Source organism: Ixodes scapularis, unplaced genomic scaffold, assembly GCF_016920785.2.
Source record: "Ixodes scapularis isolate PalLabHiFi unplaced genomic scaffold, ASM1692078v2 PGA_scaffold0__279_contigs__length_252992795, whole genome shotgun sequence".
Taxonomy (NCBI): Eukaryota; Metazoa; Arthropoda; class Arachnida; order Ixodida; family Ixodidae; genus Ixodes; species Ixodes scapularis.
The window spans coordinates 241,576,817-241,720,995 of record NW_024609835.1 but is presented as its reverse complement, the minus strand read 5'-3'; the positions used below and the strand labels follow the sequence as shown (position 1 = coordinate 241,720,995).

At 47.0% G+C, this 144,179-nt stretch overlaps 2 protein-coding genes across 2 annotated transcripts; one reads left to right on the top strand and one right to left on the bottom strand.

Moving 5' to 3' along the window:
* The first annotated feature begins 36,733 nt into the window (after positions 1-36,733).
* On the top strand, positions 36,734-127,965 carry LOC121047831 (protein slit-like). Its single transcript, XM_042294495.1, has 3 exons — positions 36,734-37,413; positions 115,753-115,898; positions 127,802-127,965. Exons 1-3 carry the CDS (start codon positions 36,734-36,736, stop codon positions 127,963-127,965), a joined length of 990 nt encoding a protein of 329 aa, XP_042150429.1.
* Positions 45,351-46,365, bottom strand: LOC121047842. The gene is made up of 2 exons (XM_040503461.1): positions 46,211-46,365; positions 45,351-45,696 (listed from the first exon to the last, which is right to left on the bottom strand). Exons 1-2 carry the CDS (start codon positions 46,363-46,365, stop codon positions 45,351-45,353), a joined length of 501 nt encoding a protein of 166 aa, XP_040359395.1.
* Positions 127,966-144,179: the final 16,214 nt, after the last annotated feature.

Sequence of the window (144,179 nt, the reverse complement as noted above, 5' to 3'; positions counted from 1 at the left end):
AAGACTGAGCTGCAATTGACAATGGAAGTAAACTATAATGAAGCAGTTGCAATGAGTATGATGTGTAAAAAAAATCAACTCAATGTAATTATTTTATAGATGGACAAGTTGTAAAAAGTGTAGACAAATACAAATATTTGGTAATATGTTTAATGCTAAATTAAACAGGAACTAACATTTAAGCCGGAAGTACTTCATTTGCAGGCAAACAAAATTAAACGTTTCTGATTGTGATACTAAGATTCTTGCTTACTAAAGTTTCGTTAGACCTATTTTTAAATTGCGCCAGCTCAGTGTGGTACCCTTTCACCAATGATGGAATTAAAGAAGTAGAAGGTATTTAAAAGCTAGCTGCTCCGTTTATTTTCAACATTTATAACACGAGATAATCACGCACCGAATAAGTAAAAAGAACTCAACTCCCGACGCTACAAAAAGAAAGTATAGTGAGATTAAACAAATTGGGTTGTGTGTATGTTTATACAGCCTAGAACTTGGTCTGTCTCTACGGGCGACGACACAGAGAGAGAGAGAAAACAAATGAAAGCCGTTTAGAACTCCACGTAACGCCCAATTAGAGCGCAGCTCTTGAGTAGGATGGAGGGGTACTGAGGGTCACCTGTGCTCGGTGGAAGGGGGGGGGGGGTCGCGTTTACCTTGGGAGGGGGGTCACGTGACCTCGGGGGGGGGGGGGGGGGGGGTCACGTGACCCCCAGAAAAAGTTTTCCGCTAAATTTAGCGGGGAAATTTTTCCGCTAGATTTAGCGAAGAAATTTTTCCGCTAGATCTAGCGGGGAAAATTTTTCGCTAGATTTAGCGGGGAAATTTTTCCGCTAGACATAGCGGGGAAGTTCTTCCGCTATATTTAGCGAAAAAATTTACCCAAAATGCACCGCGCGGTTGCGCCGTCGGTGACGGCGACGCCGCTCAAGCCGGAAACGGGCGCCTAAGAACTGCGCTCTAAAAGCTTTATAATACAAAAGACACGTCCGTTTACATAGATAGCTCTGATTATAAAAAAAACAACAACAACACCAATAGTATTCACGTTCTCGCGGTTAAACCACTGCCGAACTTTAAAACAATACAGATTTAAAAATGACTTGTTAATATCTTCTTTCTTTCCTCTTGCAATTCAAGGATTGGATAATTTAGCAAATGATATTGTGAATACTATATTTTCCTTCGCCTACCGCTGTCTTTCTCTTTTTCTTTATTACTGTAACCACTCTTACAATAGCTGCTTGAGTGGAGCTAGTAATATTTCCAAATACAAAGCAGCCACTTCCTTGCTGAGTAAAATATGAATATTCAACTATATTTAATCGCTTTAATTTCAGCTATGTGTAACACAATATAGATTTGCAGACAACTACGTCTTACGCCAATTTTTTTAGACTACAGTTGCACTGGGCCTAGAGCTTCATGACTTCGGGGAAACGCCGTGAAGCTGATAAATTCAATTCTCAAATTTTACCACGTCTTAATTAAAGCAGGACCACCACATTTCACCCTGAGGAATTAACGGCTCACACCCGTAAATCATCCAGATGCATCGAGGTGCCTCCAGCTCTTACTTATCAGCAACATCGTGGACCGGACGATTTACAGCCAATCGTACTTACTACACTGTAACTAAAGCTCGCACATCATCCGACTCTCCTGCCTCGTCCGCCGTTTCCGAAGAAAGTGTTCTTGGGAAACGGCGGAAACGAAACATCGAAGTCGAAACGGCTGGAACAAAACGTCGAAACGGTGGAAACGAAATGGTGAAGCCGATACCCTCAATTTCGGGCAACTTCGGTGGAAGGCCTGCCATCGCGAGGTTAAATAGCATCGGCGATAGGACGGCCCCTTGCGGGACTCCTATGCCGTTTGTCATTGTTGGGCCCAAGGTAGAGCCCACTCTGACTCTATAGTGACGTTCATTCAGGAACGAGCGAATTAATGCGATGACTATACTGCTGAGACCTCTTTTTATTTATTTATTTATTTACCCTCAGGGCACACGGCATTACGGAGGTGAGTGGGAACAATAGGAAACATAATAAACAATTGGAAGTAAATATACAATACTTAAAGAACAGGGAACAGGAAATTGGCAATAGATGTACAAAAAAGTGCGTGGTCATTAATTGATGCAGGTAAGCGCTTCCAGTCTTTCGAAGTCCTGGGAATAAAAAAAATCATATTAAACGTTAGAGTGGCAAAAGGGGACACCGACTTCGTTACGATGATCAAGGCGTGCTGAAACAAAGTAGGGGGGATGATTAGTTGTGATTTAAGCTGAGGAATATGGTGATAAATGTTATGAAAAAGAGAAATACGAGAGACTGTGCGCCGATGGGCAAGGCTTGGGAGTAACAAACTTTCTTTCATTGATGTTACGCTTGCGGTGCGGTTATAATTGGCCATTATGAAACGTGCCGCTCTGTTCTGAATACCTTCAAGTGAATCAACGAGGTAAAGGGTAGAGGGATCCCAGAGGGAAGCTGCATACTCTAGCTTTTACGTGCTGCTTCGATAATCGAATGGTGCGGCACCGAATCAAGTGTTTTCTTAACGTCGATTGTGACGACCACCTTCGGATCTAGTTTGGGATTCTTATCTAGGACGTCCTAATGCAACAGATGAAAGCTGTCCTGGGTGGAGAGGTGGGGTCTGAAACCCATCTGGAGTGGGTCCAGGGGGTGTAGCCCGAAACAACCCATTCCCGTTTGAACCCGTCCCGTCTCGACCCATTCTCGAAACGAACTTCCCGTTTGAACCCGTCCTGTTTCGACCCATTCCCGAAACAACCTTCCCGTTTGAACCTCTCCCGTTTCAACCCGTTCCCGAAACGCCCATCATATTTAAACCCTCCGTAGCCAAGACATATTTTACGTTGGAATTCGTCCCGTTTGAAGCCGTTAATTGGTATGAAGCCCCACGCATCTCAACCTCTTCGCAAAACGTGTCCATCCTTCTAATCCTGGTTTACGCAGTTTTTCTGCTGAAGAATATGTCCCGAAATCATGTTAATGCAATTAATACAAAAGTGCAGGCAAGCAATTCAGTTATGTTGAGAAATATTTTTGCTTGTAAACGTATTATTAAAATATGCAATACTTTCAGACAAGCTTCAAGGAAATATATTTCTACTTGAACCACTTAAAATATTTCTTTTAAGATGGTCCCCAAAATGTGTAATTACGAAATGGACTATGCACACTGCGCGACAACGTTACCACGAACACGATGTTGACGATTTTTCAAATTTTACTTCAAAATGGTATTAGAAGGTATCACAATTTACCGCTTAGGTTAGTGGCCCAGAGGGGCACTTCCAAACACACTAGTAATATTGATGGCAGTCTTCTGATTTTTTTGTAGACAAACAGCTAAAACCAACAATCACTTGTTCGCGCTAACGGTTTCGCGCTCTGTACAATAACAGGGAGCTTTCGTAGACCATTTTCGAAGTTACGCGACGCTCCTTTGCAACCCGCTACGATACCCAGAACTCTACAGTCAAGGCCATCGGCGCGCAGGTGCAGTAGCGGCTTCTTCGTTGCGGAGGGCTTAGCGAAAGGGAAACGCGGTCTACGAAAGCACCTAATGAAGTCTTAGAGTAACGCAGGCAAGCACTTTGAGTAAGCAAAAATTAGCGTTGCCTAAGTTTTTATATCGCGACGCTACTTTTAGGTTACCCAAAGCGCTTACGTACGTTATTCTAAAACTTCCTTATAGTGAACGGGATACTTTTTAAAAGTGATAAATCAGACCGGCTGACGGGCATGTGATTGCGACTTCATTTTTTTAAAAGTTCAAACACGGAACCGTCGCGTACACAGCCAAAAACCATAAACCACAAAATGCAGTCGCCTTGGTTGAGGGAGTTGAGAAGGAAAATCGCGCCATCAGAAAGGCGGCACTCCAATTGTGATAGTTCGCGGCGATCACCTGGCCCGCACGGCATCACCATTTGCAAGCTGCTGCAGCGATATCCTTCTCAAGGATCATCCCGTTTGCAGGTCGATGAAGTTGTCAATGTTCGAGTGAGCCCTCCCTGACACAGCGTTTATCTTACGGTGCCATGTCTCCGAGGTTGTTTCGGGAGAGGGAGAAGTGATGTGGAGCAAGGAGAACAGACACTGGATACTTGAACCTAATCAACTGTTAACGAACAATACAAACTAACCGAACGATGGCCATTTCACCCTTTCGGGAAATGGCGAAATGGGAAAGGATGAAACGGGAAGGTCGTTTTGAGACGGGTCGAAACGGGAAAGGATGAAACGGGAAGGTCGTTTTGAGACGGGTCGAAACGGGAAGGTTGTTTTGGGAATGGGTCGAAACGGTAACCACCCGGTCCAGGACAAGCCGCCTCTACATACTGGATACGGCCTCTACATACTGGACACGGCTTAAGACAAGCCGCTCCATTAACTTGTACTGGTTTGATGTTAGATAAATAGGTCGCATGTTGGCGAGCTCCGTGCGTGTCTTTCTGGGCTTTGGTATGGGCACAACCTAGGACGACCCCTTCCACTCCTCTGGAACCTGGCCTGTCTCCCAGATATCGTTTACCCAGTCCAGGAGCTCATGTTTCCGGTCCTCGTGTAGGTTTCGAAGTGCAGTATTTGAGATCTAATCTGGTTTAGGAGTTTTTCCAGACTTGGCCTCATGAATGGCCGAGAGCAACCTCCCGAGCGTTAACGGGGACTTAGCCCATGGGCGAGCGTCCGGAAATTGTACCGCCCTCCGGTCTTTCAGTCTCAATGTCCACTCCCGGCGCTCCGCTGTTGGTGCCGGTCGGTTGTGAGAAGAAGCGCGCTCCCACTAAGATGGCTAGCTTTTCTTCCTTAAGGCCCATTCGAACTGCCAAGCTCTGGCCTGCCGTGCGTGTTTTGCCACGGTTTTGCATTGCGCGGAAGGTGCTCCCAAGTCGAGCAAGTCCGGTCTTGACTCCAAAGGAGGTGCAGTGCTTTCTCCACCTTCGTCGGCATATTTCGAGGGTGTCCCTCTTCGATTCCGGTGTTGAGCAGTTGAGTTTGACTCGTAGTGGCAATGTCTTACCGTTGTTCTGGTACAGCTGCAGGGCTTCTAGTCTTGACCCCCAGAGGTTTGATAGGTGTAAGTCGGTGGTCAGCGTGCCCACCTTGATTTCCCGGGTTTTTGTTGCGAGGCCAGCAGCTGCTTGTATCCGTATTTTGAGGCTGGGCTGTTCGTGCTCCCGCTGATCCCTTTTTAGTGCTTCTCAAAACAAGTCCCAATTTATTAAAATCCGTCGGTCGTTTCGGCGCCTGGGACCTGCACAATGCGTTGAAGTTGACTTCAATGGGTATGTGATCGCTAACCATGGAGTCTGGTACCACCTTCCAGGTTCCCTGCCCTACTGAAAAAACCAGCTTAAGCTGGTACCAGCTGCAAACTAGGTTATTGCACCAGCATGCCCAGTTTGGCATGCTGGTCATGCTGGCTGATCTGTTCATACTGGTCATGCTGATTGATCTGGCCCCAGCTTCAAGCTGGGTTATTGCCCCAACATGCCCAGTTTGGCATGCATAATCATGCTGGATGATCTGGTCCCATCTTTAAGCTGGGTCATTGCCCCAGCATGCCCAGTTTTGCATGGTGGTCAGGCTGGTTAAACTGATCAAGCTGGTGGACTTTCCAACCAGTTTAACTTCTTTAAATTATTACACGGGATAAACACGGCAAGCTTTTCAGAAAAACACTCTCGGCATCCAATTTAATATTTTCATACTTGCGGCCATCTCACATGAGCTCAGATGCTACATATCCTCGGCGCTGACACAGTACTAACCGACGCACAGATAGTGGTTCTCTGTGCAAAACATTGTTATTAAAATCAGATTGCTTATCTCTCAACACGAAAAATAGTAGACAACGCCAAAAATAGGCAATAAAAATTAAAAAAAAAATACTACGCGGGTAAGAAAAGCGAACCTGGGTCCCGCCAAGGAGGGGGCGAAGCGGCCTCTTGCGTGGTCGGCAGAAGCGAGGAAATCCGTGTGGCTTAAATGGTATTGACGATACTCCTCGGCACCATCATCGTTCACGAGCACACACACGTTCGAAGACACGAAGCGACGCCTCATTTGGGACGTCCGACCTCTTCCCGCACTGAACGGACTGCCGCTCGCTGTCTCCTCAAAACCCGCTTCGCTTGCACCGTTGTTAAAGTAGTCTCCAAACAACACGCACACAGCCGTCCCTTCGAAAATCTGCCCAAGCTAGCCAAACGTGTTTCAAATTCTCCGTTCCTACCACACTCTCTCTTTCCTTGAACACACGGGCAGGTCGCAGCGCGCCTGAAGTGCCCGGTCGTCTACCAAAAACGAGAGGGCAAAGAACAGGACATGGCCTCGTCCCAGCCTAAGCCGACCTTGGCGCACGCGCTCCCAGCAATGCCAGTTCAACCATCTCTAGCCGACCTTGGCGTGTGCGCCCCCAGCAAGACCAGCTTGACCAGCACGTCTAGGAGTTTGACCACCTTGACCAGCTTGTAGCCAGCTTGACCCCATTGGCTTTGTAGAAGACAATTAAGTTAGACCAGTTGGGATCAGGCTGGCTCCCAGCTACGCCAGATTGAATCTAAAACCATACTCTAGTAAGACCATGCTGTTTTTTACTTAAACCAGACTGGCCAGCTCAAATTCTAGCTTGCCCAGCTTAAACCACCTTGATTACAGGTTAAACCAGTTTGACTACCACATTGACCAGTTTGACCAGCTTAGTTACAAGCTTGACTAGTTAGATTTTTATGCTGGTTTTTCCAATAGGGCGGAGCTTCGATGAGGCCCGCGAGAGATTCGGGGAATTGTCATGTTGCTTGTTGTGCGTTGCAATCCTGGTGCAAACGTCATACTCGTTTAGTAGCTTGAGCTTGGCTTCTGAGGCGGCTCGCGCCAGGTTTGCTCCCCTAGGAGCATCTCGAGGGTAACCCCACATAGTGTGGGCGGTGTTAAAATCTCCCCCTTTATAAATGTGTTCATCCAAGTGGATCACTGAGCAGAGGTCCCGGAGCCAGTCCGCTTTCTTGCACTGCTTAACCCCGGGTTTACAGTACACAGACACAAGATTAATCTTCGTCTTCCCAACACTCGCCTTAACAACTACTACCTCCTTGCCCGGGTTGCAAAAGGGGGCTGTGTCCAGTTGTGCCCGAGGGACGTCTTTATCCCTAAAGATTGCCGCCTGGCCCTTGGTATCTTGAACTGGGGGTTTTCCTTTTCTGCGGACCCCTCTTTGGGTCCTGGTTACCGTAGATGCAATACCCTTGCAGTTGCATGGCTTCATTGTCCGTCACTTGGAGGAAGAGAGCGAGGGGTCTGCTCTTCGGTGTCTTGCTCGCCCTCTCGAGGCGGAGTCGAATTTCGGCGAGGCGGCCGGTGAAGCCCCTGCCGTTCCATTGCAGAATCCACGTGGACTTCCCTCCGCCACCTCGCCTGCGCCTTCCCATTTTGCTACACTGCGCCGGGGTGTTGGTTGTTTCTCGGGTTACTGTCACCACCGCTGTGACGGCAAGCAAATGACATTTGCTTTTGTCTTAGGTTTCCCGTGATGAACTAAGTTGCTCCCGATAGGCGGATTATTACCAGTGCTTGCTGTTGAATTAGCTTTCGTTATGTCTGTACTTGCTGCTGCATTATCGCCTGTTGATCTCGAAGTGCGCCAATCTCTCATAAAAGCCTTTCGATGGCGATCGTGAGGTCCTGTAGAGAGGGCTGACTCCTGGCCTCCTCTGGAGAGGGACTATCCTTTGGGGGCTTTCCTCGCAGTGCCGAGGTTTCGACCTTTTTGGCATATGTCTGGCCCCTCGGACGTGTGTTCGGCACTTCAAGTTGGACAAAATTATTTCCGGCGGTTCATCCGAGCCAGACGTCTAAATTATGTCCATTACTTGGTTTGGGCCGGCGGCTTCGTAGGCTAAAAAGATCACGGAGCTCTTTTCAGCTTGGGCGAGAACGTCGGTCGCCGCGAGGGTTCTGTCCGCCAGGGCAGAGTTCCAAACGCCGATGGCGATCGTATCAGCGCCCTCTTTGGTTCGAATTCGAAGGTCCAGAGGAAATCCGCCGCCGTCTACTGCCTTGCGTACACCTCTCATGATCTTCTGAGGTGTTAATTCGGCAACGTGGACACGTTGCTGAGATCTCAAGACGAACGTTTGACGCTGTGTGGTGACGTTCTGTGTAAGTCTCCTCGAGGGCTTGCTCGTGCTGCCGCCAGAAGGGGCCAGCTTTTTTTGTTTCCTCCCACCCACCAGTGTCCAACCGTCGTCTGTCGTCTTTTCGACTTTTCGGGAGGAGGGGGGATTTTCTATAACTTGGGTGCGGCCGCCATTACAAATGGGACCCCCCTGAGCGATGTTAGCCAGAATGCCTTCCACCTCGTTTATAGGGGTCCTGATTAGTCCCGCTCCGGTTTCCGTCGGTTTAACTGATGAAAGCGTGACTTGCCTTCGGTCCAGCGAGCTGCTGCGGGAGCCTGCGTCACTGCAGAGGTCCGAAACTATTACAAGCTTTCCCCCGTGGCTGTCAGGATGGCTCGTGTCGCCGGCTTTGTGGCTGTGTGCTGGAACGTTGACGAAACAATGGGGCGTATCCTCCCTAAAAGTGTTTTGTTTGTCGCCGCATTGCTGCGGGGTTGAACTTGAACCTGCTTCCGTGTTCATCGGTCTCTGGTTGCCGTCCCAAGCATCAGCCCCGATCCTTCTGAGCCGGCTTGCCGAAGTCGCCGTTAGGCTTAGCGAGGCCGTCGCAGCGGAGCCGCACAAAGTGCCGTGTCTCCCGGGATTCGGGGGTTATCACGGTGACAGCGGTCTCTGCGTTGACCTCGTGTCATGCGGCGTTTTCTGGTACCAAAGTGTGGCACGTCGATCTCCGGTTTTACGGTGAAAAACAACGGGTTACGGAGCTCGACGTCAGCACGTCTTACTTCCTTGCATTATATTCTTAATTTTTTATAAAAACAAAATTTGAATATTTTTTTCTCTTCTACCTGCCCTAAACCAACCGATATTGTGTGCTCTGTCTATGTTATCGGGGCTTATCTGTAGTTTAATTTTAGTGGTAAACAGCTCGACCACGTACAGTGCTCAACGAAACGAAATGGGCCAGCGGAACGCGTGGCCTCCAGAACTTGCTGCGCCATCTACCGATAAAAGACGGGCTGCCTAATGACGCGAGTCGTACATGCGCAAAACTGATACGAGCGCTCAGCGGCTGTTCGCACACAGGCGCGCAACCCCCGATAATCTGCGCAGGCCATGATTTTGCGGAGTGACCACGTTTATTTTTCCTCAGAGACACTGTCGTGATGATGTGCATGAGTTTATCTTGCTTCAAATATATAAAAAAGAAAAGATAAAGCTTCATTTAGCGAGCGTCTGACAGTCATTAAAAAGCGTGTGCTGTGTCAACATAGTTTATTTGACATGTTACACAATGCTGCGCCTACCAGAAAAAAATAATATAAGTAACGTGCTTGTTTTATTATCAGCACCTTACTCTAATATTTGCAGAACTCTCCATTGGCTTCACAAATAGCATTCATGCGACGCGGAAGGGATTCATAAAGATTCACCACCAACTCTGGACATTGCCGCAGCCTGTCCCATTCTTCCTTCACAGCATCCCATAGCTGGTCAGTCGTGACGGAGTGAAGTCCTCGCCGCGATAGCTGGATCTTCATGTTTCCCCAGATGTTCTCGATGGGGTTCATGTCAGCCCCTTTTGGGGGCCATGGCATAACCGCCACTCCGCGTTCCTCTAGAAGGTCACGCACATGATTTGACTGATGAACAGGACAAAGGTCATGTTGAAAAAAAAAGCATCCGTCAGGAAAAGGTCCCTCAAGAACGTAAGGAATGAGCTCGTGCTCAATGACGTCGCAATACGTTTCGGAGTTAAGCCTCTGGATTCTTACAAGTGGACCAAGTCCTTCCGCTGACAATGCCCCCCAGACGTTAACGGTTTGTCGCCCACTCCTGCCCACACGCTGCAAGTAAGGGGCATCATACCTGAAACATCAAAATCACAAATTATAAGATCCGGCTTGTTAAAAATTGTCGTGTTGCTCAAAAGTAACATACCGTGCACCTCGCGGTCTCCAAACTTGTTTTCCTTGGTGCCAGTCAGTTGAGAAAGAGGACTCGTCGCTGAAAACAACGGTTTTCCAGTCTTGAATCGTCCATGATGTCTTTTCCATGGCAAACCGCAGGCGGATATCTTTTTGTCGAGGAGTTAAAATTGGCTTCTTGCACGCAGCATAGCTCCTAATACCCGCTTCTGCAAGACGGCGTCGCACAAGTTGGTCACTGACATTCAGACCAAGTTCGCCCCGAATGTCACGGGCCGTAATAAAAGGCTGGTCGACTGCAGCCGCGACGATCCATCGATCTTCCTCATCGGTAGTGGACCTTGGGCGGACGTCGTGAGGAGCGTCATGAATGCGGCCGTTGTCGTCTCGAAACGCCGTGAAAATTCGGGCCACTGCGGTTCGGGTCCTTCCTGTCATCCGGGCGACTTCTCGTTGGGGCATTCCCGCGCGGCATAGGGCCACAATTCGCCAGCGTTCGTGAATTGGCACTCGCGACGGCATCTTCACGAATGGATACTGATGGCAGTGAACCGACAATTTATAGAAAAATAAATGTGAAGTGAAATGGCACTGTGCTTTTTATTAAAAGAAAAAAATATTGCCCTTTTGTTCCTTTTCTTTCATATTTGAGACAAGATAAAAGTATGCACAGGGCGTCAAACAGATCGCGATAAAACCACGCGGCGATTAAATAATAAAAAAAGGCTATCACTCTGCAGAGATTACCCATCGGGGGTTGTGCACAGCGTGGGAACAGCCGATGGGCGCTCGTATCAGCTTTGCACACCTCCGACTCGCGTCACCAGGCAGCCCGTCTTTTATCGGTAGATGGCGCAGCAAGTTCTGGAGGCCACGCGTTCCGCTGGCCCATTTCGTTTCCTTGAGCACTATACAATTCATATTCCGACCATGTTTCGTTTTCCTTAGTTGCAATCTCAAAGAATAAGTTTGACCTGCGTGACCGGCTTCCATTTGCGATACAGCGTGTTTTCAGTTGTGCGAAGCCCAATATGCAAATATTGGGCCAATATGTTTCCCAATATGCAAAAAGACGACTCCGAGTTGCAAGAAGCTGTGCTTCTTGCAACTCGGAGTCGTCTTTTTGCATATTGGGAAACATATTCCATAAACTATATTTTGCGATATATATGGCGACGAGGTGCGCATTTCCTGATTTTATGCTCACAAATTAATGCCTTATATAGTTGTGTCTCGCTAACACGCACCCCGCTATATGGATACGCCCTTGTAAAAAAGTATAGACTACGTTGCCAGGTACGAACAGGGTAACTACATGGATATTTGTCTCGTTATTGTGAACAGGACGCGTTTTGGGACGAGCGGAGGTGTCTCTATTACAAAGGCACCGCCATATTAAGGGCGCAACTGCAATTCAGCTTTTAAGACTATGACAATGAGTTCGATCAATCACGGGTATTTAGGGACCACCTCACCTCGTGAGTGCCTTTTGACCAAAATAAAACATACGTGGCTGAGATAAATCTACATTACCATGCAGAAAGCGTCGTGTTTATACAACTCAAGGGTTGCGTTGTATAAACACGTTTCAATATAATTGTTTTTACTGTTGTGCCGATATAAAAAAAGCGTTTTTTTTTTTGCGTTTTATACCTTTTCCAACGGGCTTGTTTCAACGGGTGTAATCCGACGGGTTTGTTTCACGAGTTTTAAAGTCAGAATATCTATTCTGGATAGTTGAAAGTATATTCTCACATTAAAACCCGTTGGAACCAGTTTGAACCGTTATTTTGGTTCTTCAAGCTAAACTGGAACTGAACCGAAAGCCGTAATCCCGAACTCCAACCGAACAAATACAAAGTTTGTTTCAAGATTCTGCTCGCAATTTCATCAATCAGTAATAGAAGTGTGTCGCTTTTTATGATGTATATGTAGAGATGGGGGGCTCACCTCAACACCGACGTGATCGCAGAGCTCCTTCTTTGTTGTAATAACACAAACTCGCCCCTTGGCAGTAACGTAAACAAAAATACAATTAGATTAGTAAGTGCACTATTATTTAAGAGTCAATTTTGTAAAGAAACAAATTGGGATGTGCTAACCTGGTGATATCCCACACCGCCTGGTGAATGGGAGAAACTTGGGTTTGAAGGGCGGGAGGAATAATATTTGTCTTTTTAGAATTTGGCTAGGTGGCGCAAGCTATCACAAGTCGCGAAGGGTTCAGCCATTAACATCCATTCATCAATATATTCATTGGGCATAAAGCACGTGATTGGATCCGAATTCTCGCCGTACACTGACACAGCCCCCCTGTCCAATACATGCTCCGAGTACGTGCCCAACCAATGGCGGACAGGCATTGGCGCGCCCTTTTGGAAAGGATCTATTTAGCCTTCAAATTGTTCCAGTCGTGAACTGTTCGTGAAAAGCACGCCTAGGGCCCTAATCTGGACACATTGGCGAAAACGTTGGCGAGAAACCTGGCCGCCGTGATTGGCCAACGCCGCACTTGTCCTTGGCGCCGGCCAATCGGAGCCGCCGGACCTCTCGGCGACTTTTCTAAATGTATTTATTCTCTATTTGTATTCACGAACATCCAGATGGAGGTTCGTACGAGTTAACACATACTTTGTATTTGTTATGTGTTGCTTTCAGTTTCGTCGTTAAATATATATATATATATATATATATATATATATATTATATATATAAAACTAAGGAGAGTCCAAGGTTTTTTTCGCCTGTGTGCTAGCAAGGGTTACACTATTGCGCCCATCAAAAGAACTTTTAGCGAAGTCATATATTTTTGACATAAACAGGGCTGCACGTTTTTTAGCGCGTTTGAGTTCGTCGATACCTGAGCGTGTGTAAAGTCCAAGCGAAACAAACATATTTTTGACTGGAGGTACGTTTACATAGATAAGGCTTCTCCGAGCGTTACGATGCCGGCCTATAACACTACGTTCAATCTTATATGTTGGACTAGACTTACATGAAGCAATCAACAAGGGCTTTCAAGAACGGAAGCAAGATAACAAAACATCTTAATACTCATATTTTAGAGCGCAGCTCTTAGGCGCCCGTTTCCGGCTTGAGCGGCTTCGGCGTCGCCGTCGCCGTCGGCGTAACCGCGAGGTCACATGACCCCCAATGTCATCCCAAGATCACGTGATCCACCAAGGTCACCCCAAGGTCACGTGAACCCTAGAGGTCGCTTGACCCCTCCCCCAAGGTCACATGACCCCCCCCCCCCCCCCCCGAGGTCACGTACCCCTCCCTTCGAGGTCAGGTGATTCCCCCGAGCATATTCCAGAATGAGGGGAGGAGGAGAAGAAGGAGGACGAGGAGGGGTCTACCCCCCCTTCAGTACCCTTCCCTCCTTCTTCTCAAGAGCTGCGCTCCAATTCGGAGTGACAGGGAGTTGTAAATGGCTTTACTTCCTTGAACAACGGACAACCTTTTATTATCCAGGCAATGTTGTGCGGCCCGAGGCTTTCTTTTCTTAGTAAATTTACGAGAATGAATTTGGTAACAATCAGTCATTTTTCGCAGTTCGAACCACGATAAGAAGGTCACCTTGTACGAGTTCCGATACCGCTGCATAGTGAACATCATGATAGACGCAACAGTCATCACCATGAAATTCGGCACGGCTAGAAACATGCGCAGCTAGACCACTTATATACATCGAAAAGAGAAAGGGACCGTAAAACAGATTTCTACGGTCACTTAATACCAGGTTTACATTTGGCGAAGTCATGCCACTAGAACGACAGGTTGCATTTTTCAACAAGATAAACTTCAAGCCATTTAATAAGTGTATCGGGAGCGTCAGCAGTAAACAGCTTTTGCAGTAACAGAGGGGGTGAAACAAAATGGAAATTCCAAAAACAGCGAATGAACCTGACTCTACTACAACAACGTCATTGCCGAACTCTATAGGGTGTATTCATTGGCGGTCATAGCTGAGGTCGCTGCAGCTTTCTTACCACCGGAGAAGACAGAGAGGGGAAGATGCTTTTGTACGAATTTTGAGTAGCAAGTTAATATGCTAAGGTCTTCTAGAGGGACAATTCCGACGTTTGGGAAAGCCTGGGATCTACAAAGGAGAGTCCCGGTGATAACAAAATTTCTCCTTCCCCTCTTTCGGCTACCGGAGAGCCGACAGGAAACCCTTCCCGGGCATGCGCTGTGAGCAGTTACCTCAAATATGGCGTCCAGTGAATACCCCCCATTAATTGTGTATCGCTAGTATAGCCCGTCCTAAAACAAGGTTGCATCGGGTGGAAAAAATGGTCACTTCGTAGGTGACTGTGTAAATTGGTGTAAATCGTGTGTTCTAGCGCTTTATAACAAAAACTTGTTTTATAAATAGGCGTATAGATATATGTCTCCGTTTTGTATCCACTTTTGTAAATTTGAACTACATTTGCATTTATTTATTTTAGCGGTAATTCAATTTGTTCCAAAGACATGAAACAAAGAAAAGATGCTGTAGTAATGGGCGACAGATGCTGCGCAATTTTTCATGGTGTGGTTGGAGGAACCCTCCGCGACGGGTGCTGACTTTAATTTAACCTCCTGTAATAGCAGCGTGGCATCTTGCACTGAAAAGTTTGTCTTTCATTTGTGTTAACCCGCTGTAATTTGTTTTTAAATTCATCATCAGAACTGACCGACGGCGCGGAAACTGACTGAAAATACAGACAGAAACGTTCAACTTTGCTTTCCATATCCGTGCCATCATTGTATATCAGGCGGAAGACCTACGAGATTCAGGTTTTTTATTTCTCAAGATTTTGCTGTATTGTTAAAATAGAAGTAACGAAGTGGCTTCTATTTTCCATCAATAATTCTATCAATCCTATCAATAGAGTGAATGCGCATGCTGAGGGTACCACAAAACCCACGTGCACCAAGAAGCATGCAAACGAATTCCTACCATGCGCTTCGGGCGTCGTGTACAAGATACCTCTTTCGTGTGGCAAGAGCTACATAGGCCAAACTGGCAGATGCCTCAATGACCGCCTCCGGGAGCATGATTACTCCTTGAAGGCTACAGTGGGCGGAAATCTTCCTCTCCATTGCAGGGAATGCACATGCAGACCATTATTCCGTGAGACCAACATCTTGGGGAAGAACAAAGACAAATTGACCCGCGAGGTATTGGAGGCCTTCTACATCCTTCGTGAGGACAGGAACTGTATTAGCGTTGAATCCGTTACGCTAACAAAAAAGGAAAGGAAATTCCTTGAACAAACAAAGAAGGGCCCGCACGAGCCTGGATGAACTAGCCGCTATCATTCACGGGGCTGTGGCAGGTGCACGAGTCCGCGGCGGATTATTTAGGTGTTTTCTTTCTCTTCCCTTTTTATCAGTAAACGTAGTTGTGAGTAGCGCTCTTTTCTGTCTTGTCCTTCTTCTTTCTATCTTGTGCGCTAAATACCTCAATATGTTACACTACCAACTAGCCCAAATGTCAACTTTACTGCAGTTTATTTCTTTTGCATCGGGCACTTCTCCTGTAAGCTTCAACCTTCCTTTCTCGGAACCCTGTATCCTTGTAAACCTAATCGCCCGTTGTGTGTGTAGTGCCCGGGTGGCCTCTTGGCACATTCGAAGAGGTACCTGTCCAGTGGAACTCAAAGGTGTGTGCGGCTTCCTTGCTCTATCGACTGGGCATACGAGAAGGGTATGCCGTGTGCTGCGATCGGAATACTGGCGCCAGGAAAGATATTTCAGAGACTGCCTGCTTCGAGTACTGGCAATGATGGACAAAAACGAAGATACTTCCGTAGGATGAGCAAGTCAGCGGGAGATGCTACGGCGTTCCTCTGGCAAAGCATTAGACCCCATCTACCAACCAAGAAAGACAAGGTTCCCTCCCAGGCGGGCAAGTTCACAATCCTAGGTGATGTAACGATTCCACCGGATGTTGGCAAGCGGTTGGAGGTAGGCCCTAAGTTTTGCTACGAGCCAGTCTTGAGCCCACCGGAGTTGGTCACACTAGCCAAGAAAGTAGCATACCGGACAGTAGAGGAGGAACGACCAAGGTGCATCTCTGAGTGCGTGGATAACCTTCAGGTTCCGCAAAAAAGAGGACCAGTGGGACCGTTTAGGGCCTTGGTAGAATACATGGTCACTAATGGACTACGCGTCCTGTTATCTGATAAGGAAGGACATTTTGTAGTGTTGCCAGATGGCCAGTACAACGAAAAGGCCATGGCAGCTATTGAGAAAAATTTTAGACCGGTGCAAGTCGCCCTGAAGAAAACCAGAGATAAAGCAAAAAATCTGTGTGAGCGGCTAGCGTTAACCCAGTTAGCCGCAAGAGTTGGGAAAGCAGAGCGCTTACATCTCGAGGTCTTCTTCAGCGTAAAAACACATAAAGAGGCCTGTCCATTTAGAGCCATTGTCACAGAAAAGGGATCGTGGCAAAAGCAAGTTGCTTTCTATCTTCAAAAACAACTGTCCGCCCTAAGCATTAGAGACCCCTTCAGGGTTGCCAACTCTGAGGAGATAGTGGAATATCTCCGATTAGGGGGTCCTGAGAAGAGAACCGCTTTAAGCATTGACGTGGAGAACCTTTTTTACTCGCCACACGACCAGCTACTGACCTCGGTGAAGGATTGTATAGAAGCTAATGGAGAGCTCGCTTTCCGAAGTTCCAGCGGAGTACCCATTGAGAGTTTTATGGAGCTGCTACATTTCTACCTGAATTCTATGATAGTTGGGTGGCGGGATGGGTGCTATCTGCAGAAGTCAGGAGTCTGTATCGGTTCCTGCGTTGCCCCAGTCCTTAGTGACATCTACTTGGGAGCAGTGGACTGTGTGATAGAAAGTGCGCTTGAAGGCAAAAATGTGAACAAGGTCGCCAGGTATGTTGACGACTTCCTGGTAATTCTTCAAGATGACGAACGTATGAACATACAAGTAGCAGACATTATGGAGACCTTTGCTGAGTACGGAGGTAGCCTTAAGTTTACATTTGAGGTGCCCAAAGAAAACATACTTCAGTACCTGGATCTTTCACTCCACCTGGGGGACACCCATGTTTGTTGGTCGTACAGCCCACGTTCCAAGAAAGCCATTCTAGACTACGGCTCGGCGCACTCAAAAATCATCAAGAGGGGCATAGCTCTAACGTGTCTGGGCTCGGCACTAAGGAAGTCTTGTCTCCATACTATATCAGCCAGCTTCACCATGCAAGTAGAGAGGCTAACAAAAGCCGGCTATTCGTCAGCCCTACTGGCGGATGTGGCAACCGCTCTGGTGAAGAAGGCAAAAGGCTTCCAGTCCAACAAGACCAGTGCCAAGCAAACAAGGCCAGTTGTACTACCGTACCTGCACAGGATGTCCCATAATTTAAAGAACGTCGCAAGCCGCTATGGGGTCAGAGTAGTTTTTTCAGCACCACAAAAATGAGCCAAATTTGCAACAGAGTGAATGCGCATGCTGAGGGTACCACAAAACCCACGTGCACCAAGAATGATGCAAAGGAATTCCTACCATGAGCTTCGGGCGTCGTGTATACGATACCTCTTTCGTGTGGCAAGAGCTACATAGGCCAAACGGGCAGATGTCTCAATGACCGCCTCCGGGAGCATGATTACTTTTTGAAGGCTACAGTGGGCGGAAATCTTCCTCTCCATTGCAGGGAATGCACATGCAGACCATTATTCCGTGAGACCAACATCTTGGGGAAGAACAAAGACAAATTGACCCGCGAGGTATTGGAGGCCTTCTACATCCTTCGTGAGGACAGGAACTGCATTAGCGTTGAATCCGTTACGCTAACAAAAAAGGAAAGGAAATTCCTTGAACAAACAATGAAGGGCCCGCACGAGCCTGGATGAACTAGCCGCTATCATTCACGGGGCTGTGGCAGGTGCACGAGTCCGCGGCGGATTATTTAGGTGTTTTCTTTCTCTTCCATTTTTATCAGTAAACGTAGTTGTGAGTAGCGCTCTTTTCTGTCTTGTCCTTCTTCTTTCTACCTTGTGCGCTAAATACCTCAATATGGCTAGAACCCTATTTATTGCTATTGATGAGTGCCCAGGTATCAGCATCAACAGCCGGAAATGCCAAAGATGTCAACCGCGTCGTTGGCGTGTTAAAAAGGCACGCATAAAACACAAAGGTGACTAGAAGGTAAACATATTCGATAAAAATTTGTCAGGTTGGGTGAAATGACTAAACTAAAAAAAAAAGAATTCTCCAACCACAAAACAGTAAAAAGTAAAAAAAAAGGAACAGATAACGAGGAATCAAGCTGTCTTCACCGCACCGTGTCATGTGGTAGCAAACGGCCTCGCAGAAAGACCCTACGCGAAACAGTAGTTGTATCTGCATTTTAAGTTTGTCAGCGGCTTGAAATGTGGCCCCAGCGGTAGCTGTTGTCCCAAGTTCGCGTTCTTTGGGCAAGCGCCTTGCTTGTCAACAATTGTCAGCGGGTGATCTATAGCGTTCAGTTCTCATGTAACTACTATTTGTGGTACCGGGTTCAAAATGCTTGGTATGATCTCCCGTTTGACTCGGCACTTCCAAGCACCTGAGGCCATATTACGTTTATTTTGTGCTCTGGTCAGGCCCAGGCTCGAATTCGCTTCTGTCGTGTGGAACCATTTAACGGAGACTGAATCTAGACGTATTGAAGCGGTGCAAAGGCGTTTGGTTCGCATAGTCTATGATCGATACTTCCACAGGAGACTTTACTTCGACCACCATTCTCTGCTTAAGATTTTGAATCTCAGCACTTTGGATGACCGAAGGCATTGCCGAGATGCGGCTTTTCTACAAAAGCTTATCCAGGGTGTAATTGACGTACCTGACCTTTTGGACAGCATAAAGTTACGTGTGCCAACGAAATTCACGCGACAGTGCGACATGTTCTACCCCGACATGCGATTAAAGGAGTCACCAATCTATCGTATTCAGACATCATGCAACCTCCTTGTCCAGCACGATTTTTTTTTCATGCCTTATTTTACCTTTAACACCTGATGTGTATTTTATGTACTTTGTTACGACTGTTTTATTATGCTGACTGTTCTAATATGACTATTGTGGTTTCCATATGTTTGCATGTTTCATAGGAATCTGACTTCTGTGCACCAATGTCAAAACCATTATGGTGTTTTTGGGCACGCAATAAATAAATATCAATCAATAAAAAAAAATAGCTGGTGAAAGATTACGACCCCAGCAGACGATCCACCTCGAACTAGAACTTTCTTCCCGAGATAGACTTTATTGCAAACGCAATCAAATCTTGGCGGAAGACAACCAACGAGTGCGGAAGGCAGTGCTTCAAGGGAATTTAAAGCTTGTCGCCAACTGCTGATGAATAAAAAAAAGCGTATTTTAAATGCTGCAGCAGCTAAATGGAAAACGATGAAATTTCTGTAAGATGATTTAGCTCCACACAAGATATTTAAGTGGGTGAATTGGGGTTGTGTGGATATTTATACAGCGTGTAGTTGGCCAGTTCAAAGTTGCGACGAGTCACTCGCTGTAGATGAGCAATTCGTAAAACCGCTGGCCTGGGTTCTTTAACGTGCACCTTGCAGCAGTGATGCACGACCGCACGCCGGGGTGATTCGATGCTCATCCAGATCGAAACGGGAAGGGTCGCGATTGAATCCAGGATCCCTGGGTTCTGCAGCGCTAGCGTTTGGTCCACGTGCTCCGAGCTCATGTGCGCTAGCCCACTCGGCCACCGATCCCCCCTTTAAAGGGGTACGGAAACGAAATTTTAGCGCCGATCTTTCTCCATAAATATGGGCTAGGGACAGGCACCACCTCTGAAATGTCAATATCGCGCTGTAAAACACAGGAGAACTAATTTTAAACCTAATTAAACGATTTCAAATTCACATCTGGTGGATGGTGGGAAAGGTCTCGTGACATCACTTGTGGCATAGGAGCAGCGCCGTTCTGCGGAAATACGGCGTGCCGGCAGAATTAGCCTAGGCCTGAACGCATTTGCAAAGCCTTGGCGGAGAAAGCCAAAACGTAGCTGGCCACAGTGAGCTCCTTCTCGTTGCGGCTCTTTGCACGACACGACCCGAGCATGCTTCTGGCACGGCCGGTATTAGTTGCTTTGAGTTGCTTGCTGCGAGCCGACGTTAAAAAAAATGTTTGAACGACGAGAGTGTCAGCAAGAGCCACGCAAATACCTGTTCACACTCGGAGCGGACACGCGCGTTTGATCGAAGTGCTGGATTCACTCTGTTAGACCGCGTTTCGGTAAGCGCTTGTGGACCGATCTTTTACGATTGCAACTCGATACTGACATGACACTCGGCAAAGAAAGGTTGGACCGACATCGCGTAGCTCCCACGAACTGCTATAGCTTGTGGGAACCCTCTCCCTGGCTCCTCCGCTCTCCGTGACCTTGCCGGTCCCCGCCGCCTTTCTGTCGGGCGCTCCTTCGTTCCCTGTGACCTTCCCGTTTCCAGTCGCCGGCCTGTCGCGGAATGTCCGAGCTCTCCGGGAGGAACGGGGCAAGCGCCCCCCTCACCCAGCGCTGACGTCGGAGGATCGGCTCGCGGCAGGTTCCCGATTGGACGGTCGGCGGGACGAGGACTTGGGAAGGTCTCAAAAGGGGGATCGGAGACAAAGGAAGGGGGCTTGGGCTGCCGACTAAACAAGGGACCGGTCATGGAGGCGAGCTCGGACGGCGCCGGACGCTGGCGCAGGGAGTGCGGGCACTACGTCGAGTGGCGGACTCGACAAACGGACCGGACAGCGACCCTGGACGACGACGTCCCCATGACGCGGTGTGGATGACCACCGCTGGGACTCGGAGAAGCTGCTGTGGCAGCGGGCTCTCCCCCGGCCTCGCTGATGACCGTCCCCCGATCCCGAAACCCCCCAAGGCAATGAGTGAGTGAATAAACCCTTTTGCCGAGAGCGAAGTATTGCAGTGTCATATTCATCCGGAGACAGGGTCTGAGGGAATCGGAGCTAGAAGATGCCCGCATAAACTGGCGCCCAACGTGGGGCCTGATTCTTGATCAGGCAGGCATTCCGATTTCTAACCTGTTTCCGGTTGAATTAGGGCACTGTTTCGCGCTCTTTTTGGGGGTCATCTTTGTCGCGGGAGCGCCGCACGAAGTTTCGTTGCGGGAGCGCCGCACGGAGGCCCTGACATTATCGCCTGTCTGACTAGGAGGCGCGGATTTTGACCGCTGTTTTAAGGGATTAACCCTTTTGCCCAGCCTGTCAGGAATTTACTTATCCCCCGCTACGAGAAGCGCCTCGAGTATTCACTGTTCAGCGCACCGTTGGATGCTGGCAGGTTGATCCTGCTGAGCAAGAGCGCTATGTGCGTCGAAATTACCGCACCCCTCGAGGCCTGTAGCGCCGGGCGTCCCCCCACCTACGCCTCCGGCCGTCCGCGTCCGCTGGGAAAGATGCCAGCTCCCGGTTTGGGGGATGAGGCGCGCCTAACCGCCTTTGTTCGCGTATCGATGTAATGGTTTGTAACGCTTGTTACGGATCGGACGCGTTAAAGAGGCATCGCTCCGGGTGGAGAACGCACCCATTGCGGATGGCGGTTGCATGTACTGTGTTTGGAAATTATTCCCGCATTGCATTTTGTCCGGGAGGAGACTAGCGTCTCGGTTTGACCGCATGCTAGCTCCCAGTTGGCCTTGCTTGAGCTGTCGGCGCGGTTTTGAGCGTCGTTAGTTGACAGCGTTTTAAGGTACGGATGCGCTCTTGTGATTCCGACCAAGATCGCTTTGAACGAGTACCTTGTGGCCAGAGGCTACATTTAGGGGCTGAGCCCACTAAATCGTGCCGGATACGCGATGTCTGGTGCGCAGACATAGGAATCCAGAAAACCACCGAGTTTCCGTGTTCACTTATCAGTGGCTGTGCGTGTGCAATGCTCCGTGGAGTCCAGTCTGAAGCGATGGGCATGACCCGTGCGTTTCTGGTTGTAGAGTCGTGAGGTTGATCCCGTTTAATTGTGCGCACAGTTGGTTCCGGATCCTCACACCGCCATATCGAAGGTTGAGCCTCGCGGCGGGAGTTACTCTTTAACTTCGTTTTCTCCGTTTCCGGAGGAGCGGCGGCTAGCGCGCGCTTTGCGCTGCCGCCGGGTACAGTAGGTTCTCAGCCGTGTTTGGGTTCGCGTTGAGACGCGAGGGCGTAGAGAGCAGAATTGGTCGTGCAGAGGCCTGGACTAGAGTGAAATTATAAATTTAGGGGAGAAAAGACAGCTAGGTGAGAAAAGAGCTGGGCTCGTGCAGTGAAGACCTGCACGAGGGGAGTGGCGGTCTTGCGATGATGTGACGAGTTGTTCATAATTTTATCCTGTACAGATGCGCGGTTGGCCCGGGAAAACGTACGGTTCACGTCGGCGGGTACGTGCCCTTGAAGCCTAGAAATTATGGCAGCGGCATGGCCGTCGGCGGCCTATAACTGTTGTGCGTTGGGTCAGCCCGTCGCTGTACTAACTGCAGCCTTTGCATGAATGGGTAGCGGGTGTTGGAATGCGGCGGTAAATGCTGTAGACACTTCGACGCTGCGGAAACTGTTTATGCAGAGCAAATATAGTTTATTGGCTCGTCCATCTCCAAGACCGGCCGATTAGATTATTTGGCATTTTGGTATCGCGCTCGTTGCGCGGAAGTTGAAAGGTGCGCGTGTGGGATACCTACATTGTTCGAACCCTGCCAGCCCTCACAGTCGCAAGAAGACTTTTCAGTCATGCGGCGGGTTGACTTGGTTGGGGGCGAGCTTTGTGCGTAGCCTACTGCGTTTGTATGTGGTCACGTTGCTCGATTCGAGAACGTCGAAGAGTCGCGAGACGCGTTGACGGCGTACCTTTATTGCTCGATCCCGGCCGGCCTTGACATCAATCAGCTGGAAGACTTTTTAGTTATGCGGTGTCGGGGTTTGGCCGGGGGAGAACTCGAACGTGCGTCGATGCGCTTGTCGCGGTTGTCGAGCCCGTGCGGGGTTCGGTGCGGACCGCCATTACGCGCTCGTCGCTCCGGTTGGGTGGTCACCTCCGAGCGGTGAAGCGGTAACGTCTGGTACATGCCCAGACGTTACGGACATAGCCGTGTAAATAGGCTGTCCAATGAGATCTGCTGTTCGCACGATCCAGGTACTGTTCCCTTTGTACTGGTGTAAGTGGCCGGTACCACGGAACAACGGCCCCTCAGTAAGGTGATTACCCCTTCTGATGAAGGCGTGCTGAGTAGCTTGGCTGTAGCGTGTTTGTAGCTCGGGTAGCGTGAACGCCGAGTGCATGAGTGCCCGTCATGGGTTGTTGGCAGCGTGTTCCTTCCGAGTCGCACCTCGCGAACGGGACTGGATTTGTGACCGTTTCTGTTTTACGGGAGGTTATTGTTAGTGCTTGAGGTTTTGTACGTTCTTCGCGAATGTGTTGGAGATTAATAATGTTGTCAGAGGTGTGCGGTTCTGAAGCTCTGGTAGATTGCTTACTGTTTTAAAAGAATGCGGCTGAGTTTGATAGGAGCAAATGTTGTATAGCGGGCGTATGTACGATTTGAGCATGCATTGAGTGCTCATACTTTTTAGTTAAGGAATGGTTTTCCACTTAAGTACCTCATGAACGCGCAGCGTGATGTTCTTGATGATTGCCTGCCTGCTAGTATTGAGATGAAGAGTTTCGTTTTTATTTCGTGGCATGTCCAACGATCGAAAGATTTTGGTTTCGTCGCGCTGTCTGATATAGCGTGCCGGTATTCGTTTTTGCGCGATTCGCTGTCTGTTACATTAGGGACGGAAGCGAACTTTAAGAGCCGGCGTGTTGTGTGTGCCTGAGTGCCCGTCCGTGTTGTGAGCTGTGGTGCTCCGGACCAGTTCGTGGACCGTGCTCCGTCGGTCACGAGCTTCCCAGTGAATCAACGTTCACCGCTGACCTGCCTGGTTTGATGCCATCATCATCATCGAGGGTGCTCGTCGTCATCGGCGACACTCAGCTGAACGAGCTCCCTGCCAAGAATCCTGGGGACCACGCATCCTCAAGGCCCCCGGGGTCCGAGCCTTGAGGGAGGGGAGGTGTGGGAACCCTCTCCCTGGCTCCTCCGCTCTCCGTGACCTTGCCGGTCCCCGCCGCCTTTCTGTCGGGCGCTCCTTCGTTCCCTGTGACCTTCCCGTTTCCAGTCGCCGGCCTGTCGCGGAATGTCCGAGCTCTCCGGGAGGAACGGAGCAAGCGCCCCCCTCACCCAGCGCTGACGTCGGAGGATCGGCTCGCGGCAGGTTCCCGATTGGACGGTCGGCGGGACAAGGACTTGGGAAGGTCTCAAAAGGGGGATCGGAGACAAAGGAAGGGGGCTTGGGCTGCCGACTAAACAAGGGACCGGTCATGGAGGCGAGCTCGGACGGCGCCGGACGCTGGCGCAGGGAGTGCGGGCACTACGTCGAGTGGCGGACTCGACAAACGGACCGGACAGCGACCCTGGACGACGACGTCCCCATGACGCGGTGTGGATGACCACCGCTGGGACTCGGAGAAGCTGCTGTGGCAGCGGGCTCTCCCCCGGCCTCGCTGATGACCGTCCCCCGATCCCGAAACCCCCCAAGGCAATGAGTGAGTGAATAAACCCTTTTGCCGAGAGCGAAGTATTGCAGTGTCATATTCATCCGGAGACAGGGTCTGAGGGAATCGGAGCTAGAAGATGCCCGCAAGCTCGACAATGACGTAGCGTCGTGTCAGAATAAAAATGGCACACTAATAACAAAGTGTACATACCGCGTTGCGAAGGCAATCCATATGGCGTTTATTTGAGCTCCATATCACACAAAACGAGCCGATAGAATCAATGAGAGTCCCTTTTCGACGACAGCGTTCGTCACCGCTGTCTCGGAAAACAAGGAGATCGAGATGACAAGGGGAAAAGATTGACCTCTGAAATTTAGTTCAGGGATCAAACTATTCATCCGGGAAGGGTCCACAGAGGTCACGCGGGCATATTCCATTCAGCAGGCCAGCCGGTCATGGGCAGACGGTCTTGGCCAAGGACCGGCGGAGCAACGGTGCGCCGAGTCGGTGTTGCCGCTAGGCCTACTATATTCTGCAGGGCTCGTTCGCTCGGTAGAATCGCGGCCGTTGTCTTCTCGGGTGTTTGTGGATCCCGCGTTCTTGATTGTCGTGGTCTGTTTCAAGTACTCCTTCCTTTTTTTCTTGCTTGTTGAAGTCGGGGGGCACGAGAAGAGCACGTAGAAAAATAAATGTCCGCTGGTCGTCGCTACCAAGTTACTGAGCGACGCTGTCGGCCATGTTGATTTGATCGTAAAAAGTGCGTAAGACAGCTGCGGAGCTGTCGTAGGATTCTGTCGTAACCTGCGCAAAAGTTACGACAATTTCGTTTCGAGAATACGGGTTTTCTCTCAAATTTGTCGTGCGCACTTTTTTCGTCGTAAGTTCGCTTTGAGAATCCGTCCTCAGAGCTGGTTTTCTCAGTGGTGCCGTGGTTGCCGACTTGCCGTGGTGCAGCGTGCGTGCAGCCCTTCCACATCTCAAACGGCCACGTTGTCACAGGTCGTAAATCGTCGACGCGCCACCAAATGGAAAGCTCGTAACCACAACTTCCACGCCGTAGCCTTTCCCGTCTGGCACGAGTGACGTCACGAATGCGCCCAATATCCCAAGACGCATCGCGCTCTCCGACGGCTGATTTTTGAGCGCGCGCCCAATCGGGCCCCTCAGGGTGAAAAATATAGCCATCCGTTCAAAATAAAAAAACGCGAGATTATGATTTACGGATATTATTGATCATATTACACCTATTTTTGACCATAATACGTGTGTTTCAAGTTTCGCTTCAGTATCCCTTTAAGTGGGTGAACATATTGCCGCGTGCAGGGCTGAGAAAGCACCATTCGATCACGAACCTCTAGGAAGTTCCCGTTCATTCTTGTTCCAGACGTAACCTCTATCGTTTATCCCTGCTTTTGTTGTTCCAGAAAGTGCGTGTTCATTCTCGCCCCGAGCGCGCTACGCTCGAACCTTCTCCGCCGAATCTTCGAGATAGTGACTCACCTCAGATAAGAGGCCGCCCGCGACCTTGTCGAGTCAGTTTCGCCTCAGCGTTCGATCTTGTTGCTTCGCCGCCTTCGACGCCCGCGACGCTCTGTTGTTATCTTTCTTTCTCCTTTTACTTTTTGGGCACAAGTTCGCCCGATTAAACGTTCAGTTTAGTTCGTACTTGTATGGGATCCCGCGAAACGGGATCCCATATAAGTACGGGCGGAACTTGGTTATCGCCCAGACGACAGCAAGGCATTCTTTGTCGGTCGTTGAATAATTTTGTTCTGTCTTAGACAACGCCCGGCTTGATTACGCGATTACTCTCTCTGCCCCTTCTTGTCGCTGAACGAGTACCGCACTGAGATCGGTATTGCTGGCGTCCGTGTGGGTCTCAGTCTCCGCCGACTGGTCAAAATGTCCGAGGATAGGGGGCGACTGGAGCCTTCGCTTGAGTTCGCCGAACGCTTGCTCTTACTTCTCACCCCACTGGAACTGCACGTCGTCTTTCGTCAGATGCGTCAGCGGTGCAGAAATTTGCGCAAAGTCACGAACCAAAGGTCTGTAATAGGCGCACAGCTGAAGGAATCTTCGAACGGTCTTCTTGTCTGATGGCTTAGGAAACTCGGCGACAGCGGACGTCTTTGCGGGATCAGGGCTTACAGCAGGACCCTTGCCCAGATTCCTGACAACTACTACTGGCCAAAGCTTCCGAAGACCATCCATCTCTACACACGATCGTGCCATGAGTGCCAGCGACGCAAGAAACCGCCGTCAAAACCAGCAGGTCTCCTTCAGCCGATTACCCCGCCAACCAAACCCTTCCAGCAAATTGGAATGGATTTGCTGGGTCCTTTTCCACCGTCGACGTTGGGGAACCGCTGGATAATCTTCGCCACCGATTATCTTACTCGTCACGCCGAGACGAAAGCACTTCCGTCGGGGATTGCGGTCGAAGTCGCCAAGTTCTTCATCGAGTCCATCGTCCTCCGGCATGGCGCCCCCAAAGTACTGATCACAGACCGAGGGTCATCGTTCATGGCACAGTTGACCCAAGAGATCCTTTGTCTCAGCCACACGGAACACAGTCGAACAACGGCATACCATCCGCAGACCAACGGGTTGACGGAGCGGCTCAACAAAACAATCGCCGACATGGTCTCTATGTACGTCGACGTGGAGCACAAGACCTGGGACGAAGTGCTTCCCTACGTCACGTTGGCCTACAACACAGCAGTGCAAGAGACCACAGGAGTGACGCCTTCCAGCTGGTGTATGGCCGGGCGGTGACGACTATGCTAGACTCTATGTTGCCGCACGAGTCAGTCGACGACGGGAGCGATGACGCCCATGTGGTTGCTCAACGGGCTTCTAGAAGAGGTCCGCCAGCTAGCCAGACTACGAATTCAAGACCAGCAACATGTCGACGCCGGCGGCTACAATCTTCGCCGGCGTGACGCCCACTTTCAACCCGGAGACCGGGTATGGGTCTGGACACCAATACAGCGCCGCGGTCTCAGCGAGAAGCTTCTCAAGCGCTACTTTGAACCCTACAAGGTTCTTCGCCGTCTCGGGGACTTAAACTACGAGGTTCTTCACAACGGAACTAGACCGTCAAGACGACGCCAACCACGACGTCGTGCGCCTCAAGCCGTATTACGAACGATAGAACTTTGAACTCTCGTCAAACCGTGAACTGTGACTCACGATTCTGCTATCCTTTTGTTTTGGCTTTGTGTTTTATGTTGCATCGGGACGATGCACTTTTAAAGGGGGGATAATGCCGTGCGCAGGGCTGAGAAAGCAACACTTGATCACGAACCTCTAGAAAGTTCTCGTTTATTCTTGTTCCAGACGTAACTTCTATCGTTTATCCCTGCTTTTGTTGTTCCAGAAAGTGCTTGTTCATTCTCGTTTTGAGCGCGCTACGCTCGAACCTTCTCCGCCGAATCTTCGAGATAGTGACTCACCTTAGATAAGAGGCCGCCCAAGACCTTGTCGAGTCATGGTTTAAATTACGCACAAATAGAAAAATTTTAACCATGTTCAATCATTACCAACTCGCCAAACTAACCACTCTACTACTTGTCGAGTCAGTTTCGCCTCAGCGTTCGATCTTGCTGCTTCGCCGCCTTCGACGCCCGCGACGCTCTGTTGTTATCTTTCTTTCTCCTTTTACTTTTTGGACACAATTTCGCCCGATGAAACGGTCAGTTTACTTCGTTATTCGCCGCCTCATCACTTGTCCTTCGTGACAATATGTTATCAATCGGAGAGGCACTCTCGAGTCGCGGCACAGGTACAAAATTCTCCGGCCCTTACCAGGTGACCAGATCAGCTTCCGCACACAACCTGAAAACAATTTGGTATATTACAGCAAGAAACGTCAATGAATATCTCTCTAGAGGAAATGCATTTTATATAGTCAGAGGAAAAAAGAAAAAAAAAGTGGATAATGCGAAAGGTGGCTATTCTAGGCGAAAATCGACAGACGGAAGGCAACGAAGGTATTTTAGTAAATAAGTCAGGACTTTGTGCTACATTGTCAAAAATAGCTCAGTTTTTTTTTACAGTGCTGCAGCTTTATAGGAAAGGAGCGGACATAACTAGGGGTGTCGCGAACTTTTGTCGAACCGGATTTTTAGGTCGAACTTTCGGGGTTCGACTGGGTCGAACCGGTTCGACGAATCTTCGAACTTTTCACCAGAATCGACCGGTTCGACTTTGTGGACAGTGTTGCAAGACCTTAATACAAGCATGTCTAGCTTTGGAGAACTTTTTTTTATGCAAGGGTTATTTTATTTTGTGAACAGTTGCAATTAAAAAAAAGCCAATTCTAATCACCGAAGAAATTAATAACTCAATTTTTTGTACTGTATTAACGCAATGAAACCAATCAGCGCTGCCATTAATTCATCTTTTAGCCATCACCATCTAATCCGAAGCCATCTGGCCAGCCTGTCGCGCATGCGCACACGAGTCGAACCTCAATACAAGGTTCGTCGAAATTTCCACTAAAAGTTCGAAAAAGTCGAACCTGGTCGAACTCGAGCCTCCGCCGGTTCGCGACACCCCTAGTGAGAAGTCGAAGGTTCGTCGAACCGGTTTGACCCAGTCGAACCTCAAAAGTTCGACCAAAAAAGTGAAAGCCGTTTACAAATCCCTGTAACGCCGAATTGGAGGGCAGCTCTTGAGGAGGAGGAGTGAAGGGTACTGAGGGGAGGGTAGACCCCTCCTCCTTCTCCTCCTCCTCCCCTCATTCTTTAATATGCTCCGGGAGGGTCACGTGACCTCGGGGGGGTGTCACGTGACTTCGAGGAGGGGGTCACGTGACCTCGGGGAGGCGTGACCTGGGGGTCACGTGACCTTGGGTGTCACATGGGGGTCACCTCAAGGTCCCGTGACCTCCAAGGTGACCCCCACGTGCCCTTGGGGGTCACGTGACCTGGAGGGGTCACGTGACCTCAGAGGGGTCACGTGACCTGGGGGGTCATGTGGGGGTCACCTTGGAGTCACGTGACCTTGAGATGACCTCGGGAGGGGTCACGTGACCTCGGGGGTCACGTGACTTGGGGGTCACGTGACCTTCAAAGGGTCACGTGGGGTCATCTTGGGATCACGTGACCTTGAGATGACCTTGGAAGGGGTCACGTGACCTTGGGGGTCACGTGATCCCAAGATGACCCCACGTGACCCCCAGGGTCACGTGACCTTGGGGGTCACGTGACCTTCAGGGGGTCACGTGGGGTCACGTGACCTTGAGATGACCTTGGGAGGGGCACGTGACCTGGAGGGGTCACGTGACCTTGGGATGACCTTGGTTACGCCGACGCCGACGCCGACGCCGACGCCAACGCCGACGCCGACGGCGACGGCGACGGCGACGCCGACGCCGCTCAAGCCGGGAACGGGCCCCTAAGAGCTGCGCTCTAAAATCTGGTTCGACAAAAGTTCGCGACACCCCTAGTTATGGTATAGGGGTGTCGCGAACTTTTGTCGAACCAGATTTTTTGGTTGAACCTTCGGCCTTCGAACTTTTCACCAGATTCGATCGGTTCGACTTTGTGAACAGTGTGGCCAGACCTTGATACAAGCATGTCTAGGTTTGGAAAAGTTTTTTTTCATTAAGTACAAAACGAGCGTGTTGGCGTTTTTCATGTAAAGGGTTATTAGAGCGCAGCTCTTAGGGGCCCGTTCCCGGCTTGAGCGGCGTCGGCGTCGCCGTCGGCGTAACCAAGGTCATCCCAAGGTCACGTGACCCCTCCAGGTCAGGTGACCCCTCCCAAGTTCATCTCAAGGTCATATGACCCCACGTGACCCCCTGAAGGTCACGTGACCCCCAAAGTCACGTGACCTTGGGGGTCATCTTGGGATCACGTGACCCCTCCCAAGGTCATCTCAAGGTCACGTGACCCCTAGATGACCCCACGTGACCCTTTGAAGGTCACGTGACCCCCAAGGTCACGTAACCCCCAAGTCACGTGACCCCTCTGAGGTCACGTGACCCCCGAGGTTACGTGGTCTCCCCAAGGTCATCTCAAGGTCACGTGACCCCAAGGTGGCCCCCACGTGACGCCCCAGGTCACGTGACCCCTCTGAGGTCACGTGACCCCCGAGGTCACGTGACCCCCTGAGGTCACGTGACCCCCTGAGGTCACGTGGGGGTCACCTTGGGGGTCACGTGACCTTGAGGTGACCCCCATGTGACACCCAAGGTCACGTGACCCCCAGGTCACGCCTCCCCGAGGTCACGTGACCCCCCTCCCCGAAGTCACGTGACCCCTTCCCGGAGCATATCAAAGAATGAGGGGAGGAGGAGGAGGGGTCTACCCTCCCCTCAGTACCCTTCCCTCCTCCTCCTCAAGAGCTGCGCTCCAATTCGGCGTTACAGGGAGTTGTAAACGGCTTTTTTTTATAGTGTGAACAGTCGTGATTAAAAGAAACTCAGTCTAATCACTGAAGAAGTTAATAACTTAATTTTAGTACTGTATTAACTGAAATAGCCAATCAGCGCTGCACTTAATTCTTCTCTTAGCCATTATCATCGAATCCGAAGCCAACTGGCCAGCCTGTCGCGCATGCGCACACGAGTCGAACCTCAATAGAAGGTTCGTCGAACTTTCCACTAAAAGGTCGAAAAAGTCGAACCTGGTCAAACTCGAACCGCGGCCGGTTCGCGACACCCCTAGACAAAACTCAAGCCCCGTCCAGGGCGCTCCTAGTGGGGAATATATAATTTTCATTGATGGGTTCTTTTCAGCTGCAGCAATCAGATTACGTTCGCTCAAGTTTTGCTCCACGGAAAAAGCTTGCGGAATTTGTGAAAGCATTAAATCCTGTCGTATTAATGGCGTAAACATTACTCTCGCGCAATTCGCCACATTTGCTTCCCGACGAGTAGGTGGCGACAACCACTAGGTGGCAGCGAACAACCAGAAAGACTAGAGTTCCTGTATAGCTACCTACGGTAGCAGAGTTGCGCATTCAGCCTCGGCGCGGGGCCGTAGCGCCGGCTTTCCCGCACGAGCTGGATGCTTTGCTCCTCACGTGACTAAATTTGGCGAATAGCGGCGCCGCGCGCGCCGCCGCGCATGGAAAACAGGAGAGGAGGAAAAGGAGGCGGAAAGCAGGGAAACATACGCCGGGGCAAGAGAAACGTCGGCGGAGCGACCGTAAAGGTGGCTTTCTTGCACGCCACCGGATGCTTTTCTCCTCACGTGATGAATCTCGGCGAATAGCGGCATGGCGGCGCGGGGAAAACAAATGCGCAACTCTGGCTCCCGTAGGGAGCCTATAGACCTTTGCAGAAATCGCCTCCTGCGCGCTGCCATCTTCGTCTGCTGGGCTGTGGTACGCCTTCCAAGCATGCGCTGTTGATCTGCTGTGCGGTATATCGGACGCTGCGCATGCGTCCACAGCTCAGTGACTCAGCATTTTTTAAACGCTCGCTTCGTTTGAGACTGCCGCTGGAAAGGTCTATACAGGAACTCTAAGAAAGACTAGAGTGCCTCAATGTTGCTTGCCGGCTGCGCCTTGTTAGAGTGGGGACATCCTTTGGGAGGGCAAGTGCCGCCTTTCCTTGTTTTCTCCATCTCGCTCCCAGCCGCCACCGCCATTTTGCCTCCCCGATCGGCTGCCGATGCACGCGTGGGATCGCTGAACTGACTTGTTCTTTTACAAATGCCGGGTTGCTGCGTGCCGCAGTGTTAGAATCACTCGAGGAATTGGTGGAAGGTGTACGGCGTCCCAACAAACGCCAAACGGAGTCGTCTTTGGCTCGCACAGATAAAGCGCGACGACTGGGAGCCGAGCCGTTTGTCATCTGTGTGCAGCGTGAGTAGCAACTTTGTTTCCTTGCAATCGCCGGGTCTTTTGCCGCACAGTTAAGTGCTAGAAAGTGGTATTTCAGGTCGTGATAAATTATTTCAGATAAAGGCTTCTTCGACTTGGTTCTGCAGTAAAGCGCCGCAAATAACTTCCGCTGATCGTGGTCGAGGAGTGGCAAGTTTCAGTGAGTGTTGCCACTTCTCTTGTGAAAAGTGTGTGTCCGATTATTTTTTCTTTTAATTTTATGTGGATTTTATATTTGTAGATTCTTATCCAGGCATCTATGTGTCCCGAATTTTTTATGGTATTGTTGTGCAGTCCCAAAAAAAAAAATCCATTTTTTTATTAGTTATTTTGGTAAGTGGTGTGTTATCACTTTCTTTGTGGAATCTGAGTTTGGTTGTGTGTGATTGATTTTTTTTTATTTAGTGTGTGTTTTATTTCTGAGTTTTTCTTTATAAGCGTCTGTGAGTCCTGTTTTTTGTATATATCAAGCTGCTGTGTCAAATAAATCCTAGTGTTGTTTGAGATCTCTATGTTTTCTGCCTTTTTTTATTTCCCTTTCTTTGGTCTCGGGCTTTTATCCTCAAATCTTATCCATGTCTAAACAATACTCTAAATTTTAGTTGCAGCCCATCTCTTTGCCCTCAAAATGTCAAGTAAACAAGTGTTGTAATGAATCCTGTACTGAGTGCGCCACCATAACGATCTCCATCCTCTCCACTTTAAACTTGCTTTGTAAGCCTTTTGCATGTTGTAAAATGTTCAATACAACCCTGTTGCAGGTGCTCATACACTGTGTTAAAGAATTACTTTCCATTTGAGAACAGGGGAGCATGTATGTTAATTGCAATGATTTTTCTTATTTTAGTTTTCAATACTATAAACTTATCTAATAGAACATGTTACTCACCTGAAGAGATATATGTAAACTAAACGTGCATTTATTGATTTCTGTCGGCATCAGTGCATTTTAAGGGAAAGGCGAGCAAAAATAGTGTAATAGTAATCAATAAAATATTCTGATTTCTGTCTCCGGAAGGTTTTTTGAGAAAACAGGCCAGCAAACAAAATTTATAGATACCTACCGCGGCCGTTTAGGGGAATGTAGGACAAAACTTGAATCTGTCGGGATTTGTGCGTGTACTTCTGTATGTGCTCTGGTGCCTACAGGGCACCAGCGCACACAAAATAGGCAAGCAACTTTCCTTCTTTTTTTAAAAGGTAAGTTGACAAGGTTTTTAGAACAGCTGCACCAACAGGCGAGAAATGTTTGCTTGTCAAATTACCTTTATACCCTGCAGGACGGCCGCCTGTTCAGTGCTTTTTCTTGCACCAAACGACTCATTTCAGTTTCGTAGCTCTTGGAAGCACAGCGGGTCCAAATATACTCAGAATTCCAGCGATATTGGCATAGTTTTGGTTTCTAAAATTAAATCCTTCCGATTAAAAAAAACGAAAAAAAAAACAACCTCAAAAGGTTTTGACGCGATATCTCGTACTATGGCGTTCTTATTTCAGAAGCTCTGAATGCTAATCCAGAACTTATCAAGATAACAATATCGGCGAATAAGAGGCGATAGAGAACAGAACGCATATGCTAGCGTATCTGCGCCTCGCTCGCCTGATCGCTTTCATTTTCTTCATTCAATGCAAGGCCAAACACGGGTATGTATTGGAGCAGATGATAACGAACATAGTCGGTATCAAATGTACTTGCATAGATCGACCATATTTAAGAACTTGACCACAGTGCCAGCGGCAACCGACAGAACTTTCGCGAGCACTGTTGCTTTATATGCGGACTAAATCGTAATTTTAAATGGAAAATTAAACGCATACTTGACTAAACACGTGACGTTACGTGTCTTGAAGTGGTCACGCTTTATTTCACAGGTGGGGATGCTAGCTCACTAGCTGCGTAGAGAGCTCATAAACGGCTGCATAAGCCTTGTACCACATAGACTCGACGAGCGAACAAGGCAGCAATATTGCGGTTCCGCTGCCAGACGACAGAGTTGCCTCCACTCTAGGACGGCGGAAGCCAGCAACATTGAGACACTGTATGAAATACTCTATTTCCGACTGCTCGATCAAGGTCACGTGGCCTATGGCCGGCGTTTGCAATACGAGCTCCAGGTGACGAACGCGTTGGTCGTCCGCGAGCGTCTCCTCCTTACCGCTAGCTTTCCTCGTAGCCACGCGATAACACCGCGCATGAGCAATTACGAGCAATCTCCGATGGAGGCGTCCGCCTTTAAACTGCAAACGCTCCCCATTGTTTCAGTATGACCTTCTCTACAATCTAGGCTTTCCACGAAGAATAGGCGACAAAGGCGACGCCGCCGGCGTGCTCCTTTCCCATACTGCTGCACGAGGACATGTGCGTTCTCGCAAGTAGCTTTGACAAACCAAAACCAAAACTACGCTGACCTTGAAAACGTAGCACCAACAATGTTTAAGGTTGTTTGTCTTGACGACATGAAGCGACTGCGATGAAGCGATGACAGAAGACTAGGTCGTCCTGTAGGTTTTAGCTGTACTATTTGACTTAATTTAACTGCAAAAAAAGAATCCAGATCTGGTAGTTCTTGTGTTATGCTTTGCTACCTTTTATCAAATTTTCGTGGATGTCAACGCAAGCAAAGAGGGACCAAAACAGGTCGCTTAATGTAGGTCAGCCAACAAGTTAACTGCCCAATCCTAAAGTGTCTCGTCCCGATTCTCAGCGCATTTTTCTAAGATGCTTTCACTCCAAGTTGTTAATCACTCTGTTCAATGACCCATTCACATGCCTCTCGTACCAAGGAGCGGTTCACGTTATGCAACTTTCACGAGTTAAGATAGAGCCCCTGAAACGAGGAAAGGGCACATTCGATGTGGAGTTCATAACTTTTTGCGTGGGTGTACCTGAGCTAACGTTGTTTTTGTACGGCCGCCCGACATTTGTTGTCCGATCTGGTTTACCAGGTACGGCCACCGAATAACCGAAGACTGGCGGTTAATTGGCCACCTTCCGGGACTCTTTCGCTCGCGCGTTGCAGATACGAAACTGTTCATACTATCGTGATCATCCTGGATTCCCATATGACAGGTCTTCAAATCGGACTTCGGCGCCCAAATCGAACTCGTCATTTATGGCTATCACAAAAGCCGAGATGCGCTCCGGTTGACATACTCAAAATACGCTGCGTCGAAACCCTGCTGCCGTGACCGTTGTTAAACTTTGTTGATAAGAAGTTTGAAGGCAGTGTTCGAACGGTGTTTTAGGAGTGCAGTAATACGTGTTAGTCAAGCTTTAAACCCCTGTCATAATAAGCATGTTTGATAAGGTTCCGTAGAGTTCACGTAGTTTATTTAAACTTCAGCGAGTTATGTGTAAGAACACAACAATTTATGAGGAATGAATGACAAAACAAGTGGGCATCAAACGGCATTAAATCAGCACGTTTGCATCACGAAGAGAAAACTTGCCTTTTTCCAGTTCTACGTTTGCTACCCACAAGAATGAAAACGTCTGGAAAATGTTTTTTTAATTTGAAATATGCATCCTGTATTGAACCGAATGAGTTGATAGAAGTTATAATAAAAAACTGCGTTAACTTAACAAAATAGAGTTTATTGAAACGTTTCGCCTCCCAGGTGGCAGGCATGGTCCGCACACAAAAAAGCAATGCGAGTGTACAAGCAATAGGAGGTGCAACTCATGGCTCCTTACTGTACTAATGGTGCCTCCCGCAAAGGAAACGAAACGTTTAATTAAACTGTTAATTTTGGTAAGCCAAACCGTTTTAAATTTTACTTTCACCACATGTTCGCGCGGTTTCTGAAGTATTGTTTGCATCAACCAAACTAATTACCTACTGATTCGGACCATTGTGAACTACGCGTGCATAAAAGAGGGTAAAAGCTGGATTACAAGCATTTAACAAAAAAAAAAAAAAATTACGACTTCGGAAGTAATTTATTCTCAGCGTGTTTTGTGTTCATTATTCCTTTTTATTTGGCAAGTTTTAACATAAATATTTACTTGTATCTAATGTACTGGCAAATAACGCTGTCGTCTAGGCGGTGCAAGGCCGTGAATTATTCAAGGTGTGTTATTCGAGCTGAACAACCTTCGACGTAAATGAGCGAAGCGTTCATTCCACTCTCCCGCCTTTGAACGGGTGCGGGCATCTCTGAGGGGTGTTGTGTCGAGACTCGAGAGCGCGTGCGCCCTTGAGCGGAACCGGTTGGAGTTGCTATCATCACCAAAACGCTTAACGGCGTTTGTTTCGTGTTGCGCCAAGGCAAAGTGCGACGATGCCGGTCAGGGAAACAGCGGTTGCCGCTGCGGTGTTAGCAACCATAACTACGCTGTTTCATGAGGTGGCTTCCGGACCCTCGTGTCAGGACAGGGATTACCTGTCTGCCTGTAGCGAAGACTGCGACAAATACAAATTCTACACCTGCGTCAACTTCAACAAAGTGGGCGACTTCTACCACTACGTGCAGCGTGCCCTCAAGTATCCCAACCTGTGGTTCATCTTGGAGGACAGCCAGCTGGACTACTACCCAGGCGGCACCTTCGCGGACGGCGACGTGAGCGGCATTGAGCTGCGGAACGCGCGGGCGCACAGCTTCGCCCAGTTCGAGACCGGGCCCAACCCGTTCCTGGGGATTGAGGACTCGCTCCAGTTCATTGTGTTCAGGGACGGCAGCACGCTTCCGGACTCCTGGACAATGCTCGGCCGGCTCAAGAAGCTTGAAAAGCTCGAGTTCTGGAACATGAAGCACCTCGAGCTCACTCGCGATTTCAACGACCTTCCGCAGAGTATGACTCATGTCTATATCCACAACTCGACCATCGGCTACATCGACGAGAACTGGCTGTCCTCGCTGAAGAATCTCGAACGCGTCATCGTGCAGAAATGCAACCTAAAGAAATTTTTGAGATCGATGCTGCCGCTGCCTGCTCCGAAGCTACATTACCTCGAGCTTGAGTAAGTACTTCGAGTAAATACTCAGAAGTAGTCAAAATTTCTAGTGGGGAGGTGACAATGCGTCCGATTTTGCTAATGAGAAGACACCAGACATAAGATTACTTGCGGGAGCTTTTTCTTTTGTGCTAAGTCCAGTACGCTAGTAGATAGTTTTAAAAAATCGCGTTATTTTATAATTAATGCAATCGAGGCTGTGCCCTACGATTGTGAAGCCTGCTCTGATGCACCTGTCAGGAGCAGCGTATGGGTTACAAAACGATACTGTAAACACACACAGTTCAGCCTTCTGATGATTTCAGTAGTTAATTCCGATTTTGTGTTAAGAATTTCCGGTCTTCAATATGGTCACACTAAACTATTTTTCTTAGTTTCACAGCTATATTTCTTCTGTCAAACTGCCTTGTTGGCTACTTAAAAAAAAAGAAATGACTCCCCAAAACACAGAAAACGTACCCATTGAAAAGCTGGATTACTTTCCCACAATCTTCCTAAGTTTGATTTCCACCCGCTTGTTTTGATCTCGTGTCCAGCATTGGAGAGGTGTGCGGTCGTGTCATTACACTACAAAAACGTTTGAGTTCATCTCCCAGCAGAACAAGTCGACAGCCAATCAGGGCGAAGAAATATGTTAATGTGGAAATTCAGCACACGATTGGATATGAAAACTTTGATGCATGCAGGAAGAATCAGCAAGTGAAACGCTGTCCCTGTACACATCGCATCTTCTCATATCGTAGCGACCTTCACCATTGGCTGGGATCCTTCTGTGATTCGCCCTGATTTGCTGTCTACGTGTTCTGCAGTAACATACTTTCTTGTAGCGTACTTCGTAATGCAGGTGAAAGATCCCAAGTTAGCAATCGGACAACACTGGCCACATTTTTCATTTAAAAGCAAAGGCGTCAGACACCATTTCGGGACAAACTGACTTCCTACTCGTTCTAGGCCCCAGTATGCGTTATAAGTGCCCTCACATCTGAGCCGCTGAAACTTCATTACGGTCGGCCTGAACTTTCGTAACTCTCTGAAAAATGTTAAGGACAAAAAGACAATGATCTCATTCACCCGGTGTGTCGACCGCACGAGCCACGATCAGGTGTCGGGATGATACTTAATGTGCTATTCCGTTCGTCGTGTTCGCACGGCTATTATATGTTCAAAAAAGAAGACATTTTCCAAGAAATGTTTACCGCATGCGCTCGCTTTCATCAAACAGCTGCGAAAGTTCTAATTATGTTCGGCTGGCGAAAGTGGCGGAAGCTTTGTGGAAAGATGTGTTACATTTTCTGCCTACCCCGCGTCTTACGTGTTGCCATACCTTTTTTTAAATGAGGTCCTACGTTGTTACGGGTTACGCAGTCTTCTTAGAAAAGAAGGCTGGTCTTTTCTAGGTTTTTGTAGATAACCTTAGGAGCAAATCCGATACAATCACTATGCAGTCGTGCGGTGTTATTACCAACCTACGTGCCAACAGTTCTTTCTCGCTTCCGTCGCTTCGGTCGCAAAAATTGCACTTCTGCATGGATGATATTTTTTTCTTTCTAAAATTTAAGGTGGAATAAAAAAGAGACTCTGAAATAAATAAGAGATAGTTTTTGGCTTGTTCGCGCGGAGTCAGTCGATGGTCGTTTGCGTTCATTTATTTATTTAATCCGACCCAACCAAGTGTGAAGTGTGCGCCAGCTGCTAGGTGCAAAAATATAAACAGTAGGAACAGGCCTATTACTTTTGTCTTGAGATGGCGCCGGGTCAATTACAGAATCTTGAAGTCAGAAGGAACTAAAAAGCTGATGTTCGTTCAGAGCTGCTCTTCAGCGTAGCGCTCCATACCAGCATGGAGCAGGCTCACGCAACTGGAACATTGAAATATTTCTATTTAAGGAACTCTGCGTTTGCTACCATGTAGTGAAATAGTCTTTTAGCAAATTGTACAATTTATGGCGTTGAATGATTCTTGTTTACTTTATCCTTATTATTCGGAGGGGCAGGGCAATAGACTAAATTCCATAATAATAACCAAGAGCCAGGGAGCACGGACAAGGGAAGAAGACGACGACAGTAATCCATGTATCCTCTCGCCCTCTTTTCTGTTGGTGTTTTCATCTCCCTTAACGCACGGTTTTGGGGTCAAAAGTTTAGTTTCTACCACAAAAATAACAATTATGTTCTGGGAGCATTCTTGAAATGAAAGACAGCGGAGACGGCAAGCTTGGCGTATTTTTTTCCCACGTTATTGACCATTGGAATAGCCGAAGCGGACACTGAAGTTTCTCCCGCAGGTCGGGAATTGCTTCTTGGTCCGCTCGCTATTTTCTCATTTTTAAAATAAAAACAAAACTAACACTCTTTTCTGATATTTTTAAATAGATTTTCTTAGGTTTGAGGAATGAAATAGAATAGTTTATTTTTCAATAATTAAAATAAACAAGTGTCGAACTCTGATGATTTTTTGCAAAGCTTTGCAAGTTTTTACGTGTGACTTATCTCGAATATTTGAAATACCTTGACATCACCAGAAAGCTCAAATCTAGCTATTTTCAACGAATACAAATTGAATATTATCTAAACGAAATAAAATTGTTACATAAATTTGAATGAGCGAACGTTTCAGAAATCTAGCAAATTGGAACTCGATTTCCCAAAAACATACCTTTATTTGCTTCGTTTTTATTAGTCGCAAGGCGTAATAGTGGTTTAGTAAAATATAAGTATAATAAATAGTAATAATTGTTTATATGAGCGCAATTGAAGCGTTCACCTTGTCCGATGTGCGTTGGAAAGTTGTAAGCTTTGTTGCGTAGTAAATACTTTCTAATACGCATCCCTTACTGTATCACTTTTTTAATGTTACGAGTTAATTAAAGTCTATTTATTAGGTAATTATCTGTACCACGTTACCATATTGACCAAAATGCTACCATGCAGGACGCCTTTACAACGAACAAATGACATGATTCAAGCTTGAATTGCGGACGTACAAACAAAACGCAATACTATTTTTGTTTATATTTGCTAATAAACTTACGATTCTACTTCGTTTTCATTAAAACTCAAAGCCAATTTTAAAAAAAAGTTTCTTTAATTAGTTTCGAATTTGCTGATTTTTGTTAACCATTCGTTCCTTCAAATGTATGTAACATATTTTTTAAACATATATGACAGATTTGTATTCAATAAAAATAGCTAAAATTGGCATTTCCGAAGATGTCAAAATCATTATAAAATCTTCAATTCATCACATTAAAAATTACAAACTTGGCCACATCATAATTAAAGGGTCACAACGTGTTTTCTTCCAGCTGCCGCAATCGCATGTCTGACCTCTCGCTGCTTCGTAACTTCTCGAAATTCTGCACTAGGAGACACTCTTAAAATGGATTTCTTACGCATTATGAATAAAACAAAATTGTAATTTTTTAAAGTAGTTTTTTTTTCAGAACGGTCAAACTATGTTCCTTCGATAATTTTCGGTATAGTCTGGAAACTTTTCAAGTTTGAACCATTTAAAATATTTTAATTGCCTTGATATCATCGGTAACCTAAAGATTTCCCTTTTTATTGAATGCAATTTCAATATGAGATGTTAAAAATAAAAGGTTATAAAACTTTGAACAAAGGAATGTTTCAAAAACCCAGCAAATTCAAAGCGATTTCTAAAATTAAAAAGCTTTTATTTCCGTTAGGTATTATTGGTAGCATTGTATAACTGTGGTTTGTCTACAAAGAAAAACTGAAAAATTAGTATTTTGCTTGTATGCCCTGTTAGACCTTGAATCCTGTCAGTTGTTCCTTGAGACTACGTCCTGCCTGACAAAGATGCTCTTCTAGCCAACATTGAGGCGTAGTAAACTTAATTACATATCATTGATAGTTTAATTAAGACGTTACTTCAAACGATAGTGGAGTTGTGCGTAATGCAGAATAAAAAATGTTTTATTACGCAACGAAGCTTGCCTTTTACAACGTACATCTGACAAGAGTCAAGCTTTAATTGCGGTCAAATAAACAAAATACTATATAATATACTTGTATTTTCCTATAAACCAAAATTGTAACTTGCTACTAATAAATAAATCAAATAAAAAGTTAAGTTTTTGAGCAAATCGAGTTTGAATATGCTCGATTTCCGAAACGCTCGTTCATTCAAGTGAATGTCAAAGAGACAATGTCAATGAGACAATGTCAATGAGACAATGTCAATGAGACAATGTCAAAGAGACAATGTCAATGAGACGTCGTCCTGTCTATTTTCTGTCTCTTCTACGCTTTGATGCTTCTTCTCTATCCCAGTCTCAGGTTATTTTAACATGGTTAATATTCACCAGCTCGCCTGCACCCTTACGATTTTCTCAATGTCAAAGAGTTTATTATGTAACGAAAAAAATATTAAATCTGTATTAACTGTATAAAAACTGAAAAAAAAAAAAATAAACATAGGGGTGGACAGAACAACACCGAGAGAGGTGCTGTTTTGTCCGTCCGTATGTTATTATTTCTGTTTTTATTTAACTTCACCAACGCGCTCCCGTCGAACTATGTATTAACCGAAAAGAGTTAAATTTGAACTTTCCTGCGTTGTCACGATTATTACAATATCCGAAATAGGTGACGCGTCGAAACTCGCCAACCTTTACTGAAAATTATCAGGGGAGGACAGTTAAACATTTCTTTAAAACTATTTCAAACTTTTTTTATATAAAAAATCTATTTTGAGAGTGTCACAACAAATTTTTTTTTTATTTTAAAAAATGAAACAAAAAAGAAAGAAAAAAGATAATGAGAAGTCAAACTCGCAATTTCCGACCTGTGGGAGAAATGTCAGTTTTCGCCTCGACCATTTCAATGGGCAACTACGCACCTACAAAAAAAAAAGATTAATCAAGCTTGCCGCTTGCGCCGTCTTTCATTTCAAGAGTACCTGCAGCTTTTTTTATGCCGCCGGAATGTTGACTTTTCAAGAATGCTCCCAGAAGAGATAATTTTATGGTCAAAATAAAGGAGTGGACCTCAAAAGCGTGTTTGAATTGAGACGAAAAGATACGGCGAGCAAGTGTTCCAAAATGTGCCTTTGGCGCTTTAGAACCCAACGAGGAACACGCCAATCAGAGGTCAACACAGAAAACGGACAGGGAACACGCGATGGCGATGCAGCCAAGCGCGCTCCGTCATCCCTAGAGCTCGGGGGAAACAAATGCAGTAGGTGCACATTGAGCAGACAAACTTGGACGCTCTACGGTGTTCGAGTCAAAATCGTTCGGGGGCGTCGTATTGCTTTACTGTGTTCCACTCTGCCCTGAGAACCTCCTTTCGGAATAACGAGTATAAGGCTCGGGGTTTCTTAAAAATGTCCCTGTTTGTGTATTTGCATTTATACCACGGAAAGAGAATGCCGTCAACGTTCCTCGTGTTTTTGGAAGGCACGCGGAAGCAGCTCACGGCGGCAAAGCGGCAGCCGTGTTACGCGTCCCACAAGCGTGCTCGTGCCGCAGCGGTAGGGGGTGGTCGTTGCCGTCGCGGTGACGCAGGCATGACCAACGCACATTGCGGAAATGTCCGAACAACTAATAACCGAGCAGAACAAGACACGGAACAATAACCAATACGGCTTGCAAGTTCGTCTGCTTTTTGAGGAGTCCAGGTCAAAATGTCCATCGAGTCAAAATGTCCAATATTGGACGTTTTGGCTCTATGAACATTTCGGCTGTATGTGCCCAGTGTTTGGAGCTAGATGCCGAAAAGGGGGGGGGGGGGGGAGCTCAGAAAAAAGTGATAAACGTCTTAAAAAGTGTGAGCGATTTGAAAGAACAAAAAATTTAGCAATACAAAGATGATCACGAACATCTGGTCCCACGAATCACTCACCCCACGCTAATGAATTCGCAGTATACAATTCTAAATTTCGAAAATTCGTTGTAGAAATGCTGCAAATTTATTGCTCTTAAAGATCTAATTCAGAGTATGCCCACGTCTCTGTTTGTCGCTAGGTCGAGATTGAAGGGACCATGAAATGATTTTTAAACTTCTTCCTCCTTAGCTCGAATCGTCAACTCAAAAGCGAAATGAGAAATCACGTGATCGTGACGAGCTTGGACACCGGAGGCGATGTCTCCAAGCTTCCACCGTGCTTTTTAAGCACGCCATCAAACTTGTCATTTTCAAATGACAAACAAATGACGTCACGGCACTCCTTGACCACGAACGCGAATTCCAATATTTGTCGACGGGTGGATTGTTGACGTGCGCATTCGTCCGAGTGACGCAAGGCTCATGCCCAATGCGTGAGCTGGGTTTGGGGGACGTTTTTGGGCCCTGCCCGTGCATCACAGTGAAAAGGCAGAAAGATTTTGAACTAAAGGAAGTCCGAAATAGCCCGCTATATTTTAACATTGTCGTACCGAAAAAAAGGCTTTAGGTTTTGCATGCTTGTGTTAGTTTTATTTTGGTGCACTAAACGATGTCCGATTAGTAAGATCCTAATCTATGCCAACCGAAAATTCATTTCATGGTCCCGTCAAGATAAAGCGCTCTCTTCTGAAAATTTCAACTCCGGTATCGAACTGCTGGAGTTACGTTCTGGCAAGTATTAATTATGTTAGTGCTAAAAAAAAAAAAGGTTTTTATCCGCTCCTAACAGCATAGCTATTTGGAGTACCATTGGTTTAATATGACTAAAAAATGCTACGCGATAACTACGTTTTGTTAGTTAGTTAAAATAATGTAAAGAAGTGAAGACGAAGATTAAAAAAAAAAATAATAAAACTCGAGAATACTTTTTTGGGCTCCAAAAGACGAGCAACAAGTTTCTCACCCCTGTACTAATTTTGAAATTTGGAACATTAATGCGCTCGCTCAGGCTAAAAGTGAACGAGCTGCGCATGATGACGTTTGTAGCAGAAACCTTAAAGGGATAATACAACAAAATTTCGGCGCTAATTTTTTTGTCTATATGTGTTCAAAAAAGCAGTATCACATGGAACATACCAATACCTTGTTAAAAAAAGTCTCGAAAAGGACTTTTAAAACGAATTAAACGATTAGCGAAGAGCACCTGGTGGATGTCGCTAACGCCTCGTTTCTAATGCTCGTCTAAGAACCTTGACAGCTCGTGACGGAGGTTGTCTCGTCTCCGGCCACGACGAGAGAAAGGGGGAAGGAGGAACTCCCCTCTCCCCGATAATCCTTTTTGTGTGTCGCAGAAGTCGCTATTGTCCCCCTAAAAGATTATAGAAGATTAAAGCGTCACTAAAAATTCGTACAAAAGCAGCCGCTTCGGTGGCTGGAACGACTAGGCTATCCTCTCGACGTCAGCCTCGCCGTAGCTTTGCTCGTCTTGAGACGACCTACGTCACGATTACGTTGGATGTCACGTGCTCTAAGCTGGGCCTTCTCCCAGCGCTTGCCAGAGTGGGCCGTTTATAACGAAAAATACAGCCACCAGGCTCAAATACAAACGTGCCATTGTCGTTTACGGATATTGTGGATCATATTCAACCTATGTTTGAACACGACGGGAATATTTCAAATTTCGTTGAAGTATCCCTTTAAAATAGATCGTTATAACAAATGACACATTGTGGCCTGAAGCAACGCTGCACTTCACGACACTACAAGGTCCCCGGACACAACAGAGTACAATAAACTTAAACTTGAACCTCCTGAGTACTGTAGCGGGCGGGTTCGAGCCGAGGCGGCCGACGTGATGGCCAGAGCCGAGGGCCGCGGAGGAAAGAGTGACACAGCTGACGCTCCGAGTGCTCGGACGGAAACGCCCCCGTTTATTCATGCACACCCTTTTTACGTACACCCTAGAGGGCGCCCCGTAGCTCACTGCGCCTACACGCCCTTTACATCCCCCCTTTAGGGAAAACAAATGAGAGTCACACTTAGCTCCCAAAAAAACATAATGAACGACCTAAGCCACATGGTGCGCTACAAGTTCAGCCGCACCGGTGGCCTAACGCAACGTCCAGACCTAGTGCGCACACCCGACGCAGATAGTCTTGAGGGAGCAGAAGGGGTCCCTGTGGCGATGCAACTGGTAGAGAACTAGCTGCCCTGGGAGTGGGACTGCTGCACGCAGGCTCTGGGCGAAGTGGAGACCGTGGTGGACCTTGGGATTCCTGCGGCCCTGGACCAGAGCTGCTAATGTCGCAACCACCCGTTGATGGAGACTGCTGCAGTACCAGATGTCTTCGGTTCGGGACGAGGGCACCTGCATCCGTCTGGACAACGTAGGAGCGTGGACGCTGTACTAGGCTAAGGACTGTGCCAGCATAATAGACCCTTTCCGGAATTCAGTGCCCACTGGTGACTTAAATGGCAGTTTAACTTTTACCGTACTAATGGCGGCAATAAACTTGTGGTCTGCTGTATTTTATGCGGCACCGTCACCTTCACAAGTCAACGGTAAACGAGAACGTGCGCTTCAGTGTGCAGTTTTTTTGCAATCTCTTTCAGTGTCGATGGCGAAAAGGATGCAACTAGTCAGAACGAAGCGTAAACTCACAGAAACGCCCGGATAAAGTTCTATACATCCAGGGGCTTTGAAAACGAGTGTGTGCACTAACAGATTGATTGGGCCCGAGTTAGAAATGGACGCTTACGCAGATCTTGCGTCGGATTCCTGCTTCACGTCGCGCTAACGTCTAGAATATATATTCCTCGAAGCATCTGCTTAGAAGCATCTTCAACCTCTTCCTTCATCAGTAAACAGAAGGCCGCCATTAGTGTAGCACATATGCCAATTTTTCGGATGATGATAGTGATCAAAGTGGCAGGACTGAATTCCGGAAAGGGCCTATTTGCATCGCGTATCCACACTCTATCCCCCTCCCCCAGGGGACCCAAAGCATGCGCAGCATGTTGGCGGTTGAAATCCTGACGCTGGCGACGTCGCTGGGCAGTGTCGCGCCTGTGGAAATCTGCCGCGACAGGCGATCCGGGAACCAACATGGCGGTTGGGACCAGTGTTGCGGAGTTGCCACTCCGGAGTTGGAATGATTCCGCAATCATTCCGCATTTTCGCGACCCCGGAATGGAATGGGAATGGAATGGCGGTACGGTGAGGGGAATGGAATTTGAATGAAATTGGGGGGGGGGGGGGGGGGGGGGTGCCTTTTGCTTGGAATAGAATGGGAATGGAATGGGCACAATGTTTTTTTGTTTTGTTTTTAGTGTTTACGGTCAGCTAAACCGAGCCAGTCAGCGAGTCAATTGCTCAGAAATAAAATGGGCATTAAACTGCTAGCCCGCGTGGAGCCCTAACAGATTTATACGCCAAATAGATGCAATACAAAAAAACAAACGTCAAAGCAAAGAGCAAAGGGGAAAAGGGGGGTAACGTGGCAGCTTTCACAGACGCGCAGGCGTCGGGCTTCGATGGCGTTACACGAGAGCGAAACAAGAAACCAAGCACCAAGCAAAAGAAAATGGAGCGGCAAAGAAAGAAACCGCTATCTACAACTCATCGCCCTTCTTGTCATGCTTTTTTTTGCTGTTGTTGCGACGGTTTGTAGAATGCACGCGCGCGCACAGATTGAGATCCGGGAGCGGAAGCCACTAATTTATAACTCGCAGAGCTCTGATAACTCGTTGACTCGGGCGCCGTCGAGAGATGATCAGGTATTGTTTTCTTATCGTTCGAGGCGCGTTGTTTAGCAGGCAGCCAACCCTGCTGCCTTCCACGTTCATTCGTGCGCACTCCTTTGAAGTGCGAAATGTGGGTTTGCTTCGGCATTAAAACCCCAAAGCGAGATTCGCTTTCCTCTTCTCTTGCGCTTTGCTCCGAAACTTGTAGTTTTTTTTTTTTTTGTGCTGCATTTGTAGTGTGAGTCCGCCTCTTACTTAGTCTTTGTTCCGATGCTTGTTTTCTGTATTATATGTTTTAGTGGTTGGGGTTACAAGCAAGCTAGCGGATTCCCGCTCATTTCCTTTGACTTTAGTCTCTGCATACTTCGTTTCACCTTGCGATGGACCGCTGTGGACAGTATACGAGCCACCCTAGGCAATCCAGCACCGTGAGCGGGACTGCAGGGTCACGCGACACTCAGAAAGAACTGGATTAGTTTCGATGGCTCTCGTGCTGTCTGTTGAGGTCCATCGTGAGATGAAGTAGACTATCGTCACCGCTCTTGGTGTGACCGAACTGACTAGAATTGCAGAAAGATCGTCCCGCGCCAGACGAGGCGCGACCGTTGCTGTGAGGGCAACTGAGAAGGAAAGCTGTGTGCTAGCTGCCACTGAGGTGTTGGCTTCTGCGCGTCTCGGCTGTCCGGTCTCCATGTGTGCTCCTTGTCATGGACCCTGTTTGAGGCGGTGAGAAGTCAGTTGGACGGTGCTGTTGACGAAACACGGGGAATGTCAATTCGAACGGTGCGGTATTACCCTGTTAATTGTATCTTGATGTGAAGAGCTTTGTCAACGCTGACTTCCCGACGCGTCGCCACAAAGCAAACAACCGACACCGAATTAGTAGAATGAATCGGTTGGTACCGTCTGCTGCCTGAACCCGCCACTCGATCAGCGCGAGGAGGAACATCACAATTTGGACGAGAAGACAAGATAAATGCAGATTGAGTCATGGCATCGTAGAAGACATTTTCCTGCATTAGTCGCGAAGAAAATAAACAAGCTGCACGCTGAAAGTTGAGCAACGAAACTATACACGGTGCAGTCGGCGTATATCATCGAACTTTATTCGCCATCTGAAAAGAAAACACGAGAATGAGTATGCGAAGGCTGAAAAAGGGCAGGCGAACCAGCCAAAAATTGAATTGAATATGATAAGAAATATCGAGATTCGTAAAGCAAGCGTGAACTTATGCGTTTTAAAACAGGTTTCGTGACATGGTCTATACGGTCCCTCGTGCTGCTCCGCAGAGGTTGCATTTGGTCAGAGTATGTGTTCTTGCCGCTCTGCATGGAGTCGCTTCTAGCAGTGTACTAGCCGTGTTGCTGTATTTGAAGAATACAGTAATATAGCTTATTCCTGCGCCACGCACGAACTGGATATCTTTATGGTCTTATCAAACAAACACGCTGGCCGCGTATGTCTTAAAAGTCAAAAGCAAAAAAGTTAAAAGAAAAAGAAAAGAAAATGAGTGTATTTAAGTTTTGCTGCTTGTTGCGAGCCACGTGGTCGCGGGACCGATGTCTTAAACAAGCATCGACATATCAAGGGGCTTTCTCGATGTTTGCAGTACATTGTAAATAAACACTTTCTGCCACCAGCGGTCCGCTTAGTAAAACTCAGTTCCTTTTTTTAGGAATTTAGCGTTTTTTTTTTTGTTTTTTTGCAATTGTCTCTGCATTTGATAATGCAGAGACAATTGCTGCTTATGCCGGCAACAAAATGTAGCTGTCAAGTGCCCTTTTTACGTTTAGGAATTAAAGGAATGGAATGGAACGATTCAGCCATTCCAGGAGTGGGAATGGGCTCAGTGTCTCCATTCCTAGGAATTAAAAGGAATTGAATTATGGAAAACTATAATTCCCCGGAATGGAATTGGAATGGAATGGGGGTGTCCATTCCGCAACACAGGTGCAGCACAAGCATGCACAAGGCTGAGGAATAAGTTGCATAAACAGGATCTCGTTTTGGGGGGTGCCGGACTCCAGACTCGCGAAAACAAAAACAATAAAACGGGACACAAACAAACTTGTACGCCGAATGTTCCAGAAGCCCACACGTGTACAAAGGGGCCTCCGCGCGGTAAGCCGCGGTCAGTCTCGCCCCAGCGTCCGATCCTGCTGTTACGCCGACTTCGACGCCGTGGGCTCTGCCGTTATTTTCTGTTCCCTTTTTGTTTTGGGCACAAGTTCGCCCCATTAGACGTTTCAGTTTCCTCAGTTATTCTTTGTTTCCTCACCTCTTCATTCGCCACCATATATTTCGTTAAAAGTACTGATGGCGAATTCGCGTGGTGAATCGCCGGCGAGCCTTTGCCGGTAACCAAAATGGCGCCGACGGCGCACCACGTGACCCTCTCCAACTGAACACAAAGCTCTGGCAACTGGCATTTTCTTTTGCTTGGATCAGGCGTAAGCTTTGTTAGCGTCTTCGAATATCTTATGATAAAATAGGCGCGCTGTATTCATCAGAAATATATATTGGGACTCTGAGATGGGGGCAAACTACACAGAAAGGAGAGGGCATCAAAACTTGCGAAATGCATAAAAAAAATCGATTTGTAAAAAGAGATTATTTATGGTCGCGCGCGCAAAAAAAAGTTGTTGGTGGAGAGATTATATCTTCTCTCGCACACACACAAAAAAAAAGTGTTTGAAAGTCTTGGGTTGGGAAGGGGTGGCTCGTCTTCAAACCAGAAATATAGAATACATGTGACCACCGATGCCCCCAAATCCCGTGACATTCCTTTGTGCTAGAGGTCGAAGTTTAACACTTTGGGGGATTTTTCCTCGGATAAAGAGTGGTAGGATGTGACAGTCTATGCCTGCCTGAGATTAATTGCTTGAGCCGCATTTATCCATTTTGGAGGTTCTCTTCGGACTTAAACGCATTAGGATGTGGCTTAACTCTCAATTGTTAAGTTTAAAGATCTCCTAGTGTCTTCAGCGTGTGCATCTAGAGAAGCTCAAGGGCGGAGAGGATCAGCTCTCCAACGAGCCAGCTGCAAACTAAACAGCCTTCCCGGGCTTTCATTAATGCCCTGGTTGAACGTATTAAACTTATAAATAAAATAAGATTCTTTTTGCTCTCTTTCAATTTTTGTGCTGAAGCCTGATTCCAAAATTACAACAGAAATGTGCTTGATTGAGTGATTAGAAAGAGACAGGAGTTTTGAGAGCGGAAGGTCGGGGAGTGTTTGTGCGTGACATTTGTGGTTGTTAAAGCGTAGTCTGAAAGCCAGATTAGTCTGTCCGACGTACTGTTTATTACAGACACTGCAGTGCAGGAGATAAATCACGTTTGACGTGCCGCAATCGTAGCTACCCCTTATGTTCCACGTGAACTCTGAATTTGTGCTCGTGGCGCTCTTTGTCTCTAACATGTGCTTGCATACTTTACACCTGGGCTTTCGGCATGGTCGGCAACCTAGGTTTGCGGGAGTGGTAGTTTTTGATTTTACTAAGACGTCCCGGAGATTCCTGCCGCGTCGATAGACGACCCGAGGAGCGGCGGGAAAGATTTCTTTGAGGCGGTCGCTCTGTGACAGAAGATTGTAATTTTTGCTCAGTATGTTGTTGATGTTTGGAAGATTGCCTGTATACGTTAAAATAAGGTTAGACTGTCTGCTTTCTTAAGGACGCTCTATCCGGTTGCCAATGATGTCTGAGCGGTCCAGGTTTCTTGCCTTGTTTATAGCGTCATCGAGTACATTTGCTGGATACCACTGCTGGGTTAGTACGCGTTTCAGTTCCTGAGCGTTTTGTTCAAAGTCGTTGTTGTCTGAGCATATGCGCTTAAATCTGTGCGCCTGAGAGTACGGCAGACTAGTCTTACAGTGTCGAGGATGGCAGCTGTTAAAATGGAGGTATTGTTGTCTATCGGTAGGTTTTCTGTAAAGTTTCGTACTTAATTTGTTATTGGCAATTTCCACAGTTACATCCAGGAAGTTTATGCACTTTTGTGACACGCAGTGAGTAAATTTTATCGATGAGTGAGCTAAATTGAAGGCGGGGATAAATTTCATGAGTTCGTCTTCAGCACCGGCCCAGATCGTGAATATGTCGTCGATGTATCTTGTGTAAAACAGCGGTTGAGTGGGGCGTTCAGCGAGAAAGATGGTTTCCAGTTCTGACATAAATATGTTAGCGTAATTTGGCGCCATCCTAGTTTCCATAGCGGTTCCATTGGTCTGCAGGAAGTGCGTATTCTCAAATTCAAAGTGATTGTTCTCCAAAACTAGTTTCATCAGAATTGAAAGGACGTCCCACTCGATGTCAAGTGTGTGCTGAGCGTGTTCATACGCTTCGATCACTGCCGCAATTCCGTCTCTGTGGGGTATATTTGTATATACGGAAGCCACATCAAGGGTTACGAGAAAAGCGTTATCCGGAATGTCTAGTGGGGAAATTTTCTGCAGGAAGTGGCTGGTGTCCTCAACAAACGGAGGGAAGGTTGGAGGAATGTCCTTGATCACTATATCGACAAGACTCGAGATGCGTTCGGTGACTGTGCCTATTCCTGACACTATGGGTCGCCCGGGGTTGTTGATCTTGTGTATTTAAGGAAGGAGATAAAAGCGACCGGGTTTGGAGTGGGATGGCTTTATGGCGTTAAAAACCTCCTTGGTTATTTTGCCACTTTTCTTTAGAACTACTAATTCCTTTATGATGGCCGTTTCAAGCCTTTGTGTGGGGTCTGTCGGTAGTTCGCGGTAAAATGATGCGTCATTCAATTGCCGAAACCCCTCATCAAGATAATCTTGTCTGTTCATAACAACTATAGAGGCACAATTATCTGCAGGTTTAATAATTAAATCTGCCCTGGCACTGAGTCTTTTCAGGCACTCATTCTCTGGCCGAGAAAGGTTATGGTTTGTCGGTCTTTGCCTCTTCACAGCGGAAATGATTTCGCGTTGCGTGATATCAATGTACATGTCGAGATACTTATCTCTTCGCAGATTAGGCGTCCATTGCTTTTCTGGGTTGGTCAGAATCGTTTGGTTAGGATTCGGTTGGCGGTCGTGAAAGTACTCGTGGAGCCTCATGTTTCGGGCAAACTTGTCCAAATCTTGGTACAATTGAAACTCGTTGTAGTGGCCAGTTGTGGGGCAGAAGGTTAATCCTCTAGAAAGGATGTTGGTCTCTTCCCGCGTTAACACTGCGTTCGATAAATTCACTATGTTGCCTTTGTCCACTGTTTTTTCGCAGTGTCTCCCGGAACGCGCTGCGACTCGCGGCCGGCAGCCAATCGTGTCTAGAGCGGCGGAGTTATTTGAAGCCAGCGACGGTCCCGCGTCTGCGACCCGTGTAGGCCCTGGCGGTGGAGAGTGGGCATGGATAGTTGCTTTGGCTGCCATCGAATTAGTACTCATCATAAACGTCGGTTGGGGACATGCGTCAGATAGTTTGTCACGCTCGAGTTTTCTCTTTTTCGCTATCCACAGCTCGTTGCGTCTTTTCTGCTCATATAGCTCTATCTCGGCGTTTTCCTCGCAGCTTAGTGACCCGTCGTTTCTGATCTTGATTTCTCTATGTGATAGCTCGGCCGCTTTCCTTCTGTGGTGTTGTTCTGTGTTCCGACTAGTTCTAGTGAGGCCTCAAGCGTGACTTCATTCCACTGTTTATGCTCAATGTGGTTAAAGGAATCTGATGATGGTTTCAGGCATAGACGGAGACCTTTGGGAGAGGTTTTGTTTCTTTAAGTAAAGAGCAAGTGTCTCTGCATGCACGGTGTGCTTGACGCGCTTGTTCACGGCTTTACGTACAGTAAGGAATGCTCGGGATTTAGAATGGTCGGGCGTCGCAGTTACTTTTTCCGACAGCATCGGAAAAGGTACAGAAGTTGCCCCGTAGGAGGTAAGGGCTTCTCGCCTCCGCTGCAGGGGTGCTCTTCCGTCGGGAGCCTGCTGGTGGGCGGCTGCGAATTATATATATATATATATATATATATATATATATATATATATATATATATATATATATATATATATATATATATATATATATATATATATATATAGGTGAGGCAGAGTAGCTTGAGAACAATGGACCGGGAAAATGTAGTAAGTCAGAGATCCGTACTTCTGGAGTTGCTATGCTAGGAGTTTATTGCCTGTATTTCGACAGTTTCGCCGAGAGGGCCTCTCGGCGAAACTGTCGAAATACAGGCAATAAACACCTAGCATAGCAACTCCGCAAGTACGGATGCCCGAGTGCTTTTGAAGCGGCCCAGAATTTATTTAGTTATCGCTCTCCAAAGGTTGCCTCAGACGCCAAAATCAGCCAAAAAGGGGGCGTTTCCCACAAATTCGGGCATACGCGCCGTCAATTGTACCATCAATGGCGACGCTCAGCAGTCTGTAATTCATTATGAGGAATCTCCTCTAGGTCTATGACACGTATGCCCGAGTGCTTTTGAAGCAGCCCAGAATTTATTTAGTTATCGCTCTCCAAAGGTTGCCTCAGACGCCAAAATCAGCCAAAAAGGGGGCGTTTCCCACAAATTCGGGCATACGCGCCGTCAATTGTACCATCAATGGCGACGCTCAGCAGTCTGTAATTCATTATGAGGAATCTCCTCTAGGTTTATGACACGTATGCCCGAGTGCTTTTGAAGCGGCCCAGAATTTATTTAGTTATCGCTCTCCAAAGGATTGCCTCAGACGCCAAAATCAGCCAAAAAGGGGGCGTTTCCCACAAATTCGGGCATACGCGCCGTCAATTGTACCATCAATGGCGACGCTCAGCAGTCTGTAATTCATTATAAGGAATCTCCTCTAGGTCTATGACACGTATGCCCGAGTGCTTCTGAAGCGGCCCAGAATTTATTTAGTTATCGCTCTCCAAAGGTTGCCTCAGACGCCAAAATCAGCCAAAAAGGGGGCGTTTCCCACAAATTCGGGCATACGCGCCGTCAATTGTACCATCAATAACGACGCTCAGCAGTCTGTCATTCATTATGAGGAATCTCCTCTAGGTCTATGACACGTATGCCCGAGTGCTTTTGAAGCGGCACAGAATTTATTTAGTTATCGCTCTCCAAAGGTTGCCTCAGACGCCAAAATCAGCCAAAAAGGGGGCGTTTCCCACAAATTCGGGCATACGCGCCGTCAATTGTACCATCAATGGCGACACTCAGCAGTCTGTAATTCATTATAAGGAATCTCCTCTAGGTCTATGACACGTATGCCCGAGTGCTTTTGAAGCGGCCCAGAATTTATTTAGTTATCGCTCTCCAAAGGTTGCCTCAGACGCCAAAATCAGCCAAAAAGGGGGCGTTTTCCACAAATTCGGGCATACGCGCCGTCAATTGTACCATCAATGGCGACGCTCAGCCGTCTGTAATTCATTATGAGGAATCTCCTGCTAGGTCTATGACACGTATGCCCGAGTGCTTTTGAAGCGGCCCAGAATTTATTTAGTTATCGCTCTCCAAAGGTTGCCTCAGACGCCAAAATCAGCCAAAAAGGGGGCGTTTCCCACAAATTCGGGCATACGCGCCGTCAATTGTACCATCAATGGCGACGCTCAGCAGTCTGTAATTCATTATGAGGAATCTCCTCTAGGTCTATGACACGTATGCCCGAGTGCTTTTGAAGCGGCCCAGAAGTTATTTAGTTATCGCTCTCCAAAGGTTGCCTCAGACGCCAAAATCAGCCAAAAAGGGGGCGTTTCCCACAAATTCGGGCATACGCGCCATCAATTGTACCATCAATGGCGACGCTCAGCCGTCTGTAATTCATTATGAGGAATCTCCTCTAGGTCTATGACACGTATGCCCGAGTGCTTTTGAAGCGGCCCAGAATTTATTTAGTTATCGCTCTCCAAATGTTGCCTCAGACGCCAAAATCAGCCAAAAAGGGGGCGTTTTCCACAAATTCGGGCATACGCGCCGTCAATTGTACCATCAATGGCGACGCTCAGCCGTCTGTAATTCATTATGAGGAATCTCCTCTAGGTCTATGACACGTATGCCCGAGTGCTTTTGAAGCGGCCCAGAATTTATTTAGTTATCGCTCTCCAAAGGTTGCCTCAGACGCCAAAATCAGCCAAAAAGGGGGCGTTTCCCACAAATTCGGGCATACGCGCCGTCAATTGTACCATCAATGGCGACGCTCAGCAGTCTGTAATTCATTATGAGGAATCTCCTCTAGGTCTATGACACGTATGCCCGAGTGCTTTTGAAGCGGCCCAGAATTTATTTAGTTATCGCTCTCCAAAGGTTGCCTCAGACGCCAAAATCAGCCAAAAAGGGGGCGTTTCCCACAAATTCGGGCATACGCGCCGTCAATAGTACCATCAATGGCGACGCTCAGCAGTCTGTAATTCATTATGAGGAATCTCCTCTAGGTCTATGACACGTATGCCCGAGTGCTTTTGAAGCAGCCCAGAATTTATTTAGTTATCGCTCTCCAAAGGTTGCCTCAGACGCCAAAATCAGCCAAAAAGGGGGCGTTTCCCACAAATTCGGGCATACGCGCCGTCAATTGTACCATCAATGGCGACGCTCAGCAGTCTGTAATTCATTATGAGGAATCTCCTCTAGGTCTATGACACGTATGCCCGAGTGCTTTTGAAGCGGCCCAGAATTTATTTAGTTATCGCTCTCCAAAGGTTGCCTCAGACGCCAAAATCAGCCAAAAAGGGGGCGTTTCCCACAAATTCGGGCATACGCGCCGTCAATTGTACCATCAATGGCGACGCTCAGCCGTCTGTAATTCATTATGAGGAATCTCCTCTAGGTCTATGACACGTATGCCCGAGTGCTTTTGAAGCGGCCCAGAATTTATTTAGTTATCGCTCTCCAAAGGTTGCCTCAGACGCCAAAATCAGCCAAAAAGGGGGCGTTTTCCACAAATTCGGGCATACGCGCCGTCAATTGTACCATCAATGGCGACGCTCAGCCGTCTGTAATTCATTATGAGGAATCTCCTCTAGGTCTATGACACGTATGCCCGAGTGCTTTTGAAGCGGCCCAGACTTTATTTAGTTATCGCTCTCCAAAGGTTGCCTCAGACGCCAAAATCAGCCAAAAAGGGGGCGTTTCCCACAAATTCGGGCATACGCGCCGTCAATTGTACCATCAATGGCGACGCTCAGCAGTCTGTAATTCATTATGAGGAATCTCCTCTAGGTCTATGACACGTATGCCCGAGTGCTTTTGAAGCGGCCCAGAATTTATTTAGTTATCGCTCTCCAAAGGTTGCCTCAGACGCCAAAATCAGCCAAAAAGGGGGCGTTTCCCACAAATTCGGGCATACGCGCCGTCAATTGTACCATCAATGGCGACGCTCAGCAGTCTGTAATTCATTATGAGGAATCTCCTCTAGGTCTATGACACGTATGCCCGAGTGCTTTTGAAGCAGCCCAGAATTTATTTAGTTATCGCTCTCCAAAGGTTACCTCAGACGCCAAAATCAGCCAAAAAGGGGGCGTTTCCCACAAATTCGGGCATACGCGCCGTCAATTGTACCATCAATGGCGACGCTCAGCAGTCTGTAATTCATTATGAGGAATCTCCTCTAGGTTTATGACACGTATGCCCGAGTGCTTTTGAAGCGGCCCAGAATTTATTTAGTTATCGCTCTCCAAAGGTTGCCTCAGACGCCAAAATCAGCCAAAAAGGGGGCGTTTCCCACAAATTCGGGCATACGCGCCGTCAATTGTACCATCAATGGCGACGCTCAGCAGTCTGCAATTCATTATAAGGAATCTCCTCTAGGCCTATGACACGTATGCCCGAGTGCTTTTGAAGCGGCCCAGAATTTATTTAGTTATCGCTCTCCAAAGGTTGCCTCAGACGCCAAAATCAGCCAAAAAGGGGGCGTTTCCCACAAATTCGGGCATACGCGCCGTCAATTGTACCATCAATGGCGACGCTCAGCCGTCTGTAATTCATTATGAGGAATCTCCTCTAGGTCTATGACACGTATGCCCGAGTGCTTTTGAAGCGGCCCAGAATTTATTTAGTTATCGCTCTCCAAAGGTTGCCTCAGACGCCAAAATCAGCCAAAAAGGGGGCGTTTTCCACAAATTCGGGCATACGCGCCGTCAATTGTACCATCAATGGCGACGCTCAGCCGTCTGTAATTCATTATGAGGAATCTCCTCTAGGTCTATGACACGTATGCCCGAGTGCTTTTGAAGCGGCCCAGAATTTATTTAGTTATCGCTCTCCAAAGGTTGCCTCAGACGCCAAAATCAGCCAAAAAGGGGGCGTTTCCCACAAATTCGGGCATACGCGCCGTCAATTGTACCATCAATGGCGACGCTCAGCAGTCTGTAATTCATTATAAGGAATCTCCTCTAGGTCTATGACACGTATGCCCGAGTGCATTTGAAGCGGCCCAGAATTTATTTAGTTATCGCTCTCCAAATGTTGCCTCAGACGCCAAAATCAGCCAAAAAGGGGGCGTTTCCCACAAATTCGGGCATACGCGCCGTCAATTGTACCATCAATGGCGACGCTCAGCCGTCTGTAATTCATTATGAGGAATCTCCTCTAGATCTATGACACGTATGCCCGAGTGCTTTTGAAGCGGCCCAGAATTTATTTAGTTATCGCTCTCCAAAGGTTGCCTCAGACGCCAAAATCAGCCAAAAAGGGGGCGTTTCCCACAAATTCGGGCATACGCGCCGTCAATTGTACCATCAATGGCGACGCTCAGCAGTCTGTAATTCATTATGAGGAATCTCCTCTAGGTCTATGACACGTATGCCCGAGTGCTTTTGAAGCGGCCCAGAATTTATTTAGTTATCGCTCTCCAAAGGTTGCCTCAGATGCCAAAATCAGCCAAAAAGGGGGCGTTTTCCACAAATTCGGGCATACGCGCCGTCAATTGTACCATCAATGGCGACGCTCAGCAGTCTGTAATTCATTATGAGGAATCTCCTCTAGGTCTATGACACGTATGCCCGAGTGCTTTTGAAGCAGCCCAGAATTTATTTAGTTATCGCTCTCCAAAGGTTGCCTCAGACGCCAAAATCAGCCAAAAAGGGGGCGTTTCCCACAAATTCGGGCATACGCGCCGTCAATTGTACCATCAATGGCGACGCTCAGCAGTCTGTAATTCATTATGAGGAATCTCCTCTAGGTTTATGACACGTATGCCCGAGTGCTTTTGAAGCGGCCCAGAATTTATTTAGTTATCGCTCTCCAAAGGTTGCCTCAGACGCCAAAATCAGCCAAAAAGGGGGCGTTTCCCACAAATTCGGGCATACGCGCCGTCAATTGTACCATCAATGGCGACGCTCAGCAGTCTGTAATTCATTATAAGGAATCTCCTCTAGGCCTATGACACGTATGCCCGAGTGCTTTTGAAGCGGCCCAGAATTTATTTAGTTATCGCTCTCCAAAGGTTGCCTCAGACGCCAAAATCAGCCAAAAAGGGGGCGTTTCCCACAAATTCGGGCATACGCGCCGTCAATTGTACCATCAATGGCGACGCTCAGCCGTCTGTAATTCATTATGAGGAATCTCCTCTAGGTCTATGACACGTATGCCCGAGTGCTTTTGAAGCGGCCCAGAATTTATTTAGTTATCGCTCTCCAAAGGTTGCCTCAGACGCCAAAATCAGCCAAAAAGGGGGCGTTTTCCACAAATTCGGGCATACGCGCCGTCAATTGTACCATCAATGGCGACGCTCAGCCGTCTGTAATTCATTATGAGGAATCTCCTCTAGGTCTATGACACGTATGCCCGAGTGCTTTTGAAGCGGCCCAGAATTTATTTAGTTATCGCTCTCCAAAGGTTGCCTCAGACGCCAAAATCAGCCAAAAAGGGGGCGTTTCCCACAAATTCGGGCATACGCGCCGTCAATTGTACCATCAATGGCGACGCTCAGCAGTCTGTAATTCATTATAAGGAATCTCCTCTAGGTCTATGACACGTATGCCCGAGTGCATTTGAAGCGGCCCAGAATTTATTTAGTTATCGCTCTCCAAATGTTGCCTCAGACGCCAAAATCAGCCAAAAAGGGGGCGTTTCCCACAAATTCGGGCATACGCGCCGTCAATTGTACCATCAATGGCGACGCTCAGCCGTCTGTAATTCATTATGAGGAATCTCCTCTAGATCTATGACACGTATGCCCGAGTGCTTTTGAAGCGGCCCAGAATTTATTTAGTTATCGCTCTCCAAAGGTTGCCTCAGACGCCAAAATCAGCCAAAAAGGGGGCGTTTTCCACAAATTCGGGCATACGCGCCGTCAATTGTACCATCAATGGCGACGCTCAGCCGTCTGTAATTCATTATGAGGAATCTCCTCTAGGTCTATGACATGTATGCCCGAGTGCTTTTGAAGCGGCCCAGAATTTATTTAGTTATCGCTCTCCAAAGGTTGCCTCAGACGCCAAAATCAGCCAAAAAGGGGGCGTTTCCCACAAATTCGGGCATACGCGCCGTCAATTGTACCATCAATGGCGACGCTCAGCAGTCTGTAATTCATTATGAGGAATCTCCTCTAGGTCTATGACACGTATGCCCGAGTGCTTTTGAAGCGGCCCAGAATTTATTTAGTTATCGCTCTCCAAAGGTTGCCTCAGACGCCAAAATCAGCCAAAAAGGGGGCGTTTCCCACAAATTCGGGCATACGCGCCGTCAATTGTACCATCAATGGCGACGCTCAGCAGTCTGTAATTCATTATGAGGAATCTCCTCTAGGTCTATGACACGTATGCCCGAGTGCTTTTGAAGCGGCCCAGAATTTATTTAGTTATCGCTCTCCAAACGTACGCGACGCCATATCCCATGTTAGAGTAGCCATGTCCTCCGGATTTCGACAACAACGCTACTCGCGGCAGTCTGCACAGTCTGCACTTCTGGCTTCACACGGCCGATGGGACGCCGCCGACACTTTTTTCCATTGCCCCTATATTCTAGTTCAGTGTAACTAGAGCGCCGACGTTAGAACGCGCGACTCGAGAGCGCTGCGATAGGAGCGCGCTTGCCATTAGAGTGCACGTCACAAGAGCGTATGACCAGTAGAGCGCATGTCACGAGATTGATTACCTTGTCCGAAAAAGAAGCTTTATTCTACGCAAACACTTTAAAGCACACAGAACCACTTGACGATCGGCTGGGTGCAGGAGCCGAGATTGAATGTTATTTCAAATGGTGAAGTTGTGTACATTAGGAAGTGACTTCATACTCAACCATAACCACATTTTCTGAGTTCCAAGTTTGCGAAGCGCTGCTCAACAACACAAGGTGCACCTCACTAGACTGTTTTCTCTACCACACAAACTTATGGTGTAGTGGAAAGTCATCACTGGGGCCACTAACTTTAGCGCGTCGGTGTCGCATTGGCCCTGACAGCATTCACAAACACGTTATGAAAGTGCGTCACACACCACTAACAAATAAATGCGCCCCGCAAACTCAATAATGAGTGGCCGCATCATCGACGTCTGTCCTGAGCCGCCTCTGTATGCCATTCGTGCCTTCTTTTTCTGGACAGCATCTCCGTCGCAGTGCACACCGATGTTGCGATCGCCGGAGTACGGTAGAAGCTGGCCGTGTAGTTTCCGCTTCTTTTTTGTTGCGCGAGCGCTTGCGGCAGCCCAACGCACCACCGTCTTGCATAGCTCTGTTGCAAATCGCGGTCGTCTCAACCACCATCATGGTCGACACTGGCGTGCGACGTCCTTTTGTGGCGTAGGTGCAGCCCATGTATAGTACAATGGTTTGTTTTAGGCTTCATCTAGCAGTCTGAAGAGTCCAGGACATTTCGGTGCTCGAAATATTCGGTGTGCGGAGTTTTTGTTGCATGAACGTGGAACACAAAGCGACGCAAAGAGTCGCTTTTGTCCTTATTTTACGATTATTGTTTGCCCGAACTTCATAAAAATATGTCATCTTCTCTTTCTGCTCGACTTTTTAGCAGACACCAGCGCCCCACGGGCGTTAGAGGATGTGTCTTCTCGCCTCCGACCACAATGAATAAACTTGCACCCCCGTGTAGCGTCTTTTGGGAAGCCGGGATCAGGGACTGCAATGATGCTCGACGATTCCTCAGAAGCGTTGCTAGCAACGCCGATAAGGTCACAGAGCAGTGAGCACAAGCGTTTTGTAAATAAAAGGGGTCCACATTACCCTTTGTGCATGATTATATTTCTTTTGAAGGCAGCTGGCCTCAGACTTACTTTATTACGTATACGACGACTCACCTGTAATACGAGGGCGTTATAGTATTGGGGAGGGCTAGAAACTGGCGTTCTTTCCGGAATATATTATTATCAAGCCACACATGCGAATAACTTCATATGCCTATGCTTATGCACGTTACATACGTATCATCCAGACATATTTATGACAAATCTTAATAAAGATGTCCTAGACGTATATTCTAACCTTTAGAATATTAAAGCATGCTATTGCCAGAAATGACGGACCGTTTACACCGAAATATCCGTGTACCTGACGTCTTTTATGAACATGTCCTCATTGGATCACACAGGCAAATAATTGCTTAATTACACGTATCGTATATTTTCATGGGGGGGGGGGGGGGAAACATAGTCAAATAAGACATCTTGATAATTACATCCATTATATTTTATGCACCACTGCCGCCACAATATTTGAACATTCAAATGTCCACAATGCCTGCTGGAAAGCTCAGCTATTTGAACTTCCAAACGTCTATTTACACAAAAATCTCCATGCAGCAAAAAGTCCTTGCACCGAAAAGTCCGTGCTCCGAAATGTCGGCACCGAAACGACCTACACCGAAACGTCCTACACTGAATTGTTCGGATCCCCAGTCTGAAGAATCCAACAACCTTGCGAATAAAGACAGAACCATTTGACTCTCCTTGTATTTTTCTAAATTTGTAAAACGCCAAGTATCCGGGTTCATCAGAGATTTAAGCCATAACTGCAGCGACTGGCGGCTTCATAATAATATATAAAAACAAAACTTATGCAAACTTTCACAAGAGCGGTCGTTGACGGACCGTTTACATGCCATGCCTCCCGCGCTTGAAAATATTAAATTTAAAAAAAAGAAAAAGAAGCAATACTGGAACGGGGTGTGTGTGATTCATGCTGAAAGCGAGGACGGGGGGGGGGGGGGGGGGTGTGCACTTATCATTCTTCTTTGTTCAGTATACCAGGAACTCTGTGATAACGTTATTGCCCCGTTTAAGGTTTTCGAAACGCACAATGGAGGGGGGAGAAGGGGGGGGGGGGGGGGGGGGGGTCGCTTAGAGCCTGCTTGGGGAATTTCTTCGGGTCGCTGAGGTGGGGCTTGATGGAAGTAGGACATCCGGACGCTACAAGCTGTTCCAGCCGATGCACTGCTGTGAGGGTTTCATTAGCAAAGCGCACATGAAGGCTCCCTGAGTTGCATATGACTTCTCGCTTTTTGGCGCGCATCGCTGCACCAAATCCGAATGCCACGTGTCACTTTTCCCAGCACTGAGTCACCTCCGATGTCTCATGGTATCGAGGCGCTCGAGGGGGAAGGAAGGGGGGGAGAGGAGGCTCCACTACGTTCTTTCTTGCGTTTGGGTTCAATGTTTCAAGCCCAAGTCTGTAAATAACGGGGAGGGTTGGGAGAAAGCTTCGAAAACCAGACAGCCTCTTGTGCAAATCGTGATTGATTTGAGCCTGAGCTACGAATTACGTGCATAATGAAATGTCCGAAAATATTTGTACCCTTTTTTTATCCCTTTCATTGCCTCATCTAAAACTTTCTGGTTTTCTCGTGCGTAAATGACATCTTTAAAACAATTGTGAGCTTGGATGTTCCCTACTTTAGACAAGCTTAGCAGCACAAGTGTGACACAAATAGGCGGCGCACACCAAGTCGCTGAGCCAGAAACTTTCTGGTTGTCGCGGGGTAGTCAGCACTGCATAGTGTACGCGTGCTTGTCCTCATGCGACTACCATTATATTGCCGGAGAAAAGCAGTTCTTTTCTTGGTCCTGACATTTAATTGAAAATATGGCATAGAATATAGTTATCCTTCGATGCAAAAGGAACTGTTTCCGAAAACGAGAAACGATCTCCAAATACTTTTTTAAAGCATTCAATTAAACGGCTTTGATGAAATGGCGTTTGATTCAATAACGTTCGATGAAATGGCTTCGATGAGATGGCCTTCGATGAAGTGTCCGGACCTAATCACCATCATTAATTTGAAATACGCGTTCATCTTTCCTACCTTGCTCAGTCCACGGATAAAACCACCTCATTTGGTTGGTTGCTAATATCAATGACCTAACTTGATTAGAAATGCCATCAGTGACGTTTTTGCGGTGGCCCGTGACCTGCTTCTTTGTTTCTGTTTATTATTAGTAATTATTTGTTACAGATGTACAGACTATTTTGGCAATGTATTTACCTTCCGCTCTATAACGACTTCGGGCCACGAGAGCGCGTTCGATAAACAAGTACACAAAAGTAGTAATTGTGGTCGCGTTGCCAACTCTATCCCTTGCTTAATCATGTATACAATGCGTAGGAAGAAACGCGTTGACAGCAATATAAGGGGAGAAGCTCGGAGAATTGTTAAGCGGGCGTTGGTTTTTAAAAGCCGGGGATCTTGAAGATGTGTGACAGAACGCGGGGGTTTGCGGCAGGGGTATGGAAACGGGGCTTTCGGATTTGGATTATTTCTTAAACTGATTATGGAATGGGGCAGAATCGTAAATGTCGGCGAGGAGCACTTTATTTTGTCAGGAACACCCGGCTTGCTTTTGTAAGTAAACGACCGCTAAAACAGATAACAGACATGCACTGGATTCTCCAGTAGGTTCGAAAAGCCACGTTACGTTCTCCGCTCAAACCGTTACATTGGACTTTAAAAATACGTGGAACAGAAAAAATGATCAGATAGAAAAGCTACACGGACTGAGTGTATCTCCGTTTCAGCATAACTTGATAAACGGCGAAAGCTACGATCCCCGTTGGCCAATCAGAGCAAAGGAGCGACGCACGAGACAGCTCTCCGTGGGAGGATCGTGTTTCAATGGTACATCGTCAAGTGCTTTGCTCCGATGCCCCGATTGGCTCACGAGGGTCGTAGCTTTATATCCTGTCTTCAAAGGACTGGCTCTCACAACGCTTGAACGAGCACTTAACGCCTCGCCTTGTCCTGTGCGGAAGGTACTCCGTGATAATGGTTTTGTCCGGTTCAACATTCTGACAATATACAATGACACTTTTGTGAGCTGCTTGGAGATGTCTTCGGGGTGATCCGGGAAGTCAGACATACTGCTTTGGTACAAGATTATGTTCTGTATACCCAGGGATGGACCACACCGGACGCTGCAAGTCGTTGCAGCCAATGCAGCGCTGCAAGCGCTTCATTTGGTCTCGTGCTTTGCGTGTTTCCACACTCAGCGCATGTCACGTGTCACACACTCAGAACTGATTTAGCTCCGATGACTCGTAGCGTCCGCTGCGGTCCATTTTAAGGTAGAACGGATCGTAACAGACTACGCTGCTTTGTGTTTGCGAATAATGGATCGCTTAGAGTGGTTCTTTGGTAAATCCTGCTTGAGTTCAGCCTGAGCTCGCAAACTCTGGACACAATAAAACTATGTGGCTTAGAAATAAAAGCCACTGAAAATGTCAGTACCGTTTTTCTTTTTGTACTTGCAACTTTTGTTATTGCTTGGGACCGAGTTCGGCCCTGGGAGCTGTTTGCCGCACTGTAAATTTGTCCAGTTATTAGTGAGTGTAATGATTTTCATGTAGGTGATAGGCCCTCTTGGGAAGAACATATTAGAAATAGTTCAATGCTATTTTTTGAAGACATTGCCAGATAACAACTCATAAATATTGGGTAAAAATTTCAAAGTGGCCTAGTTCGCATGTATTTCGAAGCGCTGCATTTTGCATGGAGACAAAATAATGCAACATATTAATGGAACACCACGCGATATAGTGTAAAATATTTTCCTCGAGAAAAAAAGAAAAACGAAGTTTTCTTTTAATTGCACGCTGAAGTTGGGGAACTTTTCACATTGAAGCACGTTTGAAGCGTTGTAAATATTTTCAGTTATAAACTCGAGTAAAAAAAATATTTTTAGATGATTTACCGTTCCGGAAAGAATATACAAAAAAAAATTCAACGCTATATCTAGAAAATATTACGAAATATGCACTCGCAAACATCAGATACAAATATCAAAGTAACACGCACGCACACACGCACGAAGGTACACAATAACCTGAAAGCCGAACGCAGAGGCTGATGTACGAGTAGTGATCAAACTGTTTCTGCGGTTGACATCATGGAACGTCGCGTTCATGTGGGAGCTGTAAAGATTAGGTGATCAAAAATGCACAATCATGACAATCAGAGCACATATCTCCAACATTTTTTACCCTCAACAACCTTCTCTCCCCCTCCCCCTTTTTTGTCGCTCAGAAAAAAAGAAAAGAAAAATAAGGGAGATCATTTAATGGTGCGACTTTTGCCGACGGTGCACGCGCGCAAAAGTACTTGTCAGTCGCAAAAGTGTTATTTACGAGATAAAGTACACATGAGAGTGATTGTCGCTTTAGATGTCATTATAATTGGTTTTAGTAGTGCACCCATACAGTAGCCTAACCACATATTTTTAACCCAACTACGTGAAAACGATCAGTTCTTTCGTTGACCCGTTCAAGACTAGCAGTTGTTGAAATATTTTAGCAAAGCGAAAACCGGGTATCGGCGCAAATGATAATCTCTACGCAAACCCGAGCCCCTGAAACTTCAACAGTGCCTCCGGTATATGTGTGCGTGTGTTCACCTTGATTAGAGAAGTCATTCCAGATATATTCACGAGAGTCCGGAAAGTCGAAGTGCTTCCGTCGCATTCCAATTAATGCTCGGAGCCTTTATTCTTGGCTGTAAGTATAGGTTAGGTTAGCTCGCACCTCACGCGTGATCCTAAAAACAAACGATTCCGTCAAAGCATTTTATGCTGCACAGGTTACGCCACCTCAGCTTATCGGATATCAGTGATACATTACAATAGACTTGAGTAGCTCTTGCTGTGTTGCAACTTACAAGCACAAGTAGAGAACTAAAGAAAAAAATATTATCTTCATTTTTATTAAAAATGAGCTTGCGAGAGCACGGTTATGGTCTCATCTCATATGTTACGCTCTAGTACAGCATGGCGACACCACTGATTCAGATACTTTGGAGTTATTAGCTCATCGTAAAACCTCGTTGTCATCGGCGGCTTCCTGAACAAGCTCGCGGCATGACAGTAATATATTATATTGCGCCTACATTGCACTGTTTGCAACAGCAGACTGATATTTCATTATCGACAAGCAAACTCTACCTGCAAAAATTAAATGTAATACGAAGAGAATGCCCATAGTTTTAGTAATCAGTAATTTGTAATGTGATATAATTAAATTTTAGTGATTTTTAAGAAAGGAATCGGTAATGTAAAACAGTTAGTTTTGGAAAATGCTTTTGCCATATCTCGCCTGGAAATCTCAAGGGGGCGACTGTACTAAAGTGATTAACCATTTCGAGAAGAGATAATGAGTTGAGAAATATTAACGCAATATTGTACATTACACTCTCAAAATTTGACGGGTGAACTTGTACTTTAAACTTTTGTTTACGGAAAGGTGGAGTTCTAGTCACCGGTGTGGCTACGTGCAATTTGACGTCTAAACGCGGCACTGGTCACTAGTAGGATCTCAAAACGCAATATAAAAATGCAAGGAACCGAAAAAAAAAAAAAAAAAAGGCTCTGCTTCGTATTATGGATTTTTGCAGATCTCAATATTTGGAGTTTCGGTCAAATTTCAGAACAAAAACAACGGTCTGACAGCCCCCAGCACTGTTTATTTCAACGTGTGTCCCATTTAGGCAACACCAGGTGGGTTGGGGTAAAAGCACCGGACATGTTAGAGTACGCACGCTGGCATGAGTTCCCGTCCCGTAAACACTTTTTGTAAGGCTCGCCGCTTTCTCTTCAAGTACCCAGGGTCACAATACACTCTGTAGTACCGTATTTTCCGGACTATACAAGTTTAAAAGTTGAAAATTCACCCGATGCAGAATATCTACAGGTGCGGACAATACAATGATTTAATTTTTCTAGATCCTTCACTATGACAATCGTGAAGGATTTTATGAGTAACGGACTATACTAATGTTGATTTACGTACGATAAAGCTTCATCGTGACCTAATACAGTAGGCGTTTGTCAAGTTCTGCTGAGTATGATACTTTTTACGTTCGGACTAGGTGCTAAGTGCGGGCTTTGCACTGGGTGCCGATTGTGTACCGGGTGCGGACTATCTAAGAAAACACTTCTATTTTTGACGCAAAATATTTCCCTGCGGACTATGCACCGGGTGCGGGCTATAGTCCGGAAAATGCGGTAGTTCCTTCGAACTCTAGGGCTTTTGGACGATGGCTCTTTGCCTATGCCCATCCTCACATGGCCCTGGGTCACTTCACATGGACGGCAGAAGCAGTCAAATGCTCGGAATAGCCAAGCATGCTTATCGCAAAACAAAACAAAAATTCAGAGACAAAACCGAGAGGCTAGGCTTTGAAATGCTGCAGAAAGAGTTCGGTTTCGGGCGCTTCTCTGGTATCGCCGGAGGAAAGGGGTCGCTGTGCCTCCCGCCGCAAATCGCCCATTATGCGCTTAGCTTAGCTTATCTGGCCTCGAGATGCAGCAACAAAAGGAGTCTCCCCGCCGTCAAGTTAACTATGGGAGAGGAGGAAATGGGAAGTGTGGCGAGGGGAACTTTTTTTCTGGTTGAAAAATATTCTGCAGGTTGGTCTTTGAGCGCCGCGTGGTGGGAAGTTTTGAAACCAGCCGCGTGGTGGGTGGTTTTGAAACCAGGAGAGAGAAATGGGAAGAAAAATTCGGTGTGTCTGTCACGTGCCTGTGACGATTATTACGGGTGGAGGAAGAAAAGAAGCGGAAGGGAACGAGCGCGTTCCAGAGAACAGCGAGCAGAGAACGGCGGGCGCGAGAGGAGAAGCAGCCGGGAAAGCCGGGGTCGGGCCGCGACGCACGGCGACGACCAGAGCTCGGAGGAAGGACCAGCCGCTACGGACGGCGACGCCTGCTACGAGCAACTCCAGGGGGAGCACGAGACACCGGCTTCCGCATCATCACAGCAAGCGGCGACGCTCCGCAAGGCACCGGGGAAAGACTTGAACTTGAGGCAAGGACTGTAGCGGGAACGGGCTATGAGTGTATTGACGTGACTTTACCTGCCTTCAGTGTTTTGCTTTTCTTGTTGCTAATTCTTTTCCTATTGTATCGCTTCTGACACGTCCCTATCTTCATTCTTGTAAATATATCATTTCTGTGTTTGATCCTCTCATGGATGTCGTTTCTCTCTTTTCCCGATTGACGATGACAGTGTCACATGACGCATCATTCCCGGCTATATTTAGGGGGGATAACTGATTCGGTGTGCCACACGACCAATGAGGGGAGAGGGGGAAAGAGGAACTGGGAGGGAGGTATCGCAGGAGAGGAGAAAGGGAAAGAAAGGGAGGGAAAGAGGAAAATCATGTAATTGGAGGCAGATGGGGAGCGAGGCGAAAGGAGGAGGTAGATGTTGAGGACTTCCAACAGGGGGAGGCAGGGAGAGAGGAAGGAATGGGGAGAGGAAATTGATGTGTCACGTGAAGGATATTTTCCTGCTAGACTTACAGGGGAAACTGAATTGGGTGCTCAGGTGACGTGACGTCGATTTCCAAGCTAAATCTAGCGGGGAAACGCAATTTGTGTTTAAGTTAATAGGCGTAAAATTTCCCCCTAAATTTAGGAGGGGAATTGGATCAACCTATCGGTCACGGGACGTCAAATTTCCTACTGGTTTTAAGTCACGAAATGTTGGGTTACGTGAACTCAATTTTCACGTAAAATTTAACGGGTAATGCACAGACGGACGGATGGACGGACAAACAAAATGTTGGGATTCGGGATTTTTTTTTTACAAAGCATTTCATGCTTGAAAAGGAATTCTTCGTGAAATCACCAGCGACAAACTTGAGCTTCATAGTATTTGTAATTTATTCTTGAATGACTGGCACCGTTAGGTGGAGACTGAACCGAAATTTCGGCCTCACAAAGCACGTCTGGACAGATGAGGGGGACGCTGCAAAACCCGAAAGCATCACTCATACCGCGATATCTCTTAATGAATTGCCGTATTGAAATGCGTGATTGAACATTACCGACGAGGCCGACGAGACAAGTTGCGTCACGATTCTCATTCCCTCTCCTCCTCGCTACGTCCCGTCGAGCTGGTGAACCGAAGAGAGGAGGAGAGAAGCGATGACTCTTCCCTTGATTCTCAATTGTACTAGGGGGATCGTGATGTAAGAGTCCTCGCTTGATCGCGCTTCTAACCCAAAAGTACGGCCATACGTTTAGGATATCGATGCATGAGTGATGCTTTATAGTTCGTAGCATCCCGTTCAGCGGTTCTGCTGCGTTAGTTTGCAAAATCCTAATTTTTGTTTAGTGTCCCTTTAATATAGGTGAAAAAAAAAGAAAGAAAGAAACAATTACACGCGACGAAGTTTTCGCTGAGAGGGTGGGGTCCGTACTGAGGCGGATTGTTGGGACTGTGAAGGGTTCAAGATGACGCTGTGGCTCTGATATTGCGCACATCCTCTTGAGAGAACGGGCTAATAATGAATAAGGTCTATTGCAATAAACGTGACGGTGACTACCTTAGCACTTATTGCCTCTACAAATACTTTTTTTTTTCTCGTTGATATCTCAAATGATCAATCCCTTAAGGTTCGTGGATTGCACCAGGTGTTGTAGGCGTTACCGAGACAATGTAACGAAATAAGTTACCTGTTACTTGCCAATGAATATAACGCGTTACCATCCTACCTTACTTGAAAATAAAAGGAACGCATTACCCATAAAAAGTAACGCACGTTATTCTTGCGTTACTTTTTTTATATATGAATTATAACAGGTTTTGCTATTTATTCGTCACAGGTATGCATAAACGCCATATTAAAAAAAAAGCATGTCTATTTAGAAACTGAACATTATTAGTTTATAATTTTTACGGTTTCACCTGGTTACTCACCAAGAAAAAAAAAGCAAAACAACATGCAAAAAAATTAAAAAAAACTCAGAAATTTACATTGTTTGGTGCCTAGAAACACGAAAGTATTGGAGTGTGTCTTTTTTAAGTCTTGGGAAGAGAAAAGAAAAAGTAAGGTAACTACGTTGCACATTAGCCAAAAGAAAAAGAAAAAAAGAAAGGTAACTTGTTACCGGAAGCGCCGTCACCGCCAACACTGATTAGAGTAGCATTGATACAAAACAAAATTACTCGATTTCTCCGTTCGACGTTAAATCCGACCTCAGCCGTCGCAACCAGCCGATGGAGCAAGTCGAGAGTTCCGATACCTCTCCCGACAACGATTCTGTGCGTGCGCAAAGGCGGACTATCGGCTATCGTTATCCGACTTAACGCCAAAAAGCTTTCTTCCCTGCGTGATTGGTTGAACCGGCGAAAGGAAACCCTCGACGATTTTGATTGGCTTTATGGCTGCGGTCAGAGGTTCCCTCTGACCGCAGCCATAAGAGGGAGCGCTCCTCGATTTTCGTCTCCGATAGGAACTTTTCAAGAATCCAGATGGCGCGCGCGTCGAAGGCGTGAAAAGGCGCTCTCCCTCCGAGGCGAATGAGTGCGTAACGTATCTGGGTCTAGCAGCGGAATGAGAGCTCGTGTCCTTTAAAACTCCTCGGGAAAGAACGTAAACCACATTTTGGTTCGTTACAGTTGCATTTCCTTCAGTGTAGTCGAAACGCAACCAAAACGCCGCTAGTGACAGCCTTCACAGTGCTTCCGTGCCCCGAGAAATTCGCGGACGGCGCTTCACGTCTCCTTATGTAGGGTGACGTAAATGACACGTGATGACGTCGCATTCGATGCTCGCAGCGGATTCGCGGGTTTGTGAGGCTCGTGCCGAGTTGCCCACGGCGGTGGCGGCGGCGGGCCGCGGCCGGCAGTCGCCCCGAGGGGCTAGAGGGGTGCGGAGTGCGGTAAGTGAATGTTCGCGGGGAGTGACTTCTCCGGAGGATTCGGAGAACTCTGAACGCCGATACGTTGTCCGTCCGGCGGTGACGGCTGTTCGCGCACGACCGCTCTGTTGTGGTCGTTATTGGTTGAGAAGGCCTAGACTTCTCAGTCGCGGTATGTCAGTCGGCTGGCCTTCCCGAAGAGAACCAAAATCAAGAGGTAAGAACTTTTTTTTATGACATCCCCATTCAGTTATGATTTCTGTCGCAAGTGATGTACATTTTCACTTTATCAAAATCGTGCGATTGCCACGATCAACTGAGAGTCACTTTGTGTACTTCAGGTTGGTGCGAATCACACACTGAATAAACGTATAGCATCTATTGTAAACAGATTGCTTCCAGATTCGGATATGTTCGAGGGACGAAGTACGTCGCTATCATTACCTAGTTTGAAATTTTCATGAAAGCTCGCAACTGTTACTTGGTGTCCTGCATTGAACATAATTATTGACTCTGCTTTTAACCAATCTGCTATTTATACGTTCTAGCGCAAGACTTGGTCGGCTCGGCAAACAGTCTTATCGACTCCAGTTTGTGACCGCCTCCAGTCCTTCAACTTGGGCGGACCCGTGCCTGAAGACTGCGCTAATGTGCAATCAAGGGACATGATGTTATCATTCTATGCGCAGGCCTTTGAAACATTAACTCGTCATCGTCTTCACTGTGTTGGGGTTGTGGAGGAAGAACGAAGTCCCGCTACAGTATTCTGAGTGAGGAAAGGAACAACATGCGTTCTTTCAATTGAGAACGTTTCCACTTGCGTCTATTTTCCAAATTTAGACGAATTTCATAATTTCAATATTAAAATATGACCACGCAATGTGAATAAAATCTCCTGGGTGCTTGTTTTGCACTTGACTGACCACCAGTTTTCGTTTCTACATTTCTTGTCGTAAGTTTGGTTACTTCTCCTCCACTACTAAAATCCCTCTTTTGTACTCGAAAAAGTAAATCTACAAAAATATGTTACGTGAAGGGTCCGATTTTCCTCTACCCACTAAAAGAAAGCATTAAAATGTGATGCTGCAAGCGTATTCTACATAAATGAAACGTAAAGAGGCCACCTAGCTTACTGATATTTGTGCGTCAAATATACATGCAGTTCTGTTATGTTATGCCGCGGCAGTTTTCTCTATGACGATTCTGTCTTCAGATAAGAACGGCCGACCGTGTTCGGTGACAGTTTTTAATTTTGACCAGAAAAATGCATCTTGCTGCCTCAATGCCCAGAAAAACGGAACCGGTCTTTGTTTTAGGAAAGAAAAACAAACAAAGTTACCTTCAAGAAAACAAGTCAGAAACACCTGCTCAATCTGAAGCGTTGTCTGTGGATTTAGCAAAATTGGCATTTCAGGCAGCTCTCCCCGAAAATGTGTTGTGGCTGCTGGCCCGTATCGGGATGGTTGACCCAAATTATTTATCACTACGTATCGACGTCCTTATTTTGAAATAAAAAATCGCACAGACGACGGCACATTGAGCAATACTGCCAAAGTTTTAACTTTTTTTTTTTGTCCGCATTTATTCAAGCCCGTTTTCAAACTTTGCCAGCGTGTTGTCCTCTATTTGGCTATAAATTTTGTTGTCCTGATTAGCAGGAAAAGTTGACGAGAAACGCTCAAATCGAGGCATTTTACTTAATATGCATACTTTTGAAAATCAATTTTAAAAAATGCTATCTTCGATATTTTAACTCTTCCAAAATAACGCCAATAGTATCTATGAGCATGATGTGCAAAATATTATTGCATTGTTTTTGTGTCTTATACATACTCGTAGTTGACAAGTTCATAATTTTTACAGCCCGTAAGAGTGCTCCGGGGTGGTCAGATTGGCAGCGCAGGGGTGGGCGATAGTTTCTAAGTGATAATGTTTAGCAAGTTATTTTTTCTTCGTACAAGATTAAAAAAAAAAAAAAAAGTACGCATGAGCCGGAGCAATCGAGAGACGCTAGCCTGTCGCACGCTTCGCAGGGTACGTTTTCGGTAGTCGGCGTGTAGCGTCTCTGTGTACGCCAAGCAAAGGAATCAACAGAAGTGGTTCCGATAGCAGATGTTTATCTCGGCGTGTAAGAGAATGGGGCTGCCGAGAACAATGATCTTCGGCACGTAATCACAAAAGAAATATTATTGTGCTACAATAAATAGGACGTGGACGGGAAGGAATACACGAAGTTTCGGTTGGACGCCCATCTTCGTGTAAGAAACAAAAAATCGGTGAGTAACAAATGTATAGCCCCCTTTTCTTGTGACGTATACGACCCTTTCTTTGTTTCTCGCCGTGTTTCGTATCTATCACTTGAAGAAGGACGTTCGCCCGAAACGTCGTATTTTCCTTCCCGTCCACGTTTTAGGCTGTGTAGCTGCATCTTTCGTGTTTTTGATTAATTGGTCACCCGGAGGATCACGTCACAAAAATGGGTGCGTTGATTGAAGGAAAAGGAGGGGAGGCGAAACCATTAGAGGGCACAACCTCTTCGGTTGCCATATATTATTAGAGAAGATATTCACATGCGACGTCATGCATAGTGACAACCAAAAAAAGGGACTTGTAGCTGCGCTCCAATCAGTGATGACACCAGCCACGATTCCGCCCGCGCATACTACGGCCTTGGGAACATTCACAAGTGGCTTGAGGACGTTGTTCCTTTCTACGCACATTTTATGTGGGTCAGTGACGGCGGAGCAAGCTACTTCAGGAATAGGCACCAACTTCATGAGCTCGCTAAGACCGAGTACCTGTCGGCCAAGTGGCTAGTTTCCGCTACTGGGAGGCAAGAACGCCTGCGATGGGATTGGAGGCCTCGTCAAGCACCATGATGCAACTGTTTACAACCTTCGAGGGCCGGCTACATCAGATATGAAATGTGCGTCAGATATGGTGGACGTCCTCAGCACCAAATTACCCAACGTGGCATTGATCAGCAAGGGCTGACTTTTAGGAGTTCAGTTGAAATGAAAACGACAGCCTGGGATTCCCTCCATCCCGTGCCTGGAATTCCCTCCATCCCGTGCCTGGAATTCCCTCCATCTCGTGCCTGGAATTGAATCCTGGCACTGCTGACAGTGTAGACATGCGTCAACTCATTGCGACACGAATTGCTCGTAGCACGAACGATAGCGTCTACAAACAAGCCACTCGGTCAATAAAGGCTCGATTCCACCCAGGCCTGCTGGCAGGCTAGTGCGAAGCGGCTACGAGTCTAAGACAACAATGTGATGAAAAGGGAGCATAAAAAGTCTCAAACAAACGAACTGTCCAGCTCGCTTGCACCTTTGCATTTAATTGCATTATAAACAAACAAAAATCTTTCTTCCTCTTCTTTTTTTTTTTTTTTTTTTTTTTTTGCGGTGTGCGGTTTACCACGGCCGAGGCTCTATTGCCGCGCGAAGGTGCCCCCGTTGTACAGCGCCCTATCCTCAACATCGTGTTAGAGCCCTATATCGTGTTACCTAAACGCCTGTTATCGGAGCCGCACCGATAACAGGGCCCGCTATAGAAAACGGGCCCTGCGAAGCGTGCGACAGGCTAGCGTCTCGCGATTGCTCCAGCTTCTGCGCATTTTTGTGACTCTTGTACTAACAATAAGGACAAAAAAAGACGTATCAAGAATCATCACTTCAAAAGTACCCTCCACCTCTGTGCTGTCAATCTGACCACCCGGGAGAAGTTTTACGCTGTGTAAAAATAATGAAATTGTCAAATAGGCGTACGCACAGGCCTCATTCATAGCAAGTTACAAAGCAAGAAAATCTGGCCATTTGGCCATATTTTCTTGCTTTGTAACTTTAAAGACACACAACTAATGCAACATGTTTTTGCACATCCTGTTAGTACATATCAATGGCGCTAACTTGGAAGAGTTTGAAAAAATCGAAGATGGCCTTTCTTTTTAAATTGATTTTCAAAATTATGCACATTTGCGAAAATGCCTTTATTTGAGCGTTTTTCGTGAACTTTTCCCGCTAACAAGGACAACAATATTTGTCACGAAAATTAGCCAAATAGAGGACAACACGCTGACAAAGTTGGAAAATCCTGGCCTGAATAAATGCGGAGAAAAAAAGATAAAACTTGAGCTGTACGGCTCATTGTGCAGTCGTCTGTGCGATTTTTTATTTAAAAATAACGACGTCGATACTTCGTGATAAATAATTTGGGTCAATCATCCCCATACTTACTTTGTCGGTAAATATTTCTGGGCCAGTAGTCACAACACATTTTGGGGGAAAGTTGCTTGAAATGCCAATGTTGCGAAATCCGCAAACAACGCTTCAGATTGACCAGGTCTTTCTGACTTTTTTTTTTCTTGGAGGGAAAATCCCCCCCCCCCCCTAAAGAAAAAAAAAAAAGAGAACAACAACAACAACGACCGGTTCCGTTTTCTTGGGCATTGTGGCAGCAAGATGCACTTTTCTAGTCAGAATTGAAAATGGTCACCGGATATGGTCGACCGTTCTTATCTGAAACACCAGATGCACCTTCCGAATTGTGCAAAGTATATCGAAGCGCGTAGATTAAACAAAATAAATAATGTCTTCGTTGTTTGCTATAATTGTTCACGAGGCCTATTATTATTTGCTCTTTTGGTTTTTATTATTATTATTTTTTTTAATATGTAGCAATGAGTTCGAAGAAAGTGTGATTTTGTTTTGGTTGGTGAATGTCATTTGTGCTGACATACATGATGATAAGCTACGATATTGAACCGCGGAAATGAAAAAACAATTCTTCTTATTGCACAAAAACTCCCCTCGCGAGATTATGAATTTCCCGAACAAATTACACATGGGGAATTAAATCCCTATGTATCGATTTAAATTACCTGTAAACGAACGAGTTTTTTTTTTTTTTTTTTATTTAGCACGACATACTTCTATCTAATTTTCCGGCATTTATACGTTCGGCATTAGTCATTTGATTACTTGGTGTTTTGAAGTTCACACCTCTGTATTGTTCCAAACTAACATCCGCAAGGTAGCTCGTAAAGTAAAAAAAAAGTAGCAAAACACACCTAAAATGCCTTCCGAAGTCATTATCTTGTGTAAGTACTAGGACGTTTTGTAAATTTTGGGGGTAAACCTAGGGAGATACAGGTTATCAGTTTGACATAATGTCAGTGTTAGTGTTATCCGATTACCTCATCTTGCGAGACGTTTGCTTTTAGAATCTCAATAATTGGCATACTTTTCTAGCAACACACGCAGCACACGCACACCTCAAAAAAACAAAAACAAATGTAAAAAAAAAAAAAAAACGCGGCACGGGTTTTTTGCGCTGTGTCCCCCGTTGACGAAGACAAAACGCCAACAGTCCAAATGGACTCAGATGTGCGCATTTCGATGCCGCTCTTACCTCCGCGGATTCCCGTTTTGTCCCGGAGGCATGCGGTTTAGAAAAGCTCCTTTTAGGGAACACCGTTTTATCGATATCAGTTTATCCAATCGCAGTTTAGCGAAAATTACGGCAGCCGGGGTGCCGTTTCCGATATCCCCCTGGTTCATTAGCCTAGATTGCCGAACCCTTGGCGGTGAACTATTGGTAGTGCACGCTCAAGCTTGAGCTTATAATAAATTTTCCCCCAGCGACAGTGAGGGGCGACCGCGCCAAGCGCGGTCTGATTGGAAGCCTAGCTTGTAGTGGTGCAAAAATATCGATAGTACTATCGATAGTATCGATAGTCGCCAGAAATCTGACTGTCGATAGTGAAAAAAACTATCGATAGTACTATCGATAGTCGACTATCGAAAAACTATCGATAGTACTATCGATAGTCGGCTATCGAAAAACTATCGATAGTCGACTATCGAAAACTATCGATAGTCGACTATCGAAAATCTATGGATACTCGACGATCGGAAAATCGTTGTTAAGCGACTATCAGAAAACTATCGATAGTCGACTATCCTAAACCTATCGATAGTACTGTCGACAGTTTACTATCGATAGCTATGCGACATTAGTAGCGTGCGTCGCTCCCTCGTCTCTTTTTCTCGCTTTATTTTTTATTTTTTTTTCAAATGGGACACCAATTAGCCCAAGCAATTACCGTCTCAACTTCGGTTCAGCTTTCAGTGATGACGAAGACGGGAGTTTGGGCGAAGAGAGGAGGAAGGGGAAGCGAGCGGCGGTGCGGCAACTGTGTTCGCTCTAGTAGTGCAAAACTATCGATAGTGTTATCGATAGTCACCAGAAAACTGAGTATCGATAGTAAAAAAGGAATCGATAGTACTATCGAAAAACTCTCGATAGTTGACTGTCGAAAAACTATCGAGAATACTATCGACAGTCGACTATCGAAAAACTATCGATAGTACTACGGATAGTCTACTGTCAATAGTTCTGCGACACTATCAATAGTTTTGGAAAAACTATCGATAGTATCGATAGTCAATTTATCGATAGTTTTGCATTACTACTAGCTTGCCGCCGCCTAGAAACAGCAGTTCTCAAACGGAGGCCTCGATAAAACGTGCACCTCTCGCTAAACCGTGTTTCGATAAACCGTACCCCTTTCGCTAAGATGAGCCTCGATATAACGGCGTTCGATCAGCCGTAGTAAAGACGCTTTGTCGCTGTTAGTACAAAACCTACCGCTTTCGCGTAGCAAAATATTTTATTTCACTTTCTTTTTCTGTCAACTGGTTAACTTGATCGGTTCATTGAGTGTGAAGTCTTGCGAGTCTGTAAGTTGCCAAGCCCATTCATTTGCGGGTGCAAATGCCGCCGCCGCGATCGGCAGGTTACGCGAATTTGGTTTCGCCTGCCTCCCCTCCAACTTGGGGTGAACTCGTCCGTCCGGGGCCCGCTCTTCGACAGAGACGTCTGCGCTCAAGTTCAACCAGTTCAACTTCAAAGCCTCCTGCCTCCCTTTTCTCGGTTGGAGACGCGCGCGTCTGTCTCATTTTGTTTCCCTTCACTTTCAGTGCCCGCAAAGTCCGTCTGGACGGAGCTGGCGCAACGCCTAAGGCATTGGCTGGCGGCACCGGGCAGCGTTGGGCCGCGTGCATAAAGTAAAAACAAAAGGAAAGACCTCGCGCGGAGTTTGCACGGGTTCTGGCTCTTTCGTTTGTTTTGGGTTAGTTTTTGTTTGGTGTTAGTTTTCACGGTGGCACTCTGCAGCATTGTTGAATGCTAGATATCAAAACAAGTAAAACACGTAAAAATAAGCGCTCCGCCGCAATTTTCTTCTCCGGTGAAGACCATCTGCACGTTCCGTAAAAGTGACTTTAGGAGCTACTTTTCGGTAGTCTATAGTGGCCTGCACTTCAAACACGGACTGCATGTTTGAGGCAAAAATAAGTCTAGCTAGCCGTTTCTCACTCAGCCGATCCTGGGTCTTTATTCAGTTCCTTGTGTGCGCTTGTGGTGTATTGCTTTCAAAAAGCGTGCTCTAGCGTTCGACCTTGGTATACAAAGAAGTGAGATTTAGAACATTTCACTGAGGTCCGGACGAAGATGAAAGGCGCAATCTTCGGGAGCAGCCCAGGGAAATGGCTTTGCCGCGCTTTTTAGATGAGTGCATACAAGTGTGCAGCTTTAGCTTCTCGGGAGCGACGGTGCAGGCTCTCAAGGAGAACATTGACGGGTTGCCTCTCAAAAAGTTCGATTTTGCGGTAGTCTGCGTAGGCGGAAACAACCCGCAAAATGGCGACAGGGGGTCAGCCTTGGTCAAAGAAGAAGAGCTTACAACACCCCAGCATGGTTGTAAGCTATGGAGAAGAATGTGCTGATTTTCGGAGAAGTGTGGTTTAGGGAAGCTCGTTTTAGCGAACACCGTTTTCGCGACAACAGCAGATCGGATCGCCGTTTAGAGAAAATGGCGACCGCCCGCATGCTAACCAACCTTTGGCGATCCACGCTCGAACTTATATTAAACTTTTCCCGAGTGATAGCGAGGGGTGCCCGCACGAAGCGCGTTCTGTTTGGAAGCCTAGCTTGCCGCCGCCTACAAGCAGTATTTCTCAAACGGAGGCCTCGATAAAATGTATCCATTTTCGCTAAACCGTGCTTCGATATACCACACCCCTTTCGTTGAAACGAATGTGGATAAAACCGCGTTCGATAACCGTAATAAAACCGTCTTTTTTTTCTTTTTGACACCTTCAATAGTCGTTTGAAGCAAACATCAAAGTTTGTTGTGCAACACGAAAATCATGCAACTATCTCAAGGTCTTGTTATTTTAGTTTTATACTAGATCCCAAAGAAAAACATGACGTATCTACATTTTTTAGCTAAATTTTATATTTTCGTGTTCTTTCTACCGAGAAATGCTATCACATATTTTCCGATGATTCAATAAGTGTGCGCGTTTTTGCAAAGCACAGCTAGCATCTGGACTTTGCTTTTCGGGACCTGCTCCTATGGCTCAGGCAAAGAGTACATTTTGTGTTCTGTTACAAGCTCATACCGCAACTCCGAAAGAAAGCAGTTGAGCCCGAAGTACGGTTATTCAACAAGGCACTGCCACGTGCAATAGAGTGCACAAAGGAGCGGAACTTGGTCGTCTTGAATGTGGACGTAAGTTTGTATCTTTCTGAGTTGCCCTTTCCCATAAAATCGCTCGTCTCTTGCAAATGCAAGGTCCTTAGATGTTCTAAGCAGCTAATTAGAAGAGGACAACTATCATATGGCATACTAACTCTATCATATGACTTACCATAACACTATTGAGAGGAGTTTACGCGTAATTTTGTTCAGTCTAACGAAATTACTCCTACACTGTTAGCAAAAATAACACGCCCAGATGTGTAAACCGTTGTCCCATAGCGGACACGTCGAAACGTGTTCGTTTTACACGCAGCCATCTGTGTTTTTCGTCTACACATGAGGTGCTGTGTAAACTTAACACGATACACCGTGTTTTTCTTCCGCTAAGCACGGTTCAGCGTGTTGGCTGAGCGTGCTCATAAAACATGGCGGCCAGCATCCGAGAACAGGCGAGGGACGAGCCCAGCAAGCCGCGCGCCTTTCGGCTGAATTGAAAGCACACAGGACGGCGTTTGTTCTCTTTCGATGTCTTTTATACACACTAAACAGTCTCCAAGCGGCGGACGTAGCTACGCGCAAAAATACGTACGTGCGTCGTCGGCGGTCGGCGGCGTCAGTAGCTACGGTAGCTACGATCGAGCCGCTAGACAGAAAAGCGAACTTAAATGGACAAATAACTCGAGCAAACTATTTGAAATCGGGCGGTAACTTCCGCCACCTAGCGGGATTTCTAGCAGTCTATAAAAATAGTTTGTTAATATGCTACGAGCCTACGACCGATCACAAGTAGACACAACCCCTACATACATCACGCACAGCACCAATACCACGCATTACACATCACCGACATATACGCAAACACAACACCCGACACTGCGCCCGACACTTCCTACTCAACATGCTTTTCTCTCCGCGGCGTATATAAGCTTGGCATGTGCGGGTGAGCTATTTAGTCGCTGACCGTTACAGATTTATAGAAGAAGACACAAAACACGGCGCAATGGACAGCCGTATGTAAGAACTCTTTGCATTTAAAAAGTATGGAGGCAAAATCTATAATGTTAGTCCGTTGCGAAAGATAACGATGTATTGACAATAAATCCTAAACCGGTCATGAAGAAATTCAAATTTTTGTTATTTTTATGCTAGACCAGTGTTATGAGCAGTCCGACTAGCTTGAATCAGATTTTTTTTTAATTATTAAGATTTTATCATTATATAATTAATAATAAACGGAAATGATGCTTGCGCAAAGCATTTTTTTATATATTCTTGTGAAGGACATGTGCTCAACACTTCACTTCCGCTAGTTGCAGTACAGGAGCAGACGCCTTCACTTTTGGGTCGTGTTGATGCAGTTTGTTGTCGTCTGGCGTGTCGGTGTTGAGTGGAGCGGTGGGGCTCGGGAGTTCGTGACCGGTGTTATTCGTGATCACTGGTGTAAGGCGCTAATACGTCTTTTTTTTCTTTTTTTTTTTTTTTTTTTTACACTGCCACGCTGTTATAATTCCGAACTTTGAATATACACGGGCCCGTAGCTCTGCATTATGCTGAATGGCGAGCTCCTTCTCTGCTGACGTCACTTTCCTGGTACCACTCGTGGATACTGCAAGCGTTTAAATAGTGTACACCGTCTCGCCTACATCCCCGGTGACGTATTCGACCTGTTGAAACGTTTTGCTTCCGTCATTTTAGAGTACGCAAGGCAGTTATCTCGTTGTTCTGGTTTCGGTTATAAAAGCAAGGCAAAACGCTCGTAGTTCCCGCCCTCAGTACACGTTGGACATCTTCCACACTTTGACACCGGATAACTGAATGAACGAGGATTTACATTCACTTCCGAGGTTACTTTCGCCGCTTCCTCACCGTTTAGCAGCAGGATCAGCTGGCGACAAGCCACGGAAGAAAGCATTCGTGGCTTGTGAGCATCAACAGCCCAAGCGCACTCGGTGCCGACGCGGGCGATGCGGGTTTCTGTCAACGGGGAGGCCAGCACAAACCGTGACCGTTCCAGCTCTTCGTCATGGCACGGTGTTGCAGAGAGCAGAGTAAAATACAACTACACGGACCACCGAAGCAAACGCACTGCTATTGTAAATCTTGGCTTGATTGCGCCTTTGTAGATCATCTTATTCGTTTTACTGGAGAGACGCAAACGACAGGCATAACAAAATCGCTTGCATACTCCGCATACCTCGCAAAAGCATTTACCCAGTCACCTTACGAAAAGCGCGAAACACGGAGTCCGCACCGTCCTAAGCTTCTTCTGTTTTTTACCTGCTTTAGAGCAGTTTGTACCCGCTTTTAGATATGCCTACTGAAACTGAAACAGGGCAGTGCCATAGAAAACAGACAAAGTTGGGAAAGCTTGCTCGCTCTCTCCAATTTCTCAACTCTCAAGTGATTGTACCATAGTAAATGCACCAGCGCCTTTCCAAAACAAAGAAAAAGCACTATGTTCACCACGCAAAAAATGGTCTCAGTTCATGCATCTGTGGGCAGGTAGGAAATCTTGCCCCAATTTATTCACACCGCATGATGAGCGCAACAAACTCGCACGAGATTTAAAGGAAAATATCAGTGGTGACTTAAGTTTCCATGAAATTCTGTTACCGGTCGTTTGCAGGACCGAGTCATCTACTCGAGCTGTGTGCGTCGCTGTGCAAACGCAGTCCAACACGAAGCATAAAAGCGGCAGATCTAGGAAAACAATCCGGAGTCCATTGTTCAATTTAAACGACGTAATTTTGTTGAAAACGTCCACAGCTTTTTACTCACGGTATGCGTCGGTATACTTCCACATTTTGAAACAGAACGAGGGAAGATTTACTTTTAAAAACGCTCGCTGCGTCCTCCCGGACCAGCTGGACCGGATCAGCTGATTACGACGGACTAAACCCACAGCAACCAATTCGCGCTCCGTGTTAGTGTGGCTTTCTACCTCCAAGCACCGCACCACACACCACGGACACTTCAGCTCTTTGTCGCATCGCCGCGTTGCACCAAACAGAACGAGATTGCCGAAGTAAACGCAGCGCTGTCGTGACCCTTGGCTTGTGGTTGCGCACTCGTGGACCCGGTGACACCCTTCGCTTTCCAAGCACACACGATGATTGCGAATGATGCTTTCCGTCGTCCGGGAACATCACAGGGGCACGTCTCCGGTCACGTCTTCGCTACATGTGCTCGCAAACCGAGCACTTCCAACCTTCTTGCCCAACCAAAAGAATACCGGCGCCATGTTGAACGTGCGTTGTTGCCAGATTTTCTCCGACCAAATAAAAAACAACGAAAGCAAACCGGTTCTAGCTTCCAGCTTACATCGGCGTTACGCCGTGGCCAAATTTTCTCTGTCAGCTCTAACTTAAAGATGACCTACAGATGCAGCAACACTGGACACCACGGAGCGCCGTAAATTCTGAGGAGGATGCATGGGAAGCGGCGGCACCTTCGCTTGCAGTTGGAAGGGTTGAAGCCAAAACGAAACCAACTGCAATGTCGCGTGTTCAGATCAAGGGCACGCTTTTTATAGTCATTGTAACTGTTTAGAACGAGTAATTATACGCCTAACTTTATTTTTGGTGTGTGAGAAACAATTATCAAGACCCCTAATATAAATACAAACAAGGGCGACATAAGGGAAGCCGCATCGCCATTGTCGACCACAAACAATGGCAGCCAGCACGCACGGTAAGCGCGGGGTTCGCCCCGTCTCGCGACATGACTTAATTGCTTTTGGTGCTTATCTGTCTCCGAGACATGTTCCTTTCCGCGGAATTTGACTCCACGGTCCTTTCTAGGTGTGTCCCCAAGCGTTCCGGTGCTTCGGTAGCCGGCAATGCTGCGGTCGTCGCCGGCGGTGGTGCGTGTTTTCGAGGTCGGCTACACGGTTATGCGTGTATGACCGAACGAAAACACGTTTTTTACAACCTCGCATGATTTTTGAACGAATTATCCGTTACTCAACGTGTAAATTTATGGTCATTTGTGTAAATAGCGTGTTTTTCACCCCAAATATTCACCAAATACACGGGACTTGCTAACAGTGTACTTTTTGACGCATTACATTCTAGAGCATCGCGGCATTGATTTTCGCAAATGGTAAAGTACATTTGCATGAGCCAGGAGAGGCAGGAAAAATATTTTGATAATCTTAATGACTTATTTGGGTCCTCAACATTCGTATTATTACAGCGCTGAAAATAAAAGCCACGAACACAAGAACTTTCGTTCTGCCTCGGACAGTGCGCACCTCGATAGAAATTTAATGGGACCCGGAATAGGGGTAGCCCCCCATCGTTCTCCCTTTCTATTTTTTCCTTTATTAGACTTAATACAGATGTTTTTTAACAACAGCAACAAACAAGTATGTTATGCCGGTCTACCTGCCGGCTACCATGAACGTGTCCTCCCCTCACTCGCTTATCCCCCAATGTACTGCCTTTTATTTCGCCTATTGTAGGGACAAAGGCTGGCGCGTGCGCTAAAACCTGAAGCCGTGACTAATTTGCTTCCACGCGGTTTAAAGTTGCGTTGCAGCAATTTTAAGTTTCGGGCACTTTGCACAAGCATACTGACACAAGTGTCACGCAAGTATCTCATGCGCAACGCCATGAGCTACAAGTTTAATCGTCGCTGCGTAATTACCTAACCCCACGCAACAAGGTCACGTGATCATGTGACCACCATAGGCGCGCTATTCGCAGTTTGGTCACGTGGTGGGCGGGATCCAACTGACCATGTTCACATGACCCCCACGGGACATGGTCACGTGGTCATGTGACCACCAAAGGTGCGTTTTTTCCAGCGTGGTCACGTGGTGCACAGGACCCCACGGACAATGGCCCACCGATCACTTATTAGAGCACGACGAGCACGAATACGCAAGGTCTGTGGAGGGTTGCCACACGCTTTCCGCCCATAATGAACTTCAAGTATTCATTCAGAACAGTATTCGGTGAAAGTAGCGAAATCGCTGCATGGCCCCTCTAATGAAACAGCATTAACCATGATCATAATAAGCCGTTCAATCTTGCGGTACTCTGAGTTGAATAGGCCTGCTCTGTCCAAATACATCCACTACATGCCTCTTCGTTTTCAGCACAAATTTCTCGACCCAGGGCCGGCCTTAGAGCAGCAAGCGCCCTGGGCAAACTGCAGCCGTGGCGCCCCCCCCCCCCCCCCCTACACACACGTATACTATTCTCGCACCAAACATCATGTTGTAAGCAAACATGCCACAGTGACAAAGCGCGAATGGTCGCGACTTTGTCGTTGTCAGTCGAAAACCGCGTCCTAAAAACGAACGACGTTCGCGAGCATTGAGAGCTTTGTCGGCACCGTGTTCAAAGTTCAAGAATCATTTATTTCTTAGATTAACCAAACTTCAGCTGTGGGTCTCCCATAGCAAGCTAACGTCTAATGGACAGAGAAAACAAAAGCACAAGTTAACCATGTAAAATGCCGTAGAAGGCAACCTTCCGAGCCTTCAACAACGCAAATTGGGCTACGTCTTGCGACATATCCAGGCTAGACGCTATCTTGTTTTCAATGGACGAAATTGCCAATGACGATATCCTGTCATTTGCCATGGTTGATCTTAGGTAAATCTTAATAAGCTTTAATTTTAGAAACTCCTCTCAGCGGTGGCCATTGACATTGGCAAAGGGAGGAGGATCCTCAATGACACCCACGTATGAGGGAATTTGTCACATAGATGGTTGTCCAGAATGAACTGAAGGACGTCTTGGCGAGCACTGCATCCAGTGGGCAGCAGGCTGCATAGTTAGATCAGCTCCTCGCAGAGATCTGTACCGTCGATGTCTGCACTTTCTAGGTGTCTGAGACTCTCAGTGCATAGTCAAGGCATTGGCAAAGTTTAAGAAGTTCCGCTTTGTCGGGTAGTCGGGTGAGGCCGTAAAGGAACCCCCAGAAGCTCACGTGCTGGTCCATCCGCGTGAAGCGTTCTTCAATCGACATCTCACGGTGTCAATCATCTCGTAGAAGAGCTCTCGCTCGAATTTTGTCTCGACATCATCAACCTCGTCCTGGCACTCATAACAGAACTGGCGCTTTTTCCGCCGCAGTCGAGGGGCCGGTTTCATCGCACTGTCAATACCCATGCTCTCGGGAAGACCGTTCGAAGTTGCCAGTTGCAGTTTCGTACCCGACATCGCGATAACTGTCGATGCAATCGCTGCATGCTTTCATCAGCTGGGTGGTTGCTACGATGTCTCTCGTTTTGTATTGCATGTTCTCGCTTACAACATTAACTTGTAAAAAGAATGTCGTACGACACAACAATGTAAACGAGAAACTGAACTGCAAGAGTTGGAGCTTCATGTCGGACACCAGGTTTGCCTGCTGTGATGCGGCCATTCTTGCGCAACATTTTAAATTTATATGTTTTTCGCGGTTTTCAGGATTTTTGTGGCGAGTATCTGAATTTTGAGTTGGCAACACTGATCGGCATTGGAAGTCCGTAGTCGTCGCTGGTCGCTACACACACAAAAAAAAAAAAAAAGAAAGAGCTGCGGATCCAAAGTTCTTTACTCATATTATTTTCAGTTAGGTTGAAGCCTCTGGGCACAGAGACTCACCGGATGCTGAGGGGGCATTGGTTCGTTCAGCTTACTGCTAGAGACTCCACAGCGAGCGTTGCCCAAAGCGCAGCTCGAATGTCGGGAGGAATCGGGTTCATTTTACCCCCGGTCAGACCTACTGAGCGAAGTCATTCTTCGGCTCAGAATAACTTGGCAAAGGGTGAAGCCTACGTTTTCTGCGAGCCAATCAGAGACTCTGAGCGAAGCACGTGATAACTAAGATCAAAACTCCGTTCAATAGTATTCTTCCACGTGACTCGCTCCGACACACTGATTTGCTCGCCGATGGGTTTGGCGCCACCGTTTAGTAAGTTGCGCTAAGAGTGCGGCACGCTGGCTCCATCGCTTTTTGCCAGTCAGGTTTTGCTCCGCTCGTAATTCGAGAGCTGTGCGGAGGTGATCGCTTGCCTAGTCGTTCATGACTCAATCAATGGCGCTTTGAATCTCACGGAGAAGAGGTTCTCTATAGTAAAACAACATCCGCAGGTGGCTGCGGGTTGATGGACGCCAATTATAACAAGAACTTAGTCGTTGGTTTTGCGGCCGAAATGCCAAACGGGAATGCGGTCGTTTTTTGTTTTTGATTTTATCCCCTCGGAGGTTTGAGCCCTGCATGACCTGGCGGCCCTTTCGGCGCCCCCCTATGAATGGCGCCCTGTGCAACTGCATAGGTCGCCTACTCCAAATGCCGGCCCTGCCTCGACCGAGAGAAAAAAGACGAAAAAAGGCCTCCTGGCGGCGGACAAGTATCACATATCGGGTGGCCCCGGTACAGCGACTTTGGCTGGTATCCTGGTGGGCGCCGTGAACGTCGCTTTTGGGCTATGGGTGACGAAGCGGCCTGACGTTGTTTGACGCCCACGGATTCACAGTTGCAAAAGTTATGGGGCTAAAGGCCACACGACTGGAGTTTGCCGAAATTTCCGAAAATGAAAATGCAGGCCTCAGTGAAGTCTGCTGGCTGGTCGAGATTTTTAATTTTTAAGTATTGTTCAGGTTCTTTTTATATTTTTCCGGCACACGCAATCACAAATATTCGCCACTCGCTACCTTTTTTATTTCCTCGCACAACTTCCTGCGCGTCTACTTTTCCTAGAGTAGAGGATCAATCTCTGTGATCTGCGGGGGAAGCTCGGCGAATGGCGAATCCGAATTATTGTTTCGCTCTAAAAACGATGTCTTTATGACGGACAGACAACAGCCGTGTCATGCCTCTGAGTGTCCCCTCGGCGACTATTTTTCGGTCTAGACACATCAATGGCTTCGCCATTCGCCGAGCATCCTCCGTAGCTTGTAGAACTGGCTCTCGAATTGCTTTAGGGAAACAGACACACGGGAACTTTTTTTACCGAGGTATACATTTTGGACCGGTGTCGCCCACTGTTTATTTGTTTTACCTTTATTTTTAAAATATTGAAAAGTGTCGACCAGTGCGTTTCCTGAACAGTTGTGTACCAGCTTTCTGTATATGTACATACGCGTGTCAGTAAAGATATATGTAAATATTTCGTAATTATACTGCGTATTTTATGGTATGTTGAACAAGAGGGCGGGTTAACCACTTTTCTCCTGTGTCGCCAGCAATATGATGGCAGGAGGTTCGCTTGAAACAAGCAAATAGCAAGGCTTCTACGTATCTCAAATACTTTACTCAAGATTCTGTAATTAAGATACTTTTGTCGGTATTTTGGTATCTTGAAGATACATTCGATTGAGAGTAATTAGCACTCTATCTTAATTACATTGCTTAGTATCTTCTACTCAGTATCTCAAATACCTTTTCCGGCGTACGAAGAAGTTTGTCCCCAAAGGGGAAGTACTAAGACTAAATGTTCTTTCTTTCTCCTTTGCACGTGTCTAGGGGGACAAATGAGGTGAACACTAGGAGGTCATCGAACGATATGCGTTTCAGCTAAGTTAATATAATCAAGATGCCCCCATTCTTTTATTTAGTTGTGATAACTTCAGCTCGTCGCGCGCTTATAAAGTATCTTCGAAAGTAATTCACTTATTTTTCAAAGTCTTTGCACTTTACTCAAAATAGTTTGGCGCAAAAGTAACTTGAATACTACTCTAAATACTTTCTCACTTGGGTATTTAGTATCTTGTCTTAAATATTTTTGTCGAGTACACTGCAAATCGCTGACACCTGCACCATTTGAAGTATAAATAAAATAATCGGTTCGGATCGCCTAGACGCTGCAAACGAAAACCGCCTTGGTGTCGAAGAGCTAGGCAGTTGATCGGATTTGGTCGGACACAGTGGGTCTAACGAATACTGGCAAGTGGGTTCCGGGAGGGTTGATGAGGTGATGATTTCAGCAATCCACCAGCCGGATTTCGGTGCCACACGAATCATGATATGATAGTCAGCTCTATGTACGCGAAATCATTAAAACATCCACCAAGCAAAAAGCACAGTACATCTCATTCACATCCTTCAGTCTTATCGACGAGGAGCATTTAGCACTATGATTTCGTCTCGTCCTGCGATGGTCGTCAGCCGACGCCACGGCCCATTAGGTTCAATCGGGAGCCAGTCACGTAATGCATTACTTCGACGCGCGTATAAGAAAAGCACGCTAATGCACACGTGCCTATAACTGATCTGTGATTGGACCTGGTGGGCCCTAACCTAGGTTGTAGATAGGGACTCTAACTTTCGGACAAATGCTATAAACTCCGTGAAACACTCGCCGGTAAAACTATCGCGAATTCGGATTTATCCGAACAACTCCGAATTCGACGGCTGTCAGTTGTAAAATCTTGAGCGGTCTTGACCTTTTCCAGGGATCCGAAAACAGGTTTCGCAACCGTTTTTCTTTTTTTTTGTTTTCGTAAGCGTCAAAAGAAGCGTCTTTCTCTGCACATATCCCTTTGTCATCCTCGTGGGCAACAGGAATTCAATAATCAGTCAGACTTTCGAAGTATCCGCACGGAAAAGGCAGGACCCTGCCAAGGAATACAGATATTTTGAAGTAACTGACAGAGACATTGTATTGCCTTTGAGGCTTTATCATACAACTTAGAAGTTTAATGAAAGAAAGAAAAAAAAAAAAGAAAAAAAGAACACCCGGTTTATAAATCAACTTCTGGAGGGAATGTGGTATCAAAAGGCTAGTTCGTTTCACCTTATGGGCGAGCGAAGCCAACGCTCCAAGCGCGAGCATGCTGCTTGTAACAGCGCCTGTGGTGCACGTACGCACGTGCGAAGCCGGCACGCTCGGAACCTTGGGCTCGCGTTTCTAGCTTTGACTTCGCTCGCACATGACGTGAAACGAAGTATATACACCGACTCGCGGCTCCGACGCCGTCCCTTTGCGGTGCCGCTGCCTCGAGTACGGCGCACCACGCAGAGGCGGCTTCTCTTCAAAAACGAGACGCTGCGATTCCGCAGTGCCCACACCCGGTGTGGGCAAAGCAAAAACCGTGTTTGTAAACAGGGCGGTCTTCGCGCGCTCGTCTATAGCCAAAATTGCGGGCTCGCACCGAGAGATGCCAAAGCACGTATACTCTGCCATAGCCTCCTCTATTCGCAACTCCAACGCCCTATAGGTGGCGGGGCGGTAGTTCCAAGATGGCGGAAGAGACGGGGATAGATTCTCCAGAATATCCCGTGCGCCTGCTCGCGGACGCTGTTCAGCGCGCTAAAAATAATTTATTTGTCTACAAATGCAAAGCGGTTAGGGAGGGATCATATACCAGGTGTCGGAGATGCCAATGCACGTTAGGAAAACGAGCATGCTGTTATCTAAAAGTTGCAGAAACCTCAAACTGCGAAGCTTTGTGGTGAGCGAGAGCGTTTTAGGCACCGGCCACGTTACTGCTTGTAGCAAAATATTTTTGAGGGCGATGAAGATATGTTCCACCAGCTCGCCTGCGCACTCACTACAATATCAAAGATATGTTTGCGCTTTGCCTGGCCATTAGTGCTCAAAAAAGAGCGTTGCGAACGGTGACCGTCAAGCTTCGGAAGAGCAGCATTACACAGTATTGATGTCTTCGCGTCACAGCCTCTCAAATCGCTGCTGACCATCTCGATTTTAGTGTATTGCAACACATAATCAAACTGCTCTATCGTTATTCATAGAAAGTTTGTTACCGCAGGCTACCGTGCGGTGTAGCATTACAACCGCAAGCTCGCGCTGCGCCTTTGAAGCACAATTTTCAGTGCGCGCCAGGAGCGTTGCCGTACTCATCACTGAAAAAAAATGTTCTGGTCCTTACACTTCTTGTCACATATGCGACATTTCAAAACTTCAGTTCGCCGTGCAACCCACTGACGTCAAACTGACAACCCCAACTTTTACGAGAGGCTTGACGACGGCGCAATATAAGATATTAAACAGCTCAAGTACGCACCAAAGAGTGCCGAAAAAAAAAACAAAAAAAAAACAGCGATGTTTTGCAGTAGAATTAAAAAAAAAACAATTACTTTTTTTTACAGTCATTTACACTTAAGCTATTTTAATAAGTTGCACAACTCGGCTATCAAGCCGATCGTGAAAGTTGGTAGCGCCGGTTGAACGTTGTAAAGACTCGGGGCTTGTCCATGTCGATCTCCGCTGGAGCCATGCGTCGCCCAGGACATCGGGCAGAGTTGGTAGCGAGCCAGGGTGTCTCTTCTCAAACTGTTTATTTACATACTATGTACAGTCTGCCGTTCGGCATGAGAACAACGGGAGAACACGAAGAGGGAGCGTAAAACCGCTTTTTTTATAATGTCCCCCTTCCCTACGTCCCTAGGCCAGGACGCCGTTCCCCAACTGGTCAGGCACCGCCCACTCGCACGCACACGCACACACAGAGGATGAGTGCTCTTCCGGTTCCTCCAGGCTTGTATAGTGGCAGCCGTTTCTTCAGTGACGCTTGAGATTTGGCCTTGCTCCTGGAATCTAGGTCGAGGTGACACCTAGAAGCTCATTCCCAAACGTCCGGGCACCGCCTATGAGCACGCCCAAACGGACACACCGGTTAATCCTTTTGTTGGCTCTAAGAGAGCACGAACGCCCGGAGGATACCGTCCCACTCCCTGGTCGGGACGGAGAAGACCTTGGACGCCGATATCCGGGCAGTTCCCGTTCACGGCTTATCTCCTTCTTTCGGCTTAGCAGGGATCACCGTGGCCGTTGGTTCCTGCTTGGACGCCTCAAAGAGAACGCATTTCCGTTTCAGCACCCAACTTGAGCCGGTATCGACGACGGCTTGTCTTGCTCTTTTGTCGACGGTACCAGGGCAGCGGGGAAAATAATCCCAGCTTGAGATTGTCAGCGAAAGGCGCGTCCTCGGGAATGTTACAAAAGGAGTGGCGATCCGCGTCCAGGTCCGGCCGCGAAGGTCGTTCGTTACAGCTCCTCCACGCAAAGGCAGATCTCGGAAGGGGAGGAGTATCAGCTGCTTTCCTGGAGAGATCAGCTTCGAAATCGTCGTGAGTAGCCAACACATCAACAGAGACACGAACCGTTACAACCAAATCCAGCGAGCGGCAGCACCCTCTCCCCAACCGCCAGGCCTTTTTTCTGCGGCAATAAACCTATCACTTTTTCTGCCATTGACACCACCAAGAAAAGCCCGCCATAGGGCAACATTGCACAAAGCGAAATCGCTGACATGTGTGAAGATTACAAAAAGTAAAATAAAACGCAATGAAACTTTTTAAAATTTGGCCCAACTTGCAAGGCAACATCCAGAACAAATAATCTCAAAACGACCTGCTAAGTCCGTCTACGTTGGAGTTAGCTGCCCCCCTCTTGTACTTAACCGTGAAGGTTAATTCTTGTAAAGCCAAACTCCACCGCAGAAGTCGGGCATTTTTTGTCGACATTTGAGTTAGCCATGTCAAAGGACAGTGGTCGGTGACGAAAACGAACGGAGCTCCGTAAAGGTAACAGGAGAGCTTTTGAGTTGCCCAAATTAAACCGGCGCATTCCTTTTCCGACGCACTGTAAGCCTCCTCTCGGCTGCTGAGTTTCCGGCTTGCGTACAGCACGGGGTGCTCCTCTCCCGCATCATCCTCCTGACATAAAATCACCCCCAAGCCGCGATTACTGGCATCGCACTGTACTATAAACGAGCGACTATAATCCGGGGCCCGAAGTATGGGGGAACAGCAGAGGGAATTTTTCAAGCTCTGGAAGGCCTGTTCTTTTGTGTCGTCCCACAGAATCTTATCGGGTTCGGTCTTCCGCAGCGCATCGGTTAGGGGGCTAGCCTTTTCTGAGTACTGCGGGATATAGCGTTGGTAATACCCCGTCAGCCCTAAAAAAGCCCTTATGCCAGTTTTTTTCTCAGGTCGCGGGAAGTCTCTTACAGCCTCAACCTTGAGTTCGTCGGGCCTTCTTAGCCCCTGACCCACGATATGGCCGAGGTATCTAACCTCGCCTCTCGCCAGCTGACACTTACTTGGTTTCGCGGTTAGACCCGCGCTCCTCAACCTTTCAAATACGTCAGAAAGGTGGTTCATGTGATCTGCCCAAGTTGTCGAAAAAATGGCGATGTCGTCTAGATACGGTAGCGCGTAGCTTTCCGCCCCACGCAAAATTTTGTCCATCATTCGCGAGAAACAGAACGGAGCGTTTTTAAGGCCGAAGCTCAAAACCAACGGGCGGAATGTGCCCGTTGGGGTCACGAAGGCTGCGTAATGTCTAGCTCTTTCCGTCATCGGGACCTGCCAGTATCCGCGCACTAGGTCTAAAGTCGAGACGTATCTAGCCCCACTAACCGTCTCAACTCTTTCCTCCACGTTGGGAATCGGGTAAGCCTGGTCTCTGGTGATTGCATTGAGTTTGCGATAGTCAATGCATGGTCGGGGATCCCTTCCCGCAGCCTCTACGATGATCATAGGGGAAGAGTAATCACTTTCACACGGAACGATTACCCCTAAGTGCAGCATGCGCTCCACCTCGTCTTTTAAGATAGCCTGCTGCCTTGGTGACATGCGATAGGGACGGGATCGTACCGCGACGTTTGATGTTAGCTCAATGTCATGCGTGGCAAGAGAGGTTCGTCCGGGAGACATTGAGAACAAGTTCTCGTACTTTTCCAGAAGATCTCTCAATTCAGCCCGCTGTGAGACCGAAAGATCCTCCGAACGAACCGCCTGAGCCATGACTTCATTTACTCCGACCGGCGCTCCAGCCTCCCAAAGTAGCGGAACATCAGTCTGAACTTCCTCTGGGGCGTTTAGTGTCAAGTTCACCACTTCCGTTCCGCTCACGTAACGCTTCATCAGATTGCAGTGATAGATTCTGATTTCCTTTCTCTTGCCTCTGGTTTCGATTGCATAGTTAGTATCCGACAGCTTTTGAGTGACTTTGAATGGTCCCTCCCACTGCACCTGCAGCTTATTTTGGCGTGAGGGACGGAGCAAGAGGACTTGATCGCCCGCACGGTACTCCCTGACACGGGCGTTTCGGTCGTAATACCGTTTCGCTCTGCTCTGGGCCTCGCGCATATTAATCTCCGCCACCTCTCTCGTGCTTCGGAATCGCTCTAGCAGATCAAGGATGTACTGCACCACGCTCGGATCGGATCCCTTGGTCTCCCAAGTTTCGCGGAGCAGCCGCAGTGGAGTCCGCAAACACCGTCCATACACTAGTTCGGCCGGGCTGAAGCCGGTTGCCTCGTGAGTCACGGAGCGCAGCGCGAACAACATTGCCGGCAGGCAGGCGTCCCATTCGTTCCCGCTTTCATAAGTTAGCGCCCTCAGGACCCGCTTCATAACTGAGTGACACCTCTCGACACTGTTTGACTGCGGGTGATATACGGAACTGTGTATAACCTTTATACCGCACCTCTCGAGGAAACCAGTAGTCAAAGCGCTTGTGAAAACGCTCCCTTGGTCGCTCTGGACCTCTTGGGGGAAGCCCACCCTCGCAAAAATTGACAGAAGTGCGTTCACCACCTCCACTGAACTCTGTTCCTTCATGGGGACCGCTTCGGGGAACTTGGTAGCCGCGCACATGACCGTTAGAGCATAGCGGTACCCCGCCTTAGTAGCCGGAAGAGGACCCACCACATCAATGACCACCCGCCTGAATGGCTCCGAGATTATCGGCACAAGTCTCAGGGGCGCTTTGCAGTTTTCACTGGGTTTTCCCACTCTCTGACAGACATCGCACGCCCGCACCTGAGACTCGGCATCTCGGAAGCATCCCGGCCAGTAGAATTCCGTGAGGAGCCGATCTTTCGTCTTTTTGCTGCCCAAGTGACCGGACCATCCCGCTCCGTGGCACAGGCGCAACACATCCGCTCGATATTTCTCCGGCACTACCAGCTGATCGAACGTGCGACCCGACCGATCTCGGTAGTGTCGGTACAGCACACCATCACGGACAGGAAATGAAACGTTTTTCCTGGCCACGCCCTCCTTGGAGGTTTCCCACACCTTATCTAGACTAGGATCAGCCTTTTGCTCCTTGATCAGAACTTCCTTCGTTACGGACACGAGTTTCTCAAAGTTTCCCGACGTCGGGGGCAATATTAACTCGTCCAGTTCGGTTAGCTGCTCTTGGCGAGTTTCTGTTTCGACCGCGACGTTTTCCTCACTCCCCCGGTCTTTCTCTGCTTCCCCGGAACTGGTTTGCTCCGAGACCCCCGTCGGCGGATGTTTCGGTTTCCCTGGGCTAGCCTCGTCATAACTGAGCCGCGTTGAAATCTCGCGAGCTTTAGCCCTCGTGAGCGCTTGAACGAGTCCCTCCCCGAGGCTCTTGCCCTGTTCTTTCAAAATCCTGTCTGTTCGGTTCGAAAATAGGTAGGGGTACTGTGGCGGCAGTTTGTCTGAAACAGCCGCCTCAGTACGCACCTCTCCGAATGGTCCAGAAATCAGAACATCGGCCACAGGGAGACACACGCTCCCCTCGTCCAGCACCGACTTGATCCAGCTACATTTCCCATTGTAATGGGTCTCGGTAACGTACGACGGGTGAATTAGGTCAATGGTAGCCCCACTGTCGCGCAACACGCGGCACGACTTTCCGTTCACTGTCATGTCGAAAAGATACGGACTCAGGAGCTCCTCATTCTCCTCGCACTTACTCGCTAAGGCGAAAACCACCTTTGGTTTTTGACATCCCGCGGCAATGTGCCCAGTTTCATGGCAATTGAAGCACCTTATCGGCCTCCTGGCCTCAAAGGGTTTTTTCGTTTGCCGACTGTCTGGCCCGTTGCCCCGGGAGGTCGTGGAGATATTCTCCTCCTTATCTTCCTCCTTCCGCGACTCTGTTCTTTTCCAGCCCCCTTTCTTTCGCTCATCTCCGCTCTCCTTCTCAAAGGTTCTCCTCATTCCCTCTTTTCCTCCTCTACGGGAACTGTACTCATCCGCAAGGTCTGCGGCTCGATAAACGGAGTCTACTCCTGACTTATTTTGAATCCAGGTTCGCATGCTTTCAGGGAGAGTCTTATAGAACTGTTCGAGCGCGACCGTCTCCAGCATTTTCTCTTTGTCGTCATACGACTCGGCGACCTTCATCCATTCGACAAGGTACGACCGAAGTTCGTATGCGAACTCCGCATAACTGGCTTCCGACTTTTTGGTCACGCCCCTGAACTTCTGTCTGAACGCTTCTGCCGACAACCGATACTTCTTGAGCAGGCAGCTCTTCACGCGATCGTAGTCGTCCGAGTCGTCCGCGGATAACCTCGCGATTACCCCGGCTGCCTCGCATGGCAGAACACTCAGCAACCTTCTGGCCCAAGATACCCGATTAAAACGGGCCCTCTCGCAAGCTCTCTCGAAGTTTACCAGGTAGAGGCCCATGTCCTGTCCCACCTTGAAAGCCTGAATAAGCTTCGTCATGTCATAGAGACTTCGGGTGCTCTCCACCTCCGTTTCCCGTCCTCCGCTCGTTTTCCTTAGCTCCACCTCGAGACGAAGTTTTTCTAGTTCTAATTCCTTGAATTTTGCTTCGTCTCCTTTTTTTGTTTTGATTTTTTCCCACATCTCTTCGATTTCCTCGTTGTCAAGTTTTTCGTCCTGGATAGCCTTAACAAGCTCCGGTTTTTTCATCGATGTGTTCGCGTCTACCCCGAGCTCCTCACACAAGTCGAGCAACTGACACTTTAGCAAACGCTGCAGATCCATGTCTGTGACCTATCTGGGTGGCAAAACTCTGCACTACCGACACACAACAACCTTAAAATTGCCTTTTCGGTAGTTACTTACGCCCCTGCAAAATACACCTCGATCTTACAGGCCTGGCGACAGAGAAAAGATGCCGTCACTCACCAGACTCGGCTCACAGCCCATGAGATCCGTTGTTGCTGCCGCTCAATGGTCGTAGCTGTCGATCCCACCGTCCGCCATCCAGTTGTAAAGACTCGGGGCTTGTCCATGTCGATCTCCGCTGGAGCCATGCGTCGCCCAGGACATCGGGCAGAGTTGGTAGCGAGCCAGGGTGTCTCTTCTCAAACTGTTTATTTACATACTATGTACAGTCTGCCGTTCGGCATGAGAACAACGGGAGAACACGAAGAGGGAGCGTAAAACCGCTTTTTTTATAATGTCCCCCTTCCCTACGTCCCTAGGCCAGGACGCCGTTCCCCAACTGGTCAGGCACCGCCCACTCGCACGCACACGCACACACAGAGGATAAGTGCTCTTCCGGTTCCTCCAGGCTTGTATAGTGGCAGCCGTTTCTTCAGTGACGCTTGAGATTTGGCCTTGCTCCTGGAATCTAGGTCGAGGTGACACCTAGAAGCTCATTCCCAAACGTCCGGGCACCGCCTATGAGCACGCCCAAACGGACACACCGGTTAATCCTTTTGTTGGCTCTAAGAGAGCACGAACGCCCGGAGGATACCGTCCCACTCCCTGGTCGGGACGGAGAAGACCTTGGACGCCGATATCCGGGCAGTTCCCGTTCACGGCTTATCTCCTTCTTTCGGCTTAGCAGGGATCACCGTGGCCGTTGGTTCCTGCTTGGACGCCTCAAAGAGAACGCATTTCCGTTTCAGCACCCAACTTGAGCCGGTATCGACGACGGCTTGTCTTGCTCTTTTGTCGACGGTACCAGGGCAGCGGGGAAAATAATCCCAGCTTGAGATTGTCAGCGAAAGGCGCGTCCTCGGGAATGTTACAAAAGGAGTGGCGATCCGCGTCCAGGTCCGGCCGCGAAGGTCGTTCGTTACAACGTCAGTGCGCTGTACGTCCAACTGAAGTTTAGGGGTGTCGTTCGCTATGCAAAAACTGCCTATAAACATAATCGGCGTGTTTAGGGGTTTTATTTATTGCTCTATCAAAAAGAAATATTTTAATATACCGTACATTTTTGTACAGTGTTATTTGCAACATTGCGGTCCCGCTGGCCAAAACTGCGCGTTCTAAGCTCTCGTCACGAACGGCTGGCTAACACAGACGCGCTTAAAATGCATCGAGCATTTTTTTTATTTGCTTCGTAATTACCTGAAAGCAAGTACCGGTATTCCGTCTTTTTAAAGTGCTTGGAATAAATGGTCATGTTCCATGTAACGGCCTCAAAATGGGAACCCATTCCCAATTTGTATTGGTCGACATACAGTTGCGCGACGAGTTTTCTCCTACTTATGGCAATGAAAAGACTTTCCGTAGACGAGCGTTTTCCGTCACGTTGAGCAGAGATTGAGCTGGCGGCCATGCACAAGATCAGAAAACCGCAGCGTATGCGGTACACGAAAAGTCCCTAGTGAAATTAGACATCCCGGTCCTTTGTGCAAGGCTGTTGCAAGGCGGGGCACAAGAATTCCTTTTTTTAACGCGCTCACTTTTTTCGTTAAAACGGCTCCAGGCATCAAGGCCGACAGTCCCTGCCACCGTTTCCGCGCCGCCGCCGCCTCTGCCGTCCCCGCTCCTCTGGTTCTCCGTTCGTCCGCGGGAGGGCGAGTGGCGCGCTGGAGTTGCGAATACGGAGAAAGCCTGGCGCGTCGCGTGAAAAGACGGCCGCCGTAAATGGGAAAGGAGGGGCGGAGAAACGGGAGCGGAGAGAACCTTGTCCGCTAGCGCCACAAAAGAGCGAGCGGCCAAACGCAGAAGCAATCTTTTTTTCTTTTTTCTCTCTCTTTTCTTGTCGCTATCGTGGAGAGGAGAAACTCAACGTCCACCCTTTCCCGTTTCTCCCTGCGCCCTTTCGAATCGCCGCGCCCGTTTCTCCCGGAGTACAAAAACGACGGTGACGAAAACACAAAAACAAGCGTGGTTCGGGGAGCGGCCGCTCATGACCCAAGCGCTCGCTGTCTAGGTCTGCCCTTTCTGCTCTGCGCTACCTTATTGGTCACCGTTCGGCGCGCTCCTCCTCTCCTTTTTCCTGCGGCCGCGCGCTCTATGGCTCCGTCGTCGATGTGCCAGGCTTTCTCCGTATAGAGGAGGCTATGACGCTGCATAAACAACAACCAAAAAAAAAAAAAAAAAAATACAAGGTCGGGCAGTGAAATCGCCGAGATGTCGCCACTCCGCACAAGCGAATGTGTACGAAGGCACCCCTATTCACGGTGGCGAGACAAAAAAGAAAAAACGCCTGCTCCCCGCAAAAGCCCGCCGGGTAAACGCGGGCGCAGACACCTGCAGGTCTTCCACGCGGGCCGACGGGTCTCCTCTCTCTCTCTCTTTCTTTCTCTGCGTGTCTTTGTTTTTATTTATTTCCCCCTTCGTTACCTCTCTTCCTCGACCCTCCTTTGCCCCGGGTTCGTGGTATGTTCCGTTTCTCCTTACGATGGACCGCAGAGGACCCTACGAGCTATCGGAGCCAATCCAATGCCGCGTGGGCGGCACGTCAGCTTTAGGACAGACACAACGAAGCACCAGGCGCGTGGTACGTTCATATGCGCTGGATTGGCTGCTACGACTTGTAGCTCCAGTTCCGGTCCATCGTAAGGTGCGTGCAACGGCCAAGAAACTCGCTCCGCGAATGGGCACGTTGTTTGAAGCGAGGATCGGTCGGGCAACCACGCGCAGTGCTCTCGGTTTGAAAAGGCACTGCCGTTGTTCGTGGGAAAGAACGTCGTCCGTCGTCACGTGCGGCGACGCGGGGCTTGCGTCCTCGCCGTCGCAATGTTTAATCTTCGTCTGGCTCTTGCAGAGCATAACCAACGTGTACGCTCTCAAAATAAACACCCAACTGTGTGGACAACAATCTAGACAAAGCGGCCCCCATATTTCGATCCGCTCCCCAATAGTCCAATTCACGAGACGCTCTCACTGTTCAGTAATTATTTCTAAGCCAGTTCATTCACGCTATAACGAGTCGTAAAAATTCATCAGCCTTGCTCTTCCAAACGATAAAACGAATTCCGAGTAGGATAAATTTAAACTCGTTTCAAAGTACACTGCCAAGATAAAGCCGCCCATATTAATTGTCTCTAAAACAGCAGTTGCAACATGACGAATCACGGAATTAACTCGAGATATTTAGCACATCTTAGTTCAGCGGTTCTCAAACTGTGGTCCGCGGTGACGGTCGAAGGGGTCCCGGCTGATTCGAGGATCACCCTGTATATGTGTTCATGTGAGTAAAAAAAGCGGCGCACAGACACAACTAAAGGGAAGAAAATTAAAACAAATGCAAATTTAATATTTCGAGCAAAATAAGCGAAACTGCACTGAACGTACGGTTGAATGCACTGACCGTAGATTCAAATAAACACTTGTCAACTACAAACACATGGGACACGAGGCGACAAAGACAATCACAAGACATTACTTGTCTTTACAAGTGGACCGGCGTGGAGAGTTCGGCAGTAGCACTGTCAATATATAATAAATATTTTTTTTAATTACACAATATATTTCTCGCGATATACTGTATTACATAAATAACATTGATAAAACACTATCAAATGATCTGTGCCGCGAGAGGCGCTCCGGAATATTATTTCTCACTATAAACATTGTGTTTGCAATTAACACGCTATTTATTTTGTACGATGTGTTAGCGAGTGATTGCTTTATTCAACTATGCAGAAATAGCGGTACTGCGATTCCCGTGGCCAAACGAGCCAATTATGTTTTGGCCATAAAAAAACTGAAAACTTAGATACCTAAAATCCCTTTGGGTTTTAGCAATACGTCCAAATTTATTTACCGTCTAATGACTTTAAATATATAATTGCAACACGAGCTATAAACCCGCTCGTAGGAAACTTGAGTAGCAGATTTTAGTTATTTAGCCACCCAGCTTATCGCTACAATGATCTCCCATGTAATGTTCGCCGAGCCCCCTAAAGGCACAGTGAATACGGCACTAAGGTAAATGCCTCCCCCTCTTTTAAAAGAAAAACACGTTCCAGTTAAGTAAAAACAACACTGTATATTAGGTACTTTAAAAATAAATACATAATCGAATACATATATGACAAACTACCGGCATATACCTTCGTTACTTCATCACAACTAGCCACAAGCACTGCACAACAAAGTATTTTTATACAATTTTTCAGGACACTGATTGTTTCTTATAGTATTTCATAGACAATTTGTAATGATTGGCGACCGGGCAGTTTTTCATGACTTGAGAACATATCTTCCAATAGTCCTGATCCCCACACGTTCTGCTCCTCGGAAGACTTCGTAGAAGGTTGAGCACTTTCGTGTAGTTCGTTTCACACTGCAGCAGAATCGTTCAATCTAAAAAATAAAAGCAGAGAAAAACACCATGAACGGTTATAGGGTCTAGTCACGTGCTGAGTCATCGCCCAGAAACATGACCACCAAACGATAAAGCAAAACTGATTCGCGAGAGTTGTGATAAATGAAAGACAAAGCAAACTCGCCATGCTTTTGCCTTCGGTGGCCATACTTCTGTGTTGTGACTCGGCATCAAAAGGCAGTCTGACGTCATATAAATACTTGTAACCTCCTCGCCTACTAGCCCCGAGAACGAACGCAAGCGTCGCTGTTGTTCGAGGCATTCGAGATCGTTTCATAGGTCACAAGGAAAGGGTACAGAGAGTTTAATCGCAAAAGATTACAATCGCACGAATAGAATTACGAAAAATGGCGCTAAACATAAAGCAAAAAGTTACGGTGAAGTTATCAGCGGCCAATCACCAACCGTCCGCGAAGTGAGTACTAAAGGTGTAGCGAACCAGCCGACGTTCGAGTTCGACCAGGTTCGAGCTTCTCGAACCTTTCCCGCAAAGTCCGACAACGTGCGTACTTGGGCACACGTACGCCCAAGTATGCATGCGCCCACTCAAACACGCAAGAATTAGGTACTCATACCCATGCGCGAACACAGATACGCGGATGCACGCGCAGGCACGGATGCAAATTCACGTACACACGCACAAGCACACCCGCGCACACGTACGCACGAATTACACACGCACGTGCACGCGCGCACTCGCACAGGCACGCGCACTTATGAGCAGGCAAACGCTCACGCGTGCAAACACGCACGCACATGCACGTATAACACGCACACAGATACGCGGGTATATATACTCACGCGTAGGCATGAAAACACGCATGTGCATAGGGGGCACGCACATAAGCATCCTCGCTCATGCAGGCGCACACGCAAGCAGACACGGACGCGCAATTACGTACGCAAGCGCGAGCACGCACATAATAGAAAAACTAGACGAAACGTCACAAGGTGTATCGATGAAGCGAACGCCGGCTATTTCCGATGGAACGATTTATCCTTGAAAAAGTGCAGCTTCGAAGAAACGAGCTGTCTAAAACGTCGTCTGACGAACTGACTGCATGGCACCGCGTATGTTCGGAATGTATAGTACATAAAACAGCGGTCACTAAAACAGGCACACAAAAAGTATAACTGGTTCCAGTGCTTCGTGAGAAATCGTCGGACCCCAGTTGCCGAAACAAATCTTGCATTCACAGAAATACACATACAATAGAGAGGGATTCTAACCACGGTCATCTCCCCATAAAAATAAACTACGCATTGCCAAATGCTCAGCCTCCGCCCAAATGTAGCCTAGCGACAGAGACTAATGTATTTTCGCGGCGAGAAAAACATGCTCCGGATTTCTTTCGAACGCACTCTAAAGAAATGTATATTATATCTACGATGAAAATTCGCGCCCCTTTTAGAGGAAGAAATGTAGTACTTACCGTACCAGAAGGAGCGTCGTTCTTGTGCATGTACGATTGCTTTGACCACGCACAGTCTGCAACGACGGTAACAAGCGGATAGCCTTCGGCATCGATCTCGCCATATTCATTCGTGAACAAAAAGTAAGGGCGCAAACGAGCTGGTGTACATCGCACGTGGTTGAAAAAACCCCGAGACTGCGGGTAAACGACACAACACTTTTTAGTGTTGTGTCGTTTACCCGCAGTCTCGGGGTTTTTTCAACCATATTCATTCGCGCGCCTCGCTTCTTCCACTCCGGCCTGTTGCATGGCTTCCCAAGCGGCATCTTCAACAGCCCGAGTCAATTCGTTCTCGCAGCGCTACGACTCAATGACTCAACCTCACCTGAAACCTCACCATCCGTAGTTTCAGCAGAGACCTTTCGCTTGCCATATTTATACCTCTTTGGACCCATAGCTGCGAGGACGGCCTTTCTAGTTATGAAAACACGCACAGCTATCCGCCTGACACTCCACCCCGAGAAACAAAGCCACTCTGTCTGGACGGGTCACGGGTCTTGCCGTCTCTGGACCACCACAAGCGCGTTACTGAAGAGCGCATGCGCGCGGAGTAATACAAAATCAGAGCAGCGTGCGTGGCGAAATGGTGGCGCCCTCACGCGGCGCTCGTCGAACTAGTCTTGACCGTCCAAACGAGGAAAACAAGCCACAACACCTTGGTTCAGTGTTTTCGATGTAGTTAAAGAACGGATGTACTTACAGCTATAATTTTAATATAATTGAATTCCGTGTTAAATTCCGCAGATATCCCACAAGACACATTTGTAGTTCAAAATTCACAGGTTTTTAAAAACGCGTTCTAACGTAAACATGTCAAAACAGCCAATTCCGACCGATTTCACGATTTAATATAAAATATAATAAATGTTTTTATGAAACATATGCTCTGAGGGATAGTTGAACGAAGAATCAATCTTTTTATAGCAAAAAAGTTTGAAAAAATCGGTGTAAGGGTTATTAAATGAGAATTTTCGTAAAATGGCAGAAAATCGTGTGTATTCTCTATGGGGCTACTTGCAACTGAGTACGACCGGGAGAGACGATACCTGTTGAAACCTCTTAAAATGCCTTAGGACGAGAGTGCACACTGGCACGCTGGCGCCTGGCGCACTTGGCAGCGGAGGCGACGGACCGAACGGACGCTGACTGTCAACTTATTTCGCAGACTTCAACAGCATCCCGTGGCAAGCGAAGATAGCAGCGAACAATCGCCAGAAGCCAAACGACGAGTGCAACTGCACTGTACGGCCCGCTCTCGTGGGATCACGTGCTTGGCCATCCTGGTTCCGTTTTCGTGAAAAGGACACCGCGGCCACTTCGGCGATCACTTGGCAGCGGAGGCGACGGACCGAACGGACGCTTTCAACTTATTTCGCAGGTGGGGCTGTGATACTTTGTTGCAATTTGTATATCTAAAATTGTTTTTTATTATCTCCGTTGCCCCTGCTGCCAACTGTTCTTCATTATTTTGTGTATCGGTACTGTAATACGCGCTGATTGTGTGCAATGGGAAGTGACATTGCTGACCTTAAACGTGAGGTGCGCAGGGAAGTTAGAGAGCTGAAGGCTAGCTTAGAGTACACGAACAAAGATGTTGAAACATCTCGGAAAGAATGTGCTGACCTAAAGAAAGAAAATGCCGCCCTCAAAGCATTAAACGAGCGGATGGCGCGTGAGCTTGGACAACTCAAAATCCTGGCAAACGAAAACGCCATGCTTATCACGACTCTGGATCAATACTCCAGAAAAAAAAATATTGAAATAAAAGGCATTCCTCACGACAGCAACGAGGACCTAGTCGAAGTGCTTGGTAAGGTTGGCGGCGCACTTGAGGAACCTATAACGGGGTACGATGTTGAGATCTGCCACCGTGTTCCTGCACTGAACAGTACTGCAAGCCAGAGCAGTAATTCCGGCCAAAGTGCTGAAGGCGATCGTCGTCAAAACTCGGGTGTAAACGCCGGTACAACCTCCAACATTGTGGTGGTCTTCAAGAGTCGTGATAAGCGTGACGCAGTCCTTGGGAAGGCACGAAGGATAAGGGTTACAACGGATGAAATAGGCTTCTCCGTGAGACAGCCAATCTTTTTGAACGAGCAAGTGTGCCCGAAACTAAAAAAAGCTGCTAGGAATGACAATTGCAAAAAAGAGGGAAATGAATTGGCGCTTCGCGTGGACAAAAAACGGCAAAGTGTTCGTACGAAAAACAGAAACATCCCGCGCAATCCAAATTACTTGTGAAACCGACCTGGCGAAAATGAGTGACACAGCTGCAGGCCCTAACGGGGCTTAGTCCGCATTTTCTGCGTGCTTATCTGTTTCTTTTTTTGATGGCTGCACCTAGAGATATCGCGCGCCCTCGTAGCAGTGATTGTTTAGCCTTTCTGCATTGTAATGCACAGTCTACACGAAAGAAGGATGATGAACTGACCATGTTTCTTGGTGAATTTCGCTTTAAGTTTCAAGTTATTATGATTACCGAAACATGGTACTCATGCGAAGGCGATGTACTAAGCCTACCTGGATACAAGAGTTTTTTCTTAAGCAGACATGATCGACGTGGTGGTGGTGTGCTGCAGTTTGTGTCTGAGCAATTTTCATGCAGCCTGCTATCAGATTTTTCAAAAATTAACATAGATTATGAAGCTCTGACGCTTCAATACAAAACATATGTATTTGCTGTCACCTATCGCCCTCCTAACGGAAATCTAAATTTTTTTTTGATTTTCTGGATAGGTTGTTAGACTTTGTGAGTACAAATGGTTTGCGCGTTATTATAGGCGGCGACTGCAACATAAATCTATTGCAGAATACGGCAGCCACACGTGAATTTCAGGTACTTATTGAATCCTTCTCCTGTAGGAATGTTATATCTTAGCCCACGCGAATTAGCTGTCACTTTGAAAGACTTCTGGACTTGTTTTTGACAAATAACATGAATGACGATGTAACATCGGGTAGGGTTATAACATGTCTAAGTGATTATTTTCCAATTTACATGTCTTTTAAAGATAGTGAATTTTTCAAGGGAAAGGCACGACATACTGAGTCGTATATAATGCGAGAAATTAATGCCAAAACTTTGGAAATTTTTCGAGGTGAAATCACAAACATAAACTGGAGTATAGTGGTTGAATCTACAAATGCTGAGGAAGCTTATGAACATTTCATAGCCATCATTAAGCAGGTTTATTATACTTGCTTTAAGCTAAAGGAAGTTAGGAAATCTAAAAAATTACGGAAGCCTTGGATGTCAGATGATTGCTTTAGAATGGTTAAGAAAAGAGATGTTTTATATTCGAAATTTGTCAAAACGGGAAACTTGAATGATCTTTACAAATTCAAAAAATATAGAAATTTTGTGACGAAAGTTTTGCGTAGCGCTAAAAAGGCATATTACGAGAATGTATTCTCAAGTACTCAGAGTGAGGTGGTGTGGCGCGAAACCCACAAACTTTTAAACTGCGGTTCTCACCATAATGAAGAACTATACGCTTAACAGTAAATAATAAAACAGTAGTGGGCAATGAGCTTGCAGATGCGTTTAACAAATATTTTACGAACTTAGGCTCAGTCGTGTCTGGAACTGATAGCAGTGGAGTAAAACGATTTCTAGGAACGCCTAACTCAAATACGGCATTTTTTGCGCCGACAACTTGTGAGGAGATCTGCTCTACTTTTATGACACTCAAAAATAGCAAAGTCCGTGACATTGATGATTTAGAAATTAAACCTATAAAGTTTGTATTAGACATCTTAGCGCCTGTGCTTTGTTATATTTTCAACACTTGTTTACTCACGGGGACTTTTCCGGAAAGCATGCAGCGCGCTAGAGTGAGTGTCTTGGTTAAATCTGGCGATAAAAATGACTTTTCGAATTATCGTCCGGTTTCAGTACTGCCTGTTATTTCGACGGGTTTAGAAAAGATTATATGCAAAAGAGTCTCTTTCTTCTGCGACAAGCACTCAATACTTACGGAGCGGCAATTCAGTTTCCGTAGAGGCATGTCGACTGAATTAGCTTTACTGACACAAAAAGAATTCATACTAAACGGATTTGAGAACAATAAAATGACATTAGGTATTTTTATTGATTTCTCAAAAGCATTTGATAGAGTTAATCACGTAATACTATCCACTAAACTAGATCATTACGGTTTCCGAGGAATCCCTGGCGACCTTCTAAAATCATACTTAACCCATAGAAAACAATGTGTTGTAATTAACGAAAAACGCTCTCCTCTTCTAAGTGTCCATTCGGGAGTCCCACAAGGAAGTGTATTGGGACCAGTGTTGTTTAATATTTACATCAACGATATAATAAATTCCATTGAGTGCACAAATTGCTTAATTTCCGCAGATAATACCAGTCTTTTTTTCTAGTCAAATAACATTAATGATCTCGTTAGTTTGGCAAATGTTACTCTGAATAAACTGCTTGAGTGGACAAGGGTAAACGTCTTAGAAATTAATGTTTCAAAAACAAAAGCCATACTATTTGCGCCTGTGCAAAAAATAATAACTCGCGATATTAATATACAGTTTGGATCAGAAATGATAAAAGTTACAAATAAAGCCAAAACACTGGGAATAACTTTTAATCAACATTTAAGCTGGAATGCACACGTGGACCGTGTTGCTGGGACCTTGGCAAAGGCTGCGGTATACTTTGTAGATTCAGACAAATACTAACAACTAAAGTCAAGCTAATGCTCTACAACTCTCTTTTTGCATCCCATATAAACTACTGTAACCTTGTCTGGGGAGTGACGTCGCAAGCTAACAAAACTAAGTTGCATTTATTACAAAAAAAAGCTATTCGTCATATAGTAAATGCCCCATACGATGCCCACACAAAAGAATTATTTGCTTCACTCAATGTGCTTCCCTTCCAGCACTTATACAATTTTGATCTAATAATGAAATATAAACTTAGCATTAAAAATAACAATTCCACTTTTATCAAGTTGTGTAACCTTAAAAGGCCTCATGATGCATCGTATAATATCAGAAAAAAGGATTCCTGGCTGGTACCCTTTTCCCGTACTAATCATGGGTTAGACAGGCTGCAACACCGCATGCCTAGTTGTCTAAACTCTTTAGAGAAGAGGAACCTTGATATACACACCATTTGTAAAAAAAACATTGAAAGAACACTTTTGCACACAGTGAATAATTGTGCAAAAAGCTTTTTCTTTTTTTTTTCAATTGTCTCTGCATCTGATAATGTCAGCTTTATGCTGCTTATGCCGGCAACAAAATGTAGCTGTCAAGTGCCAATGTTTACGTTTAGGAATTAAAGGAATGGAATAGAACGATTCAGCTATTCCAGGAGTGGGAATGGGCTCAGTGTCTCCATTCCTAGGAATTGAAAGGAATTTAGTTATCGAAAACTCCAATTCCCCGGAATGGAATTGGAATGGAATGGGGGTGCCCTTTCCGCAACACTGGTTGGGACTGGGAGGCGGGTCCGGAGGCTGCGCCCCATGAGCAGCTGAGCGGGGCTGTACCCAGTAACCCCCGGTGCATTACGGTAGGACAAGAGGGCCAAGCGCCAGTCTGGAGACTTCTTGAAAAGTTCCTTGACAGCCCGCACCATCCGCTCGACTTCACCGTTGGACTGGGAATACCTGGGACTGCTGGTGACGTGGGAGAAGCCGTAGCTCTGGGAGAAGGCACGGAACTCTGCTAATGAAAACTGAGGTTCATTATTGCTGAAAAGGGTCTCCGGGATACCATGTCTTGCGAAGACACTTTTGATAATGGAGATCACCGCCGTGGATGTCGTCGTGCGGAGGGACAGCACTTCTGGGTACTTCGAGTAGTAATCAAAGAGGAGAAGGTAGTTTATACCTTCGTGATGAAAAATGTCCACACCGACACTCTCCCAGGGGTGGCTAGGCGTCACTGTAGGGAGCAGTGGCTCTGCTCGCTGGACCCGCATAGTGGCGCAGTTGGGACAGTTCTCCACTATCGCCTTTATCTGGCTCCCTATAGTCGGCCACCAGAAAGTCGCTCTGGCAATGGCGCGGCAGCGGTTCACTCCCAGGTGTCCGTCGTGGATGAGGGACAGTAGACGTCCCCCGCAGAGGAGGAGGTCGTCGCCGACACTGAGTTCAGCGCGATGGCCCCAAAACTGAGCCATGCTGACAGGCAGACTTTCTTTCCGAGGCCACCCTTGCTCGCAGTACGCCCTCAGCTGAGCGCACTCTCAATCCGCAGTCTGGTGGGCACGGAAGTCGTCGAGGAGGACCGCAAACGTGGGAGGGATAGCGCGGAGCTCTTCTTCGACGTACAGCTCAAGAATGTCGATGGCTGGAGTCGTTCGCAGCTGGTCGACCGGGTCCCGCGAGAGTGCATCTGCGGTAGCCAACTGTTTCGCAGGCACATACTTGACATCTAACTGGTACTGGAAGAGGCGGATACGAAAGCGCTGGATCCGGGGTGGCACGAGGTGAAGGTCCGCGGTTCCAAGAAGCTTGACCAACGGCTGATGGTCAGTTTCCAGGGTGAAACGAAGGCCCCGCAGAAACTCGTCGAAGTGGTTAATGATCCAGGTGGTAGCCATCCTCTTTTTCGATCTGGCTGTACCTTTGTTCCGTTTCTGTCAGTGTACGGGAGGAATATGCAACTGGTCTGCAATCCCCTGATGGCTGGTCTTGAAAAAACACTGTACCCAGCCCAAAAGAACTGGCATCTGCGTAGACGGCCGTCGGGAGTGCAGAGTTGTACCTTGCGAGGCAGATGTCCGAGGACAGCATAGTCTTAAGCTTGTCAAATGCTGAGGCTTGCGCTGGTCCCCACGTCCAGGCTGCACTCTTGTTCAGGAGGCTTCGGATATGTGCAGTCGTCTGCGAGAGATCCGGGAGGAAACGACCGACATGGTTGAGCATACCCAGGAAGCGTTGGACACCATGAATGTCCTGAGGAGCTGGCATACACTGAATGGCCGCCACCTTGTCTGGATCAGGAGCAATGCCGTTGACTCCGACGACGACACCGAGGAACTTCACGCTTGACACGCCGAAACTGCACTTGGCGGCGTTGAGGGTGACCCCCACTTGTTGGAGGCGACCAAGGACTGCTTGGAGGTGCTGGTCGTGCTCTTCCGTACTGCGACCAAACACGAGGATGTCGTCCATGAGGTTAACGACGCCGGCCAACCCTTCCAGCAGGCGAGACATTCGACGCTGGAAATATTCCGGGGCCGACGTAATAACGAATGGGAGGCAGCAATAGCAGTACCTGCCAAACGGAGTGATGAAAGTCGTTTACTTCTGGGAGTCCCGGGCCGAACGTACTTGAAGGGAGCCTGCAGTTGCGTCCAACTTCGAAAAAAAGCAGGCATCGCCGAGGAGTCCGAGGGTTTGGTCGACGGTCAGGAGTACGTGGCGCTCATGCAGAACAACTTGGCTGAGCTTGGTCGAGTCGACGCAAAGGCGGTAGCCCCTCGCTGGCTTCGGTACAACGACAAGGCCGGCACACCAGTCCGTCGGTTCGTCGACGCGCCGGATCACGCCATCCTGCTCCATCTTGTCGAACTCCTTCTTGACTACGTCTCGTAGGGGTATCGGGATACGCCGGGCTGTGCTGAGGGAATATACGGTACCGCGTCCGGCTTGATGCGGATTGTGTACTCGTCCGGGAACGTGCCCAGGCCGGCGAAAAGGGCTGGAGAGACTTTCCGAGGTGGTGTGTCCGGGAGGCGTATAAGCAAACCATATCCCGTACAGCACCTGACCACGCCCCCTTGTCACGTGACATGACGCCACTTCCGCTAAAGCAATTTGTCATGTCACGTGACCTGACGTCACTTTCGCTCCAAATCGAAACCAGTTGTTTTATTGGTTAGCGAATTGTCACGTGACATGACGTCACTCGCGCCGCTATGGCAAGGTAAACATGGCGCCTGCCGGCGCCTGAAGCACGAATCACTGATCTCTATTATAGTAGGCTGGATCGCGGACCGCGGCGTCGGCAGCTGGGGCCGAGTGTCGCCACCAGCGGCCATTGATTGACACCAGCCAATGCATGGGACTCTATGGGAAGAACGAGAAAAAGTGACGTTTTCCCCTGTTTCTAAGCTGTTGTCGGCACTGAAACGTTTTGAATGCTTTTGGATAAGCCCATCAAGTAGCTTGCGTACAAACATTAAAACTGACAGCCCTCGCAGTTCTTATAAATAAATATTTTGTGGTCGAGAGTGACTCCTCTGTGGTGCAGCTCAATGAGGCGAGAGTTACCCAGAGTTACCGCGGAGTCGGTGGTGGTTTCGTTGAGTTGGGTTTAGCAGACGACAAGCTCGAAGGCTTTGCTACACGCAATTCGCTCACTCGCGGAAAGCCGCTGTCGAGATGAAACTTCTTGGTCATTCATCAACTTCTGGGCTTTTCTAAGGACGGTCTTATTGACGCCAAGCTCCTTTGTTTACTCCACTAGAAGAGCAAGCTTGCCAGCTCAGCCGTAGGTGCTCCGGTACGTTTGATTTTTTTTTTTTTTTTATTCGGCGACTGGACGTTTTACAAATACCAATTCAATCTCCAAACACCCAACATAAGGATCGCAGCGCACCATAAAATACTCGCCTCCGAGCACAGCGTACACGCTTCGATATGCTTACTTTTGTGCGTTTCTCCCATAGACTTGCGTGTATTGCCTGGTGTCACTGTCAAGCAATGGCCGCCGGTGGCGACACCGACGGGCTCCCGATCCGCCATCCAGCCTACTAAAATAGAGATCAGTGGCACGAAGCCTACACGGTCGATCATCGGTGCAGTCGCGGCTGAAGCCAGAAACGCTTGACGGGAAGCCTACGCGATCGACGCAGTCGCGGCTGAAACGCTGTGAACGCGGTGACGCGAGGGACTCAACACTTGGTGACGCAACTACGCGACGCCCGCAGTACGCGACGTCTCGCATCGTGCTTCTGCACAGGAGTGCGTAAAAAGCGCAAGTACTTCTCTTAGCGTTCTCAACTCGTCGCTTGATAAGAGCGAAGCAAGGTTACTACCAACGCCTACCGCTGGTTTCCGAAGTCGAGCCTTCGGTGCTTCAGGCGGCGGCGGGCGCCATGTTTACCTTGCCACAGCGGCGCGAGTGACGTCATGTCACGTGACAATTCGCTAACCAATAAAACAACTGGTTTCGATTTGGAGCGGAAGTGACGTCAGGTCACGTGACATGACAAATTGCTTTAGCGGATGTGACGTCATGTCACGTGACAAGGGGGGTGGTCAGGTGCTGTACGGGATATGGTTTGCTTTTACGCGTCCGGGAGAGCGGCGGTCCGGGCCGCTGAGACTGCGCCGACAAACTTGATAACTCCGAGGGCGACGATAGTGGGATAGCCGAGAAGGGGCAGCTCCTGTCCAGCAACGACGTAGAAGCGCTCGTTGACGTGTCTGCTTCGCCAAGACAGCGCCGCAGAGAAGGTGCTGAAAACCTGCAGGGGTTGTTTCCCCGGTCCGAAAAGTTCCTCGCCACGTGGCTCGTCGAGGACAACTGGGCAGCCAGGAAACAAGCTCGGAACTAGCGAAACGTCGGCGCCAGAGTCCACTTTGAAGAAGAGAGGGCGCCCGTTGACCTGGACCTCAACGTATCGCCCGTTCCGAGTTACCGCCGCAACGGAGTGGAGCTCCACGGAACGAAGGCGCTTCTTTGAGCGACACACTGACGAAAAGTGGCCTCACTTCTTGCAGTGGTTAAATACCGCTTTCGCAGCTGGGCACTCCGACCGTCGGTGATACTCGTGACCGCATGAAGAGGCACTGCGCACTTTGGCTGCTTCTAGAAGCTTCTCGAACATTGCTGTTTCGAGAATTGTCGGGCCTGTCACATGACCCAGAATTACCAGAGTTGCCAAAGTCCCGTCTGAGGTCCCGTGCGCGTGCGCGCTGCACGGGTTTACGCGAAGTCGCCGCGCCCGCGTGCGCTGTCGGTTGACCAGCTGTGAGGGACAGGAGTTGCTTCTCTCGCTCGGCTTCTTCGTGCTGACGGGCTTGCACCAGTGCGTCGTCCAGGGAGAGGCTCGGTGTGCGGCACAGCTTGTCCGAGAGACGAGAATCCGCCAAACCCACGACGAAACGGTTGCGAACAAGGCAGTCTTCAGCGGGTGGTGACGGATAGTTACACTTGCGCGCCATGTTCCGAACGGTCGTGAAGAAGCTGTCGACGGTCTCGCCTGGCCGTTGCCTCCGCTTGTGGAACCGGGAGCTCTCGTACACCTCGTTTATGGGGTGCACGAAGTGGCTGGTGAGCCGGCGTGTGACTTCTGCCTAGGACTGGTAGGCCTCTTCGTTGGACACCAGCGAACTGAGGACGATGCGTGACCGTGGAGCCATGCAATAGAGGAGGGTCCTCACTCGGGTCTCGTCCGGCGCCACGCGCATGCCGGTGGCGAAGGAGTAGTCTCCGAATTGCTGCAACCACGGAAGCCACTCGCCGGCATCGTTGATGAAGAACGGGTTCGGACTCCGGAGACTGGCGACAACAAGGGTAGGAACCGGAGCGTCCTTAGCAGCCATGTCGAACTGCGAGAACAGGGCACCCCACTTCTGACACCATGTAGTGGGCGGGTTCGAGCCGAGGCGGCCGAGGTGACGGCCAGAGCCGAGGGCCGCGGAGGAAAGAGTGACACAGCTGACGCTCCGAGTGCTCGGACGGAAAAAGCCCCCGTTTATTCATGCACACCCTTTTTACGTACACCCTAGAGGGCGCCCCGTAGCTCATTGCGAATACACGCCCTCTACGGTACTTGGCACAGCGGAGGAGGCGAGGCGTTTATTGAAAGACAGTTCGTAAAAGCGCAACTTGTAGCAGCACTATTGGTCACATGGTGGAATTCGTTATTGGGCAGTTTGTCACTGGGTCAACTGGTCAAGCAGCGAGTGAAGGGTGGCACGGAACGTGTATATTAAAAAATAAAATTTCAAAGACCACTTCATTTTTCACACATATTCTGGTTTCGGAGCTCTCAGTCATTTTTGTTTTCTGGGTTCCGAGGTCAACCCTGTTTCAGAACATATTTTAGTGAGTTTTCAGAGCTTGAAAATAAAAAAAGGACCCGAGGGACATTTTGATTCCGTGGAAACTTCGACCCGATGGACGTTTTGACTCGGTGGACATTTTGACCCTATTGGATATTTTCATCTACCGTAAATCGATGTTTTGACTCGGTGTATATTTCGACCTGATTGGACATTTCGTCTCGACAGACATGTTGATACGCGTCTCCCGTAACCTGTTGGACATTTTGACCCGATAAACATTTTGCCTCGATGGACGTTTTGACCAGAAGCCCTTTTTACGCACCCTGCGCATTTCTTCACCCTCCAGACGCGCCCACTCGCTTTAGATTCTCTTCCGATTTCACCCAGTGAGGTGCGTACTTGGCGGGTAAAGTGTCGCTTGTTCTGAGATTGGTGTGCTCCTTTCTGCGTCTCGATACGCCAGAGACGCTTTTTGGAACACTTTCTCTCTGTATACTTGGGGATACTCTTGAGTAAAACCAAGAGCGGAATTTACTCAAGGTGCGTTTCATGCCCCCGCTTTAGGTGAACAATTAGGCCGTGCAGTACGACCGCTAATCTAGCGCCTCTAAAGGGGTAGGGAAAAGAAATTCCAGCACTGATTTTCAAGCTTGAATGTGTTGCTTGTTGCACCCTAACCTTAAAAACACCAGTCTTCCGTTGAAAGGCACAACAAAATTATTTTTAAAGCTAAATCAACGATCTTTCAATGTGCACCTGATGGATGAGTGCGGAGCCTATTTGGGAGAAAATCTAGCAACGTTGGGTAACTTGCTACGTAGTAGTGACGCAGCAGATTCCTTTGGAGCAGCGCCGCCCTTTGCAATTCCAACCATTTTCTTTCTTAAGGCCCGTTCACACTCTTGCGACCGAGTACGACTGAGAGAGACGAGATCTGTCCAGCTGGCTTGCCCCTTTGCATTTATTTGCATTATAATCTCTTAAAACTTCTTAAATGTTTTTAGAATGAGGGAATACACTGGCATTGTGGCGCCATCTATGCGGTGACCCTGGAACTGCATTTCACAAGAGCGAAGGTTTTGCGGGATTTCCGAGGTCAAATGTGCGTAATACCCATAGAAAGGCTCGTTTATAACATTGACAAAAGTTTTTCGAGCCAAGAAAGAAAGGATAATGCGCAAGAAATAAAAAAAAAAAATATGCCGGACCGCCCAGTTTACACTGCGTCCCAATAGATGGTGCCAGTGTGTTCTTTGGTTTAAGAAGTTTTAAGGAACCCAGGTTTCAGAGGTCGCAAGAGTGTGAACGTGCCTTTAGCTTTCCCCCTAGCTCAACTCAAGCGCCTTTCACACTCTTGCGATCGAGTAAGACCGAGAGAAACCAGATCGTTTTTTTAAGCCTTTTGCAACTTCTTGGGACTGGATGAGCTGCAGCGGAGCAGGTCCCAAGAGATCGCAAGAGGCTTAAAAACCGGTCTGGTCTCTGTCGGTCTTGCTCGGTCTCAAGAGTGTGAACGGGCCTTCACAAATCGCGCATTGTACCAAACCGTCCAAGAAGACGGAATGGAAGGACTCCCCACCTTCTCGGACCCCCGTTCGTGAAACCGGAAACAGCCATTCTCCCCCTAGGAGATTAGCCCATCGCTCAAAACTCGACCAAAAGTTGCTTTCCTCACCCCGTTCAGCCCTAAGCTGGCAGCGTTGTAGAAGCTACGTGCTCCTTGGGCCAGCCACACGCTTGTCACCCCACGGGTACTCGAACGGCTCGGTTGTAATGCGCTCACGCTATTGACACCCACACAACGCCGACAACGCCACCAAGCGCAAAGCTCATAACCACGCCAGCCTTGCTACGTCACGAATGCGGGGAATCCTTTCTTTCTGTTTTTGTTTGCGCCGGGTATCCCATGACGCATCGCGCGTGCTGGCTCGAGTGCACCGTTTGGAACAAAAAATATAGCCAGGCGTTCAAAATACAAACGTGCGATTATCATTTACAGTTATTATACGTCATGCTTGACTCATTTCCGAACAAAATTTGAATATTTAAATCTTTTTTCCGTACCCCTTTAACGTACATCCGGCACTGAACGCACGCCGGTACGATGCTCATCCAGCTCAAAACTGTCCGGGGTGGGAACTGACAGAAAACTACCGCGACCGTGACTAGAATTCGCTTGATTGCACATAGGCAGCAAAAGAGGCTTAATTAGACAAACATTGGACGGATTGCTTCACATAAAAAAGAACTGTTATAAGCAAATAAATCGGGTTGCTGCAGTGGATACACGTAAAAAGGAGAAATATCCTGCCGTAAATGTTATCCACACATAAAAGAGAAAAGAGTAGCACGGGCAGAGGGGAGGGCAATGAGAGACATTGAGAGGTAATGGGAAGAAAGTTTCGATTATGCCGTCATACCAAAAATATTTGAACGTCGAAACTATGTGACAAAAGTGGTGTTTTTTGTTTTTTTTTGTTTTCCCAGGTCGAACGCTTTGACGTTTCTTCCACGAGATATCGGCCAGGGCTTCCCAAGGCTCTACTTTTTCAACGTTGGCGAAAACAACATCACCACCTTAAGCGAGGAAAGCCTAGCTCCGCTGAAGAGCGTCGCATACGTGGACCTGTATGGTAAGGATGAAGCATGCGACGATCTGCCACACTTTCGAATGGTAGTGATAGCGTCAATGCCGTAAATGTTGGAAGTATAGATTCATATGCTTTAAACATATAAAGCTGATGGCAATTACGGTTGCAACAAGAAATTTATGCGAGGGACAGATAGGTGACCGCGCAATCCATACCGGAGCGCACTTTTCCCACCGTTCCTTTTTTGAGATCTGAGAAACAAGGGGTGCCGTTCGGCCAAGGTAAAACTAATACAACCCTAAATTTGCTGGTTTTAAGTTGCTGGGCGAGCTCTACCGATACTATTTGTTAAATAGAGCGAGCTGAACATCACCTATCGAAGATGGGGCAACCATACCTGCATCCTCCAGTGCTGACCTCTGGTGTTCCGCTCACCATTGTTGCATCCGATGCAGACAGATTGGTTAATGGGTCAGTCGCGATTTTTGAATGGCCGATGTAGGCCATTTCAATTCATGAAAAAGAAAACACGTGTAAAACGCTTAGAAATTGCTGAAGGGCTGACAAATTCTGGCCCGACGGAGAGTAGTGGATGCGTGGGTTTTCGCTAGGACTTCTTAGGACCAGCTCCGCTGCAGCGCATCCGGTCCTAAGACGTCGCAAGAGGCTTAAAAGCCGGTCTGGTCTTTCTCGGTCGTACTCGGTCGCAAGAGAGTGAATGGGCCTTTATGTTGTGTAAAAAAAGAAAAAAAAAAGATAAATATTGGCATATCTGGCACCCCTCAACTCACCCCCATTCTTCAGGGTCACTCCTGGTCCCCCTCCTAGTGGCGTAATTAGGGGTGACGTGTAGGTCCCCGTATGCTCTCTCGGAGGATGCTTCCTCTCCCTCTCTCCACTGACATTAGAGGGCTTAGAGCCGAGCGAGGTCACCTAATCTTCTCGACGACGTTGTTCCTATGGCTGCCACTCGGAGCTGGGGTAGGGGGGCAGGGGGCGTCAAAAGTCGGAAGACGTCAATCCTGACTTTTGTTTTTCCTTCAGTTTTTCTTTGTCCGGGTACCCGCCTTGTGTGGTCACCGTCAGCCTCACTCGAAATACGCCCCAATAACCCGTTTTTTTCAGTTTCAATTATCTACTCGTCCATGTCAGCACTGCGGAACGGGAGCTGACGGCATGCCTCCAGGGTTGTTTTATATTTGCATGCACTATTTCATGGGACGCGGTTTGACGCTAAGGCTAAAGAGACCAATGAATTATGTTTGCTGTAAACGGACCGCCAGGATGGAGCATGATGAAATGCACTCACCAAAAATGGCAGAGCGTGCCCGCGAAGCGGACTAATTAGGAGTGACCGCTGCACGATCGAAGGCAGCCGGTACCGCACAGTAAAATTTAATGAGTTTTTCATCGAACGGTAATAGGGACTTTTAGCGAACCGGTGTCGTGTTCAGCGAAGCGCACTACTAAAGCCTTTGAATCATGCTTTTAAGCCCGTGCCCGGAGCGATACCGTGACCGCGAGACGCGCGCTTAAAAGCATGCTTCATGCGGCTCCGGTAGTCCGGAACGCGGTAACGGTTTGCTAAAAAGTCCCTATCAAGTGAGCGCCGAATCAGCTTGTGAAGGTGATTCGTGATTCGTTGCGCGTACACCGCGCTGCGCCTGGAGTGGCAAGCGCCGATTGGCCGATAAAATGGAGTTCGATGGAAATCACCTTATATTTTACCGTGCGGCTGAGGTATTACCGCAGTGTTTTATATGAGGCAAATCATCAAATGCAATCAGGGGGCAGCCATTTTTTTTTCGCTTGAAGTAGTTTGCCTTAGATTACATGTAGCGCAATTATTTTCACGAAATGTTTATTTAGCCCTCCAATCGCTACAATTGAGAACGGTCGAAATTTTGTAATGAATATTTATATTTTGCATCAATGACTTTTTTATAGTCTGCTAAAATTAGTATTGTCTAAACAAAAACCAAGATTGTGGACGCATGTGGCATTTATATGAGTACCAAAAAACATTTCTAATAAAGAAAGATTATATTCCCTTTCTTCTTGACAAGCTTTGTTCACTGAAATGATTTTCAAGGTCGCTCATAATGTAAATAATAATCCCTGGAGAAGGAGAACAAAAGGGACGAAGGACAAACACCAGTCTCCAAACACAGCTATAGGTGACTATAATCACCTATACCTGTGTTTGGAGACTTGTGTTTGTCTTTTGTCGCCTTTGTACCCCTTCTCCAGGCATGAGTATTGCCATTCTTGTCCAGCTCGCTTCCACCTTTGCATTAATTGCATTTAACTCATAATGTCATTTCTTGTTTTGGCGATATTCAGCTTGTGGACGTTGCCTAATTGAGAAATTTTGTTTTTCTCCATTATCTTTTAATTAATTATCTTTCAATTTAAACAATGTCATGTTCCCAAATTTTCGCCGATCTGTCCTAACCGCTATCGTCCCATTGTCACGAAGCTTGAGATTTCTGCAATGTGTAGTTTATTTTAAGTGAAGCAAAAAACGTGGTTTTCTTTTCTCATGAACGCCCGGTATTGGCAAGTTAGCCCCGTTGGATTTTACAGTGAACGAAGAGCCACAGTTATTTGGCACTAACCTATGTTCAAAGTTTGGTTTTGTGACTGGAAAAGTATCGAAACTTGGAACATGTGTTTTCAGCACCTTGGAGGCGTTTTCTGCCGTTTCAGTGTAGCTGAATTAAAACTACAGAAAGACAGCAAGGTCTCTTCAGATAAGATCATGCGCGCGTGTCCAGTCGACGTTTTGTTTCTTGTTTTATGTGTATCGTTATATGTTACATCCCGATGTATAAAAAACAATCAAAATTCGCCTTAAAGATATTATATATATATTTATTTTCCTTATTTCTTCATAAAAAAGTAAAAAAAAAAACAAAAAAAAAACTGAGACTATCAGAGCGGCACACCTTTTTGGAATTTTATCATTTTCACGATTTTGACGGCCCATGGTAGAGAAAGCGCAAATGATAGAAAATTATATTTTTTTCATAAAGAAAGGGGTCGAGCCTGATATTCACATAAATTTTTATAATTCTAGGAAATATATATCTCGCGTCAATTATGCACAAACCTGGATAGTTTGACATTATTACTTAATATCTGTGATTTATTATCTGGTAGTGGTTTTATGTTATAGCATCGCAATTTTCCTAAACATATTTTTCGTATAAAGGTTTATCGTGTAGATATAATTCGTTACTCTAGTTTTCTTTTTCAATACCTAGAGTCCTGTAACCATGCCCCAAGTTAAAAAGGTTCTGCAACTTTAATGTGCAATGGAAAAATACATCATTGATATATATATATATATATATATATATATATATGTGTGTGTGTGTGTGTGTGCGTGTGTGTGTGTATTAAATCTAGGTGGAGCATTTTATAGTTGCAGCGTGTTGTTCCATTAAAGAAATGTCGCACTATTTTCTCTCTGTCTAAAACACAGCGCTTCGAAACTCACGCATTTGGCTACTTAAATATCTTTTTCTATATTTGTGATCTATTATCTCGTAGTGTTTCTAAGATATAGCGTTGTATTTTTTTTTAAATATATCCGTTATGTAAGCGTCTATCCTCCCCATATAGGGTGTTTTATTTTAATTCGATCAGATGAAAAGAAGAAAAAGGGTGAAGTTCAGGTGATCGCCGTCTTCACCATTTTTTTTATCGACCTCGGCGGACGTTAGATGGAGGATAACTGTCATAATAAGTTGACTAATTAACTAAAATCTGGTAACTAACTTTTCAATGATTGGTCTTAGGGGTCCTTTTTTAATTGCAGTAATTACGGCAATTACAATTAGAGGCCAGACCGTTGAGATAATATAAAAAAAAATGTAATGGTGTTTGAGGAATTAATCGATAAATTTATGCATGTTTCTTAGCACGATTTAAAGATTGCACGCAAAACGCGCGCTGCACGCCCTACCCGCAATGACGCTTAGAAGGGTGACGTTGTCGATTGAGTCACTCGTGTCGTTTTCTCGCCCACTATACTCCGTCGAGCTCTAAGCCGACAGTGCGGTGGAAGGTACGTGCTCTCTGGACCAATCAACCGTCTCCCTTTCATCACCTGACCCCGCTCTCCCTGCGTTTGGATAGGGGTGCGAAGCCTGATCACGTGGCCCAAATAGCGACGTACGATTGACCCAAGGAGCACGCAAATTGCCCCAACCTGTCAGCTTATAAGGCCACGCTCCGAGATAGTGACCACGTGATTGGAATGACTACGTCACTTTTCTGAGCGCCACTGTGGGCAGAGCTGGCGGTGCGGTTTTCGCGCGCATTTCTAAATCGCGTGAAAAACAGGAAGATTTATCATTTCATATGTATAAAACCATAAAATATTTGCGAATTCTTTTATCTGGCCTGACCTCTGGTACTAATTGCCTCGAATACTGCAATTGCAACACAACCCCTTGTAGTAGCCCTAAGGGGGTTTCTGAGATCGCTTAAATTTGGCGATAACTCACACTGCTGGCTCTAAGTATCTTAGAAATTTCTAAATCATGAAGACAGGCGGCCGATTTTCCTATGAATTAAAAAGCAATCAAAGATCGCAACACACCGATTTCATCTCCCGAGATTGGAGGAGCATGTTGCAAAACCAGGACAACTGTCAGCCACCAGAGAGCGAGCGGTCCTCGCGCCTCGGACCGGTGGAACCGCGGTGGGATATCAGAGGACTGCAACTTCCTACAGCGCCCATGGAACGCGAACTGGTAAACCCTGGGAGTCCGCAGCGCCATTTCAATCCCCTGCTATCCGGAGGCTGTACGGAAATCAACATGGCGGCACAGCGAAACCAAAGCCGAAACTGCACGGTAGCGCCATTGTGCTTGTATGGATGGGCGGTAGCTTGCGCCACCTGAACTAAAAATAAATATTGTAGCCTTTTTTTTTTTGTATCCGTGTTGCTTTGTCAGCTTTGTGCTGCTTTGCGGTGGGTTTTCGCGTTTCCCAGCTGGTTAATGTACGTTGAAACGCACACAAGCCAGCATTGAAACGCGAGACCAGCAGCAAACCTAGCAAAACGACAAAAGTGACACATACACAAAAAATATGCAATGCTTGTTCTTTTGGGTTAATTTTTATTCATCAGGCAGTGGAAAGTACAGAAGCAATTTCGCACTGTTTTGCACACAATAATTAAAAAAATGAGCTACCAAACAGGATAAAATGTTACGGTTACGTGCGACGAAGGTGATGATGTGCGTCCTTGTAGAGACACTTCCCCAAATTTACATAAAACCTCCGTAGGTTAGTGATCCTTTTCGAGCTGCTGGGCGTATACTCACAAGACTTGCGCGGTCCAGCCACAGGCGTGGAGCCTAGAAAAAAAGGTTGAATTACTCGCTTGATTGGCCTTTACGTGCCTGACATGGTCATACGAAAAAGCAAGCGTATTCTGTGCCTTCTTTCAGAAAACGGTACTTCAAGTTCAACAATGCGATACTAAATACTCTTATCTCCTCTCTGTTTGTCTTTTCCTTGAGTTAGATGCCTCCACGCTAAATGGACAATCATTTCGAATTTGATTATATAAGTAAGCGTAAGTAAAGGCCGACAACGGTGTCTTGCAACGAAAGGAAATTAAGCAATGAGGTTAAGAAAAACAGAAGCTCAGCGCTTCGGTATCGAGTCTTCATCATGAACCTGTCTTAAATTTAGGAGTGTGTCACTGCTAAACGAAACGGGTGACCAGTACGGATCGCTCCATCGCTCCTCCTCAGTTAATCGAACAATATTTAGGTTCATTTTCACTCCCCGCGAAGACACCTGGGTCGCTGACATCAATCCCAAATAAACAGTTCACCGCATATAGTTCACCATCTTTTGAAGTGAGCATATGCTCGATCTTGATATTACATAGAGGTCGCCAGTTAAATGACACTGACATCATTCTAGCGGCGAGTGAAATAGGGAAATCGTAAACAATGATAGGATTTGGTTTTGTGATTCTGTTGCAAACATTTAACCAGAAACTTAAGCAAGAGGTGAAGGCCAAAAGAGCGTACCGCACGTCCATTGGAACTCGAAACCATTGGTGTCCCGGCTCTCGGCAGTAATTATTTCCCCACTTGGCACAGCAGGTGGTTTGGTGATGACGAAAATCCATGCTTGACCACATTACAAAAACATAGTTTCCACAAACGAGAAAAGAAAGCCGCGCGCGAGATTCGTGGCACGAATATCGCGCCGCGACGGACTCCATACTCCTAGAAGCGAAGCAGCTCGCCGGCTCGCGTCTCTCGCACGTCCTAACGATCCAGCGACTTCCCGGCGCCATCGGCCAGCGCATCTCGAGGCGCGAGTTCGGAGAGAAAGAAAGCGCGCCCAGACAAGTTCATAGAGCGAAAGAGAAAGTTAGACAACAACCGTCAAATCTTTTCATTACTTCAAAACAACTACACGCCTATTTGACGTTATATGAATAATAATTGCTTGAAGCAAAATAACGTTTGCCAACGCCCGCTGGGAGAACGCCAATCGGAAGCAGTTTTCCGGACCGGACGTACGTCATAAATATATGTCGCCAAGCGGAAGTAGCCGACAGCTTCATTCCCCTGGTGATATCTCGAATGCGCGCGGCTTGTTGTCCATACCATAGACTTATTACAATAAACTCTAGAGGTTCAGGTGGCGCTAGTGTGCGGTTGCATTTTGAAGCAGACGGCAACCAGTCTAAATTTGACTTCCGCTAATGCATTCCTATGGGAAAACGCGATTGCGTTTTTTCTTTGCGCTAAATTATAAGTGCAAATACTGCTTAGTGTTGTGACAGAATAAAAAGTTTGGAACATTTTACAGTATAATGTACAGAAATAAGTGTCAGGTAGAGCGTTGCGGACTGCTATTACAGGGCACGTATGAAGCACACAGAGTGAATCACCGTCACAAAACACCAAAATGATAATAATACGTGCAAGATCAAACAATCAAAACAAAAGACAAGAACGAAGCATGAAGTTATGGAACGGAGAACACGTACTGGATTAGTACGTGTTCTATTTCAACTTGATAGCTATTACCGCTAAAATAGCTTCTTCGCATTTTTAATTGTTCTTTTTGCTTGAATTGATGGATTGTATTGACATTTCATGCTCTACAACATAGCCCTGGGCCTCAGTTTCTGCTAAATTAAACATCGCTCAGCAATTAAAAAAAATACATTAACTGAATTAATTGCACTTCTATAATGTGAATGAAGCTACAACGTACCTGTTACTAGTAAAAAAAAACTGCGCTGATTTCTATTATTCCCTGGCGAAGAGAAAAATATCAAGTACATTTTCCCATAGGAATGCACAGGAAGACTGTAAAGGTAGACCGCTCGCTGTCTGCTTCAATTTGCAACCGGAAGTCGCGTGGACACTAGCGCCAGCTGAGCCTCTAGCGTTTATTGTAATAACTCTGTGGTCCATACACCCCGGCCTATGATTTAACCCAGAGAGCGCACGAGCTCGAGAGCTCATGACCGAACGCAACACCTTTGCCGGACGTCGAAAAGAACAAACAAAAAGAGTTTGTTGTTTTCGATGCGATTGTGGCAGTATTACGCTCACTCCTCGAGAAAAATTAACTTTTTTCGACTGCTAATACTTGCTTCTATTATCTACAAAATCATACATGTTTTCTAATAGCAGGGTTCGCAATCTCAACGAAATGTTGCGATTTCATTGGTTACATGCCGTCCTGGGTGCCGGCACACTGCTACTTCCATCGCCATAGGTAGTTTCGACCTTTGCTTACTTTTTAAATACGGAAATGAAGTGCGCATCGTCATGGTTTACGCATTTGTAGGATGTTTAGAGCCCACAGTGGGAGTTATCGCCATATATAGGCCGTCTCAGAAACTCTCTTAGGATACCTTTAAACCAAGAATTAAAAAAGGTGATTAACGTGTTTCACTTTATTAGTGATTATCCCCTTATCTAATGTCCGCCGAGGTTGATAAGTGCATGGTGAAAACGGCACTCGTTTAACTCCCACATCTTATTTTTCGACTTTTCAAATTAAAATCTAACACCCTGTATTAATCGTTGCTTTAGTCCAGTTTATAAAGAAAAAATATACACCGCGGTTCACAAATGTCCCAAGGAAAAAAAGTGCCAAAAACTCAAAGTGCAAAAAAAAAAAAAAATCCGATATTTTTTTTCTTATTTGTGTGAAGCATTTTGTAGCATATTGCCGTGCTCTTTCAATAAAACACACATCATTTTGTCTTCGTCTAAAATATAGTGGTTCGAAACGCACACATATTTGCTCCTTTGACATTTTTACCCAATATCGTTCAGCTTTTACATCCTAACGTTTTGATAGTTACTACTAGTCTTCTTCACGTATACTCTTCTCGGAAGGGTCTATTCTCTGGATCTAAATTGTTGCTCTAGTTGATAAATCCAACTAATGACAGCGCTTCCAAAATGTCTGAAGGTAAAAGGTTTCGCAAATCCAACTTTCTATTGAAAGAAATTAGCAAGTCTATTGTTTTTAAATTTAAGTCAAGTTTTCCACACCACATCACCGTGATTTCCCATTAAAAATATATATATTTTGTCTCGTCAAAAGTACTGCTCTTCGAAATGTACAGTGCTAATCACGCTCGACAATAACGCGCGAGTGTGCGGCTTTCTCCGGGGAGCGCTAGACTGGTGGTATTCCCGGAAACTAGGCTAGTCACGCGGTGCAACATGGAACGGCACGCTCGAGGGGTGCCCTGCCCACTCTATCAGCTGGCGACGAACGCGAAAGGCTGCTCGCACGCTTTTTACAAACATCATTGCTCGAACAATAAAGAAACTAAAGCATGAATGCGTATCAACGATGTCATTATCAAAAAACAAAAATATATCATAAAGCACTCTACTTTTATCGCTGATCAAGCTGATAGAGTGGGAAGGACATCCCTCGAGCGTTCCATGTTGCGCCACGTGACTAGCTTACTTTCCGCGAATGCCACCAGTATAGCGCTCCCCGGACAAAGCCGCACCCTCGTGAGTTCTAGACGAGTGGGATTAGCACTGCACCTTCAAGACCAACATGTTTGTCGCAGTCCGCAGCCTCAATTGTATTAAAAAAAAAGTTATCGTGATGTTATCGTTGTTTTTTTTTTAGATTTGTGAGCGATGCGTTTAGGCAGCGACAGCTGTGCTGCTAATTCGACGCTATGACGATCGATTGACATTGCGCCAATCTTGCGTCATACGATAATATGATATTCAAACGGCGTTGCGTTCATTGCATTGCATCGCATTCATTCACGTTGTTGGTGAATAAATGATTTCAAGGTCGTGATCTGTTTTTTCGCCAAATTTAGCGAGGAAACTTAATTGGTGCATAAGTCACGTGACGTCAACTGTTCCTCTAAATTTAGCGGGAAAACTTAATTGGGGCATGGGTCAAGTGACGTCAATTTTTACGCTACATTTAGCGGGGAAACTGGCGGCGTTCAGCTCACGCTGTTACGAAATCGAGGCTGTCGGGACCAACAGCTGTCGACGTAGAAAAGTTCTCGCGATATTATCTTCTTTTTTTTTTAATTCGTGCCCAATTCGAATTTTCGATATCTGATACTAGAAGCAGGTTCACTAAGTGCAGCTGTGCGGAGTGCAAGTTCGTCTGCTTCTTGCACAGGGGTTGCGATGGTGTCAAAACGCCGACCTCTTATTGGCTGATTGAAAGAAAAAGAAATAGTGGAGAGACCCGAAGGCATCTGGCATTGAGGTCAACCCGCAATCCTTGCAGTCAAAGCCAATCAGAGCTCGGGGTCGTTCTGACGTCATGGTGACTCCTCCGCAAGCAGAAGACGACTTGCTTCCTGTATAGACTCCCGGCAGGAGTTGAAGCATCAACATGCATGCATAGTGTGATAAGCCGGATTCCGTGCTTGTTCCTTAGGGCGATGTTGGGTGCGCGCGAAAATGTGTTACATAGAGTTAAGTATCCATTGTCGGTTCCACTAAGATGCTGCGTTCGGTTCCTACCCCGAGACCGCAAACGGAGTTGTCGTGTTCGCTTCTTCCTGGAGGTTTTTTTTCCAGTTTTCGCGTATACCGAGCAGCGACCAATGGAACAAGCGGGAAGGCGGGCTCATCACAGGAGGATGCATGTCCAACTGCCGCCGGGAATCTATAGGTGCACTGAACAAATGTGTTTATAGTGTCAGATATCTAATATTTGTAATTGTACAAACATTTTTAAAATATATATATATATAAATACATATATATATATATATATATATATATATTACTATAACTTTTTATAAATCCTAGGAGTAATTAATTAAAAACCGAGCGTGTTGGTAAGGTTCAATTACACACACAAAATAATAAACGCATTGAACGCAGCACAGAAACATGACATGTTCTCTGCTCCGTATTATTTCTTTATTTCTTGTGCGTGAAAAAAGCAGTAAACGCCGCAAACCTCAACAAAGATGTCGGTTTGGAAGGTATATTTCGGAGCGCAGTATTTTTTATGAGGCATAATATTGCTCTTTTTTTTTTTTTTAATGGGAAAACACGGCCATGTAGTTCTAGAATATTTTACTTGGATTTGAAGAAAAATATATGTGGAATTTTTTTTTTAACTTTATGCTAAATATGCGGGGCTTTTTATCTTGAGACAGGTTTGAAGCGCTGTGAATGGTTTAATTTACAAACTAGAGCAACAATTTATATCTAGATGACGGATACTTTTGACAATAATATATGAGAAGAATTTGAGTAGTAAAGCTTAGAAACGTTACAAGATATTGCAACATGCACACGCACCATATCAAAGTTGCGATGCAACGATTTTTGTGCATTGCGCAAATGCCACTTAGAACGGATTTCTGATATTAATGACTTGTGAAACACTCGTTTGTTTTTCGCAACACGCAATCGAAGTCGCAGAAAAAAAGGAAAACCGAGCAGCGTTCACCCCCTCAACTCGCAGCCAGAACAAGCGGTCACGTGATCTGGAGCCGATTATATGCCGCCAACGTTGATCATAGCCACGCGCTAGGGTTGGCAAGGTACAGGACACGCGCCGAATCCCAGGCATTGTTATGGTTCGGCTAGTGTCTCCATTGCAGCGATTGGACACGGGCCGCTACCCGAACGCGTTTCGAGCTATATGCATTATCACGAGTCCAAATCGAGTGCCCCCACAATGCTCGGGTCTAATCTATGAGCCGCATTCAAATATCGTCACTGGAGGATACTGCGATCCCCCAGTTACGTCATCAAGTTTTGCGAAGGAAAGATTGACTGAAAACATTCGCTTTTGTCTTTGAAATTACACCGCAACAGAGGATTTTCTGAGCAAGTGGTGTTGCGGATGTACACGCGTACTCCCCTTGTCCCATATGTAACTCCCCAGAAACTACATTTCGTCGTTCTGTCCACTGACGTCTAGCTGGCAATACCAACTTTTACGAGCGTCTTGATAGTCGAGCGATACGACTTATTAAAATAGCTAATGTTCTCATTACAGGCTACATTAAGGCAATTAAGATTTTTCTGGCCCTGCTGCAAAACCTCAGTAATTTCTTCTTGTAGTCTTTCATAAGCACATTTGCTTTTAGCACGTTATATCCGACAGCTATCAAGCCGCTTGTGAAAGTTGGTATCGCCAGCGTTTAGAGTATCTCTGAGTTTCACTAGTGCCAGTAAGCTCGGGGAAAGTGAAATACATTCCAATCGATTATCGTTGCACCGCCCCTTTAAGGAAAATATCAAAGTAGACATGGCGATATTGTGCAAAATGCTTCACCTGAATCAAAAAATAATTTTATTTATTTTATTTGTTTGTTTGTTTGTTTGTTTGCACAACAATGCCGCACACTTGAACCCAAACACACATCGCCATTGGAAGGGGACGCTAGTACCGTCCTGTGTTGTTGCTGTTTCCAGATAACCCGCTGCACTGCGACTGCCGGCTCCGGTTCTTGCTGGAGTACAGTGACAACTGGAGCTACTCTCACTGTGCATCACCGGCGGCGGTCAAGGGAAGCTACCTGAAGCGTTTGTCCGCAGAACAGATGACTTGCGGCAATGACTCCAAAGTCATCAGCTGAACCTTCCTCTCTGAATTGGTTTCCACAAACCGTCGTTTCCCAGTCGCTATCTATTACCGAATATCATGCCAGTTTTTATGGGCAGTTGGATGACGGAGATGAAATGTAAAACTTTGAAGCGGCACGCTTTTTGAGGGGCATAAGCTTAGATTTTACTGACTTGTCTCTAGGATACATGTAAATATTCCTAGGAACCAGTCATTTGTAAGGAATCACTGGTCCGTTTCCCCGCGTTTCCCTCCCAATTTACTGAGTGTTCCATTATGCACCGTTTCGAGGTATTAGTTGAGATGCTTTCTGTTCTTTTTGTTTCACTGTGATTCTTATGCAAACGGAGATAGTAAGCAGCTCTATGTGAAACATCTGGTCAAGAGCGCGACACAGATTGCACAAAAAAGCGACTGCCCATCGCTCCCTGTTTATTTTACAACTGAAAAACTTATGTTACAAGCAGATAAAAGGTTTGCAAATACGGGTCTTCAAATTAGGCGGTCAAAATCGAGTTTGGTGTTTATGTACGCAATGAGTAAAACACGAAACAAGACCGCCGATATCGTGTTAGCACTAACTGTGTCGCGCGGTGTATATCAGGTTCATATTTATTGATACATCTACCGTGTGAAAGTAATTTCTTTCTCACAACCTAAACAAATGAAATTTTCTTCATCACTCTCCGATCTTACGCTAACGTCTCTGGTCAAGACGGAAGAATACGAAGTGTTCTGAAAAAGGCTCTGTGCTCGCTCTGCTTTATCAGAATATTACATATTGTCCGCCGGTATGAACAGTATAAACTACAGACATTGTTCGAAAGTTGACCACGCCTTTCGACTGTGTGGTTCGCCGCACTCGAATTTTTCACTGGTACAAGTGAATTGACTTTGCCATGTCTACTGGCCCAACTTTGCTGCACTCGAACCAACACGCTTCCGCCTATCACTAGAGCATATACCTTTTTCCAACTGTGGCAGTTCAATCGCAGAATCAGGGGACTCAGCCATGAACCAGACTGAGGGCATCACTCCAGGTCAGCTATTCCAGGTCAGCTGCGATGAACTGACCTGGAGCTATCACTCCAGGTCAGTTCATCGCAGCGGGTTATTAAGCCATCCATTGACATGGAACACTCTGGTCTTGACAGCAGAGAGTGAAGCGACCCTAAGTCAAGTAAAAAGCGAAATAAATATGCCCAGTGTGGCTAGCCGTAGCACGCGAACTATGGCCGCTTGCGTACAACTTCCATAATACGCCCTGAAACACTCGGAACACCGGGAAAGACGCGATCGAATATCGTCGAGGCGCAAGTCGCTTTGTGCGTTTGCAATCGGGCTAAAGCACTCACGCACATTGAATGCTCCGTGATTCTGCGCTATGTGCAATTGCCTTAGCCGCTCATGAAGTACAAGAACGAGGTGCGATAATGCGCTGCTTGATTGGTCCGATTAGCTAGTAGCAACAGGCTAATCGTACCAGTGTTTATGCATAATACTCCAATAGGGTCAGCTGTACTTAAGAAAATAGAATATAGAGAGAAAAGAGACAGACATACCGCTGGACTACCAACAGTGTTTTAATAGTTCCTGCGCTTTGTGAATCTTGACTTTGTGCATTTTTCTCTTTTGTTTTAAAACTCACATAAAAAATCTGAAAGCCGTTTACAATTCCCTGTAACGCGGGTTAGAGCGCAGCTCTTGAGGAGGATGAAGGAAGCGTACTGAAGCATTGGTGACTCCTTGAGGTCACGTGACCTCAGGAGGGGGTGGTGTGACGTCAGGGGGTCACGTGACCTTAGGGAGCTACGTGACCTCAGGCGGTCACGTGACCTCAGGAGGGTCACGTGACTTCAGAGGTCACGTGATCTCAGTGAGTCACGTGACCTCAGGGGGTCACGTGACTTCAGGGAGGTCACGTGACCTCAGGGGGATCACGTGGCCTCAGGGGGTCACGTGACCTTAGGGGGGTCCCGTGACCTCGGGGGTCACGTTACCTTGGGGGTCACGTGAGCTGGGGGAGGGATCACATGACCTTGTGGGGGTCACGTGACCTCGGGTGGTCACGTGACCCCCTTCCCCTACGTTACCGAAGGTACCCGAGGTCCTCCCGAGGTCCTCCCGAAGGAACCCGAGGTTCTCCCGAGGTCCTCCCGAAGGAACCCGAGGTCCTCCCAAGGTCCTTCGATGTCCTCCAGAAGGAAACCGAGGTCCTCCCAAATTGACCCGAGGTTCTCCCGAGGTCCTCCCGAAGGAACCCGAGCCCCTTCGCGAGGACCTAGGGTTCCTTCGCAAAATTTACCCATAATGCACCGCGCGGGTACGCCGACGGCGACACCGACGCCGTTCAAGCCCGAAACGCGCGCCTAAGAGCTCCGCTCTTAAATGGAAGCCGTTTACGACTTCCTGTAACGCCGAATTTGAGCGCAGCTCTTGAGAAGGCGGAGGAGGAGGAAGAGGAGGGGAGGGGAGGGTACTGAGGGGAGGGTATAGCCCTCCTGCTTATCCATACCCTCCTCCTCAGCTGTGACATCACGTGACCCTCGTGAGGTCACTTGATCCCCATGAGGTCACGTGACCCTCGTGCGGTCACGTGACCCCCGTGACGTCACGTGCCACTCGTGACGTCACGTGACCCCGTGAGGTCACGCAACCCTCGCGACGTCACGAGTCCCGCGCGCTGCATTATGAGACGTTTCCCATAATGCACCGCGCGGTTACGCCAACGGCGACAATGACGGCGACGCCGACGCCGCTCAAGCCGGAAATGGGCGCCTAAGAGCTCCTCTCTAAAAAATGAAAGACGTTTACAACTCCCTATAATGCCGAATTAGAGCGCAGCTTTTGAGGAGGAGGAGGGGAGGGTACGGAGGGGACGGTATTCCTCTCCTCCTTCCTCCTCATCTACTCCTCCCCTGCTCCTCGCCTCCTCTGCCTCTTCTCTTCCTCCTCGCTCTTCCTACTCCCTCTTCCCCTCCCTCTTTCTCCTCCTTCCTTCTTCATCCTCCTCCCCCTCCGCCCTCCCCCTCCTCTCGCCCGCGCGGTGCATTATGGAAAACGTCCCACAATGAAACGCGCGCGTCACCGCGGCGCATAATGCGAAGTTTCCCATAATGCACCGCGCGGTTACGCCGACAGCAACGCCGAAGCGTCACAAAAAGCGTTCCGTCGCCGCGTTAGTTTATTTATTTTATTTTTATTTTACAATACTGCAGGCCAGTTCTCTGGCCCAAGCAGGAGGGGCGAAAAATGCAACGTATGGGTGCACATGAAAAAATGACAAAAACAATAATACAAAAGAAGACAAGACCACTGCTGCGGAATGCATTATCGAATTAGGTACCGTTCTAATTCCTGAATGAAATTGGCTGACTGAATAATGGTTTCTGGTAGCAAGTTCCAGTCCGAAATAGTGCGTGGAAAAAAACTGTGCTTAAAGGCATTTGTTTTTGCGAAGATGGGCTGTAGTGCGTGATCCCTAGTGTGTCGTGTTTTTCTTGAAGTTAGTTGATTGAGATACGGGAGTGTATTTAGGCTTACTCTGGATGTCAGGATGTTGTAAAGAAATAAAATACGAGTCATTTTCCGACGTGTATCGAGAGGTGGTATTTGGTTATCCCTCATAAGTTCGTTACGGTTACGCCGACGGCGACGGCGGCGCCGACGCCGCTCAAGCCGGAAACGGGCGCCAAAGAGCTGCGCTTTAAAACAACTCCAATTCCAGCCTTAGTGGTGAAACAATCTGCAGCAGTACACTAATGCTTGAAGGGCTTACTGTCATATTCACACCGGCCGAGCCGAACACAATGCTTACATCGCTAAGCAGCCTAAAGGTGTCCCTCCCCTAGGGTATATGTGCCCGGAATGTATCCGTGAGATCAGATATAACAGACGTCCCAATTTCATTGCCATCGGCACAAAAAATTGCAAGACAACGCGAGCCCTCCTAGGCTGCACTGAGTTCTATAGAGCGAAGATTCGATCTTACGAACCCTTTGCGGCACTGGAGTAGTCAGGGACATGGACATTACGCTCTCTGATGCACAGATCGCCGATAACTTAAGGTCTCCAGAAAACAGAGTTGTTCGACTTCGAAGACTAGGCAAAAGTTGAGCGGTAAAGATTTCTTTCTCTGGATCGACGCTGCCATGCTTCGTGAGGAGCATAATGCGACGTACAGTGCCGGGAGTGCTGCCGCTATGGACATGGAGAAGCAGCCTGCACTCTAAGAAAAAACGCAGGAGAAAAGTAGCAACTGCGCCTCTTCCTCCCTTCGACTGGCGCGTCCCCAAGCGGACACCAGAAAAGGGGAGGAACGAAACGTTTTTTTCCTTCTCCAGGCAGACGGGAGAAAGCTTTCGCCCTCCCGACTCATCTTCTTTCGGTTTCGTTTTTCGAGCAGGTCGCGCACGTTGTTTAATAAATAGCTGTTGAGTTGATTGAGCTTCAGGGGCAGCGAAGGCCGCCTGTTATTCCGTCTTCTAGTCTAAACGTGCAGAACACTTCGGTTGCATTGACGTTTTTACCACTAATTTTATCAAACGAGCAAACGAAGCCGTTAGAAACAGCGAAGTTCCGGAGCAGTGCCAGCAGCGCTACGTCCACTGGGTAAGATGGCCGTCCCTGGATTGCGGCGGGACCCACGCGGAACTACAGTAGCGGAACCATGCGGAACTGCGTCGACGTTTTAGATGTTATGAAAATCGCAGGAACTACGTCCAAGACAGGCATGTTTTCCTGCCGGCTGCCTGGGTGCCTTCCGTGCCGAGTTCGGTTCTGTTCAGTGTTGGGCAGAAATAGTGAAAAATGTATTTGGAAGTACAAATACTGGGATACTTTAAAATAGTAGCTAAAATACTGATACTGAAATATATCTGTAAAAGTGTATCGCGATAAGTATCAAAAATACATTTTAAATAGAGGCAAAAAGTATTTGGAAATACAAATACAGAAATACATTTTAGGGAGGGCAGAATTACAAATACAGAAATACTGATACTGCAATACATTTTTCAAATTTATTTGAAACAAAATTAGATGAAGCTTGGAGTTGTAAGTGGAAGTTTTTGATCCCGAAACTACTTTCCCGTAGGCTTGGCACTTTGCCTTGAAGGTAGTGATTTCGGACGACGAGGAGTGCTCAATGGGCTCAGAAAAACGTTCTATTAAGGACTGACCGTGGTCCTTTCATTGACATCCTGTCTGTTTGACGAGAAATGCGAAAAGACCTCGACCTCTAAATAAATTCTCTGTCATCCTAAATCCGGTGAAAACGTCACCACGCCCCTGTCAAATAAGGACGCCCATGTCAACATTTATCACATGACGTCACGGTGGAAAGCAACTGGTATTCTTTATCTGTAGGTGTGGCCTTGAACATGAAACTTTAACACAATGCTGTATGAAAGGACAACACGTACTTTGTTGTAGATTACCTCGTTGAAGATCGTGCAGGATTTTTTAGAGGTTACAGGATGCTTCAGGTGGAACACCTCCTGAAGCACCCTGTAACACATGTCTTATCTTCTGTTACGGCTGAAAAACGATACGGTGGCATCCCTGTTGTGAAGGTTCTTCCTGCTGACCCTTCGCCACCGACGCATGGATTGCAGTCATCAAGTTTCGCCTTGCATACTCCAAATAGAGACCTCGTGGATTGCGACCTGATATTGCCGGCAAAGGTGCGAGCTCTCCGAGAAACAGCGCGCTCGAGACGAGTCGCAGGTGTACGAACTCTGGGTCGGCACAGCGAGGCCACGTCTGGCCTCCTTCCTGGGTTTCGGATCACCAGAGCAGCGGGTCACTTTCACGTCGGCTGATGAAGTACGCTTGAGCCGTGCAATATTACGGGCGCAGCCGCAGACGCATTTGATTATCTGTTGAACTTCAATACGCGAGCTATCCTACTATATCAAGTCAACCACCGCCAGGCTGTGCTGCAACGGACTGTGACTCAGCTTTGCCGGATGGGTGTACTGTGAACGCTAAGGCAAGAGAGACGGTTAGCAGCGGGCATTGGAAGCCACCAAACAATGACTCAAGAAACCCCTACCTAAGGACCTGCGGCACAAGATGCTCTGACTCCACTCCTATGACGCCACAGGGTTCGAGTCCCCGACTGCGCAACAGTTCTCAGAAGAGAGAAGAGCACGCATAGAAAAACAGTTTGGAGAATCGGAAGGAACCTTGGTCAGCATAGTAACAATGCCCCAGCCTCTCCTTGACCCTGGTAACCTCAGAAGTAAAAAAAAAAAAAAACGTTCAGTCTTTTTTTTTTTTTTTTTGGGGGGGGGGGGGGGGGGGCGGGAGGGCGGGGAGGGAGGGGGGAGTATTTTTTAAGAAATGTAACAAAATACATTTCACCCTGATTGTATCGCGATACAAAGGAACATTCAAAATGTATTTCAATACAGAAATACAGATAGTGGTGAAAAAAATGTATCGCGATACAGAAATACAGATACAAAATGTATTCCTGAATTACTATAGCGATGCATTTGTATTGCGATACTGCCCAACCCTGGTTCTGTTTTCCCGTGCCGAGTGCCAACCGGCGTTCAACGTGGTTCTGTATTTCTGCGTGTCAGCAACATAGCAGCAACATCGTGATGGCAGTGCTGTGCGTAGTGAACAGAAGACTGGAAATATCGCCGATGTGACTGTGTGTTCGCGTATCAGTGGTGTAACAACAAGATTAGATTACGTTAAGTGTCGGGCACTGATGCCGCTGGTCGGGCCTGATCGGAGGGGGCGGGGTGTCGCAGGTTGACATTCCGCTTTACATTAAAGAGTTTAAGACCACTTGAGGAATTAGGTGCAGTCGATCGACGTGCAGATAGTCATGTTGGAACGCTGGTTTGAACGGTAAGCTGCTATCGTACAGCGACCAGTGTGACTGTCGGTCCCAGAGAGCGATTGCGCTCTGGGGAAAAGACTGAAAAGTACGAAATTATGACGGAAAGTGAGTATATTTACAATAGAATGCATTAAAAAAAGTAAAAAACAGGTAAAATCGAAAAAGGAGCAATCCTTTATTTCACTGTTTAAATATACTACGGTTCCTGAAGAAACTGCCCTCCAAGACGCGCGCTGCGATGAGCGCAAGAAGTTTTCGAGCTCGCTAAGGCCTATCTCCGTACACTTAATTACACCTGCCGCAAGTCGCGGCTTTGACTGAATTCAAGTTGATCAAAAAGCTATTTATCTACCCGTGAAGCATCACTGGCATCACTTCCAGCTGAGTGAATATCCGCTCTACAGGGATTAGTTCAAGACGGCAGTTGCAGCCGCGCGCGAAAAGCACAAATAGTGAAACAAACACCACAATAGAAATACTGGCTACGAAGTTCCGTGCGGGGAAACAAACTCATGGCTTGGAACCACATTGGAGCGGCTCGATTTATTGGCTTTCAAATAATTACGGCATGATCGAGCGTTTTCGTTTTAATAAGATATTCATCCCCTGAGCCACTAAAAATACTCTCAGATGTATGACATTGCTGGAAAAAAATCAACATGCTGGGAATATTTTTTATTGCTTGGGGAGTCACCGAAAAATTCGGTACGTTCAAACCGACCAGTATAAAATACGGAAGCGCACAGCTCGGGAGTAGTGATCGGGTTAGTGTGCCGTTGAATTGTTGTTTTTTTGCAGCGCATGTGTATGCGCTAAATGTGTGTTCATCTGATGCTTGTAGTATGCGTAATGTGTCTACATGTGTGTATAATGGAGGTTCTCTAAGTTGACAAAGGGCAATGGTGGCGTGAGAAAATAAGAATATTTTTTTGTAGCACAAGGAATTGGGCGGTACCTAGGGCCACCTAGCCAAGCTACCTGCGATTACTCTGCTTTACCCTGTCATCTGGTCGCAAGCGATTTAACATCCTTTTACGCTACGCGGCTACGCCATAATTTCGTGTTACCGTGCTGAGATAAGCAAAGCGGTTGCTTCGGATTTGCTTTTTTTTTTTAGAGCGGCTTTTGTTTTTGCGGGCGAATGGTTTACAACTCCTACGTGATGTGCGGTTGACGCAAAGGTGGACGAAGGAATTGTGGCTCGAGGAATAGAACAGGTAAGGCATAAAGTGCGCGAACTGGGTGCCGGTTGTCTCCGTTTAACATCGCAGTGCTGACGATGAGAAGGCTGAGTAACTGCATGCTTTCGAAACGAACGTTTCTTTACCTGCAGGGGGAAGTCGGCTTCGGAAATAAATACAGTTCGCGGAAGGGTCGTGTTACGTTTTCATTTGCTGCTCTTCTTGCTCCGTGCCATAGACTTAGTGTTGTCAATAACGTTAAGCCTTATTGAGCTCGATTTGCTCGATTCGTGGCCCCCATAATGAGATTCAGGAAGCTTTAGGGACGAAAGTTTCTCCCTTCCTGAAAGAACATATGTTCCAAGAGCGTTCCTCCCATTAGGGAAGACTATACTGACCCTTTTTTCTAAGAGTGTAAGCTCCATTTTCTACTTCCAAGCAAACGCTTCCCAATTTCTTCCTCTCCCCCCCCAAGTTTACAAAGCCCCCCTCATACAAGCAAAAACTCTTTCATCCGATCACTGATAACCAAAGACGGCTGGCTTACACAATTCCTCCGCTCGCGAACGCACAAAGTCTCCTTAAAGGGACACTGACACCCCCCAAGTTTTTTTGTTTTTTTTTTGCCTGGCGATTTATTATGGATCACGCATTTTTTAATAAAGCCAAAAAACGCAAATGCTCCAAACTGAAACCGAAACCCCCACACCGCACGGAGAAGTGGAGAGGAGAGGGTGAGTGGCGGAAGTCTCGTGGCTACACCCGTCCGTGGGATTTTTTTTTTTTTCTTCCGGGTGCAGCAGTCGGTATGCGTTCGGGATCCGTTCGCCGTGCGCTTCCGTTTGCAGTTATGTTTGTTCCGCTCGCTGTTCCGCACTTCAAGATGAGTTGTTTTGTACATTTAAGTGTTGGCAATTAGTAGGGAGTGCCCGTGGGGAATTGCCGTGACCGGCTGCGAAAAGAATACTCCCAAGATGTTGCGTTAAGATCTGCCTCACATCTGAAAGTGGCATTGTGCGGCAGAGGTGTCCAAATAGGAATCTCATACCATTTAGTTCAGCGACATTTCTTTTTTCAGTGATAATGGCAAAAAAGAAAAAAATGCAAACATCACAAAATGTATGAAAAAAAAAAGGTACGCCCACACTCGGGATCAAACCCATGCCCGCTGCGTGCAAAGCGGACGTCTTTCCACTGAGCCACTGAAGGAACACTCCCGTTTGTAGTAATGCATTCGGTCGAGTGTATGTCGGAAAGCTTGTTGCAGATTTCCCTCCGGCACATGCACTTCCGGCTTGAATTCGGGCAGCACCACGCATTGGCCACATTCGCATCAAGTAAAAAAACCGTACGCGTGCGTATTCAACTCGGTGTACGCACTTCGTGCTTGACGTTTGCGCGAACGATGTCTTCAGCCACGACGAGGGACGACGGCTCGGCGGCGTCTTCGTTGAATCGGCTTGCTGATCGGGCGTGTCGTATACGGTATGACTATCAATTCCTTTGATCGGTCCAAAATGTCTCTTTCTAAGGAAGACAGAAATCGCCGGTACCGTGAACTACAGTTCTGAAGTAGAGGTCCCACGCCCGTCGTCCGCACCCACACGCGAGTCCCACGAAACGCGAAACGACGCACTTTTGAGAATTATGCAGTGAACGCACAGAATACTTCCGGTTGTCTGTGCAACCTTTTTCTTTTTTTTTTTAATTATTGTATTTGCAGCTTTCGGGAAGGCACAAAAAATGGGCTTCATATTTTTTTTCTTTCTATTTTTAGTACTGACTGTGTGCCTTCAATAACCCACGACTTAGATTAAATATGCTGGTCGCGTCGAAACCTTAGAACACGGTCCGTGACCACGGAAAAGAGAGTGAGCGCGACTCAAACCGGCCAGTTCTTGATCGGCGGTTTTCGGGCGGAAAGAAACCGAATTTCGAGCCGCAAATTCTGTTCTGGGTAGTTGGGCTCTCATATGTGACGTACAACTAGAAACCTCGGCGAGCCTAAATACCCTGTCAGCGTCCCTTTAATTAGCCTTCTAAACAATTATTTTTCGTCCCACAGAACGGAAGTTTTATCTCAAGATGGAGAACAAAGATTACACGAGCCAACCTGATTTGCCAACTCAGAACTCTGCGCCTTATTCTTTACAATCCTTTTGTGTTCCGTAAGACGGTCATTCAAACAACGCGCTGTCTGACCAACATATACACAATCCGCAGTCAAAGGGGATTCTGTAGACTACCTCTGCGACACAGGAGATAGAGGGATCTCCGTGTTTTTTCCCGCAACATCCCTCACGTCTGAAGGTAAACGGCGTGAACATGTCTAAACGAAAGTCCGTCTTAAAAACCAACGTTAAAACGTTAAATTTCGCGCCCAAAGCTTTTAGGTTATGAGAAATGCCATTAAAATAAGGAATCAAAGGTTCCACCTTGAACCTTCTCAGCAGTCCCCGATGCGCGTACAAGCTGTCTACGTGCACTAGAAACGATAAACTCTAAACTAAAACCCGCCGACAGTAGACATTTGATCAGAAACGCCGAAAGCGTTCCCGACACAATGAAAACAAGACTTCTTCAATGCCCTGTCAAATAGTGATCTTACCCCTCCCCCTTTAAAGTATTTAGAATGAGCACTCCATCTAGACAGAACCCTCTTCACGGTTGTCTTGCCATAAAACAACAAAGCCCCTTTATAGTCAATAGTTGCAAGTCTAAAAACTGCACCCTTTCAGCTTTCGCTGACTCACAGGTGAATTTATATTCCGGAGCAGCGGTCAAAATAAAGTTATGAATCTCATTAGCGGAATGCTGATTCGGAGCACAAACCAAGATGTCATCAACAACACTTCGAACCAAAACCCCATTAACAGCCAAAGAGCCCAAAAAAAAAAGTTATTTACCCGTCAAGAGTGTTAAAATAAAACTCCGCCAACACTGCAGCCACAGCCGAACCAATGCATACAGCTTTCTGATGTATATGAAAGTCACCATTAAAGTTGAGTACAGTCGCCTTCAGATAGCACGTCAGAAGTTATAGTACCACATGTACAGATATTCGCTTTGGCCTGAAGTGAGTCTAAATTTTTTCTAAAAGCTCCCCCCTTTCAAGAAACAACACGCTATCGATAGAATAATATAAAAGTTTGATATCCAAGGACATCGACGTGCATGTTCTCCGATGCAGAGGAAAAATACCCTTTATTATTTCTTCGGAGTTCCTAAGGGCAATACTCCCCTCCAGATTGACATGACCCAATGAAAACCGCAAGCGACTTTTGCCGTGACCCATTTTCGTTGATTACCACCTGAAAGAGGGACTTTACTTTATGATCCTTTACCAAAATCTTTAAACCGAAAGAAGAGCATGAAACGTCCTTTACTCTGTTTAACGTGGCCGTGATTTCCTCCTCCTCCAAAATCTTACAAACATCCCGTTTTAAAACCGAAACATTTTCTTCGCTCTTTACAAATAACTCGGAAACAGGCACTAAGGGTGTCTCACTGAAAATAACCATCCGGGAGCACTGCAAACAAGCCACTCTTATCACACTAGAGCAGGGTTTTCCAAGCCGACACTCTCCTGAAATTTCTTTGTTCAACCGGGAAAGACGAATCTACCACAGTGCCCAGGTTGCTCAAGGGCTGATTTACAAAAGTCGTTCTATCCTCCGGGGTAAAAATTTTGGTACTAATAGCATGCACATTTGAGCACAATTCAAACCCTGAAGATTTCATATTTAGGCAAAATTTTGAACCTTCATTTAAAATTGTTTCAGAAGTCTGAGACAGAACAACACTTTCATGATTGAAAAAAACGTTCCACAGAAGCCGATAAAGCTGCCCTTTTCTTCATCAAGTCTTGTTTTTTAAAGACCTCTCGATTCTTGGAAGTCCACAAGGAACAAAAGCTTGCGAGCCGAAAAGAGTTCCAGCCGTCGAACTCCACAGAACTGCGGAACTCCTCCCCCAAACACACCTTCCCACAACACATCAGCGAGCTCAAAATGCTGGCGAAGTTGCTGACCTGCCACATTCCGAGAGGCCTTTAACATTCCGCGTCTGGTGCCGCCAAGAGAGATTCCGCTGAGTCAGATACCCGGAAAGGCTGGGATCCACAAACTTCTTCCTTAGGCAGAGCCCAAAGTAGCTGACATCCGTCTGGAGTTCACTCAGTCGCTTCACTCAGTCGCTGACCAATCTTGCACAACGTTAAAAACGCCAAAGCTCGTTGAGAAGGTGGTGGAAGGTTTGACACAAAAGAAGGATAAGGGAAGACGTTTGACGTTTTTAACGCTGTGCAAGATTCCCCTCTTTGGGATAAAACTTCCGTTCTGTGTAACGAAAAATAATTGTTTAGAAAGCTAATAAAGGAGACTTTGCGCATTCGCGAGCGGGGAAATTGTGTAAGCCAGTCGTCTTTGGTTATCAGTGATCGGATGAAAGAGTTTTTACTTGTGTGAGGGGGGATCTATAAACTTGGGGGGGGGGGGGGGGGGGGCGGCGGGATTGGGAAGAGTTTGCTTGGAAGTAGGAAATGGAGCTTAGGTTTTAGCGGTTTGGAGGTCGCCTTGTGTGTTGACCTTGGGGTAGTTGTTGTTGGGGTAGTCGGCTCGCTTTCCAAAACTGTCCAAGCCGGGGAGTGGCTCATGCTGTCTGGGGTGAACTCGTTGATCGTCTTGTTTATGCGGTTGAGTACTTGTACTCCTTCCTCTTTTTCATTTGTTTGAAAGTCTATTTATTGGTGTGGTCATATTAATAAATTTCAGCTGCGTTTGAGATTTTGTTGTGTTCGTCCGTTTTTTATCGTTTCCCATCTCAGGGTCTACAAGATGTCGATTAATTACCAGCCTGCCTGCACTCTATCATTGCTTACAATTCTTATTCTTATGGCGCACATCGTACCTATTGAAGTTCGGTCGTGAAGCTGCTTCGTTTAGCTGTTAACGAACTAGGAAAGGCGATGCCAATCATATTCTGCTTAAGTCCTGATGGAAGCACCTGTAGACAGAATGCAACAACATATTTTGGATGGTTGCTTGGGGCCAAAGCGAGAGATGCCGCAAACGTCTCAGATCAATCACGAACACAAACCGACACAGTCAGACAAAAATGTTGACATCCCTTAAAGGCGTTATGACACGAAAATCAAACAGATAGATTATTCTTGAAATGGAATGCTCATATGCTACTTAGTATATTCACCAAGTTACGCGATTTTAAGAGCCCTGGTAATTGCAATATTCAATTTACATATTTTTGTCATTTTTATCTGGCGACCAGGCAACACTGCCCAAGTTAGTCACACAGGGGAGAGGGTTTGGGAGGGTAGGAGGAAGTCTCGCAGGAATAGGAAAAATAAACAGCATAACTTAGGGTTCATAAATATGCAGAGGGACAGGAACAGAATAAAAAGGGAGGAGATCGAGGAACAATTAGAAAGCAAAAACGATGCAGTCTATGGATTAGCAGAAACACAGCTGAGGGATATGGAAGAACCATCATACATACCGGGATATCAATTAATAGGATGCAACCGGGCCAGTGGGGAACGCAAGGGAGGGGATTAGGGCGTTAGCGAAGAGTCCGCATTGCTAGAGGGAACGAGAAGGCTGCAGGGAACACATGTGTGTCAAAGGCAGTATTGGGGGTTTGGGCACAATCCAGGTTTTGTGTATTTATGAACAGGGAGTGATGCAGGAGAGGAAAGCACCGAACACTTAACATGTATATCAGGAGACGTTAGGGAAATTGGCTCTAACAGGGAAATAATTATCTTTTGGGGACATGAATGCGCATTAGGAAGACTTTGAAGTTTGATAGGTTAACAGATACAACAGGGAAGATGCTAGAGGAGTTATGCGTTGCTTTTTATCTGGTATTGGTTAATGCTCAGATAAAATTGATAGAAAAATAACGTGGGAAAGAACGATCTTGCACTCGACTACTGACTACTGTTTAATGTCGCGGAAGCTATACTACAGATCAGTCGGTATGGAAACGGATGAGGAAGGCACAAAACGTCTGGGGAGCGACCATAAGAGAACTAAGATCAGATTTGGCACAATAAAACGAGAAATGCAAAATAATCAACAAGAGGGTATAAATAACTTAAATGTTAAACAATTACAGAAGGTATTTAAGCGAATCGAGAACATAGTATCCAAGCATCCGGAAAGGAAATGGACATACGAAGACTTAGTGTTTTCGAAAGCGAGTTATAGAAATATCGAATCAAACAAGAGGAAAGAAAACTATGACGCAAGCTTAAAAGCCGGTGGGATATAGAGATTAACGCAGCGATATCGGGACGCCAAGCGGCGTCTAGGAAGCCCAGATGGGCAAAGAAAAAGGGGGGCCGCACTAGCCGAAGTATATAGCATCGAAATGGGGGAAATTTCAGAAAAGAAAGGCGGGAGGCATCAGCATTAATACAGGCCAAAAGTGGGAGGGCAGGAGTCCAGTGGATGATAGAGCTAAACCAGTAAAATAGGAATGCGGCAAAAAGGTTCTGGGAACACATCAGTTCAGAGGGAAAAAAGACTGAAAGGTTCCAGCAGACATTAACCAGACAGGAAGGGACACAGGGAGAGGGGGAAGAGGCAGACGAATACATGAGACATACAATCGACGCAACATTTTCAGAGTTAGAACCAGATCAGGCAGTAGGGAATGGTAGCGTCTACACAACACAAGAGGAGGATCATACTGAAGAACAGGAAATTACCACAGGGGAATGGGAAAAATCGGAATTGTAGGTTCTGGCTGGAACTCCGACAGGTCCAGACGGCATATCGATGAGACTGATAAAAGTCCTAGGTCAAACAAGCAAATTGAAACTAAGGCAAGTGATTGACCAGATAATTATGGGAGCGGAGGTACCCAGTGACTGGAAATTGAGCAGGATGAGATGTGATGAGGCGACGGGATGAGTAAACTGAACATTTAATGGGGTGAACGTTTGCCCAAAAATAAAAGGAAAAAGAAAGATAACAACAGAGCGTCGAAGGCGGCGAAGCAGCAGGATCGAACGCTGGATCGAAACTGACTGTGGCTCGCTACGTGAAGCCCCTATGAACACGCGTGAGGTCTGGAATAATCGGCGCAGAAAGTTCGACGCGTGGAACATTCGGACCTCGAAGAGAACCAGGATCCCCGAATTAATCAGAACACTAAATTGCAGGGATAAACAAAAAACACTTCGCCCCCATGAATCGAACCCTGGCTTTTCGCGTAGGAGGCAGGCACGATAACCGTTAGGCCACGCACGCGCTGCCTACCTGGCCGACTGAGCGCGCGGCAATACACAAACTGGCTATGCAAATTGTAAAAAGAAGAATGGAACAATTGGCAGAGAGAAAGCAGATTCTGGGGGAGCTTAAAAACGGTTTCAAGAAAGATAGACGAGTAGATGAAAACTTATTCGCAATCACTGAGTGCATAGAGATTCAATTTGTTCCAAAGACCCTCCGTGATGGGGGTTGAGTTTAATTCAACCTCCTGTAATAGCATCCTGGAATCTTCCACTGAAAAGTTTGTCATTTATTTGTGTTAACCCGATGTAATTATTTAAAAAGTTACAAGCAGAACTGACCGACGGAGCGGAAACTGACTAAACTAGAGACCGAAGCTTTCAACTTTCCTTTCCACATCCGTGCCATTATTAACACCATCTAGTATATCAGGCGGAAGAGCTACGACTCTAAGGTTTTTCATTCCTCAAGATTTTGCAGTATTGTAGAAATAGAAGTAGCGAAGTGGCTAGAACCCTATTTACTGCCGTTGACGACTGCCCAGGTATCCGCATCAACAGCTGGAAATGCAAAGGATGTCAACCACGTCGTTGGTATGTTAAAAAGGCACGCATAAAACACCAAGGTGACTTGAAAGTAAACATCTTGGACACAAATGTGTCTGGTTGGCTGAAATGACTAAACTAAAAAAGAATTCTCCAGCGGCAATACCCTAAAAAGTCAACAATGGAAAATATAACGAGGAATCGAGGTGTCTTTCACCGACCCGTATCATGTGGTAGCAAACGGCCTCGGAAAAAGACCCCACGACAAACAGTATAGTTGTATCTCCACTCTAAATTTGTCGGCGGCTCGAAACGTGGCCCCAGCGGCCGCTGTAGTCCCAACTTCGCGGTCTTTCGGGAACCCCTTGCTTAGCAACAAATATCAG

Bases quoted from the DNA above. Each gene is read 5' to 3' on its own strand.
- LOC121047842 (XM_040503461.1), bottom strand. From the start codon at position 46,365: ATGTTGGTTCCCGGATCGCCTGTCGCGGCAGATTTCCACAGGCGCGAC. The intron at 45,697-46,210 runs GCCCTTTCCGGA...AATTCCGGAAAG, and splicing joins TGGATACGCGATGCAAATAG to GGTCTATTATGCTGGCACAG.
- LOC121047831 (XM_042294495.1), top strand. From the start codon at position 36,734: ATGCCGGTCAGGGAAACAGCGGTTGCCGCTGCGGTGTTAGCAACCATA. The intron at 37,414-115,752 runs GTAAGTACTTCG...TTGTTTTCCCAG, and splicing joins CTACATTACCTCGAGCTTGA to GTCGAACGCTTTGACGTTTC. The intron at 115,899-127,801 runs GTAAGGATGAAG...TGCTGTTTCCAG, and splicing joins CGCATACGTGGACCTGTATG to ATAACCCGCTGCACTGCGAC.